Source organism: Heterocephalus glaber, unplaced genomic scaffold, assembly GCF_053883595.1.
Source record: "Heterocephalus glaber isolate CG9 unplaced genomic scaffold, H.glaber_assembly_v1.0 deba00001688, whole genome shotgun sequence".
NCBI lineage: Eukaryota > Metazoa > Chordata > Mammalia > Rodentia > Bathyergidae > Heterocephalus > Heterocephalus glaber.
The window spans coordinates 2,608,726-2,752,276 of NW_028258413.1; the positions used below are offsets into that span (position 1 = coordinate 2,608,726).

Genomic DNA, 143,551 nt, shown 5'->3' on the forward strand with positions numbered 1-143,551 from the left:
CGAGACAATGAACGTGGAACCACCCAGGGCCTGTTTTACTGGGAAACATCATTTCTACTGAAGTTCTTATGTTATTAGCCGATCGTGACTATTTTTTTACCTGTCACTGGCTCAAATGCATTATTCCATGGTCTTCAAGTGAAGCTATGAGGCAGTTAATATCATGTTTTGCAGGTAAGAGGAAACGAGAAGAGGAGATATTAAGCAACGCTGTATTCAGTGTGACACATCCAGTAACTGCCAAGTCTGGAAACAAACTTGATCGAGTCAAGTCCTGAGCTGCTGCTGTAATTCTTTACCATGCGGTTCTGACGTGCCGGCTTCCACCTTACAGACATTGGCCTATTCTGGAAGAGACCCTTAGATCTCAGTCTTAGCCTTTGCGTTTTAATGACTTTGGAAAGTCAGCTGCTTCACAAGGCGGTTACAGCTCTGGTTACTATTTCCCAGCACATACACAGTGTATTTATAGTACACTGGGACAAAGAATCACCAGCGACTTTCTTTTACATTCTCTGTCTTTATTGGCCTACTTGTCGATTTTAACCCTAACTTCCTCAGCCTCACTCTTTTGTAATCAAAACTACAAGGGAAAACAAAATGAATCTTGTGTATATCTAGAGCCACGTGAGTGCCAGCCGTGGGAAAATGTGTTCCCGTTAAACCTGTCAGCCAGGTGGCAGTGACAGCCTCTTGCCGCGGCTGACTTCCCCTCAGCCCAGCCCCAGCTGGCCCCAGCCCACCCCACCAGCTGCGCCTGCCTCAGCCTCCCTCCTCCCTCCTCCATCCCAGCACCTTCAGTTCATCCCAGGAGAGAACTGGCTCCCACCTCTGTGCCCCTTCTCCCCCTCCCCCTTCTCAGCTCCAGTGCCGGGGCTCGGGCAGGTCTGTCCTGGCCCCTGGAGTCAGGGTTGACTTCAGTGTCTCACGCTTTAATGGGGCTCTGGAGCTCAGGCTTCATCTCCCCAGGTGCACTGTGAGCCCCGTCAGGTGGCCGTGTTCCACTGCCAGCATTCTGTACAGGCCCTGCAACATAAAAGGAGGCTCGGTATTTTTTGACTGAGTTGAATATAAAAATTAATAAGTAAACAAAGTGAAGAGAGAATGGATCACAGCCAGAAAATGTTGGCAGAGCCTCACAGGTTAGTTTGGCTGGCTTTTACACACATGGCGTGTGATTTAATGAATAGGTGTTGCCGGGTATTCGCTCTTCCCAAGCCTCTACCCACACCCCACAGGGTAGCTTTCTGTCCCCCACCTTCCTCATTTCTTACAAATGAAGTGTTTTCTCTTTTAAAAAAGTAACTGTTTAAATTTTTTAAAAATTATTACACAAAAGACACATTGCCATCAATCCCCTCAAAATCCTCCACCCGGTTTGCACACACACCATCATTCTGGCCGCTGTCTGCGGCAGCTCAGCAGTCCTCTTTTTCCAGTGTATTTAGCTCCTCTGCTGTGACTGCCTCGATGTTCTGAATGGACTCAAAACGCTGACCTTTTACCGTCCTTTGACTTTGGGAAGAGCCAGGTCCAGTGAATCAGGTGGATGAGGGCACAGCGTCATGTTTTTATTTGACAGAGATTGCCGTCAACTTTGATCTATGAGGGGTGATTGTGAAATACAGTGGACGCTCAGTTCCAAGCTTTACTATAGTAAAAGACACAGATGCTGCCCTCGCCGCTAGCATACTTATCCTGTGGTTCTTGGCCTTCTACCTGCACTGTTATGCGTCTGGGAAAGTTTAGCACTCACTGTATTTCCAGTCACCCCGGCACGTGCGCCTCACTCCCCTGCCACCCAAGCCCCCCAAGCCCCCCAAGCCCCTCATCCCTGCCAGGCTTCTCCGTCTCCCTGTGCTTTGCTCCGTAGCCGCCGATGTGCAGCTGAAAGACAGCTTCAGGGGGAGCTCCTGCAGGCAGCGGCCACCCTCGAGGCTTAACCCGTGACGCTCTCCCACACTCCCATTCGTCGTCCAATGACACGCGGCCCTTTGAACCTGGCCGTTCTCATTATCTGTAATTACTCTCTGAGACACGGCTGCAGTCACCCGGCTTTGCAAAGGGCGCCACATTTATTGATACTGTGATTAGGAGGTCTCTAAATTTAGATGTGGTGATCTTGGGCTTTGCTGCCTTGCAACCAATTGATTGAAAGGCGCTTTTCTCAGGTGGCCGGGCTGATCCGATGACTGCGTCCTGCGTACAGGAGGGTGGTCCAGTGTCCCGTGGTCCAAGAGTAGGAGCGGGCTTGTTACAGCAGTGTTAAATCAGAGTCCTGGGACCCAGTGGCACCGTGAGGGGCAGGCCGCGGGAGAGGGAGGAAGCCCTGCTCTTTCTCCGTCTGTCCTCCCGCCGCGGGCAGCACCTGGCAGCACCCTCAGGAGAGGCCCTGCGGCCCCTGCACGTTCCTCAGCCCACGGAGCCAGGTGAGCCTAGAAACGCGCGCGCCTCCTCCTGGCTCCCACGCCGCTCCGCAGGTAGCTCATTGGCATCATTTCTCTCCAAACTTCTGGGGAGTTTCGTAACCCTGGCTCTGCCAGTATCCCCATGTCAGGGCGCATCCACCTACAGAAGTTTCAGTGGAGCAAATGTTCACATAAACACGCAGAGCCCCCGGAACTTAACTCAAGGAAACTCTCTTGCAAAAACAAAAACAAAGAAGCGGCCTTAATTATTACCCAAAAAATGAGGTCATCGGGATTCTCAGTTCCAAAGGCAGAAACTGAACTCGAGCTGGCAGTGAACGAGCCCACAGCTGGCAAGGTCGGCGACACAGCTGGAGCGGCTGCGAACAATGGGAGCAGACAGCTTTCCGTGCCCCCCAGAGGTTGCAAAGTGACTCCCAGAAATGGCATCATCGTGTCTTCTCAGCCAGGCAGCTCTTGCAGGAAGAAAGGGGTTGCCCTTGCTCAGCAGCAGTTCAGCATCTTTATTCCGATGAGAATCCAGTGTCCATCTCTGGGCCAATCGATGGGCATAGAGGGATGGGAGAAGCTGATTGGCCACTCCCAGGTCACGTGGCTGAGAAACTGGGTCAGAACCGGAAGGACCGGTGCCCAAAAGAAGAGCAGTTGCTGCGGGAAGAGCAGAGCGTCAGCATCCAGGCCCACTGCAAGCCGCCGCCTGCCTGGTGCTTTCTAAGGGATCCTCCCCGGCTCATTCCGAAGCCGGCTGTGTTGGTGCCGCTTGGGGACCCTGCAGCAGCAGTGGCAGTGGCGAGCCTGTGGCACCGTGCCTGGCGGCACACTGAGCCCTCTGGCGCCATGAGAGCCCAGCCCAGCGTCGCCCCAGGGCAGGCACTCGGGTTTAGCTGCAGTGTCGTCACTTTGTGCTAAGTGGGTTTGGGGGTGCAGCTTGGGCACTGGGTCTCTGGACGGTTCGCCACCACTGCCCCACAGCAAGAACAACAGTAATTTGCCCCTTGTATGCTGATTACTGTGCACTCCTTCTGTGATTTTGCTTTTTGGTGGTTTTGGGGTTTGTGGGCTGGGGGTGTCTATTTGTTTGTTGCGATTCTAGGGACTGAGCCTCGGGCCTTCACACTGAGCTACATCCCCAGACCTTTTTATTATTTTTTGAGATAAGCTCTTACAAAGTTGCTACACTGCCCAAGCTGTGCAGCGATCCTCCCACCTCGGCCTCCCAGGCAGGTGCCACCACTCCGGGCCGTGTCTCTACGCGTTTCCTCACATGCCCCTCATGACTCCATATGAAGTGGGTGGACACGTGGGGACTGAAGCACAGGGCAGGCCCTGACAGGTCACAGAGCTGGTAAGTGGTGCACCAGGGCCGCGGCCCATGCTGGCCCGAATGTGTGCGGTTGTCAGCCTTGCTACTATCTTCTTTGTTTCTGTTCTGCACAATTAAACTGCTTGGAGCATGATCTCAAAGGCAGGGCTGAGGGCTGAAATCTTTTTCTCCCCAGGCTCATGTGCCAAATACAACGCGCAGGAGGCTGTGTCCTGGGACACGGTTCCCAGCAGCCCGGCTGCACGTTGAGTAGCAGTCGCCTCACGCTGCTGGTGGCAGGAGGCTCTGCGGCCCCTCACCCAGCGCACGGGTCTCGGCGTTGTGCTTCTCTTTGTAAATGCCACTAGATTTGGTTGGTGGTGAGTATTTTCCCAGAACCTGTGCTGGGTTCTGCCTGACTCACAAATCATTTTCATTTTGCTTTCCTTTTCTTAAGTTGAATAAACACCACCTGACATAACTGGGCTGAGGAATTTTCCTTTTAACACATACAACCCTCAGCTCAGCAACTCTAGTGAGTGATGGCAATGAGAATATTTCTCCCATATTTGCACATGTTCATTTTTTTCTTGATCCGAAAAAGTCATGGACATGGAGAGTGTGAAAAATTACCTCCTCTGTGAAAACATTCTTCAAATCTCACAGACCACACTCACTAATTTTGCTAAATCTACATACTAGCTGAACTATTACTAAGTATGACCAAAAATTACAGTGAAAGTTTAAATTAAAAAAAATTTTATTATAGTAAAAGACACATTGCTATTAATCGCCCTCAAAGTCGTTCTCCTTGCTTCAAACACACACATCCCATGGTCCTTGCCACTTTCTGCAGCAGCTCTGGAGTCCTTTCCTGAGTGTCTTTAGTTGCACTGTGGTGGCTGCCTCGATGTCCTAATTTGATCCAAAACATTGACCTTTCGGGATCATTTTCACTTTGGGGAAGACCCAGAGTCGAACGATGCCCGATCCGGTGAATGAGGTGCCTGAGAACACAGCGTCATGTTTTTAAGAGCTGCCTTTTCATTGGATAGCACTTGGCAGCAGTATTCACTGTATTTTTGATCAAACATTGTAAAGCACAAAAGAAGACTTTCAAAACTACTTCAGAAAGTGGCAAGGAGGATGAGGTGAGATAAATGTGTTTGAAGCAAGGGTGAATATTTCGAGGGGGATTAATGGGAATGTGTCTTTTATTATAATAAAGTTTATTTAAACTTCCACCTTGTATGGTATTTTGATAATATTATATGTTTACCTGGTATTTTAACTTTATCATAAATTGGTTCACCCTTTATCTGGCCCTGCCATCATGGACTTAATATTATAATGCTATTTTTCTAAATGATATTAAAAATAAAATACCTGGAAAGTGCAAATTAAACATAATGAGATAGATAGCTCTCACATTGTCAAAATGAGTGAATTAATCTGACCCTAGGACTAACAACCCTCCCTGGAATTACTGTTGAAAATGTAAAATGATATGTTCATTTTAGGAAAAATGATTTATGCCTCTCATAAAATTAAAAAAAGATACCTCTCCTAGAACCCTATAGCCACAATCATATCTGACAAAGGAAATATATTTATACAAAAAGGCTTGTACAAGAACATTCATAGCAGCTTTATTCATGATAGCTAAAAACTGGAAACAGCCCAGAGAATGTACAAACAAACGGTGATTCTGTCACACATGGGACATTATTCAGCAGTGAGAGGGGTGGGTTACTGGGGCAAAGAACAATAGAGGAGAGAGGGAAATTGGCCTGAGTGGAAGCCCAACCTCCACAGAGAGACACCTCGAGGTTCCACTTACTCGACGCTGTAGAACAGGCAAACCTACCACGGTGGGAAAAATCAGAGAGGTGAGGTGGGGGTGCGGATGAAGAAGGGAGCCAGGAAGCTTTCTAGGGAGAGGATAATATCTGTATTTTTGATAGGAGCATGGTTTACACACGTGTGTGTATCCATTTTGCCAAACTGAGTAAGTTCCATATTGGAAAAAAAAAAGAACTATAAACAAATATTGAACTCTCATTAATGATCTGCATGCTAAGAATTTTGAGGGAAATACTACGTCGTCTGCAATGTACCGTGAAATGCATGAAAAGTAAGACGGACTAGCGATTGGACCAAGGGATGGAGAGAAGGTTGGCTAAGTGACAGGCCAAGTATAAGATCATCAAATGCTGACAGTAGGTCTAGGGTGTTCACTGTACAATGCTTGTACTTGGCGGTATTTTGAAAATCCTCGTAATAAGATGTTTAATAGTAAATAACCACCTGCCCGCTACCACACACTGCGGCTAGGTACGGCTTACCTCGCGGCCTGGCCCTCGACGCGCACTGTCTGCAAACATGGCTGCTGCCGACACTGCGTCTGTCGATGCCTCGAGCTGCAGCAGAACATTACCCCAGCTCCGCTTCAGCCTAGGAAGTGGGATGAAAGTTTTGTGGTCCAGGGTTAAGTCTATCTCTCAGCTTTTCATGTCAGAAATCATACATTTTCTCCAATTTGTCTCAATTCCAAGCTTTTCTGTGATGAAGGAACAGTGGGCTGAGTATTGTATTTAGCTCTGTTCTTCGGGAAAGTCACTGTCTAGGAAAAGAGAAGAGTAGGCTTTTGGAAGTCCTGGTCACCACACAAGTACGATTCCAGTTTAAGGGCAGGGTGGAAAAAGTCAAAGCCGACAGTAAGGAGACTTCAAAAATGCTGCTATGTGCCCACCGGCCGGGAGACCGTTAAAGTGCAGTAGGAAAGGTTCAGTCGGAGTTTGCCATTATCGTATATTTGAATCTAGTAACAACACAAATCAATAGTGATTTGCACCAAAATATTTTTTTGCTGACAAATGAGCGATTGCCACTCATACAATGTGAATATCAGTCCTTAATGGGAACAGACTGAGAAATCTAGGAAAAGCAGACCAAGCAATATAAAGCAAATTAGAATAGGAGGCTTGGATAAACAAAATTTTAAAAACCCAGTAGTGGCAATTACTATCTTGACCAAGAAAAATAAATGCCCCTAAAGACAAATATTTAGCAGTCTAGAAGATTTTGAATAGCTATTAGCATAGATAAAATCTGTGGAAGAAAAGAAAAAATGGCATAGAGCTTTCAACTTGCTGTGGTATCCAAACCTTCAGTGCCCATCAAATACAGAAATCATTCTAATTAGGCAAATATAATTCCTATTATTGGAACTGTAATTCAAATACAAGCTTCCGTCTCACAAACTACACCATTAAAATTAATAAACAGCTGTTAGGAAAACACCCACGATGCTGTTTGCTTTATATCTGGTATCACGTCTAACAGAGTAAGCATCAGGTCTTTGTGTGGTTGGGTTTCTTCCTGTCACATGTACAGCGGGGTAGTACTTATTAACTATCTAGGCAGTATCTACTTTTTGAAAAGCTAGTGATAATAAATTTAAAATATTTTGAAAAATGAGAATGGTAAAAAAAGAAAAATTATCAAGTGACTCTTAAGCAGGCCCCCGAAACTGCACAATAAGGGACGAAGCCACAGCTCCATGGCTTTACTGAATAAAGACAAATTACAGATTCTGTAGCTTAAAAAACTAGAAAAAAGGAGGAAGACAAGTGCAGAGCTTCCCGCAACTGTCTTGGCCCGAACGTCCAACATCTGGTGAAAGCGGAAAGGGAGGCCCTTGCTGAGCAGCCTGAGGAGTGAACGCATCACACCTGCTAGCCTCATGCCTAGCGGGGCAGAGCAGACACTAACAGACTCACACAGGACTCGTCCTTTTATTTTTTGTGGGCTTTGAAAACTCATCTTTAAAGCCATTCCGTGTGAGCGTCTCTTCCACCCAGCAAATTGCTGGGAGCACTTTGATTTTCTCTGTGTCCAGATTGAATCCACCTACGGTGGCCGTGCCTCCCAATGGACACAATGAAGAGATGGAGAGGGGCCCAGCTTCTCGTGCAGTGTATGTGCCAGGGTGCTGAGTGCTGGGAGGCCTCCTGCAAGCCCGCAGCAGGTCATAGGATTTTTCTAGGACTAGTTGAAAAAGTAGAGCCAACCCTAACAATCCACGGTGCAAATGAGTTGCTGTAGGATTCCTTCCAAAACCCACCCAGCTGGAGCCACTTCTTTACCTTCCCCAGATGCCTCCCTGCCAGAGAACTTCCTCATTACCCCATCTGGTTCCTCCTGGTCACCTGGGCCGCACTGCACCCTGCTGCAAACACTCCCATCCTTAGAAACTACCCCTCAAGGCCCGGGAGCTGGCTGGAACTGCGAAGGCCGAGCACCTCGGTCGGGGAGCAAAAGCAAAACACTGCTATCGTTCCCGCCTTTAACGCACCCAGGAAGTTGGTATCCTACCAGGTGTGTGTGCAGTGTTGGTTCTGAACTTCTACAGTGTTTCCCCATAAACGTCAGTCGTAAAACTCACAGAGTCCCTCACTAGGAGAAGCTAGGGCAAAGGGCTATGCGGCCTCTACAATTGCAAATTTCACCTCAGCGAATGCTACTCTGCTCTGAGTTTGGGGCTGGCACAGATAAAGAACCCAGTATGAAGTGTGTCTTCTGTAGGGTGCCAACTGAGAGCAAGGGTTTCCTTTCTTTAAAGTTTCACTGCCATGAGACAACAGAATCTAAAACACGAAGGCCTGCTGTATTAGTTACTTTTCTCTCATTGCTGAGATCAAAATACCAGACACCCAAAGTTAGAAGGAAAGGGGTTTATTTGGCTTACAGTTCTAGAGTTTATTTGGCTTTCAGTCCATAATCAGCCAACTCCAAGGCAGGGATGACAAACAGGCATGGCAGAGCAGAAGCAACATGGCACACCAGGCAGCAAAGGTAGCAAGAGGGAATTACTGGCGTCTCCCCGCCCCTTTTATCTTACTCAGACTACTCAGGGCGGGCAGCACTCACAGCCTTAATCCTGTACCCCCGAGCCTAGCACTGCATCATGAATCAATTCCAGCTTCACACACTCTAGATCAGGCCTAGGACCACATGAGGCTTTGGGGGGACATCTACACCCAAACCACACTCCTGCTTTAACAGCATAATCCATATTCAGTTTTGTCTTCTGAAATATTGTGACAGGCACAGGGCTCACCCAAATAGGAACTAGTTTAATTTCGCAGTGCCGACAGGGATTAAAGGAAAGCGCAACCCTGCCAATCATGTTAGAAGATGGCCATCTTTCCCATCAGAGAGATAGCACAAGAGCAAGATGTACATAATTTGGTTTCCAGCATTTGTGTGAAACTGACCGGGGTTTTAATGAGCCCCGCTGCAGGCTTGTGGTAGCATCTTGAGGTACCCAATCTACCCACAGTGCCTGCCGGAAGGGCCAAGCACGACGGCCCTGTTCTCAGCAAGCACACGCGTGCCCTGCCGGTGTCTAATTGGACCGGGGTTAACACTGGACCCAGGGTGAGAGAAGCCAAAAACTGAACCAAGGGAATAGAATTCCCTTTCCCAGAAATTGGGAATTGGGAAGTTGAGAAACTGGATCAGACACACCCGATTCATTTACTACTCACAGTATGATCTGCAGACCAGCAGCATGCACGCCAGCTGGGCATTGGTAAAAGCATTGACTCCCCATGCTAGATGCACTGAGACATTATTTTAAATCTAATAAGATCCTCTCCAGCGGGGGATTTAGCTCAGTGGTGCCTCCGCCGCCTGCCTCACAAGCGCAAGGCCCAAAATCAATCCCTGGTACCAAAAAAAAAAAAAAAGAAAAGAAAAGAAAAGATCGTCTTGCCCCATGATACTGTGGACATTAAAGTTTGAGACACTGGGCAGAAAGGTGTGGACGGGCTTGAGGATGTTGGAAATGAAAGGTTACAGGAAGTTCAGGGCAGATGGGTTTCACGGCAGACCGGAGCACAGGCGAGCCAGTCACGGGAAAGCATGAAATTCTTGGGAAGATCACTTGGCTATGAGAAGAGGAGGGCAGGGCAGACCCTCAGAGACGGGAAGCCCTAGGGCGAGGGACTGAGGAGCACAGCCAGCTCCTCCGGGTCCTGCCAGCCTGCGAGGGCCCAGATGTCACTCGGTATCACTCCTCAGGGCAGCTGGCTCCAGTGGATTCAGGGGCTAAGTTTTATGATGACCTTCTTGAATCATGTAATTTCTACTAAACTTTAAAAAGCCTGGAAAGTTTATTGTAAAAAAGGAAACAGATTGTTTAAATTAAAAATTTCCAAAGACTTGGACCACACCTGGAATCTGGGGCTCAGTGTGGGCTCCTCCCTTTTCCAGGGATGATGCTACCTTGGAACTGGATCACCAGGGAAGCCCTGGCCTGGCTTGATACCACGTCTGAAAGGCATGGAAGAATGCACAGCAGAAGCATGGATAGCACTGGGGCTTTGGAAGAAGGCTCTCTGGAAACAGGCATTGAAATAAGGGGGCGCTGCTTTAAATATTTGAAGAAATGGCCAGCGCTGGCCCAGGGAGTGGCTATGCAGCCCAGTATAAGGAAGAGTTTCAGTACGATCCCAGGGCACCTCAGTTGCCTTTTGAAGGACCAGGCTCCCTGTGCCTGCAAAAGTATGCGAAGCTGACGCCAAAGGACACTCTTCAGAGATGAGGGAGCACAAAGTGCTGAGCTTCACCAGGCAGCCTTTGGCGCAGGTGCCTCTCGGACCCTTAGTGGCTGGGCAGGCACCACGGAGGCCCTGCTGTCCTCTGGTCACCAGTAATTAAAGAAGTCCAGATTTTTCCCTTGCCTGATTCTCTGAGAACTTGGCTGATTTTACAACAGTCCTTGAATAAGAAGATGGTAACAATTGTATGGGGATAAAAAGTCACCTGGAGCCCAAGAAAAATGGAAAGGAAGCTAAGATTTTGGAATTAAAAATGAACAATGCTGGTTCTGAGATTTATAAGACAGTGGAGGATGTAAATGTTGCTCGAGGCTGAGAACCTTGAAGTCAGATTGGGCAAGCTTCTTGATTTTCTCTTTTAATTCCTTAAAAAGTCATCCCTTTATGCCATGAATACAGGAAGTACAGACAGTGTCAGTATAATTTCCAACTCAGGGCAAACATGTACACTGCTCTGTGAATCCACTTGCTTAATAATTTAGCAAACACAGAACAGATCCCACAGGGTTTGAAAAAGCAGCCTTTAAAACTGAAAGTTAAGGGAAAACCTCCTAGAATGTCAAAGGTCTGCTTAAATTAACAGAGAGAAAAAATACAGATTATGGAAAATCAGCACCAAAATGTGGATGCTCCTTTTCATCATAATTATGAAAACCACTCTTTATCATCCCCAACCAAGTAAGCTCTTATGAAATTCCAAATGCTGATTTTTGTTTTTTGTTTTGTTTTTTGGTACTGGGGATCGAACTCGGGTCCTTGCGCTTGCGCAACAGGCGACAAAACCACTGAGCTAAATCCCCGGCCCCAAATGCTGATTTTTAATGTGCTCCATTTTATGCCTTGGCCGTAGACAGCCCTTCTTTCCTTAGGTCTTGCATTATCTTGTTCTTTTCATCTGCTTCCCAAGCGCTCACCCCCTGCCCTTCCTCGGCTTGCTGAACCGTGAGGAAATTCCCAGCCCACACGTGTGTGTTTGTGCCTCTCTGCTCCACCGCTCCATGGACGGCAAGCCCAGCCCAGTGAGTGCATGGAATGTGCGTCATTCTGCTCTGGAATCCATGGACTGCTCAACAGAACATAAGGACAATTTATTTGTGTGTTGCTCTTTTTATTGAGAAGACAACTCATCTTTATTGCCCATCCCCAAGAGCCACATGGCCCTGTCCCCAGTAAAACACAAGGAGTTGTGTTTCTGTCGCCACCCACTGCTCTGTTAGACATCAGAGTCACGAGGGAAGCCATTCAGTGTGTATATTTACAACAGTGGGAGGGACTACCACCTGGCATGTGGAACTATAATACACAAGATGAAAAGCTCTCTAAAGACAAAGTGTTATGTCCATCTATCTGTTAAAACACCTATCAAAGCAATATAAGAGGAATACAAGTATGCATAATAGCTCACTATTACTTCACATATGCGCAGTCATATTTCTCTGAGCAGAATTTACAATAAACAAATACGGTTTACCCTACATAGTACAGGGCTCTCTGAGGCGCCCGTGGACCTGTTGCTATGTTTTAAGTAATTCCCTGACACTCTACCAGGCACCTCCGATTGCCATCCAGACTTTGGGGAGCGAAGTCTATAAAAATAGCAGATGTCCAACTCCTAACTCGCGGGAAGCTTGGTGCCAGAGCGGGACTCATTCCCATGGTCCTGCCACAGGCTCCCTGGCTCCGGGGAGTGCGCTGAGGTGACTCTGCTTCCTTGCTCCCCGGCCACTTCTTCTGAGGCCGACGTCCTCAGGGTCCAGGGTCCCGGAGTGAGGGTGCGACCCCAGCCCCACACCCAGAGCACAGGGGTGTAAGCCTGGATCTCCTCACACTCCTCTTGGTCACCCAGGGGTTCCAGCCCATGCAGTGGACAAACTGGGAGCGCAGCTTGTGGAACTGGGGAATCTCGTCGAAATCCATCCCATAGAGGAAGGAGAACGTGTGTAGTTTAGGCTCCTGGTTGTCCTCCTCCACCATGTTGGTGGCCAGGTCGAGTGCCAGGAAGAAGTGGATCCTCCAGTACTGCCAGGGGAAGAGCCCGGCCCAGCTGAAGTGGGCGATGACCATGGCCAGGAGGTTCTTGTCAGAGGCCTTCAGGTTTACGTCCCAGGCCAGGAATCCCCAGATGGCAGGGTCCTCGAGCAGCCTGGCGAAGGCCTCCTGGTGCTCAGGCAGCACCGAGGACAGGTGCTTCCTCTTCCTCCTGAGGCCACAAGGCTTCTCCAGAGCCTTGTGGGTCAGAGGCACAGGGCCTCTGTGTGGGTCAGAGGCCCAGGGCCTCGATGTCCAGACAGTACCTGCTGCTCCTTTTCCAACAGGGACAGATAATCCTTTCACCACTTGTGAGGTGGGAGCCTGAGGTAGCCTGGGGGCTACATCCACGCACCGGGGATGTCCCCCCTCCTCATGCTCCTTAGTCTCTCGTGACCGCTCCCTCTTGGACCACCGGACTGAGGTGAGAGGCTGGGGTTCCCTCTCAGGACCAAGACAGAAGCCCTCTGGGGTCTTTCCTGCTCCATCTCTGATTCTGAATCTTCAAGCGGAGCATCCTCCCTCCTCTCCCGGTCAGGCAGTGGAGGCAGCAAGCAGGGTGCTAGACGAGGGAGTCCACTGAAGAGGCCCAGCAGGTCCTCCTGCAGCTCCTCCTCAGAACATGAAGACCCATCTCTCTTCTGCTTCTGAGCTCCGACCTGAGGCAGCCGGTGGGGTGCTATCCAGACACCTGTGAGTCCAGGAGACTTCTTCAGTGGGCCAGGCATGGCGGTGCCTGTCTGTAATCCCAGTACTTGGGAGGCTGAAGCAGGAAGATGGAAGCCAGGAGACAAGGCCAAAGGTGAAGGCGAAGACTGGAGCTCCTCAGAAGAAACGGGAGCAAGCCCTCCTTTTTCCTTTCCACTTTATACCATTCTGGGTCCAATCCTCCCCAGGGTGGGTGATAGTCCTCCCTCATGTGGAGAAGCAGCTTAGTTCTTCCTGTGCCTGAGGGGAACTACTGAAGACAGAAGACCCACACTGGGGCCGGGTGTGGTGGCACACACCTGTAACCGCAGCACTCAGGAGGCTGAGGCAGGAGGATCGCCTTAGGCCAGCCTGGGCTCCATAGTGAGTTCAAGGGCAGTCAGCCTGAGCTATGTACTGAGACCAAATGTCTAGAAAGAAAGAAAGAAGAAAGAAAAAGGAAGAGGAAAGGAAAAAAGGAGACCCAGCCTAGATGTGTCTGCCAGCAGCCAGCAGGGTTTCCTCGTGAATGAATAGAAGGAACATGAAGAGGGAAGGCTAATTTCTGTCTCTGGAGGCTCTCCAGCTCTCCAGTCTTCACCCTCACCTTGAGTGTCAGCTTCCGGCTTCCATCACAGACCCTCAGTGTCTCGAAATTGACTCACAGGGGATGCTACAGTGAGCTCCAGGCCTTCAACTGGACCCTTCACATCTCCAGTGCACTTTTCCACACCTAACAGTGTGGGCAGCCAATTTAAGTCTTTTTTTTTTCTTTCTTTTTGAGACAGGGTCTCACTATGTAGATCAGGCTGGACTTGTACTCACTATGTAGCCCAGGCTGGCCTCAAACTTGTGGTGATCCTCCTGCCTCAGCCCCCAGAGCACTGTTTTCACAGGCATGAGCCACCAGGCCTGGCTAATCCAATCTTGTAAATCTTTATGTACTTACAGATCTTTCATTAAATCTGACACAGATTTGGGCACTGGGAAAGACTCTAGGGAAGAACTATAAAGATGACTTTTTTTAATGGCTTTAGTGGTTCCTGGATTTGGCTCTCTAATTTGATGAGACCTACAGATACCCTGGTTTCTCCTTCTGAGGTAACTATTAACTTGTCACCTTTAACCGTCTGAACTAGATTTGTGGTTATGTAACAAAATAGAATAAACTAAATAATTGTATGCAATAAATAAGCCCTCAATATGGTGATTTTACCCTAAGGGGAGAAGATTCAGAATAGATTAGGGGGAAAATAGAGAAATAGAAAAAGAGATTAGAACCAAGGCCAGAGGACAAAGGAAGATCATACAAACTTTGGAAAACTGGTGAAGAAGACAGGAGGTAAAGAGAGGAGGAAAAAATAAAAACAAGAACAGAACAGAACAACAACAAAGAAAGTAGAAACCGTGGTCACACTCATGTAAAAACAAGAACAAACAATCAAGAAAAAATAAAAACAAGAACAAAAACCAAAAAAGAGGAAAACAAGAGATAAAAGGAAAAAAAAATCCAATTCAAGGCATGTCTCTGTGTCACTGGTAGACAACATAGGTAGACAGAGTCCAGATCCAAGGTGTTTTTTGGGTTTTTTTTTTGTTTTTTTGGTACCAGGGATTGAACTAGGGACATTGCACTTGCAAGGCAGGTGGCGGAACCACTGAGCTAAATCCCCAGCCCTGGATCCCAGCTCTTTAATCCCAGCAAGCCAGTGGTTGATTTATGGTGGGGTGGTGGAAAATCCCAGCAACCCTGGACCTTTAGTTCCACTGTGGTTCAGCCTGATTTCTGGCTATGAGGCTGGAACTGGATTTGTTGAGTCTGCCACAGTACGTGTGCCTCCTGCTGCTGGCTTGAACTCCACTCTCTGACCTCCTGCTGACTTGAACTCAGCATCCTCACAAAAATACAAAGAGCCAATAGATGCAGCCAGCCTGTAGCTGTTCTGGGCTCTGAGCTCAGTTGGCCCCTCTCCAAGATGGCTACCAGCCAATCCCCCTGTCCTGGCTGATGTCTGAACCCGAATAACTCACCAGCCATTTCAGCCTGCTGCATCCACTGCTCTGTTTCACTGGTGCATTTCTCTGTGGAGGCCTCCGGAATCACCAGTAGTCACCCGGTGTCTGCAGTTGCAACCCACGCTTTCCACACCCTAGTCCAGACTCTGGGACAAAGCCCCACCTGCCATGTCCCTCTTCTTCAATCACGTCTCTCTCGGCTCTCCCTGTGGACTTAAATTCTCAATTCAGATCCTTCCCGGGTCCCAGGGGTCCACTTCCTTCCTTCTTCTCCTCCTCCTCATGTCGCTACATTCCAGTACCAGGACACCAAGCCCTGGAGAGGTTCTTTCTCTGCTGCTCAGCCCTCTGCCATCTTTCTCTTCCTTCCTTTGGCCCCTCCATACTGTGGGAAACACTGATATGCTAGTTCCTGGTGGGCACTCCTTAAAGTAACACCCAAGGTAGAACCATGTGATTATCCTAATTCAACACTTGTGAGATGAAAGAAATGTAGTGACTTCATATATGATACTTTTGAATATTTTTGGCAGAGCGGGAAGTACAGTGAAGCTTGCCGGTTGCTCTTAGCATCTCTAGGACTATCTGTGTTCTTTTTGCTCTTCTTTTCACATACATCACACAGCAAAGCAAAAACAAATGCATATGGGTAGTCGGCAGAGAAGTAGCTCTAACAGCCCCATGTGCCTGCACTGAGATCAGAGCCCTGCCAGCCCCGAGAAGCCGTGGGGCACTGGTCCTGAAAGCCTCTTCTGGCGCCAAAGACAAAAACTACCCGGAAGGTTTTGCCAATGATTCCCTTGCTTTGCATTATCACTTTACCACCTACATCTGCACCATAAACAGTATATTTCATTGTTTTTATAAACATTATATAAGAAATATAAAAGTTGATTCCTTTCCTGTTTTAAACCACATTAAACACTTTTCCAGCTTAATCCATTTTCATGTTCATAGGTCTAATTTACTTACTTTAATTACTAAACAGTATTCCACATTAAAATAGGCCACCACATTTATTAGTCAAGTCACCATTGATAAATATATGTGTGGTTTCCAGTTTTTTGGTATTAGGAACCCTCTTGTTTACACCTTGAGTTAACCAGCCACGAGAATTTTTCTAGGACGACTATCTCAGATTAGAGGTGTAAAATCCGAACATGTTCAGCTGGGCCAGGTAATGCCAAAGTGTATCAGTTAGTAGATAGTCCATATTCTTGCTAAAACTTGGATTTAACTAACTTTAAAGTTTTGCCATTGGCTGGGTGTGAAATGGTATCTTCTTGTGGCTTCATTTTGTGTTGTCCTGATGATTAATGTATGTTCATTATTCATTTATATTTACCATGGAAAAGATGACTGATAATTTGGTATTTGTGTTTCTTCTACTCATTTTTCTATTGCATTGTTTCTTACTGACCATTGGAAGTGTTTATTTATTTTAGATTTATATTCTTCCTTGTCAGTTATCTATTGAAAATTTCTTTTAAGAGCTTAACTCTTATAGTTTTATCTTCACTGCGGCATATTTTTAGGTGCAAAAGTTCCTGACTTTTAATGATAACTTATTGATATTTTCATTTTCTTTCTTACCCCACAAGTTATTAAAATGCACTCAAATTCTTCTCTAAGATTCACAGTTTTACCTCCTAAATCTAAATTTAAATTTAAATGTATGTACTGCATGAAGAATCTGTTTCCTTCTTTTGTAAATGGACAACCAGAGGCAGGGATGTAGCTTAGAGGCACCGCACCTGCCTGGCAAATTGAAGATGCTGAGTTCAAAAAATAAAAACAAAAACAAAACAAAACAAAACTGAATAGATAACCAATCTTCTTAGCTGCATTTCTTAACAATGCACTCTTATCACACAGAATTATGTTCTTCAATCACCTGTAAAGATTCTCTATATAGGTCTTTTTTATTTTATTCATCTACTTGTCTGTCCTGCAATAACCACACTTTGTAGTTAACTATTGCTTTATAATAATTTCTGAAATCGGATAAATCAAGTCCTCCTTCTTAATTCTTCACAAGTAATTTTCAGTTGTTCATATTCACTTGTATTTGCCCGCGTATTGGCTCTTTCAACTGTTTTTCATTTTTTGCTGTATTTTAATGATTCTATTTAGAATCATTTTTACTTCTACCTGAAAAAAACTCCATTCAATATTTGTATTGGTGCAGATCCTTCACTGTTTTTTAGGTTTTTATTATTAGTGTCTCTTTTACCTTCACTTTTGAACATTTTTGTTAAATATACAATTCTAGTTCTTTCAGTATCATAAACATATTTCTAGTTTTCTCCAGATTCATCATATCCATCAATTAGTCATGTCGTATTGTTGTACATTTGAAAGTAATGTTTATTTCTAATGGCTTTTTGAAAGCTTTACAAACTGTAAGCCAAATGAACCCCTTCCCTTCCAACTTCTGATGTGAGGTATTTTGTCTCAGCAATAAGAGAAAAGTAACTAACACACAGTACAAGCTTGGCAGATCACAATGAACTACTAGACCAAGGGAGCAGTGTAACTTCGATGTTTCATACTGATTTTATTTAAATAATTAGATGAAGCTGATGGTTATCCATAACAAAATAAAATTAATCAGGCAATTTGCTTACAATGTCATATTTAAACATAAGTGAAACTTCTGTGCAAACACACAAAGGAGAATTTACCACGTTCATTGTGAATGCTGAGAGGGAATGGACAATAATGCTTAAGAAATACTGAGGGCTTAGGGAAATACTTTTAAAATTAAATGTTTTCATTCAAGGATTTAAAAATATAAAAATAAGTAATCTAATTTTGAAGAAATCAGGCTCTAAGTTACTATACTTTTCACCAGCTAATCACAATTCTTTCTGCAAAATTATGAGCATGGATTACACCAGCATGGTAAATCAAACGGCTGCAAGCTGTTTTAACAGTAACCATAATAGTCCAACCAGTTTTTGAGACTGAGCTAAAAGTTCTCTTGATTCAGATGAGAGAAATTACTTTATCATTGACTAAACCAGTATGATTGCCTGCTTTAATCCCAGATTTCTTCTGAGGCTGCAGCAAAAACTCCAAAAATCTACCCACACTGACTACTGAAGACAAGAAGCATGCGAAGCACCGCTGTGTCCTGCTCTTCTGACCAGTGACCTAGTGATTTCCCTGACTGTCCTTATTTGAGAATCTGCAGTGGGGTGCGCGAAAGAAGAAAGGAAGCACAACTATGCGTCTATCTCCAGGCCACTGTGTAGGTGATCACCAGAGACTGCGGAACCAAAATCTGTAGAATTCTTCTAGTTTTGAAAGAAAAGACGCTGTCCATTGGCAGCTTGTTCTTCCGTTTAATTCCAGTTTTCATGCTCCAGGTGGCGCGGTGGAGCTGGGCTCTTTGTTGGCATCATGGGTCAGCTGACTGGAGAGGATGGGGCTTCTGAACCCCCACAGCGAGGGGCTTTGCCACATAGGAGGGGAGATGAAAGCTTCGCTCCATGACCTGGGGACCAGGTTCCTTATCGCTGGACAGTGGGGCCCAGCGGCCTTGCTCTGTGCCCACTCCACATATGTGGGGCTCCTGTCTCCACAAAGGCAGTTGATCTGACCCGACAGAAACAGAATTTTCAGTACTCACATGAATCATAAAGTCCCGCAGAAGAGACTGATAATAGTGGCTACAGCACAAGCCTAAGGTAAGAAACACAAAAGGAACTCATTCCCAAACTATGCTGAACTGAGCTTTTAAAAACTGAGATGGTCCTGGTTGGCTGAGTCCAAGACTGCACCTGGCTCTGCTCCGGAGCTCTCTTTGTGCACTTCTGATGCCCCCACCTGGACTCTGAGCGACTTGGGATCGAGCTCTGGTTTTAAACACACTGGCATTCCTTTCTGCCATGTGGTCCTCTGCCCCTAGCTGGTGCTCTGCACTTGACCTGTGCCAGCTGGCAGGGAAAAGTCAACAGAGATGGCTCTGTGGATCTTCTGCTAGTGCTGTTGCCATGGCTTTCCAGGTACAGGGAAGGGACTGGCTCAGAGCCAAAACCGACCTGTGTCTCCTTTTCACTCTACCTCCTAACCCAATCTTTAGGGACTCTTTCACTACAAGCATTTCCAAGACATCTAGACAAGGGCTGGGGATCTAGCTCAATGGTTCCGTCACCTGCCTTGCAAGCACAAGGTCCCGAGTTTGATCCCCGGTACCAAAAAAAAAAAGGGACAGCTAGACATGACCAGGGAAGTATCACTCATACTGGGACACAGACAAGTGGCCCCCCAAAAGTGGGTCAAATTATAATAGAGTGAACAAGGAAGCAGACATTCAAGCCAGGCACGGCGGTACACTCCAGTAATCCCAGCCTCGGGAGGCTAAGGGAGCAGGGTCCCAAGTTCAAGGGCAGCCTGGACTACATAGCAAGACCCTGTCTCAAAAAAGTAAACATTCTAATCTATCCCTGAGAGGCAGGCTAACAATAAGTCCTTAGTTTTTTTCTGAGTGTAACTACATTCCCATCAAATCATTGTTCTATTGTTGGGCTTGCAGTTATACATACCTCTATTAAAAGTACCTTTATTAGGAAAAAATAATGTGCTTTTAGCTGCTCAAGGAAAAGTAACTATAAGATATCTTGTGACTTTCTAGCAGTGCCACGAGTAGTACCAAAAACCCAAGCAACTTCTGAAAATACTAAATTATTTAATTATTCAGGCAAGAGTAATGGTATATACTGTATATAAAACTCTATTAATTACACCTTTCATATCCAATTTTTAAATGTACCTTAATATATAGGCCTTGCTCAAATTAGGCAATAAAGTTGTACTGAATTCATTATTTGGGGATACACAGCAGCATATGTATAGAAGTGGAATTCAGAATGAGTTTTCCAGACTAAGAAACCTACATCCTCTATAAAGAAATCTGAAGAAGCATATACGGTAAAAACCATGAAGGGAAAGTATCAGAAAATGTAAGTAAAGCTGCTATTTTAATGGCTTCCTTCATCAGCAGAACTGTTTTTATTGGCTTAAAGATTCTCTACGCCTTTCCAATGGATTATGACACAAAGCTTGTTCTAAAATATCCTCTCGGATGTAAAAAAGAACAATGATGCCAGAGGCCGAAGCCCAAGAGATTTATCATAATACAACTCCTGGCAAAAGTCTTCTATCAAAGGATATTTAACTCTATTTCTACCTGAGGCAGATTGAGTTCCCAAGCAGCCTGAGAACCTGGGTTGATTTTATGCTTCCTCGGTGGCCTGGCTGGACTTCACAGACAGCCTGGGATCTGGCTGAAGCCCAGCCCCTGCTAAGACTCACACCTCTGAAATCCCCAGGACAAACCCTGGATCAACCTGTATCCCAGGAACACTTCCCACTAGAACATGGGACACACTTTCTTGGAGCCACTTACAGAATCGTATCTGTGTAAGTCCCAGCCCCCAAGAAAGACCGTTAAACTCCACATAATCAAAAATAAAGAGCCACTGTGAACTTGCTCAAAACGATCTAGCAGACCACTGTATTACTAGAGTTCTGAGTGAACGTGGTTAGGGTGTAGATTGGAAATGTCCCCAGAAGTCTCACTTATTCAGAAGCAGGGCCTTTGGAAAGTGGTGAGATCATGGCGGGTTCTGTATTCTTTGGTGGGTTGGTCCATTGGTGAGTCCGGAGCTGTGCAGGTGGGAGGCAAGGACTGGAGGGAGGAGGCGGGTCATCATGGGTCCTGACCTGGGGGTGCATCCGTGTCCCTGGCCGCCTCCCTCCTTTCAACTGTCTTTCTGGCTGCCATGGGGTGAGCAGCTTTCTTCCACTATGCCATTTCTGCCTCAGTATCAGCCAACTACGGACTGAATTCTCTGAAACCATGAGCCAAAATACACCTCCTATTTCTGTAAGCTGTGGGTGTCGTGTATTTTGTCCCAGCAACAGGAAAGTGACTCCACACACGGTGCCCTTATATAACAGCAATGCACTCAGATCTGTTTCTCTAAAGCTCCACGGCATTTCAGTACAGCCCAGCTGCTCACGGCTTATATAATTTTGTTTTTGTGGTGAGATGAAATTTCTCACTGGAAAGCACTCAGGATCCAGGTAAAGATAATCACTTACCAGGCTCCAGGGAGGGAAGCTGGCCAACATCTGCCATCTGGCCATTCTTGCCAGACGTAGGATGACTCACAGTCCTGAAGTTCTGATCTTCCTTTAAGACCACGAACTGCAGAAAAGACAAGGGAGAGGAGGTATTGTTATAATTCACAAATCATCTCGGTAAGCATTAATCACGGTCTATGTGCATCCCACGGAAGATGACAGTTGGGAAAACCCTTGTCAAATTTCTCTCTCTGGCTAACGAAAGATTCCATTTTTGATTAGAAATCTTGAGTTACTTTCTACTAAAGCAATTAGGAAATGGGGGGCGGCAGTCCTGGGGGTGGAATCAGGGACTTCGCAATGAGCCACGCCCCAACCCTTCCTGCATTTCTCACTTGAGACGGGTTTACTGTGATGCTGGCTTGGCCAGGCTGGGCTTGACCGTGCCATCCTCCTGCCTCCCCGAGGGCAGGATCACAGCCGTGGGTCTCCAGGCCTCGCTATTACCAATATTTTTACCACAGAATCTATCCCAATTCTAGACTCCTTGGGCCATGCACCACTGGGTGCTACCATTTTACTGTCAGTTGTGCACTGAGTGTTCTAAGCACTGCCCATTGGCCTGCCTGTAGCAGCATATGAATCTCCTACAACTTTAAACACACACTCACACACACACGTATGTACAGTTCATTTACGTGTACTACCAACTTCTGAGTAATTTGGGGTCACAAGTAAATACTAATAACTGAAGGTGTGAGCACTCCTCTGTAGGGGCCCATGAAATATTTTCTCATGGACAAACAGCATCAGAACAGAAATTCTAAAAGGGAGGCCCAGCAAACACTTCTCTTTAGTCAACAAAATGATTGCTTTGGCCATGATGTGCATGGCCCAAGGCCGCTATGCAGGCCGGGCAGGCGCTGGCTCACCCTCCAGCCAGGTTAGGTACTAAACAGGTCGGCGGTAAAAGGCAAGAACAGAAGTGACCCATCTCCAGGACCAAGCCCTCCTCTGTGCATCAGTAACCCAGGCGGGGCTGCCCACGACCGGGACGGAGTGCACTCGCCTGGTTCCGAAACGGGGCCTCCACAGCAAGGGGCCCGGAGCTCAGCAAGGTGTGGAAAAGCGATTAGGAAGAAAAACCCGCTCTGCCCACGCTTCCCACTGAGACAAGCGTAGGAAGAGGAGATGAGCATGGAGTTAATTAGGGAGAGGGAGGGACACGTGTAAGAGGAGGGGACTCTCACGGACGCGCGTGCTCATCTCCTCTCCCACGGCACTGACCACTCGGTCCCTCCTCACTCACGGCCGCTCTGCAGCAACACTGCAAAGCCAGTGCGGGACCTGCTGGCTAAGGGCGCAGGCCCAGTATTTCCGGCTCAAATAAAACTCCGGCCCTCTGCACTGCCAATTTTCCAGCCCTGTGCTGCTCTGCCGGAAGGACCCGGGCTGCAGAGTTCTGGGCTGGGATGGGGAAGCAGCTGACGGAAGCAGATTTGTTGCTGCTCTTCCCTCCCAGTTTGGGTGCTCAGCTCTCCCCCACTGGCCCTGGCATCCGCCGAGCAGCTGGTGAGGCAAGATATGACTGCGGCTGGGAGGACGGGGCCCAGCAGGTACCCCGTGGCAGCAGCCAGTGCCTTTGATTGTGTTTCCTTCCTCCCACTTATTTCAATGACATGAGTCAAACCTGGAACCCAAAACCCACATGAAATACCTTGCAGACTGTCAGGTATGACGTGGGGGACTTAGAAACCCAGCCGCGAGGCCTCAAAGACCCGCGCACGCTCGGGTAGCTCAGTCCTCCTGAGAGGGGAGGAGGGATCTCAGGGACCACCTGCTCCGAGCCCTGGTCCTGGGGAGGACGCTGAGGTCCCGCAGAGCTCTTAGTACAGCTGGGACTCACATTTCTTATTGCCTTTCCACCCGCATGCTCAGCTCAGCTCCGAGGGCCTGCAGCAGTGCGAGCCTAGGAGAGGTCTCCGGGAAGGAAGGCCAGGTGGAGGCGGGGAGCGAGGCGGGAAGGCCGAGGGGAGGACCTCAAGCACTGCCGTAGCCCGAGGCGTCTTCCTAACAGCGCTTCCCCAAGGTTTCAGTCCTCCCCCGGCCTGATACCCATTCCACCCACCACGGGTAACCCCAGCAGCACCCGCGGACTCGGCCAAGGGCTCCACCTACAGCATGGAGAAAGCCCGCCCTGTCTCAGGCCGCCCTCTAGTGCTCGGAACTGGTCACTGCCGCGGGTGATCACAGCCCTACTGCGCCCACTGGAAAATACCCAGGGCTGGCAGAGCGTACGCTGGGTCCCAGTCGATTCGACTCTGGATTAAAACTTGGGGTTTCATTGTAAGGTGAATTTAGACATTCTGATTTTTTGTTAAATCTGGCAACCATTTTGTTACTAAAGTTTATGGACTTAAAATGTGTGCAGGAATAGAAAAAGTAAGACAACCAGAAGCATAATTTGGAGTTTTTAGGATACCCATCTGAAAAGGATCATTTAGGGCCGGGGATTTAGCTCAGGGGTTCCACTGCCTGCCTTACAAACACAAGGTCCCCAGTTCAATCCCCGGTACAAAACAAAACAAAACAAAAAAACCTTATGAAAAGGATCATTTAAAAAATAGGGGAAAACGTCATACAACACATTTTTAAAAATCTAAGTTACAGGACAAAAGTGCACAATAGAAAAGAGCTACCTACAGCTCTTGCGCCATTGAACTATGGCGCTATTTTAGGCCATCAGACCCCCTTCATGTAGAACACAGCTCCCCCATGCACCCCCAGGACTCTGCTCGTGGGGTGTGGCTACAGGGTCAGGACCCCAGTGGGGAGCTGTGACGATTCCAGTCCCTCTGAGCTCTGTGAAGAAGGACAAAGGAATGAACGGGGATGCATGACAAGCCAGTTCCTAGCTCCATCTACTTCGGTCACATTACCCAAGGTTGGGGGCAGGCAGACACCCCAGCCTCGCCGTCGGCCGGCCTCCGACTGCTCACGTCTCTGCACGACTCCTCATAAGGATTCTTCGGGGTTTTCAGCGCCAGCTTCTTCATCCTGAGATAAAGCCATGATCTGAGACAATCTCAGAATAAAATAAAGCACTCATGGCACTCACTGATAGCCGAGGTCAACTGTCTTAGCATAAATCCATCAATACTGCGGTACACACTCAGGAACAAGCGAGGTGTGGTCAACATATGTGGTGAATGTTTGGCTAAAGAAGACGCATTGCCACGAATCCCCCTGACCATCCCGCCCAAACACACCCCATCGTTTCTGCCACATTCTGAAGCAAGAACAATGGAATAAGTATGTTTAAACCAGGGACAGAGAGGAGTGTTTTGAAAGGGATTAATGGCAATATGTCTTCTCCTGTAGTACGCTTTTAAAATGTAAACATTCACCATATTTTTCAGTCACGCCATGAGCTGAAAATGTACAATCAGGATCCAGAGCTCATGCTCTCAGCCACTGCCCCAGGACGTGGCAGGACCTTGGGTGAGAGCAGCTTGCCTGACGTGTGGAATCTTCCAGAACACGAGGCTGCTGGCCCTGGAGTGGCTGTGGGTAAATGCGGCTGAGTTTGCTCTGCAGGCGGCAGTGGGTTCACTGTATAATCCCAGAGACCTGCACCTGTGAGTGAGGGGGTCTCATGTTCTTAGCCATAAAATGATGCATTGAGCTAAGTAATTAGAGTCACCTTCAGCCCCCCATTTATGACCCCCTGATTTTGTACAGCACGATTGTAACACGCACGAATGTTCTGCAGTGCTGATAGAGCACTGAGTGTCCTCCCCTCTAAGGATATGGAAGCCGACTGCTGCTGTGCTGGGTAGCAGAGTGTTAGTTCTTAAAAATTACATGTATGTTCCTGATGGACAGTTTTAAACTGTTAACCCTAAATTACTGAAGACACAAAATCCAAGGACCAGAAGCGACTTTCTTTAACAAAACCTAGTATTTTGCGGGCAGTGAACTGGACAGAAGTCAGCTGTGAAGACTTGTGGCTCTGAGGCATGGGGTGGAAAATTGCTGTGCTCAGTGACAGCCACACACTGAGCAGCGTGGGACCCAAGCCCAGGACAGACCAAGGACAAGCAGGCTCTGCCGCCAGGCATGGTGGCACCCAGGGCTTTCAGAAAGCTGTTATTCCACCTTTTCAACGTGGCCAGTGTGGAGCCGAAGCTCAGCCCAAGGAGCCGTCAGACCCTTCCCTGGCCGGGCAGGCTTAGACAGCTGGAAGCGCGGACGGGCGGAGGTCACCTGTAGCAGCGTGCCCCCCACAGCCCCAGGAGGAGCAGCAGGACCAGCGCCACCACACAGATGGCTGCCACCGTGACGTCCCGATGCTGCCCGTGGCCGGCGTGGCGCAGCTCCCACCATCTGAGGTCTCGGTGCTGGCAGCGCTCCCCGACGTAGCCGATGACACAGCTGTGACACAGACAAACAGCGTCAGGGACCGGCTGATATGCTGGTTTCCCCTCCCGCCCTCCGTGCAGCCCACTGCTAGGAGGGCCATGGACGCCCTCAGGGGTCGGCCAGCACCGGGCTTTATGCCGCCCTGTAAGGCACTGCTGCTCACACTGATCGGCCAAAGTCCTGGGAGCCACCTCTTAAACCAACACAACAGCCCTGCCATAAGGGCAAGAGGGTGCTGGGAACAAACGCTGGGCCAGGTCCTGGCAAGCACAGGTCGAAGGCAGAGTCCCCCACTCCCGCTCCCGCTCGCCCTGGCCATGAAGGAAGAACGCGTGTGGCCGAACAGGAAGCACAGTCCAGGCCGGGGACGGGTTGGCCCCCCCCTTTCTAAAATCACTGCTGGCCCCAGAGAAAAAGTGCCAGTGGTGATGCACAAGCATCTGCCTGTTTTCTTCAAGGGGGGAAACAATATGGAAAAGAACAGTGACCCTCATTCACAAACGTGTTCCTGTCCAATGAGCAGAACTGTTACTAGAATTAGCAGTGACCAATTTACTGTTAAACCTTTAAGGTGCGTAAAACAGCGCTGCCATCTACTGGGAATGCTCATTTCCAGAAATGACTGGGACTTCTGCAAACAACTGCAGTCCGTTACTCTTTACGAGGGCGCCAGCTTGGAACACACCTGTTACGAGTCTTTCCTGTGGCCCTGCACCCAACATCACCCACCCGTGTTCCCAAGTCACTGCAGAGGCTCCCAGTGGGACCTGGACAGAACTCCAGGGGTCTGTGCTCCAGCCCCTGACATGTCCACTTCGCAGGAGCTGGAGGCCACTTTCGGAGACGGGAGGGGAGGAACCAGCCTGGCCCCATGCTAGCTAGGCACTTTTCCTGGTTTCCTGTGTTTTCGGTTTTTTTCAGTGCCGTGGATTGAACCTGGCCCCTTTGCACTGAGCTACATACCTAGCCTTATGTTTTTGAGGCATGATCTTGCTAAATCACTAAACTGTCCAGGCTGGGCTCAAACTTTTGATCCTCCTGCCTCAGCTTCCCAGAGTGCTGGGATCACAGGCGTGCACCACCATGCCTGGCTTACTCATTTACTGTTTGTTTGTTTGTTTTGTGGTACCGGGATTGCTTTTTGCTGGTGTGTCCCCATTTACAGGTGAACAGACTGAGGCTCAAAGAGGACAAGGCCACACAGCTAAGGAACGACAAGTGTGAGTCAATGGTTCTCCCACCTTATCCCGGGTTTCCTGGGCGCTGCCTTGGTTCTCACTGTCCTGTTACAGCCAAGTGGCACGAAAGCCCAGCAGCCACTCGGAAACGGCTGGGTGCTAGCAGGCCCCACCCGAGCTTCTCAGAGACTTGGGGTCTTGAGGAACACGTCAGTCACGTGGCCAAGAGTCGGGCTCAGACAGCGGAGCCCTGAGCTTCCCCGGCCAGGCCACAGGTGGTGGGAGGGCACAGCCCCCACCGCTGTGATTGCTAATTGGCTCTGCTGAACCAAGCAGAGGTCCTCAGCCAAGTAAGTTCCAGTCTCCACGGCCAAATAATTAGAACACATTTGAGCCTAAGTGAGGGTAAGCAAGGCTTCTCAACGGCGCGTACGCCACGAAGCAAGCGTTCCTCAGACTGATGTGGCCACGTCGCCCTGACCTGAAGAGACAATCCGCAGCCCTGCTCTGAGGTGCAGGTCTGAGGGAGGCCGCCCGCAGCCAGCCCAGATGGCCCAGGACTCTGCGCTCTGGGGGTCGGGAGCCTCCTGGGGCCTACAGAGCCACTGCGGCCCCACTGCCCCTCCACGGGGGCTGGCAAGCCCTCCTGAGGAGCTGGCTTTTACAGAATTAATAAAACATAGGGCTAAGTCAGCAGGGCAGAAGGAGGGAGGGGTGAGTTCTTGATTAAACTGCACTTGCACTAAATGTACAACTCTGACCGAGTTATGGTTCAGTTGCCTGGATGCTGGCAGGAGTTTAAAGGCCGCTGCATGGGCTGAGGATTTAGCTCAGTGGTTCCACCACCTGCCTCGGAAACCCAAGGCCCTGAGTTCGATCCCCAGTACCAAAAATATAAATAAATAAATAAATAGATAGATAAAGGCTGCTGCAGCCGAAGGTCCTTCAACATGAGCACCATCTCCAGCACATCATTCTGTAGTAACTTATGCCTGAAACATTATCAGGGAAACGGGATATTTTCAGCAGGGTTCAGTGACAGAAAAGGAAAAGCAGTGTGGTGCTAAAGAGCTCATCAATCTTTAACGATCAGCACTGCCAGATCCAGATGGAAATCCTGCACCACCGGGCACTTAGCCCCACAGCACACTCACTCTTTGTAGTGGAAGAAGTTAAATCTCACGGAGGAAAACAAACCGTGACCGAGTACACGGCCAGGACATTTGCTTTTGCAATTTTGTTATTTGGGAGGATAAGAAACAATGAACCAATAAAAGCAATTTGATTCTTAATATTAAAGAGTACCAATTATGAGGATAACTATTGTATGTTGTAGATTTATTTTAGGTTAGAAAATCACAGAAAATACAGCATCTGTTCACAAGGACCCGAATATTTTATGGCCCCTTCTTCAGGGACAGAGAAAATTATCAGTGGATCAGGAGTTGAATCAAGGGAGATGTCTATCAGGTCCCTCATGTTGCTTTGAAAATACAGAAGTAATTAAAAGTAAAATCTGGTGCAGAACTAGAGGCTGTGAGTTTGGGTTTTACTGAAGGCTCCACAGGAAAGGTTTTCCGAGTAAGCAGGACCACAGTGCCTCAAAGCGGAAGAGTGACAGACAGGTTTTCCTGAAATCTCCTGGTCACCGTGACACATTGCTTGCTGTGAAGCTCTTCTCGGGGGCAAAAAGAGAGCACAAAACAGCAGCTGCACCCCTGCAACGGTTACCAAGAAGGCGCCTGGAGAAAATGATTCTCGGGAAGCGGAAAAAGACATGATTGGTTTCTTATTTCTCTTGGTTTTTAATTTTAAGAATCAGAGGCGATTAGTCCAATGTGAGTATGTACCATGCTTTTGTAACTCTAGAAACATTTTGTGGATGCTCCACATATTTGGCAGAAAATAAATCAGCTTTAAGAAATTCTCCAAAAAATGTTTTTCATCCAGAATAAGAAATTTAATCCCCAGACTATACTCCAGGTAATACCAAGTTATTTAAGTAAAAACATCATCAATTCCTTAGATTTATATTTCTCTCTGGTGCCTGGGGGGAGGTGGTGAGATGCAAAGTGTGCATGCGCGCACACACACACACACACACACACACACACACACACACATATTTATGCATGTGTATTTCCCGAAGAAAAATCTAATTGCAGGGAAAAAAAAAATCTTCATATGAATTTTGGAGATCAGTAAATTGAGGAAGGAGGATAGAGAGCTGAAGGCTAGCCTGGACTACATAGCAAGCCTGAGGTTTGCCTGGGCTCTACAGCATCACTCTGTCTCCAAAAACTTTTTTTTCCTACAAATTAGCTGAAAGTCATTGTTATGGCTTGAATCCAGAGGTCCCCCCAAACCCTCGTGTGCTTATAGGTGGGACTTTTCAGAGCTGGTTGGATCTAGGGTGTGTGACGGTGGGATTAAGGGTGCATGGCACTAAGTCACTTCACTGACCATTTTGGCATACATCTGGGTGTGGAAAATGGGGATCCCCCTCTGGATGTGGGTGACACCACCCAAAAATCTGGTAGTTGAGATGGGATAAAAAGGAAAGGGAGGCTTGCTGCTCACTGCCTTCTGCTTGCCATGCCATGGACTGTTTCTTTTCTGCCGTGCCACCCTGCCTTGCAGTCAGCCATCTATGGGCTGAAACCTCTACAAACTTTGGGCCAAACTAACCCTTTCCTCCTTTAACTTGTACGTGTCAAAAGTTTAGTCTCAGTAACGAGAAAAGTAACTGAGACAATCATGGAATGCAGTATCGTCTCTGCCATCAGAGAGCCAGCCTGACTTACTTGCAGGCGTAGGTGTCTACTGCTTCGATGTACATGCACACTCCGCCGTGGAGGCAGAACCCGCTGTGTGAGGGGGGACATCCCGGGTAACCATTTCTGACCAGACCGCCGCCATCTTCCCCAAGGGGAGGGGTTGAGGTCGACTCTGGAACAATCAAAAGCAATAGTGACTTGGGGTACTGGTATCAGGACTCGTTTCTGCGAACAATGTGGGATCCAGTGTCTTTTTGTGACAGTGGCAATATGAGGAGTAACAACAGCTCTTTTTATCTGATATTAGACAGACTGAGGCGCACACGAGAGAACAGCTAACCCTAAGTCACCAGAAGAATCCCATCACCGGCTGCGTACCAAAGCCAGGTTGTCACCCTGGAACACACACCCACCAAGGGAAATGACAGCGAGCTCAGACAGAATCACCAAAGGGCCAGTGGCTCTGGGGGCTTTCAGTCCCCTGCAACCCACAGTCCATTCCTTGCACACGACGCGGTCTTCTCAAAACTACTTCAGAGGCAAGACTGAAGCAGCTGGCAGAGGAAATGCTCTGATAACAGAGGAATTCAGAGCGGGAATGGCTCCTTTCACAGAATGGTTCACTGCTCCCCATAAAAGGAAAACACCGGCGTGCGTGGCTGGCTACATAAATAGCAGTTTTTCAATATCTTGAAGAAGAGCAAATCATTTGAGAAAAAAATTACATTCTAAGGTACCAGAGGCCAGGCCCGTGTGAGCTTTCCTTTCTGAGGGTGTTTTCTGCCTGCAGAGCTGAGGAGGAGGCAGCTGGCAGTGCTGGGATGGACCCCACCCCAGTCTCCAGGGTCTGGGGAAGCCAGCCCCCCTTTTGGGGTGCTGAGGACAAGATACTGCTCTTCGGGGGGAAGATTCGGGAAGCAGAGGGGCCCTTCGTGAGAGCTTAAGAAAGCAAGGAGGGCTAGCGGGCTGACTCAGAGCCGAACGCTGGCTGTCGTAACCCTGGCTTTTGTTTTCATTCTCCCTGGTGGCCCGTCCTTGCGCCGCCTGACACCTGACTGAGATGCTGCCAGTGGGTGTCCACGGCCTTCAGCTGTGCTGCCCACTGTGGAAGGCACTGGCACACGAGGGCCGGACACGTGACCCCCACCCACGCCACGCCGAGAGGTGTGCTGCAAGTGTCGAGCACGTACCGGGCTCTGAAGACTGCGTGCCAAAGTTGAAACGAACACAGAACACCTCAATTGTACACTGATTACAAATTAAATGTTAATATTTGGAAATATTAGAAAAAATACAATATATTATTATTATTATTAAAATCCCAGACATAAAACCGACCTCACTCGGCAAAAACCCTGGGTTTTTCCAGCAGCCCCAGAAATCAACCTTACAAATGAAGAGACTGGCCACCGGGTTCAAGAGAATCACCTGCCTGCCCGCCTACACTGAATTCTGAGTAATAAAAAGGATTTATCCCAGGTGCTATTAGATTAAGAAGGCCGGGGCCATTTCAGATTCTCAAGCCCTGCCTCAGTCTGAGGGAAGTCTGCCCTCCAGCCTGCCACAGCTGCATGACTTCTAGGATCTGTAAGGCAAAAAGCGGGGCCAGGCTTCCCCAAACCCTCGCCCCACCTAGACCCCCAGCAGCCTACCAGGACAGGGCAGCCCGGGCGCAGAAGGGCCGCCGGCGCACCAGCAGGTGTAGCCACCCTCCGTGTTTGTGCAGTTGGCTCCTGGCCCGCAGCTGTGCACCTGCAGCTGGCACTCATCGATGTCTGTGGGGAGGAGGGTGGGGAAATGGGACACGGAGGAGGAGGAGAGAGGTTACAACACTGACCGGAAGGTCTGGCACCTCTGCCTTCGGCTCCTGCCTCGGCACACGCACTGGGGGCCACTGATGGGTCCTCAGCTGCACGTGCATTTGGGTGTTCTAGGCTCCCGACAGAAAACGGGGATTTTCCTCAGGCCTGGAAGGAAAAGAGACTCCCCCAAACTGGAGACTGGTAAAGCACCTCCAGGCAAACATCTAGAGTCCAGATCCTAAAACTTACACTTATTTTATGCAAACAGACATCCAGCAAGTGACATAAATATCGTATCAAATGCAGCATGCCTGCTCTTTCTGCACAGATGTGAACCCTATACAAAGAAGTCATCCAGCTCTCCCAGCTCCCCACCTTCTCCCCTCTCAGAGCCACCACCACACCGTGTAGGTCCTTCCTCCTTTTCTTTCCTTCCCCTTCCTCTTCCCCTCCCTTCCCTTCCTTTTCTTTTCTTTTTCCTTCCTTTCCTTTCCTGTCTTCCTACAAAAAGAAGAGCACCCACTGCTCCTGCATCCCATGTCCCCTCCAAGCTGCAGATAAACACCAGTCCCAGGTTCCTGCAGAGACAGCAGCCCTGACGGATCCTTCCTGCACACTTGGGTGGGAGGGATGCCTCCGCTCTCTGCTGCCTCCGCTGCTGTCCAGCATGGCGCCCACGGCTGCATGGACAGCTGAGCACCGGAAATGTGTCTACTCCCTGCCGAGGTGCGCTGTAATTTCAAATACTCGCCAGATTTTGAAGGCTTAGTATCAGAATACAGAATAGCTAATAATTTTACACTACTCACATGTTAGGGTGCTACTATTTAGACCTCCTGGATTAAGCAAATTATTAGGGTTTGTCGCATCTACTCTCTTTCCCTTTTGGTGAGGTGGCCCCTAAGAGTGCTTAGGACACCCTCTGCCCAGGGAGTGGGAGCCCAGAGAGCAGCTGTCGGGGCAGAGTCTTCCCTCAGGTAACCTGTGACCTCTGTCAGGGCCTGGATTGTGTCCCTCCACCCCGATCAACTCCCAGGGTGACTGTGTCCGTGTCTGAACCTAGGTGGGAGGAGGTAACTAAGGTTTCTAAGGCCAGGAAAGCTCAGAGGGGCAGGCCCTAGGGCAACATGGGCGGTTCCCCAAAGAGGAGGGAGAAGCAGCAGCATGCACTCTCTGAACACCACAGAGGAGAGGCCGAGGGAGAACTCAGCAGCAAGGCGGCCCCGTGCGAGCCCGAAGGAGACCCTCGGCCAGAACCAAACCCGCTGCAACTTCCTCTGGGACTTGCGGCTTCCAGACTGGGAGAAGCGAATGCCTGTGCAGCCACCGAGTCCACAGCACCTGTTACGGCCTAAACCACAGGCCCTGCGCTTACGGCTGGGCTGCTCCTGACGGCCCCAAGAAGGCAGGGTCCCCGTGCGCCTGGTGCTCCCCAGCGCCTCCTGGCCCCGCCTCATCAGCCCCTGCTCAGTCCCTGTGCTCACCCCAACACGGCGCCCACTGCAGGCACTGCTGCCCAGCACCTGAGCCGGGTACTTCTCCAGCTCCAGACCCCACCCCTCATCACAGCTGTCTTCTTTCCCATCGCACCCTCCTCGCACAAAGCAAGGGCTGGCTTCCTCGCTCTGGCATTCCTACCACTGCTGGTTCTGTGTCTTTCTCGTCCTAGGAATCAGTGACACACTCATCAGTCTGAGTTCTAGCCTGAATGGTCCAAACTGACTTTTTTTTTGGTACCAGGGATCGAACTCGGATCCTTGCACTTGCGCAGCAGGCGGCGAAACCGCTGAGCTAAATCCTTGGCCCTGAACTGAGTCTTTTAAATGACTTCCTGCTATGATCTCAATGAGCCATCACTTTGAAGGAGAGGGAGAGAAACAGCCCACAGGTTCCACGGGGCAGTGACACCCGGTGGCAAGTTCAACCCTGGGAAGAGGCGGGTTAGTAAGAGTCAGAATCCAGAGTCAAATGGGTTTAAACATTTGAGGAAGGAGAACTTCTTTCCAAAGGCAATTGAATAGGAGGTCTGTTTGTCTAAATTATCTATGAGCCTGCTTAATTAGAGCGGTGACATTTTCCTGACCGACAGCCAAACGAGTGCTTTATAAAGCACCTCGGATGTGTGTGGACTCCAAGGAGCTAATCTGACACAGGTCTGTGGAGCGCCACGGCTGATGTTTCACCGGAGCTTCTCAGGGGGAGAAGGTGCTGCCCGGCGAGACTTTTACCAGCACATCTCCCCTACTGTGCGATTTGTGTTTTCACAAGCAGAAAAGAAAACAACGGAGAAGCCATGCCGATGACCTGTGAGCGTTCAGACCCTGCTGCACCAGGCAGGGTGGCTCCGGGCCGGTCCTCGCCTGGGCGGTGACACCGGGAGGGCAGAGCCGTCCCCTGTGAGCTCCCAGAGGAGGTGGCCACGAAAGAGCTGGCCGCCACTCTGTGCTGCCGTCCGAGAGCCATGCTGGCTCTCCCGGAGCCGCAGCGCCTCTCCTCAGCACCCGGCTCCCGAGGCCAAGCTCAGGGACAGAGAAACGCTGTCCGGCCCCGTGGCGGCTCAAGGTGTGGCGCGCCCATGAGACGCGGAGCCCGGCGTGGGCAACCTCTGCAGGGGCGTGTGTGCGAGCGAGGTCGGACGCGCGTCCATCCCAGCAGGCCGCACGCTGCGCTGACTCCCGCCTGCCTTCTCTCAGCCTCCAGCCATGAGGCTTCGTGCTTCTCCCAGGGTTGCCTCTGCCCGCCCCTCTCCTCGCCCTGCTCTCGCCCTGCGCTCACCCAGACAGCGTAGCCCGTCTCCGCGGTACCCGGCCGAGCACCTGCACACGTAGCCGCCTTCCGTGTTGATGCACTCGGAGGAGGGGGAAGGGCAGGCGGTGCTGTCCGCCGCACATTCGTCTACATCTGTGGGCAAAACAAGGATCTGGTGAGATATTCAGGCAACACTGCTGTAAATGGGAATAGCAGGAAAGAATATGCATGATCTTATATTAAGCTCTCAGCTGCTGCCCGGTACTGTTTGCAAATATACTGCAAAGGCTTTTCTTGGTTGTGCAGTTCATTTCTGGACTAATTTTTGTACAGTTCCCACGTGCTTGAATACCTATGTCTTAAGTAACTATTTGGTGTTTTGAAACAGTTCTCACTTCTCTGACTAGCTAAGAAAATCACGTTGTGCCAGAGTTTAAGACCCTAAGGACTTTTCTAGGACAGGCATGTTGGAGCACACCTGGAATCCCCAGCACTGCGGGAAGCTGAAGCAGGAGGATCACAACTTCGAACCTACCAATCACTCATTTATAATTTTGAGGGTATCAAAATAAAACAGAAACCTATCTACCACAATCCAATTATCTGAATAAAACTTAGGCACTAATTCTCAGGGGAAAATGTTCTGTTTCCATCGGAACTGGTGAACACACAAATTTTACCTGACTCCAAGTCACGCTCCTAATTATAAATTATTTCTTTTAGCGCTAACTGCACAACTTTAATATAAACTCTATGTGTTAATATATGTAAATATACCCCTTACATTTTCTATGCATGTCGTCCATTATTATTACTTAGCAAACATCAAGTAATTTCCTTAAACCTACTGGTTATATAAACCTTTCTGGAGCTTTTGCTCAGCTAAGAGCAAAAAGCCTGTTTCTGGTCTGCAGCTTTCAAATATGCGCGTGGCTTTACTCTTACCCGAGCATAGTTCTCCATCCCCAGCGAACCCCTCCGAACACCGGCAGGTGGCGCCGTCGCCCTCCGGAGTGCACTGAGCGTGCACGGCACACGCCACAGGGGAACAGTCATCCTCATCTGCAAAGCAAGAGGCCGCACGCAGTGCTGCCCGCCCTCAGATGTGGATGGCGGCAGTCTTGGCCCGGGAAGCCCTCCCAGGAGACGCGCTGTACCCTGGATCCACAGCAAAGGCCCCACGGGCTGTGATTCTCTTTCCACACTCTCAGCAAACTTCAGGCTCCACTGTTTGGTGTTCAGAGAGCCTGCGCAAACTGGTGTCTAAACTACAAAACTGCTGGAAATAAATCAGCTCATGTTTCAGAAGGTGCATCGCATATTTAACATTCCCCAACTGTGGTGACCTAGGAAAGGAGTGAGTGGATCACTGCTTCTCGCCTTTTGGCTGAGATCAAGTGGAAGGAGTGGTTCTTCTCCTCCCCAGGGACACACAGACGTGGGGCAGGTAGGTCTTCCCCACCATGCAGAGCCTGAGTCACAGAGGGCTTTACTGTCTGTTCACTGATAGGCCTCAGGGGCGATGACTGTGTGTCACAAGGTGTGGTTTTACATCAGGATGCCTGCAGTGACTTGCAAACCTCGGCACTTTACAGAGTTGCCAACCATACAAATTAAACGCTGTTAACGGCTCACTGCATTTCACCCTCCACTGAAATGCGAACGCCCCAGGGCCCAGAGTTACATGTTGAACCATAAACACGTGCAAGCTCTTCTCTGCCTTTTGCCCTTTCCCCTTCAACTACTTAGGGATAGAATCATTCACCAAATGCCACCTACCACCTGCTTTTTGGAGATGAAGGAGCTGACTCGCACAGGAGGACATAGACAACCTACTCCCGGGTGAGTCTACATCTGCGTGTAGAAGGCATGAAAGAGGCTCCGCCAATGGGCCACAACCGCAGACAGCTCAATGGTCTGCACAGGACTGGCTGCCGTGTGGTCGCAGCCCTGGTAACTGCACTGGATTTGCTTAGCCAGTGAGCAGGACGCCTTCCTGTGGGAACACCCGCCTTTCGTGCTGGCTTGGCCACCTCCTGTCCCTCAGGACTCTTGGCAGGCGGAGTTCAGGAGCACGAATTACCTGCTGGATTCATACTGATCTGGAAGACTGGATGCCAAAGCACAAGGCCACTCAGAGCACAGCATGGACAGCAATCACTCACGGCGTTTTAAACCCCATGTAGAATCAGCCTGGCTTAGAGTGTGGCTCAGGACTTGCTGGGTAACTTGCAGTCCTCGAGTCAGCCTGGCATGATGGAAGGCAGTGGACGTGCAGCAGCAGGTCAGATGAGCAAGAGGCAAGATCTCTGGCACAGCCAGCCTGGAGCAATAGGAGGCCTGCACGCGCTCCTCCCTCAACCTCAGGGCAGCCTCCGCGTGCTCCCTTTCCCGTGGTTATTACAAGGCTCAGAAGGAAAACTGATCCAAAAGATCTCAGAGGGTTCAGGAGCACTGTGCATACTGAATAAAGATGGTAAAGGGAATCATGACAACTAAGAGCTAGCTTCACTGGGGCTGGGGATGCGGCTCAGCGGTAGAGCAGTCGCATAGCATATGTGAGGCTCTGGGCTTGTGTCTTCACGCTGGAAAGAAAAGCAGGAAAGAGGAAGGAAGGAAAAAGAAGAAAAGCTGGCCTCTCATACAAGAAGAGGCTCCAGGGGCTGTTACTAAAAATACAATTCACCCATGAGTACAGATGATGCCCCAGGCCTCGCAGAGGACCAAAACCAGAGCGATGCCGACACCGAGGGGGCTCTGCCGTCTGGGTAATTTCGGGGTGTAAGTGTGGGGAGTGGACAGGGCCCCAGGCTGGGCTTTTCGGGATGTAACGGGAGTGCGCTCAGCCGGGTCCCGGGAAGGCTCCGAGCAGGAGTGCCTGAAGCAGGCGGTGTACAGAGGACCTGGAGGGCTCCAAGAAACAGCCCACGTGTGGTGCAGGCGAGCCCTGTATACCTGCAGCGCCTGCAGAAAACCAAGCACCACAGGCCCCGTGGGCCCTGGGGAGGCCCGAGAGGCGAAGCCAAACAGGGCAAAGAGGCCAGAGTAAGAATTTTAGATTTTGTTCTAAAATCCCAATGTGGCTTTTTCTTTTTTTTTTTTTTTTTTTCCAATTTGGATTTTTCAAACTTTGTTTTAGTCATACTTTGCTGACATAAAATCTCACTCTGAAACGTGAACAAGATCCACTAACCTAACCTGGGTGGACACTTCACAGGCGAGGGCCGAACCGAGCTGAGCCCAGGTTTGCAAAGATAGGCATGCCTCGCTGCCAAAAGCACTGGCTCCTCTCCCTCCCTGGCCGGGCTCTCCAAGGAGGCCCAGAGGGCTGCTCTATCTGGGCTGGCAGAGCCCTGGCAGCCTCACCACCCCCTCCACCACGTATGCTTCATTTGCCCTCTGTCACTCACCTTAGTCCCTGAGTCCTTCGACTGTTAGTCTTCCCAAATACGCTCTATTCACCTTCGGGGTCACTGGTGATCCTCTACCCTTCTGCTACTGAGTGATGTCATTCTGGTTTATCACACTGCTCAGCCCTGCCCCATATCAAGCTGTATTCAGCCCCTCTTATCCCCAGCCCTCAGCACAGTGTATGCCCAATAAACTTCTAATGAGTAATTTTCCTAAAGTCACGAAGTTTCCCAGTACTTTTTGTTTTAGCATGAATTAATTATGTGGTTATAATTTTCAAAAACCTTTGGTCGAGTCACTAATTGGCAAAACTCAGCCTTAATTTCTGCATCTGTAAAATGATGAGCTGCAGTAAGGTGGAAATAGAGAACATACTTAAAGTACATGCTTAAGCGCCACACAAAAGTCAGGTATCATCATCATTATTGAAATATGCACCTCTTTCTCTCTTATCAACAATCACCCAGTCATTATACTGTATACCTAAAATGTACCAATGATAAAAATGAATAATTGATAATGCGAAATAGGAAGAAAAGGTCCAAAGGGGTAGGGGAAAGGAAAGAAGGGAAAGGAAAAATTATGAAAAAAGAAAAAAATGGAAACAAAGTCTTTGTAAATAGGGAAGGGTGGAGGGGTGAAGGGAGGACAGGGAATGGGGAAAAAATAAGAACCAAGATTCATCATGTATAGGTACAAGCACCCAGTGATAGATGTAAACATACTATATACCTAAAATGTAGCAATAAAAGAACTTAAGGAAAAAAAATTTAAAAACCCAATCACCCATTAGATGGGTGTGAGGTCCCTACAGCCCTGCACAGCTCAGAGTCATCTGCAAGTCACAGATGTTGGCAAAGCTCCTCCTTAAATGTCCTAATGTGGAAGTTTCAGTTTTTCACAGCTGCAGACATCTTGCTGAAATACAGTGTTACTCGGTAAAATAAACAAACATAAGGTTTAAAAGTCAAGTTAAGCTGCGATGATGGAAGGGCAGGGGAATCCTAGAAGCCCTAGGGCTCAGCTGGAAGGCTCCTGGCCTCCTGAGTGATTACAGAACATAAAGTGTATACATAGAAGCAGCTTCCCTACGGTTGTTACCTACTGCCCAAATTATTTGACCTTTGGGTGGGAAACGCTACAACACAGAAGAGAATTCTAAGCTTTGCTGTCAATGCACTTTCCGTAGCAGTTGAAGAAACCAACCAATATTTGCTCATCAACTGCTGTCCACTTTTCACACTGGCGGAAGCACAGCTAGATGCACACGTACCAATGTACAAGGTGGAGGTAGGGATGCGCTTACATCTGTTCTGCCCTAATTTTCACCTCTGTTTCCAAGTTATATTCCTCAGAGATCGCGCAGCACACAGACCCCCAGATGTGCAGCGCCTGTCCCACCTACCACGGAGGTGGGAAAACCATTCAGAAGAGAAGGACTTGAGTCCCAGATCTGGTTTCACTAGTGCGTGTGATTTAGCCAATAGTAAGAGACAGTCCAGAATGTCACTGGTAGAGCTGGCGGACTGGGGAGCCACTGTCCATACCTGACACCATGATTTCGGCCACTAGCAGGCGCTGAGCTCCTGTGGTGTTGTCTTCTGATGCCTTAGTCCCAGAAAAGTGGTCTGGTGCTGTCCCCTGCCGACTGTGATCAGCGTCACCACCTGTCAGAGGCCAACAGACGCAGCTCTTTGTTGTCGCCAGTGGCAGCTTCCACACTGCTAGGAAGTCGCAGGAAACCACTGCCTGTCCAATTGTGGAACAGAATCCAAAAAGGAAAAGGAAACCCCAAAGAAGGCATTTTGAGTGGCTATGAACCATCCTTTCCCAAGGCCGGCTTAGCTTCGAAGTCTTTAACCAAAACCACGCGTGACAGACTGAACTCAGACCGGCCGTGGCAGTCCAGCTGTCTGCTGTTAAACCAGACCTTACAGGCATCGACGTACCACAGTGCCGCACTTCACACACTCTGTCTGGTTTTGGGAAATATACTTAAGTTATTGTTATAAAAATGTGTTATGCTAATAGATAATGGATTTATTATAGTCTTAAGAAAGATATTTTTAATTTTCATTTTAAGTTTTAATATGATAAATATTAGCAGATATAGTCCAGATAAACAAAGACTCTTTGGGGGATCTCAATAATTTTTTAAGGGTATAAAAGGGGCCTGAGACCAAGAGGTTCGCAACTTTTGTCCTACGGCAAATTATGAAAATCCTAAATACCCAGCTCTGACCCATGGATCGAGCAATCCATTTATTTCTTGCCAGTCTGTCAGCGACCAGGGCTTACAGAGAAATATAAATTTTTTAAATCCTTTTGATACAATTTGAATTCTCTCTTGTATACTTTTGGTAGAAAGATTTCAAAAGGCGGCTCCACACCCACCTAGGCGGTTCAGAAGCGAGGCGCAGGGCACGTCCGGCCACATCACACTGGGTTCCCGCCTCCCTTCTCCCTCAAGTCATATTTGGTTTGTAAAAAAAAAAGGTCGCAGCCTTCTCAGGTTGGATTTCCAAATGTATTTGATATTCTAAGTTTTTTAGGGTAACTTTGCTTTTCCTATTAAGCCCTGTCACGTGGGAGGGAAAGCGTCTATTCCTGCCCCTAAAAATGAAGACCGAAAACTTCCAAATGAAACATCTCTACACAATTCCGTGAGGCAACAAAATCCCAGTGTTTACTGATTTCCAAGCTTGGCCAACTCCGCCATAACGGAGAGGTCGTAGGGATTAGAGCTTTAGACGTTTTCCATTACAAGTCCCTTAACTGAATCTGCAATAAGGAACCCAAAACTCATCAAAAGGAGGGAGACGCCAAACGCATTCTCAGCATTCGTTCCTAGGAGCAGGGCAGCTCTTGGTAGCACAAAGTAGGGCCAGCAGCAGGGCAGGGCACCGGGAAGCACCCTCCTCGGAGGGCACTGTGGGCAGGGCACTCCCTGTATTACCGGCCGAAGGCGGGAGACTCCTCAGAGCCAGGCACGTCCTCCCGTCCAGGGCGCTCCGGAAACCTCTGAGACAGGAACACTGAGCGGTCCCGAACCTCTCCTGGCAGATCTGCTCGCAGGCGCCACCCAGGTGAGAGCAGGGGTCCGCGCCTGGGGGAGGAGAGCGGATGAGGGTGGCTGACGGGGAGATGAGGGAGACACTGTCCATGCCGATCTCCCCTGTGTGGGGAGGCCCAGCGCCGGCTCGGGCGACCCAGGGCCACTGACCCCAGAGTGCTGAGCGAGGGGGCCGGCACTTGGGCTCACAAAGCCCGCTGAGAGTCACCCCCATTTCCCGACCCATCTGCCAGGCTGCTGCCGAGGTGGGGCCTCCTGCCCTGCTCAGGCCGGCCAGGAGCCCCTGTGGGCAGAAGCTGCCCCCCACCAGCCCCTAAACCGCCTGCCCTTTGGGCCGTGACCCGGGCACTGGAAAGGGAAGTGAAAACCACAGGAAGAGACAAGGTGAGGCCGGCAGTGTGAAGCTCCAAGAACCCGAACGGCAGGCTGGGCTGAAGCCGAAATCACCGAAATGCCAGGCTGTGCCACCTCAAGCAGAGTCCAGGTCTCAGGGTCTCAACATCTACGTGGCCAGGAGAATCGCAAGGCCCCTCCGCCCGCCGCCTGCTACTGATTAGAAGCGCTGCGGGTTCCAGCCCAGGGGACGGGACAGCTCCAGTGTACCTGGTTTTGCCAGTGGGTGAACCACAACCAGCGAGGAGGGCTTCAGCACGCTGCCTCGCAGACGTACCCTGTTTTGGCCAGTCCTCTTGTGCACCCTCGTTACCGACGGCGCGGCCCAGTCCGACAGCCACAGGTGGTCCTCGAACACAGCCACGGCAAACGGGTGGCCTGGAAGCGATGTACAGCGCTCGGCACCAGCACCGCTCTCCTGCGGTGCCCAAGGCTGGGCCTACAGGGCTCCACCCCGGCCAGGTCCTCAGCAGGGCTCACGCCGGCCGCGTTGGAGAGGCACCCAGCAGAACCCAGGGGCCAGCAGGGCGGGACGGCTGGCTGTTTCATCCTGAGGACCCAGCCCAGGGCCTTTGCTTGATCTTTCTTTGAGACAGAGCCTCAAGTTGCCCAAGCTGGGCTCAAACAGTCCTCCTGCCTCAGCCCTCCCACACTGCTGGGCTCGCAGAAGGAGGAGGCCAAGGTCCAAATGTTTCCTCCGAGGTTATCTGCCACTATTTACACACTTGAGGAAGTTTCGGGTTCTCTGCCTTAGGCTCCTCATCTTGTGAGCAGCTTTGATAAACAGCAGGCAGGGCTCGGCAGCATTTCTAAACCCAGAGGTAACTGAGCGCTTCTCCGGATTCTCACCTCCCTGCACTGAACCCCTGCTCCCCGCCTGCTCCCCGCTGTCCTCTCCCCTCAGGGTGGTCCAGAGATTGCGCCCCTGGGGGCGGCCCCTCCGGCCTCTCCTTCTCCACTCCCTCCCTCCAGTCCTCTCCCCTCCTCTCTCTCTGTCTCTCTCTCTCTCTCTCTCTGCAGCACCACAGATTAAACCCAGGGCCTGCACACTGAGCTGCATCCCCAGCCATTTTAATTTTTTTTTTTTTCTGAGACAGGGTCTTGCTAACTCACTCAACTGTCTAGGCTGGATTTGAACACGTGATCCATGATCCTCCTGCCTCAGCCTCCCAGAGTGCTGGATGACAGGTGTGCGCCACTATGCCTGGCTTGTCCCGTCTTAATTTCCTCAGCCCCTTGATCCCTCCAGCTTCTCTTTGTTTCTTTCCTTCCCTCCCCTCCTTATTTTTCTTGCAGAACTGGGCACTGAACCCAGGAGGCTCTGAACTAAGCCCCAGGCTTCTCTGTATTTGCAGACAGGATCCTGCTTAATCGCCCAGGCTGACACTGGCTTGTGACTCTCCCGCCTCTGCCTCCCGAGCAGCTGGGATTACAGAAGCGCGCCACAGCGCCAGGCTTATTCCTTCCTTTCTTTTTCAAAGCTGTCTGTTGCCCGCTGCCTCCAGCTCACGGCTCCTTGCACTACCGCTCCGTGCCCCGAAACTGCTTTGCTCGCTGTCCTCCACGTCAGCGTGCCAAATGTCCTGGCTCGCGCGACCGAGCCCAAGCAGGCTGGAGAGCCCTCCCGCCGCCCTCCCCAGGACACTGGCCTCAGGGCCCTGGCTCGGGGGACTCGGGGTGTCTCCCTCTACCATCGGCCAGGCAAGGGGCCAGGCGCTCCCTGAGGGGCGTGACTAACACCGCCTGGCGGGGTCCCACACACAGCCCCACACACTCAACGGGCGCAAATCTTCTGCGGGTCCACTCAGGGTCCCAGCTCGGGGACCTGGTCAGGGCGGCTCAGCCCCAGCCCCGCCTGGGCCGTGGCCCCGCCCTCGGGATCCCTCTCCCCCTGAAGCCATCCCGCCTGGGTGCCCAGTCTGAGAGGAGAGGAGGGACCCAGACAGGGGCTGATCTTTCCACACGACAGAAACCCGCAGCACAGTCGGCACCCGAACCACTCTTACACGCACTCTGGAACTTTTCACCTTGCAAAACTGAAACTCACACCCATGAAACAGCTCCCGCGTCCTCCTGTCCTGCCCCTGGCAGACACCATTCTGCTGTCTGTGTGAACTGAACTACTTGAGCTACCTCAAATGCGTGCACTTTTAGGGTCTCTTTGTGACTGGCTTACTTCACTTTGGATAATATCCTCAAGGTTCACCCATGTTGAAGCATGAGTTAGAATTAGCTGTAGTGTTCCAATAAATATCCTGCACTAGCCATATTCCTCCTCATTTTTTATTTACCAAAGGGCCACAAATAATTGCATTTTTTTTGGTACTGGGGATCAAACTCGGGTCCTTGTGCCTGCAAGGCAAGCAGCAGAACCACTGAGCTAAATCCCAGGCCCAATAATTGCATTTCTTACATTAAGAATAAATTCATTCAACTTTTACATGAAAAAATCCTGAACCTACAGTTGAGAAGCCATCATATCTATACACTCACACCAACAGATGGCACTATAATTTACACAATTTTAATATAAAATTACTTGACAAAGGTCTTCAACAGCAAGTTGCATTAGTCAGAGATTGCAATAGCATTCAAATGGCTCACAAAATACCTGCTATGCTTTTGGCCCTAGAATATACTTTCACATTCTGTGTAGGAATTTTCAAATACTCTTCTCTCCCCCTATATCAAAGGTACAGTTTTACATTTACCTGGATGGTATTTTTTTTCACAATAATGTGTGTCTCCCTACAAGGTTCTCGGACTTCCCAAAAATCATATTTGTTCTACTCAACATTGTATCCCCACTTCTATAATGAGTTAATGCATGAATAGGTAAAGTCTCCAACCACAAACAAGCTTATCATTACTATGAAGTACAACTTCTAAAGAGCCTTAGAAATATAGGAAATTTACATTATATTGACCTTACCCTATTTAGGGTATCACACAAATCTAGAAATTTATTGCCTCTAAAACTACAGAGAATAGGCAGGAAAAAAGTTTACGCATATTACTAGTTTGTTAGCTTCTTCCTGGATAAAGAGACCATGGTTTTCTCATCGTCCCCGTCAGTTTCTAAATCTTGAAAACACCTGACACCTGCTGGACTCTCATCTTCTACAGCCACCGTGGCACCAGGTCTTCCGTCTTTATCACAGTGGTTTGCCCACCCTGACCTCCCATCCCGTCAGGGAGGGTGCCAGCCCAGCCCTTCATAACTCCTGCAGCCTCCAGGCTTCTGTCCATCTGAATCCTGTCCAGCCCAGGTGGCCACACTGAGATGTGCGCCTATCAGCTGCTCACCTGCTCCTGAGTAAATGCAGAGGAAATTCGGTCACCACACCTGGTGGCTCTGACACAAAGGGCAGATTTTCGCTTTTGATCACCACCTGTTTGCCACATGGTCCCTTTCAAAAACTGTCTGCAGGTTCCTTGAATCAAAATAAGTCTCCCACCACTTATACAATTTCAAATCGCTCATACTTCTCTTCTATAAGATATGTATGAAAAGACACAATCCCCTGGCGAAATCTGAAAATATGGTCAGGAAGAAAACTGCTCTGTTGTTGTTGGACCTTCACACTGAGTGATCCCCAGACAGGGTTCGGCCAGCCTTCAGCTTGCCCACGCTGGGCTGCAGCTCTCAGTCCTCCCGACCCCTCCAGAAGTGTGGGATCACAGGTGTGCACCACCACGCCTGGCCGAAAACCCTGGTCATTCGTCTTTGCACGTTATCACTGATGTGCACCGATGCCTGACTGTGATATCACTCTTGTAAAATGACATTTTCTAAAACACAAGACATGAAACCAAACTTTTATCCCTAAACACAGAAGAATTTAACATGTTCTTTCTGATCTACTTTTTACTCAGGATTTGAATGCAAAGGGAATCCCTAAAGCTAGTAATTCCCAGGAGAAATCTGTCTGTCTGCTCCTTTCCCACCACATGGCCAAGAGTGTGTGCATGTCTGTATGCATCCGTGCATCTCGTACAGGACACGCATCCATACTCAATCGAGATGAAGCCGCCCACCCCAAGGCCTCACCTACATCGTCCTGGGCCAGCCTCTGGCGCCTGGAGCCATCCAGATTGGCCATCTCGACCACAGACAGCTGGGCGTCGCACCAGTACAGGGTGTCGGTCAGGAGGTCGATAGTGAGTCCGCTGGGCTCCGCCAGCTCTGAGCTGGCGATAACCCGCCGGTCAGCGCCCTGCAGGGAAGCGCTTTCCACTCGTGGATTCGTCCCCACGTCGGTCCAGAACAATCGCCTTCAATCAAGAAATCACACAATGAATAGAATTGTCCTGAAAAAGTTCTATTCCCTCATCATGGAAACATCGATATAAATCACTTCAGCGTATGCTACAGGGGTACACTAAGGGATTTAAAGGAGAAAATACAACACTGCTTGTTGGACAAATAGTTTTCAAAAGCAAAACAGTTAACTTATCTATGGAAAACATGGTGGACAAGAAATGTTGAATGAAAGCTCAGACCATTAGATTAAAAAAGGAGTTTTTAAAAATGTAGCCTATTACTAGTCAAAAGTGTGCCTAAGTGGATAGTCTTAAACTAGCTGCAAATGCAATGACTCCTGCGAGACTGTCCTGGTATGGGCGGCTAAAACCACAATATACATGGAAGAGCACACTTGTTAGCTAGTTTTGTACAATGCACTGAATTTCCTCAGCTAATTTTAAGTTCCATAAACCAGGTGTGGGGAATATTTTTTGAAGTCACTGTGGCTGAACATTTTATAGGTCTGTTAAAGAATGCTTATATTCTGTTTTTATCATTTGGTGGCTTGAAATCAATAATCAATTACTACCAATATATTAGCTCCCATAGACTACTGGGAAATTTCCATCAAAAATAAAGCAGAGTTGGTTTTTGTTTTTGCTTAACAACTAGAAAGGAATTCTTTATCCTCCTTAATTCTCTAGCCCCTAGAGCAAAATGTGATATGAATTCATAATCAACACCAAGGCATCTTTTGATCATTCAGATTTCCTCTTGTCTAAATCTAGGAATAACGAGTCACTTGAAGTCATCCGGTGATTTTTCTAAGTAGAATTCCTAAGTCAAATGATCCAAATATTTTTTTCTGCTCAATAAACGACACCTGCTTTTTTAAGCAAGTAGATTCATGTGCTTAAATCTAACCGGTTAATGGTTTACAGCCCATTTCTTTTAAAAAAAAGAAACTGAATTTGCTTAAAATAAAAGCCATGTCAACAAAATTATTATACAAGAACAGAAAATCAAAAGTTTACATTTACAAAAATGAGGAATGCATGCTACCACTACCTTCAGAATGCACATTCTGAAGATCTGAACAGATCTCCTGGGTTTTCTTTGCTTTGGTCCCGCTGACCAGCATCTCAAACATGAACTGTCACAGGGCCTCTGCAGAAAAGGGCCTTATTTTCTCAAATACCTACTTGGCCATGGGATGAACAGCAATTCCTCGTGGCTGAGAGATATTTTCCTTAATGATTATTTCTCGATGTTTTCCATTTACATCACTCCCTTCAATGACAGATTTCCTAAAATGAATTTAAATGAGAGGTTTACCAATATTACTTTTCAGAGAAAAATACTGCTTTTCTGTTCCTGATATGCAAAGGTAAGCATGCTAAACTTCTCACCCCCAACACATACACACAGTCAGCACTGACAAGCCCACACATTCCATTGTTTTAAAACACTCTTTATTAGCATTTAAATATTTATGCGAAGCAATTAAAGTACATGGTTACGAGATAAAGTAACAGGGCACTGTGTTGATGGCCTGGGAGGGTCAAAGCCAGGATAATAGATGCCCCCATCTGTTTCTATGCACAACCCCCAATCTCCTGCTGAAACCCATGGAAGCTAGGGCCTGGGAGGAGTCAGGCTTCTCAGTCTGCAGTAATGAGGAGGAGGGAGAAGATTTTTGTTGGCTCCAATTTTCTTCCATATGATTCCAAGACACATGGGAGTATAGCAGCCACTCCTTATCCATGGTTTCACTTCCCATGGTTTCAGTTATCCTTGGATGTGGAAATATAAGCGGAAAATTCTAGTGGTAAACAATTCATTAGTTTTAAATTGTGTACTGTTCTTTGTAGTGTGATAAAATCTTGTACCTTTCTTGAGGTTCCCACTCTGTTCTGCCTCAGACGAGAATCATCCCTTGGCCTGGGGTATCCACACAGTATACACTACCCTCCCAGTAATCACTTAGTACTAAGCCATCTTAGTCATCAGATTGACTGTCTCAGTATAGATATCACAGTCCTTATGTTCTAGTAACCCTAAGTTTACTTATAATAATGGCCTCAAACTCAAGAGTAGAGAAGGGGGCAATTTAAATAAGCCAAAGAGAAGCCATAAACCCCTTGAAAAGGTGAAGGTACAAAGTTGTCACAACCGTTTCATTTCATTATTTGTTATGGTTGATTTCTTATTGTGCCTAATTTGTAAAGTAAACTTCATTATATCTAGGAATCAGTACAATCCTTGGTTTTCCACATCCACTGGGGATCCTGGAAATATCCCCTGTGGCTAGGGGGAGACTACTGTACTAAAATGCTATTTACAAATATTTTCATTAAAAATAACTTTTGGGTATCTTTGACAGGGTAGATAAGTCTTACTTTCCAGTTTTTCTATGTATCTGTCAAACAAATCTTTATTATCAAGCAAATATTTACTGAGCAACTACAGGGTGCCAGGGATTGGCCTCAGCATTAGAGACACAATAGGACATAAACCTCATCTCTGTCCTTATACAGCTCATAGCTCAACAGGAACAGAGGGAGGAGGAGGAGGGGAGGAGGCAGGAGAGGGGAGGACGGGATTATCTCCGAGCACATGCGGATGAGCACCAAGAACAAGGGTGTATCAAGTGCAAGTGGCAACTCCAGGAGGGCAAAGAGTGGATAACAAGCTGGGCAGGTAAGAGGAGGAGTCCTGGAAGTAATGAGGAGCAGAATGAGACAGTGGGCAGGCAGGCGAGACAGGGAGGGACAGGGTACCGAAGGGGAGGAACGTGCAAGTCCAGAGTCCCAGGATCCGGAAAATGTGGGGCGGTTGGCAGTCGCCACATTCAGAAAGCTGTGTGTGACTGCAAGGCAGAGAGCAAGGCAGGAAGAGGCAATGGCGGTGAGACCAAGCACTGGCCGCGGGGATGGAAAGGCTGACGGGTTCAGGCGCTAAATGATAGGGCCGCAGCCCTGCCCTGCAGCAGCTAACGGGGGCTTCTGGGCAGCTCCCGGGGGCAGGGTCACAGGCCAGCCACTCGTCTCATTTCTCCAGACCAAAGTGGACGTCGTAACGACCTTGCATCCATTCAGGAAGCATCTGTCGAAGTCCAGCCACCACTGCCTCACAGGCAATGTGGGCGTGGGACAGCCCTGCCCTGGAGTGCAGAGCACGGCTGTAATCAGCTCCCGTCCAAACTGTGCAGGAGACTCCGACTCTGTGGGGCTCTCCAAGTCTCTAGTGCCCTCGGGAAGGGCTTGGCCACGTCCCCAAAAGGTAGGTGCAGGAGGCAGAGGAAGGGACACCTAGCTCAGGACCTGCACTGGTCAGGGCCACTCTGCAGACTGCCCTTGGGGCAGGGGCTAATCTGAAACCACATAAACTCCAGTGCCAGTTTTGAAAGATCATGTTGTTCCACTTCCAATGGTCACAGTGAGGGAGGACAGAAGAAATGAAGACAGGCAAAAAGCAGACAAGGGGAACTGTACTTAAAACATTTGCAGCTTACAATATTTTTCCCTTCCACACTACTCACTCTTAAATTGTTTTTTGGGGTTTTTATGTTTTGTTTTGTTTTTTGGGGGGGGGGGGTTGGTACCGGGGATCGAACTCGGGTCCTTGCGCTTGCGCAGCAGGCAGCAAAACCACTGAGCTAAATCCCCGGCCCTCTCACTCTTAAATTGTTAAAGCACATGTCTTTCTCCCATAGAGTGGACCCTTGGCCTGCAAAGAGGCTCTTGTTATAGATGCACAAATCCCACGGATCTCCTCTGAGACCACTTGAAAGCTGCCAGCCCCAGACCACCCTCCTCTGTCACAGACCCACACATTCTCTGAGTGCGGATTTCCTTAATTCTGCCTATGAAGCATTCTGTGCCTCTCAGTCATACCCTGCCATTCCATTCTGTGATGTAAGGCAGCGAACCCACGACCTACCTCCTGGGCGAGGCAAGGCGAGGTCCCCACCCCTTTGGGGACCTTCTCAGGCCCACCTTGTAACAGTGGGGAGGGCTCTGCTGGGTGCAAGATATTTCTGAGCTCAATGTGTCAAATTCAGTCCTCAGGCAGAAGGTCACCGTGTGCCCTTCCTCCCTGGGTGGGAGAGAAGAGTGTGGGCCATAGAATGGCCAGTCCAAGTCTCATCGCTCCAGCCTCTGTAAACTCTGCTTGGAGCAGCCATCAGTATGAGAACTGAGGCCCAAAGTGCCCGCCTAATGCACTTTTATGTGGCTCAGCCAGAAAGCCAACTGCAGATGCCAGGGTAGCGACCGAGTAAGCAAAGACCGTGGGATGCATGAGTTCACCTCAAGCTAGAGGAGCACCCTGTCTTTGCTTTGTAGAATGGATCTGCCAGAGGAAAACCCACCCTGCTTCCAGGTAAGAAATATCCATGGAAGAGCAGTTTCCACCTTACGGTTCTTTTATCCAAACAGCTATCTTATAGTCCTACCTCTTGGCTCTTTTTTTCTTTTCCTTATCCTTTGTCTCTTTTTTTTTTTGCTTAAATTCTTTTATTGGTGCATTTTAGGTATACAATACGTTCATATTTATCATTGGTGCTTGTACCTGCACATGATGTATCTTGGTTCTTATTTTTTCCCCATTCCCTGTGCCCTTCACCCCTCCATCCTTCCCTATTTACATAGACTTTGTTTCCATTTTTTTTCTTCTCATCATTTTTCCTTTCCCCTTTTTCCTTTCCCCTTCTCCTCCCACCACCCCTATGCCTTTGGACCTCTTCTTCCTATTTCAAATTATCAATTATTCATTTTAATCCTTATTTACACTTTCAGTTTCTCACACTAGAGAAACTATTTAGTATTTACACATGTGTGTCCTATTTATTTCACTTAAGAGACTCACCTCCATGTGCATCCATTTAGCTATAAATGTCTCTAATTTCTCATTTTTTATGGCTGAGTAGTACTCCATTTTATTATAAAAAAAAACACATCTTTTTTATCCAGTCTCCAGTTGATGGGCACTTGGGCTATTTCCAAGCTTTTGCTATGACAAACTGTGCCACTGTAAACATGGGTGCACATATATCTCTGTGGTATGATGTTTTTAATCCCTTTGGGAAGATCCCCAGCAGGGGAATAGCTGGGTTGAATGGGACTTCCAGCCCTAATTCTTTGAGGTATCTCCATACCAATTTCCACAGTGGTTGCACCAGTCTGCACTCCCACCAACAATGGTCTTGGTTCTGTTTTATAGGGCAGTTGGCTTTAGGAATCAGGATTCTTTCACACTAGATAACGGCACTGCCAGTGGACTCATCAAATAGCCTCATTCCTCGGTGCTGGATGCCCATTTGAATCTGTCTTTTCCTGGGCCAGCACAGAGGGCAACCTCCCCTCTGCTTCTTAACTTACCACATCATCTAGTATCACAAGATTGGAATCTCGGTCCTTTAAGTCCAACTTCCAGCTAGTATCAAGGTTTTCAAACTGTTACTACTGACGTCCATGTGCTAGGGAATTTGAGTCTGATCCTTCAGGACGCTGGGTGCTTGTCTATGTCCCGAGGCACAGCCTCCACAGGTACCACGGCGCTCTTCGTCAAACAGAGGGAAACACAAGAAGACCCAGCATCCTTGGGGACATCTCTGTTGTCCTGATCGCTGCTTACAATTCTGAGAACAACCGTGTACGACTGTCATCGTGCACAGCCCATGTTTAAACTGCCCTTTCGGTCAGCTCAACACAGAGAAAGCCATTATTATGACTTACTAATTATTACAACTGAAGTTCACTTCAATGTTATGCAACTCTGGGTCAAGCACATTTTAAATCAGCCCTGATGCAGGGCAGTGCATCTCCACGGTTACAACGTGGCACTGGGATCCAACCCAGGGCCAGCTGCTAAGCCCCCTACGAGGAGCTGCAGTGTGCCCAGCCCATCCCCGTAATTACAAAAAGCTTGGGGCCAGAAATGGTCCTCCTTGGGCTCCAGCCCCAGGTCCACTACTTACAGACTGCTTGAGCTTGGGAAAGTTATGTAACCTCTTTCAAGTTTTTAAATCTTTCAATTAGAGAAAAGAAAACCTACTTCTCTGGGATTCAATGCTACAGACTTAAAACACTTACAGCAGTATCTGGTGCATTACGGGTATTCAATAAATACCCAAATAATAAAGAAATGAGGAAAAATTAAATGAAAAAATGAATGAGTGAAGGCATAACTGGACACAGAGGCCCATTTCATCGACAGGTGCCGCCGCACCATGACATCTGGCTCCCACTGGTGATCCGAGCAGGAGAGCTTCCGGGACACAGAAACGCTGCACTCAAGCAGCTAAACCGAGGCCCTGGGAACTTTCTCTCCGCACTGGACCTGCTGTTTTCGGGGCCGAACCCTATTGATTCTGTCTTCTTCCACACAGCTGCGGAGGCTCCCGATGTCCCAGATGGTCACCATTTCACGGTCTGGCCTTCAGCGACTCTGAGAGGTTTCCTGAATACGCAGCCTCCCTCGAGCTCTCCTGTGAGGGGTCCTGGGGTGCAGTTTTGCAGCAGAAGCAAGGAAGCGGGTCCTTCAGCAGCACGGGCCCTGCCACCACATCCCAAACCTCACCCTGGCCCTCCAGCTCCTGGGCCGCGGCCTGCAGGCCGAGTGCCGGGACAGAACACCTGACTCCACCCTGGTTCTGATTCCCACCGAAGGGCAAGCAGGCCGCCCCACCAGCACTCCTCCCCAGCCCGCGTCCTCTCCCCTGCACACTGGCTCAGCAGTTCCAATGGGTCCCCTGCAGGCTGCCACCTGGAATCACTCCCGCAGCCTGTCTGAGCCTCATATTCTTCCCCCGGAAAATGAAGGGGCTGGGCTGGCTGACCCCTGAAACCCCCCAGCCATCCCTGTGGCCAGAAACACCCAAAGCCAGAGCGTGCGCAACCTTTGATGCACAGCCTTACGACGCTCTTGGTGCTGCTCTTGGGACTGCGCCTGTGCACTGGTTCTTCGCTGGGGAAACTGCCTCATCCCTGCAGCCACGCCAGGACGGGGCTTGCCCAGGCCCTCTGTACCCGTGTTACCTGAGGGTAGCTTTCCCCATGGCAGATGCTCAGTGAATGCTGACCGGATGCCTGCAGACAGGTTTTGGGTTTCTCTGGCAACAGCAGCCTAACCTATACAAGTACACCCTACTCTCTTGGTTCTGGAAACTGTCCCACAGATATAGATCCAATCTTGATGAAAACAATGTCTCACTTGGCGGTGTGGAGGAGTAAGCAAAGTGCAGCAGCAACAGCGCCTCTCTCATCCAAGCCTAGCCAAGCAGTCAGCATAATTCTGTGTTCAAACAGCAATGAAGCCAGGGACATTGCCTGTTCATCACTGCCAGCCCCTGCAGCTTCAGACTGGGAGGAGAACCTACCCTCTGTCTGTCCAGTAGAGTCTACGGCCAATCCAGTCCACAGCAAGACCTTCTGGTGCATCCACTGCTTCCTCAATGAGCCTTTCTCTCTGGGACCCGTCCATGTTAGCCCTCTCTATCCACTTCAGGGCTGTGTGGGCAAAATATATCTACAAAGGGGAAGACAGACATTTCCGACTGGCTCACAAAAGTGAAATGAATATACACGAAGGGGAGCAGGAAGTCTTCAGGTCCCCGGTGTAGCTGCTAAGGGCTTGGGCTCAGAGACGCGAGTCTTCAATTAGGCCCTGACCGCGCTGCTTCCAGATGAGTGTGACCTTAAGCAAGTGGCTCGCCGTCTCAGCCTCTTAGTTTTCTCATTGGTAGAAATGAAGATGATACATCAGGTTCTCTCTGTATGTATTTCTATAATGGGTATATATGGACATACGGATATGCATGTGGAGATATATGTCCATACTCCCTGGCTCATACCCCTACTGGTTGGTCATTTATTCATCTCTGATCATAGGTCAATGACATAGACTTTGTATTTGAACTGCAATGGCTTCCACAGTTAAATGGGATAAATTATTTGCAATAAGAGCTGCACCTCGGGCTGTGTCCTCCACTGCTCAGCCCATGAATACACCACTGCAGAGTAAGGCAGGAGGCATGAGCTCCTCTCCCAGTTTTACTCCTTATTTGCTTAAGTCTTGGCCAAGTCACTTAGCCTCCATTTTTCCAACTACAAAAACGAAGTTAGCAGGCTTTCTGATGCGAGGATTTCAGGATAGTGTTAAAAAATATGGAGTCAGCTGACAATTTAATGATAACATTTGTGGCACCTTAACTGTGAGTGCATAAACGTACATACAAGGGGTGATCAAAAAGTACAGTGGGTGATTAAATTTTAGAAATTTAATTTAAAAAACACATTGCCATGGATCGTCCTCAAAATATTCCCCCTCACTTTGAACATACCTATCCTGCAGTTCTTGCCGCTTTCTGAAGCAGCTCTGCAAGTCCTCTTTTGTGAGTGTCTTTATAAAGTGTGACCAAAAATACAGTGAATGCTGTCGCCGAGTGTCATCCAACAAAAAGGCAGATTGTAAAAACATGGCACTGTGTCCTCATGTACCGTATTCACAGATCTGGCACTGTGCAACTTCTAGCTCTTCCCAAAGTTAAAATGACCATGCAAGGTAAAGGTTTTGAATTGATTTGGGACACTGAAGCAGCCAGGACAGTGCAACTAAAGACCCCCACAAAAGAGGACTCCAGAGCTGCTTCAGAAAGTGGCAGGAAGGATGGGATGAGTGTGTCCAAAGTGAGGGGGGGGAATATTCTGAAGGGAATTAATAGCAATGTGTCTTTTACTGTAGTAATTTTTTAAAAATTTAAACACACACTGTATTCTTTAATCATACTGCCTCATAACCCTGTAATTGATGATGAGAGTATTCCTAAAATGGTAGCTTATTAAATAATGGGTTCTCTCTGGATAAAGAGAAAAGCTGTATTTCATAAATACAAACATGGGTACTTCTCTTGGGAGAAAACTCTCCACTAGGCCGCGCTTCTGGAACCCCAACGCACATGGGACCTCCAAAGATGCAGGTTGCTGCAGAGGCTGGGGTGACCTGGGATCGGCAGTGGGACAGCGCAGGGCTGAGCTGTGGCTGTGGGCCAGGGCCACAGTGTGGCCACAAGCAAGGGAGAACGTCAGTCAGAGAAGTGCGGAGCAGCCGCCCGGCCCAGAGCTGACCCAGGTCTCCCTTTCACTAGTGTGAAAATACTGACTGCACAGGAAAAAAACCAAGTCCTAGCAGCAAATGAATCTTACTTGGTCACTGTTAATGTAGCTGTTCTATGGAGCCACACAGACGCAGTTCAGAGAAGAGAGAACTGTTGCTCGTGTTCAGCTATGAATCTTTTATTTGCAAGAATAATTATGCGTAGCTATGATTCCATAGCTGTTAAACACAATTAACTAGCTTCACTCTGTCTCTTTTGGCCACTTACCAGACTGCTTTATTCAGAAAAAACAAAAACACGAAGTTTAAAATTCTACACAATAATGAACAACCTGGAGCAACTAAATAATTATGGAAGGGGACTTATAACTATGTAAATTATTGTCACAGGCAATTAATCTCTAAAAGAAATTCTAACGTCATTCTTATTGCTTTCACCTAGCACAAATACAACTACGAAATGAAACACCAACTGGCCAGCTGATTAGGTTGGTCATACAGAAATTCTAAGTTAGGGTTTAAAACATCACATAAAATTATTCTGTAGAAAATATTACGCCTTAGACAGCCACTCCCAGATGAATCATGAAAACTATATTTCCTGATTTTCCTGGTTAAGAGGTCCTGGAGTCCCCTCTCTCAATGACGTAAATTAAAAGCAAATGACTAATCCACACTTCATATGCCTCTCAGTCCTCCGTTCCTAGCAAGTGGTCAAAAGCCCACTTGCGATGTTCCATCCACACACATGACATCCTGCGGGCCTCCCATTCCCACCACCAACGAGGAAATTAAACTGAGGCCCTCCAGAGCCATCCCAATAAAAAGAACCACAGGACCAGGGTGGGGTTACAAGGCAGGAAAGGCCTTGAAATGCTTCCAACCATGCTCCAGGGCCTATGTTTACCTCCTTCTGGGTCAGCAGAGGATTTTCAAGCCGCGCAGGTGGCCTGTTGGGATGAAGCCCTCTGTTCAGTCCTCACAGCACACCCGAGCCCTTCAGGCCACAGAGCCTTACCTTATTCTCCACCGGGTCGTGATCCAGTGCAAGAACCGTTCCCATCTGCTGGCTGAGCAGGATTTCATAGTCTGTCCCGTCAAAGTGCATGCGTCGGATGTCTCGAGAGTTGGCAAAGAGCAAAAGTGGCTGTGGTCCTATAACCAAATTTCAAAGATGGCAGTGCTTAAAATTCACCTTAGAACCTGAGAAACACTTCTGAGCCTTGCCCTTCTTATTTCTGCAGCACTAGTTTTCTCGATGTCTCCCCAGTGTAGTGTGGCCAAAGACAGGCAAGAAGACTTCTTCGATGAGGTGACTGACACATGGCCAGAAGCTCAGCACTGGTCCATCTCACTCTAGGCACCCGCTCTCAAAATACAAATCACCACACAGATGGCTACATCAAATCGTCAAAATCGAAGCCAGATGATGCAGGTCTTAAGGCTATGGTCTCCTGGTTCATACGTACTGAACTCAGGTCTGATAAACAACCTCTGAACTTGGGGTTTCGGAGAGGGAGGCACGATTATGTGAATTTATAGTAGGACCCCTGGCCACCTTCAGGGCCCAGACTACGCTACACCAAGTAGGCCTTCAAAAATGAGTACTGGGCTCTAAGGAAAGCTACGCATGATAATCATGTGGTCCCAGTTTCTCAGCATAATGAACCTTCAAGAGAGATTAAATCATTTGGTATAAATCTAAGATTTCCAGAGCTATTAAGGAACACAGAGATAATATGAGATGGTGAAAAAAAACAGCCAAAGCATACAACTTCATATTAAATTTTGACATGAAAAGGACAGAACTTGTCGAAGTATTACACTCACTGAAGAGATAAAAATCAAGTCAATCAACATTTATTTATTAAATACCTCTTAACTATACTTTGTTTGGGTTTTTTGGGTTTTTTTTCTTTTTGGTTTTTTTGAGACAGGGTCTCGCTATGTGGTTCAGGCTGGCTTGAACTCACCTCCTGTCTCAGCCTCCCGAGTGTTGGAATTACAGGTATGCACCACCACACCTGGTTCTTAACTATAGTTTGAGACTATTCTGGCCTTACCTTTCTCATCTACTGAAAATGCCAGACTTGACATTATGGCAAATCTTTTGAGGATGCCAGTTAACTTAGAAACATTCCTCAAACACACTGCTGTCATAAAAATTATTGCTGTTGTAAATACTCATATTATTCATATTCACTTGGCTTATTTCCCATTTCTGAAAATTAAAAAAAATCAGACTTTCTACCGAGCAGAAGCAATTCAATTTGCCATCATTCTAAATGAAATGTCATTTTCATGTGGGTTTTTTCTTCAGAGAAACATTCCAGGCCACCGCAGCACTGACCTGAAGCCACACAACTCTTCTGGTCCAGTTGCAGGTCGTACCCAGGAAAGCAACCACACTCCCAGGACACCGGGCCGAGGGGAATGCAGAGCTGGCTACAGCCACCGTTACCAGGTGACGAGCAGCCTAGGAAAAGCAGATGCTTGGTAAGGATGCTCTGTCATTCAAAATGTAACAATTTCCCATGGAAGTATTATGATGGACCAACTTCCTGTTCAATTTTAAAACCATCACATGATCATTCTTACTGCGCATTCGAGTTGATTTTTCAGAGATTAGAGCCAAATGTCACAGTGCTCCCTTCCCTGTAAACCAAAATCTTGGATGTTGATCTTTTCATCGAACTGAGCTCAAGAGCAAGCACCCCGGCAGCTGGATGGAGAAATACATTTTTTTTTTTGAACTGGGGACCGAACTCAGGACCTTGCAGGTGTGAGGCAGGCACAATGCCACTGAGCTAAATACCTGGCCCAAGAAATACATTTTGATGAGTCTGGAGCCATGCTAGCTCTTCCTCATGAGTGGTGTAATTTTTCTCTCTCACATTTAACAGCCTCTTGACTTCTTTGTTCATCTTCTTTTTAAAGATCTTAATTGGCTTTATTTCGATTCTAGATTTGGGCAACACTTCACCCCATAAAGTAAAGTAAGTCCTCCCCTTTTTTTCACTCTTTTAAAAATCAGAAAATCAAAAAGCCACCGAAATTTCTTCTGCTAATTTTGAGTTACATCCAGACTTACACATGCTCCAGTCCCCATGAAGACAAAGCAGGTATTTATGGGGTGCAACAGGCGAAGCCCTCTGCACCTGCCATCGGGTTCAATCCAAGCAGAAGGGCCAATACAGACGGGGAACAGACCAAGGCAGGTCCAGTAACCAGCCCAAATGTCTCTGCTAATAACCGGTAATGCCACTCCGAGGCTGTCTAACTCCAAAGCCCTTGCTCAAAACCACTTCACTAGGCTTTCCTAAAACAGAAGCTCAACTTAAACCTGTCTGTTCATCTACTGAATACATTACCTTTTCACGTGTAATACTAGAAACCACCCTCCTCTGGCAAGAAGATCAACTTTTAGGTGTCACTTGGAAAATGTGCATTTTCAAACCAACACAGGGCAAATAAACTCACCGCTACACGTCTTTCCGTCTGCCTCCAGCACGGAACCTTCAGGACAGAAACAATGGGGGCCCTCCAATGTTAGGACACAGTCGTGGCTGCATTCGGATGCACTGCCCGGACAGGAAGCTAATTCTGATTAGTGAAGGACAAAGTCGAGATTCACGTTAGATCAGGCTGGTGGAAATGTACCACAATCAGCTCCTAATAAAACCCTGAAAAGAGGAGGTTAAATAAAGACCAAATACTTACAAACAGCTATGGTAATACAGATAAAAAAGTGAAGAAAAATTCAAATCTAAAAATGTTAAAGAGCCCTGATTTTGAAAATGTCTCTAGTTTCTTCCAAGTTTCCTTTATTTCAAATAAAATTTTTAGTTATTAGTCATCAAAATTCCAAAATATTTTCAATGGAACTTAAGCAAATGATTAAGTTAATGTATAGAACAAAACACATCTGTTAAAAAAAAAAAAAAAAAGTAAGGGCCTGGGAATTTAGCTCAGTGGTTCTGCCGCCTGCCTTGCAAGTGGAAGGTCCTGAGTTCGATCCCCGGTACCAAAAAAAAAATAAAGACATTCTGTATTTGTGGTTAGATGTAAGAAGAGGAAAGAGAGGTCCTTAACAAATGTCAACATGTATGATAGATATATTACAAATTCTCACAACTTTATGATAATGTGTGATCATTAAAATGGTATGGAAGGGATGCAGGAATAGGCAAGATAATAGAGCAGGACAAAAAGCTCAGATTAGAAAAAACTCATATATTCATAAGAATGTACATGTAAGGTGTTATTTTAAACAGGTAAGCATGTAAAAGATCATCCAAAACTGGTAGGGAAATAAGCAAATAATGATTTCAGGAAAAAATTAAATCCATACCTTATACCATCCATGAAAATTAATTCCAAGTAAATCAAAGATGCAAATGTAAAATATGTGACATAAAAGTTCTAGAGGTTTTGAGACTCAAGTGAGACTATGTGTGTCATGCTCGGCACATCGTGGGCCTTGTGACACTAACACCCTGCACCCTGCACGTTATATTTACCAAGAGGCAAGCACACGATATTAGGAGAGGGGCAAGTGTCACAGAAAAACACAAAGATGGTGGGTTATCTCCAAGAAATTTGTTATCATCCATTCATTTCAATGTGCCTGATGTGCTTCGTAAGCACAGATAATATGTAGACTGACCTAGTCTCCATCATCTTTAAAGCGGGACTAAACAATAAATTTGATTCAATAAGATAGCTATCAGAAGGTACCTGAAAATATAATCCTAAATTTGCACTGGGAATAGCCATATAAATTCACAACATATTTTCTTTTTAGTAAGTGTATTCCCAGTGTTCATGCCCCCAGAGGCCAGGAAACAATGCCTAACTCAGTTGCAGATTAGGTCCTCTAGATGAAATTTCTTGTTAAAAGGAGGGAGTGCTCCTCAAGAAACTGCTGATTCCAGGTCTAGAATGTAACATGAACACAATGGGCCTGCAAAACAGTCCTAGCAGGCAGCGAGGCAAGTGTCCAAGACCTCTTCAAACAGGCTTCCGATGGCGAAGCGGAGAGAATTTGCTCCTCAGTAAGGACAACAACTGCAACATGAAAGTGTTTAAAATCTATGAGATCATAGAGATACCTAATTAAAACCATTCACTGGCCACTTCTGGAGCGTGTTAGGGAAGCAACTCTCTAAGAAAAGAATTCAACATTTATCTGGCCTATCCTGTAAGAATCGTGTTTTCAGTAAGTAAATAGTTAATGAAAGTTCTCTTTAAAGGGGCATTCTAATTAATACTTTAAAAATAATAGAATTAGACTATTACCATTTGAAACACTTGATGATGATCACTTCTCGGCCTCTTGGCTAAGATCAAATGAAACACTTGATAAAATAACAAATCTAGGAAACGATTGTTGGAAAGCTTTGTGCATGAATGAACACACTGACCAAGCTGAGCTTGACAAATATACAAGACACTACTCATCTCTTCATAGAAGTACAAGCATATGTATGAAGTATTCTTGCCAAAAAATGTCAAAGCTGAATCTGATCAAGCTTGTAGATACAACTACTAGCTTTCAGAACAGACAGGGACATGACAGAGGTGTGACAAGCAAATCCAGAAGTTGAGAAACTCTGCAGGAAAAAAAAAGTTAATTCAACAAATATTTGTCCAAGGAAAAAAAAGAGGAGAGAAAAATCTATAGAATAAAAGATGCATAAAGTTAACAGATAACACATAGAGTTTACTTGAATACTTAAATCAACTATTTAAAAAACTTTTTAATAAGAGAAATTTGAAAACTGACTAGATAGTTGATGCGATTAACACTTTTGAGGTATGATAATAGTATTGTGGTTATACCTGAAAACTAGCTGGATATTAAGTGACAGTAGAGAATTATACTTAGTTTTTTGAATATAACATATTATGACTTTTTTACATGGTTACTTTTTAGAGATACACAATGAAACATAAAGTAACATGAATACAGAAATGGGGAATATATATATTTATATATTTCACCAAAAATGTATACACGTTTCAGGAAAAGAAACACTTGTATACATATCTTTTTTTTTTTTTTTTGGTACCGGGAATCGAACTCGGGACCATGCGCTTGCAAGGCAGGCGGCAGAACCACTGAGCTAAATCCCCAGCCCCAAATTTTACTATTTTTTTGTATACATATCTTAATACTAAGTTTATTGAAACATCATGAGATTAACACGTTACTTTTGGCCTCTACAATTACAAGGGTTGCTCAAAGCGGTGGCCCTAGCTTCTAGACATTTATTATTTTTCTTTTCCTGAAGTGTGTGTACATTTTTTGGGTGGATATATTTACAAAGCACAGAGGTTCTAAATAGGTCTGTAGTGGAGCCCAGTTATCCATATTTTTAAAAGCAAACAAAAAATAAAATTCCAAGGTAATTCTGATGCACACTTGTCACTGCAGACCACCAACCTAGGTTACAGCCATCTTAGAAACGTTACTGAAAACTGATACAAGAAATACTTGTGGCTGCGGCTTACCATGACATCGCTTCCCATCTGGAAGCAGAATGAATCCTGCAGGGCATGTGCAATAATACGATCCTGGGACGTTTTCACACCCAAGAGTACAGCCATGGTTCCAAAGGGCACATTCGTTGACATCTGCACAATGACAAGAGCAAAGAACAGCCAGATGGTTATTTTTGAAGATAAACTGTGATCTCACTAATTAGCCCAGAGTAGGGTACCTCTCACTGGTATTAGCTGTAACTGACCATGAGAAGGCTGTATTTCCAACTCTCAGGTGGAGAGAGAAAAGTTGAGTGACCATAAAAGCGGTTTCTATTCTGCCAGTTTACACAGTACTTTCACAGATTTGCATACTAGAATTATCCTTTGATAAGAAGGTAGTGCTATAGGTATATCCCTTGGAAAGCGATAACATGCCATTTAAATTAGGAACTACTGGAAATTCTTAACCAACTCCGGCCATTTCCGGTCCAGCTTGACCTTTCTCAAGATAACTGACCTCACGCCCCTAGATATGGGCGCACTGCCCGGCAGCTCAGACACGGCCTTCGCCCACGGGGCCGACATGAGCAGCGGTCCATCATTAACAGGCAGGTGCCAGATTGACCGGAGGACTCACCCCAACTAGTGCAGCCCCTAGATTTTTTATCAACACTAAAGCACTTCGCTTTCTAGGAGAAAGGATCGGCTCCTCCTCCCTGCTTCATTAAACTGGGCCTGGAATCTCAGAACAGGAGCCCCAGGGAGCCAGCCTGGTTCAGTTTCCCAAGGTTGCCAAATCTTTATTGATGAGACTTGGAATCTAATGGTGGCTATGAAATCACTCTCCTAAAAAACTTGTCTATCCTTAAATTTTGCACAAAGTCAAACAGACCCCCATGCAGTCCCCTCAGAGCATCCCAGACTACACATCACTGCCTGAGCAGCCTATGTGAGTGTCCGATCTAGGAACACAGGTCATAAAAAGGCCTGAAAGAATTATAAAGGCTTTTAAAACAGAAGGAAAAAGAATTGTTCTCCTGGGAAAGAAAAGTGGTTGGGCTTGAGGCTGGTTTCCTCTTGTGGAGCTGGATGGCCCCGATGCGGCGGGATGGAGCGGGATGTAGCGGGACGGCCCGGGGATGGCCCGGGATGGCCCCAGGCCGCGCCTCCGCGGAGCGCTTCCTCGCCTCCCTCAGCGGCGAGCGCCTTACCTTCGCAGGACTTCCGGTCTCGGCTCAGCGCGTAGCCCTCCGCGCATGCGCACTCGTGGGATTTGGAGTCTGGTCGGCTTTGGCGGCCGTCACAGCGTCCTCCGTTCAGCTTGCAAAGTCCCCGCTCTAGAACGGAAGGGGTCAGTTTGGAGTGGAGAAGAGGGAAATGCTCCATCCCACCAGCTTCCTGCGGAGCCGAGTGGGCCCGGGCCGCTCCTAACCTCCTCGGAGCGGCTGGGCGCGGTGGTGCCTCCCGGGCCGCGCGGTCGGATGCGATTTTTACTTAGAGAACCTGGTTTAGACGCGGTACAGATCACTGTCCTATCCGGATTCCGAAATATGGGGGTGTGGGTTGTGAGTTTGCCCAGGGAAACGGGTGCTTGAGTTGAATTAGCTGCAAGTGGGTTGAGTTCGTATAATTAATTATAGTCACTATAAGTGGGCACTTGGGTTAAACTACATTGAACAACAGATGGGCAACGTGGAACTCTGCTTTTCTCAGCCAAAATCTAGGGCTAAACTAATAAACTGGCAAGTATGTGTTACTCTTTCCAGAAATTTAAGATTGTTGTCTCTTCTGCTCCGTGGCATTATTGCCAGTTACAGTGACAGGGCCTCTGTATAGTGCTGTGGAAATGCAGACAGACGCTTCCCTCTGACACAGATGCGCAGAATACAGCTGGACGTGGAGGCCAGAACTTGGCCAGAGGTGAAGGCCGAGGAACAAGGCTGGGGTCGTGGAGCCGGAAGTCAGGCACCGCTTGTGCCTGTGTATAACGAGCAGAGCCCAGGGCCTGAGAAAGTAGATACCAAAGCACCACACTATGGTGAAAGACATGGGGCAAGAACTGGCAAATGTCTTTCTCTCGGCTCTCTCCTCCAGCTGAGCTCACGTGTTTCCCTCCATTTTTACATACTGTCAAAAGACGAAATTTCAACACATGTAGTTAAATGCCCTGCTTTGGCTTTTATTCACCATCGACAAATCAAGAGGGTTTCATCTATGCTGGCCAGAACGGAACAGTCTGTTTTCATAAAGTAGCTTGAGCAGAAACAGAAGCAGCATAATACAAAAAGCGAATGTGTTACCAGCAGGTTACTTTCCTAGTACAGATTAACCAGAGTGGTCTTCCTTGTGGTAGGGTACTGGCCTCTCTGGGGATTTGGGTGGCTTCTGACCCTGAGCCCTCAGAGATCAGATGAACAGCTCCGTTGAGGTTTGGTGACGGGGAACCTCAGCATCAACGACCCCATTAGAGTTCAGACTGTTGGGGTTAGGGCAGGGACTCAGGCTAAGGCAATGGCCTCTCATATATTGGATTTAAATTCACTGAAAACTTTCTTTCACATTGGAAATGATGTGTTTATTTTTATACTTTGAAAAAGACATAATAGAAAACAAAAATACAAAAATCACCAGGCACATCAGTATTTGCAACAGGGTAGCATGATACATAACGATGTCTATGCACACCCACTAATACAAATGATGGAACACAGATAAAGGCTTTAAGTGTCTCTGCTGTATCCCATTTGCAAAAGTCAGCAAAGTAGGCTTCAGAATATGATCCTTATTTTAGTGGGGCACTTTTTGGTAATGAACCTGCTTCCTGAAGAACACCTACTGTACTCATGTATTTCATGAAGTCTTCTTGCTAAGGAGTGTGATGAACACAAGGCTCTGGGAGCCCCTACAACACCGTATAAAAACAAGTGCAAATATTTTATGGCAAATTGGAATCTCAGTTCTGAAAATAAAATAAGCCAGGGGTGGTTAGAGACTAAACACTTCCTTATCGATGACTGCAGTATTTAGTAGAAACATATTTTTGCCCCATTGAAAATACCCCTAGTGTGTATGTCTTAGTTAATTTCTTCATTGCTGACACAATACCTAACACCCGCAAATTAAAGGAGGAAAAGTTTACTTTGACTCATGTTTCAGTCCATAGGCAGGGGCTCCCAGCCATGATGGCGAGGCACAGGGGCCTGGTGGAAGACAGCTGCTCACCTCATGGCAGACAGGAAGCAGAGCGAGGGATGGGAGGAGCCAGAAAGGTAGATGTACCTGCAATGATCCTGCACCTCTTCTGAGCACACCCTGCCTCCTAACTGTAAGTCAGCTGTAAGACCCATAATCCAGTCACCTGCCCAAACTCCCGCCTACAAGAACGCGAGGCTCTGGGGACACTTCAGGTGCATCAACAACCAGAGAATGTTACCCAGGTTCTGACTTGGTAACTCAGGGAAAGACTCAGAAGTCAGCTGTTCTGCAGAATCTGGACTGAATTGATGCTGGGAATCTGCAGACCACACTTTGAGAAAGGCTGGCCTGACATACTAGTGAGACAGTGCACCTTCGTCTAGTTACAAGTAACTACTTCGGCTCATCTGTGTTACTTCCTTAGTTATAGAATTAAGTACAAAATCAGTCTTGCCAACTCTCAATACAAATGCAATATTTCCCAATAAATCTGTTAAGATTTACATTGAATCATCTTTTGGATATTGATTTAAAAATGTGTTTCTTGTCTATGGTTTTATGCCAATTATGCACGTATAGTTTACATTATTTTCATGTTTCTGCATGCTTCACTTAAACTATCAAACTTTATTTTATTTTATTCTATTCCATTTTTTACAATGCTGGGAATTGAACCCAGGGCCTCATGCTTACTAGGTAGGGACTATACTGCTAAGCTATACCCCCAACCCCAAAATTTTATTTAGGCAAAATTAACAATGAAATAGCTCAGATTTTAAAAGTGAATGACTAAAATTAGAAAATTTTAAATTTATTGGTGACAAAATGCACTCGCTTCAAATTGGTTTTCTTCAAAGCACATAATATTTTTAACTTTAATTTTTTTAGCTTTGCAAGAGAACAACCACAACAGAAATCCAGAATTGGATTTATTGGTCTCTTACTAGCAAAATTCTACCACTTTTTTTTTTTTTTTTTGGTACCAGGGATCGAACTCACAACCTTGTGCCTGTTAGGTAGGTGTGGTGCCAATGAGCTAGATCCCCAGCCCTACCACTTTTTTCAGATAACAAAAAATAGAAATTTTGCTTCCTATAAATCTCCTTTACAAAAAATTTTTTTCCAAACCCAGCATGATAGATAATTCCAGGATTAAGAATTAGGAAAATTAAATTTTGTGTTGGTTCTGCCTTTTATAACAAATCATTTTATCTCCTTGACCTTAAGTTTCCTAATCCATGAAATAAAAGCGTGAAAGTAGATATTCTCTGCTATCTCTCCCCCTTTAAAGTTCTAGGGTTGTAAACAACATGAAATGCTTGGAGTAAATTCCTCTAAATCTCCCTCTGAAGATTCCCAAACCCTAATTATGGCACTTGATTGGTAACAGAAAATCAAGTTGAGCATTGAAAAACAAATAGTTCCTAGGACATAGGGAATGCCCATACCTTCCCATGTACCCTGTTGTTTCCGTGCCTGTCTGCTACCTCCCACCGGACCCGATGTGTTCTGACACCGCCATCACTGTCATCATCAGCGTCACTATGACGGGAACCTTTGCCCATTAAGCATGTACCCTATTTTGAGCCCCAGTGTCCCCTGCCGCGGTGCCTCTCACGTCATGAGTGTCCAGCCAACACCTGGAATCTATGCGGAGAAGAACCCGGGTTGGGCCACCTGCACCCTTACCTGGTTTCCCCTTGAATTTCAAGTCAACCTTACCGACAGAGCTCGACAGACGTCAGGCCCTGCTCGGCCAGGGCCTGTGCACCCGCCTGTGGCTGATGGTCTCAGTGACAGGGAGCAGCACACCACTCCCCAGCTAGGACACCAGCTGGAAGAGACCACCCTCCTCTGCGTGGCTGCGCTGGCTGCGCGACCCGATTCAGGCACCGAGGCCTTGAAAGATCATTTTGGAAGTCGCAACACAGGATGGAGGGTTATATTTTTGTTTAATCTTCTGCTGTTCTTTAGCTTCCAAATAGGCCAAAGCTAGCACTGGGATGCTGCTGCTGACCTTGGCTAATGCTCTTCTCAGAGCCGGGCACAGGGCCTCAGGTACCTTCGAGGTCAGTTAAAGCTTTTAATCATGGAGTTCCCCACCCACGCCACTGTGCATTCAGGCTCTGCCTGTGGTTCCCATGGGCACCCAGGAGCTGTCCTGTAGGCCAGCATGCCCACAGATGTAAGGAGACGCTCAGCATCCCCAATATTTAGCACAAACAACAAAAATTTGAGTAACGCTCTACGAAGCGTTTACATTGTCAGATTTAATTTTCATAACAAGCCCTTGGGTTATGCAGAGCAAGTAGTAGTTTTCATTTTGCAGACTAGGAAATTGTGTCTTATTGAGGACCACATGGGCTGTCAGGGGGAGAACCGGAACTCAACCCCAACCTCCCAACTGTGGCCCTGTCTCTACCACGTACATATGTGTGTGGGGAGATGCGTGTGCATTATTCCTATGTGTGTATATTTACATGTGTAATAGATGTGCACACATAAATGTTCCTGGGGGTTTTAAGGAATTTCTATGAAAAACCCAGTTACATTTTTGTTTGTCTCTTATTTTTCTTATTAATGAGTTCTCAATAAGTAACTGCCTCAACTTTCTCAAAAAATTTCCTGGGGCGGAGATTTAGCTCAGTGGTTTCGCCACCTGCTGTGCAAGCGCAAGGACCCGAGTTCAATCCCCGGTACCAAAAAAAAAATTTCCTAACATGCACAGATTAGAAGTTTGTCTTCCCTTCATAGATATACAAGAAAGGAAATACCAAAAAAAAAAAAAAAAAAAAAAGAAAGAAAGAAAGGAAATACAAGAATCACCATGCTGTGCTATTAGAATTCATTATTACAAGGTTTTTAAAATTCACCCAGCCAGAATTCAGCTACTTGGTATTTTTATCCATCTGAACCCCTTTCAGAATCAGAGAGAAAACAAACTGACATCCTCTAAATAGTTTTTAAAATAAATGCTTCTTATTCTTAAGAAGATCCCTTCAACCCTGCTCAGTCTCTTACTGACCTACACACGCACTTGGCAAGGTTGTCCACTCAGCACACGAAGACAGAAAACAAGACGTCATACTTCTGCCTGGAAATCCCTCCTCAGTGAAATTATGTATTTGATGTGGAACCATTCTTTATATAAGAATTCCAGCTAGTTCATAAGCAACAAGAGAATGCCATTCCTCGGAGCTCCTAATCTTAAAAAGTGGCTTTAAGTAGTGATAATCAATAGCTTCCAAAAGCATCAAACAAAAAGCTGATGGGAAACTTTGGAGCTGAAGGACCCAGGTGGTGACTCCTGAACTGCAGATTGTCTTGAACATCACAAAAGAAGGAGAGCAGCACCTACATGCCCCTAGGATGGCACCATAGGAAGCTACAGGCCACCTGCAGCAACACCCACCCAGCATTCTGGGAATCGTCTCCCCCTGACCAGGCTTCTGGACCTGCACAACCAGAGTGTGGGAAATACAGAAGGCAAGCAGACATGATAAAGAACATGGTGGAGATAAAATCTGCAAAATCCAGAAGGCGGAAAATTCTATGGGACAAATGAGCTGGCTTCTTGAGCAACTAAAAGGCCAGAAAAAGCCTCAGATTAGAAAACAGATGTCCCCTAGGCAGGTGTGTGGGAACCCACCAGATGTGACAGCAGGTACTGAGAAAGGAGCCATAAGAACGATAACCAAAACTCCAACACTGAAAGGCCTTTCAAGTGGCAGCCCTGTGGTGTCAGGGCAAACTGCGTTATAAACCAGCTCCACCGAAGCCAGTGCCCTGCGACACACAGCCTTGCAAAAGTGGCTGCGATCACTGAGAAAAGGTCAGTAACTAAATGATGTCAGGAACATACAGAGATACACATTTTGCTAAAAATTTCTATGAAAAATAACAGTTTTGTGTGATTAAATGGATCATTTTAAATTATATGAAGAAAGACTCATCTTTCTAGGATGATTCTTTTCCTCGGGCTTTCAAATAACCAACATCTTACATAGACTTTCCAGCAATGAGAAAATCAGAATGCATTACACCCCCTCCAGTGTTAGCTGTAGAGTGTACACTCGTCATTTCCAGAAACAGTTACATCTCCCGGTGGAAGCAATTATCCTCTATGAGCTAACAGAATTAAAGAAATTCAAAAATATCTCTTGTACAAAATGAATATAAAGTATTTTATACAGAGCTGCTGATAGATACCCAATATTCCCCAAGGCATATGCTTCTTAAAACTCCTCTGTAATCTTAAAGCTGGACTCTACATTTAAAAAAAATACAAAAGAGTAAAAAATTTGGACCTTTTACAAAATAATATTTATTAGCAGTAAACTAATTGCAAAATCTCCAGAAGTTGAACTTGAGATGTTGTTAAGCATGTACAAGTAAGTTGCCACACTGGGTTGAGATGCAAATAATAGTATAAGTGTCAGGGCAGCTAAGAGACCTGACCGATGTGTTTAATTGTGCCAACCAAACTTTGAGGTCAATTCTGTGTACTCGGGGGGGGGGGGGGGCAGAGACATAGAGACAGAGACAGACAGGCACACAGCCAGAGACAGAGAGATGGTTTTTTTGCATTTCTCAAATTGACAGAAAAAAAGAGATAGAGAAATGAGATTTTTGGCTGTATCTTCTGTACAAATTGAAGTATTTAACCACTGAGAGACAACAATATGCCCAATTACAGGTTTTCCCAAAACAAGTAAGACAAATCTAAGCTCCAAAATGATAGGTATAGTGAAAGACCAGATAGAGAGACAGCACAGTGCCTGTCTATGTGGATTCAATCCCCAAGTTCATCACAGCGTGACCCTGAACAAGCTATGTGAGATCAGTGAACTTTGGCTTTTTTTTAAACCCATAAAATGGTACCAATAATCACATCAAATGCACAGTGTTGTTATGAAGCTGAGCTGAGCTAAGGCAAGGAAACCTGGAGCAGGAAATTCTACACAGACTCAATACCATGACTATTCTAGCAGTCAGGAAGGCAATGTTCTTAGATACTGCAGATATTTGAAACTGGTTATGATACATTTTAGAGGCAAGAATGCCAAAGGATGTTTTTTATTTATTTTTCTTTTTTCAACTTTTGTTTATTAAAGTCCTCTTGACCCTAAGAGAGGCCCGGAAAGCTGTATTCGCTGTCCTTGCAGGACCAAGGACATTTCGGAGGACAGACAGCTGTGTTTCAGCATGCCAGGTGCTGTGTGAGTGGGGAAATTCTCCAAGAATACAGTCTCTGGAACTTAGGTGGGCCAGGGAAGGTGTTCCTGAACAAGGGAATGCAGGCTGCTTCTCAAAGGATGAGAAGAAGGTCATCAAAGAGAAGAGAAGAGAAGGAAAAGTGTCCCGAGCCTGCTGCCAGGCCTGGCAGAGAGAGGAAGTCTGCTCTGGGGAGGAAATCGAATCTCCGAGGATGGCTGGAACAGTGTGTGACGCAGGGAGATGACACGGACACGAGCAGAGGGCTTTGCGAGCCTGCTGCAGGGACTGCACTTCAGTTACTGTCTGGAGCCAGCCAGAGGGTGACTGGGGCTCCTCGCCAAGGCTTCTCTGCCTGCAGCATGGGCAGCGGAGGCAGAGTGGCAGCCATAGGGCAGTGGGGAGGGACAGCTGCGGGGTGGGCACACTCAGTGAGATGACAGAACCGTCAGGACTTAGAGACTGGTTTCATGGGGTGGGGTGTGAGAGAGGAAGGAACAGGCGACTCCCGGGTTTCTGTCTCGGGATGGGGTGGGTCATGATGGCACTTGCTGAGCCTGGAGGGGAGGGGGCAATTGGTAGGTCAGTTATTTCCTTTGAGCCTAAAGCACTTGCAAGAAATCCGAGTGGAGATGCCCAGAAAGCAGGGGAACAAAAGGGCCTGGTGAGGCTCTCACTGCTGAGCCTGGATGCAGCCACTGGATGGACTCACCACAGGACCCGGGGCTACGAGGGCGCAAACAGCAAGAGATGCCACCAAGAGGAAGGACCAGCATGGTTCTCGGTACACTGTCAGACAGCCAGAAAACACCCTGTGGGTAAAAACTGTGGCTCTGCTCCTTCAACTTGGGGTTCAGCAGTCAGAGCATGACGCACCTCTAAAATCAGCCAGGGGGAGTCCACAAACCAAGGACTCACATAGACCAACAAATCAGTCTCCCTCAAAACGCCCTGTGGCCCTGCTCTGTAGAGTGCACCTTTGCCTTACGTAGACAGACAGTCTTCACACCACTGCTCCCTTTTGTAGACCCCTAGTGTTTAAAGTCAGTTTTCCCTGTGGTTTATTCTGCAGCAAATCTTTATAGCTTAACACTCCTTATACCTCAGAGTACCTTTTTAAAAAATTTTGGTCTAGAGCTCAAAGAAAGCAACAAAGGTCTAGGCTAGAAATAATGGATTGCAGAGTCACCTGGGCTGCTGCACTGGAAATGAAATGGAAAAACGCCACATGCTGAATGGCTTATAGAGAGTTACAAGGCACTTCACTGTATGAATGGTTATGAAAAATTCAGCTTTAGAAAAGAAGAGAAAGAAAAATTATTTAAACAACTTATTGACCCCACCATCTCTAAACCACTTGACCTTGGAAGATATCCACCCCCGTGCCATTAGATCCCACAGGGCTACAGTGTTGTAGAATATGCTCTGATAAATAATATTTAGGCATTGTGCAAGGAGAAATAAGTTTATCAATACCATTTTTAAGTATTTGTATTTTTTAACATAAATTGGATCAATCAGGCTAAGGACTTCTCAGTTATCTGCTCGTTGAAGTAGTGTTATGATTTCTACCTAGATGTCCCCAAAGCCTCATGCAGTCATAGGTGGGGCTTTGGGGAGGTGACTGGATCACAGAATGTGATACTTTTAGTGGATTTGTCCAGTGATGAATTTACAGCTGAATGTGATGTTGGAAATTGAACCCTGGTTGCAGGAGGCAGTCACTGGGGCTGAAAAGATCCATCTCCCTCCTCCTCCTTTGATCTCTCTGCTTCCTGCCACCATGCTATGAAGGTGTCCCTCTGCCATGCCACTCTGCTTTGGAGCCAGTCAATAATGGACTGAAACCTTTACACGCTGTGAGCCAAAATAAACTTTTCCTCCTTTTAAGTTGTGGGTGTTGGGTATTGTGTCTGAGTGATGAGAAAAGAACTGAGACAAGTAGCTCCATTCCCAGAAGCCTGATAAATACAAGTACTACTACACATCTCACCACAGGAGCTGCTGTTGCAGGCCTGGCAACCAGCAGAAACTAGCCCGGCTCGACAGCAGCGTGCCTTTCCATTGAAGGCACCAGGCACACTGCGAGCCTGATGCTATACACCATCTCCCCAGGGGAGCAATTGCATATTGTCATCTAATGCACAAATCAAGAAATTCACAGACCCCAAATCCCAGGTGAAGAATTCTTACTCTCTAACCACAAAAGCCACTTGAATCCAGCTAACCATGGCCAAAGTGACAGTGCTCCTGAAAACACAAGTCCTTTGCACCGGGAGTGCATGGGAAGTTCACCCCACTGTCAGTAGCGAGAGCCCAGCTCCAGTGCCTGCTGTGTTCTAGATTTTAGATGTGTCAAGGACTCTGCACCCTGCAGAGGCCCTGGCCAAGTTATGTTATGGGCCATATTGTTTGAGGCTGTTAGTGAATCCTGATAGGTTTTCTTCTGAAATGTATGCTTTCAATGTTTCTGTTTAAGTTCTCTTTTGAAAGGGAAAGAGTAGTAGTGAAGGACTGTGAAGACAGAGTGTGTTTATGGTAGAAAGAACATAAATGATGAGGTTAATGATTAGGAATTTTTCCCCAAGACCATCCCTCACTAGCTGTGTAACCCTAGGAAACTTGCTGTTTCTTCAGTTTTCCAATTATAAAATGAGCACAATTACCCCTACCCTTTCTGTCCCACAATGTCACCTGCTGAGCCAATAAATTAATGTGCACAAGAACACTTTGGAAACAGCAAGGTTACACACAAATACAAAAGAAGGTGGTGCTGTTAGCAGGCATCTATAACTATTATGGATGTGACCGCTGAGGACTTATTCAAAGTGGCTGCTGTTATAATTTTGTTGTATGTCATCACCCTCGGACAGTGAGCTGTATGTGAAGGTGGCCTGAGTCATGGGAGGTACCCAGCAGTGGATCAGTTCCCTGCCCTCATCCGTGGACTGTGTTTGCCTTCAGTTTGACAGTGTTGCTACCAGGTTGCCTCAATTTAATGTGGCCCTACACCCCACAGTTGAGATGTTTCCCACAGCTTATGCCACACATCCCAACAACTGTAAATTCAAGTAAATCAATGCTTAGAAATGACTTGTAACATCTGAATGAATGCTTCATGTGTTGGCATTTGTTATTCTTTGCAGCCCCTCCTGACCTGCATTAAAAGCATGGTCATTGCAGAAGGTGAAGGATAGTTCTGGCTAGGTTTTTAAAGAAACCAGATTTTGAAAATATTATCACTGTGAGCTATCTGCCTGAGGATAAATAAGAAAGAAGGGCACTTCCCTCTGGAGCCCAGCCTCCCTTCCACAAGCTCATGCCTGTCCTCCCAGCCAGCTCCACAGCTCTCTTTAGAAGCCACGTCCATGGCAGGTATGACACATGTGTATGCTAACTGTGGCACAGACCTACAGCCCTTGCTGTCCTCACTGTCACCAAACCCTGGACTCCAACAGAGGAAGCAGAGTAACAAACAATCCCATCTCTCTTTCTGCATTTCAGAGGGCTATTTGGGATAAAATTAAATATATTTTATAACCTTTCTGAAATAAAACCTTTATATACATCAAGGTGAGATGTCAGTGTAACTCCAGTTATGTGCCATACAAGCCACGTTGAGCAGCCTGACAATTATAAAAACATTTAAAAGAAGCTTGACTTTAAAAAATTAGGTGCTAAAGAGCTCAAACAGAGAAGATACACTTGGAAGTAGAAATTTGGAACTATGATTAGATTTAGTCAATCATTCATTCATTTGAGTGATATTTACTGTTTGAAATGTAGTTATTTTTAAAAACGTCTGTACCTACTGTGGTCAAAGATGAATAAATAAAGCAGGCATGGTTGGTTTATAAGTGTACCCTGTAACAAGTTCAATGGAAGGTATAGTGAGAGAAACACAAGAGAAGGGCCTGCTTTGATGGGGATCAGAGAAGGCCTGTCAGAGCACATAACACTCAAGCTCAGAACTAAAGAGAAACTAGGCTGAAACAAGAGCAAGTGCAAAAGCCTAAAGCCATGAGGAAGCTTGGCATGACTGAGGACCTGTCCGGAGATGAGAGGATGCTAGAGCAGGTCGGTTAAATATTGACAGGACTGGCAATACGTTGGAGTTCAACCCAAATACAAAGGAAAGCTTTGAAGGGTTTTAGGCAGAGGAGTGAATGAATGAGATTTATTATTTGAAGGCAAGAGGGGAAAGTGGAAAGATCGATTGAGTGGCCACAGTAACAGGCCAGGCAGGAAAGGCCGGTTGCATGGACAGTGCTGGTGGCAGGAGAGGAGCGACGTGGGCATTTGGTGTGTATTTAAGGAGGCAGAATGGAAAGAATTTGGTGGCAGATTGGAAACTAGGAGTAAAGCAGTAAAGAAATCAAGACCAGAATTTGCTGCCCCCAAATATGAAAGATTACTGAGCTACAGACAATTTAGAGGAAGCAGATAAAGGGAAGCTCTCTGTCCTCCTCTGTTTGCTTAAGACAGAACATGGGTTTACAAAGACAGAAGATGTCCTGCCTTCCATGTCTCCCAGGGAGAGTGAAGACTAACGGCTGAGGGCAGACCTAGACCCTCCTTGTGTAGAGATAGTACCAGGGGAATCGACCCTGACAAGCTCCACTAATTGGCCTTTACCTGCCTCTTGCTTGCCTTCCCCTAAGAGGCCTCCAGAACAGACTCAGAGTCCTCTCTCTTTGTCTCTTCTCTGAAAACATCCTGCTCTTGGTGGGAGATCCTGGAAACTGAATTCAGGGCCACCTCTTTGAGGCTCCTCATTCCCTAGTTGTTTCCCTTGCACAGATGAAATGCACATGTCCATTGATTCCTACTTGCTTTTCTGTCCTTTGTTACAGGAATCTGTTCCAACAAAGAAGTTACGAGAATTGAATAAACAATTATTTTTCTTTCCCTCCAACTCCTTTGTCTGGCTCGAGTAAGAAGACAGGAAGTGGCAATGTGCCAGGCCACCCTTTTGAGGTCCAAGGTGACTCACCGGAGTCCTGAACACTGTCCTCTGCCTGGGGCTGCACAAGTGGATGGACCACTCTCAGTTCACCAGGAGGCGTGAGTGAGGGGTTGAGGTTAATTCTAACCATGTCCTTCCCAGTGTGTTTGTTGGCTATCCAAATTGCCTTCTCTTTCCATGTTGAATAGAAGATACGGTGACCGAAAAGGGACATTGCAAACAATTTGTGCCTAAAAAATGACAAGAAAGAAAAGGAAAACCCATAAAAGAATGGCAGACCATTTGTTCCTGGAATTAGTAAAGTTTCACTTCATTTCCATTTATTGTATTAAGTTCACTCACCTACCTTTTTGATTGATTCTCATGTAGGATTAGAAACATGTTTAAATTTTCACTTATGTCATCATTATCTAAACTAACACAACATAATTTCTAGCTCCACATCATTTCTCATTCTTCTGCTTGTCATCATGTAAGCACGATGAAAATGAGGGGAAAAACAGGAACAGGACAAGGGTAGATTTCTGGGTTTGTCTGTCACACTTGGCTAATTTTTCCCTTTTTCACAAGGTGGAAAGTCAGTTACTGGCACGCTAGCGAGTCAAATGAAAGATAGGCACTGTGCAAAACATGACACACTAACTCCAAGAAGAACTATGACCAACGTCTGAGAATGTTTTATATGTCAGATATTCCGCTATTGTTGTTTGCATTTGTTTACTTCATCTTCACAATAGCTCCAAGAAGCAGGCACTATTATTATTTAACAAAAACTAAAGATAAGTTATGTTAACCTTTGTAAAATCATTCTCCTAATAATTGGTAAATCTGAAACCGGAACTCAAGTCTTTTGGATCACAAAATTCCATGCGCTACATTACTACACTGGTGTAGTTGGCAAAAGTAATTTATCATGCACACTTCAAGAGACAATTGTGTTATTTTACACAGAAAGCAAAACTTACTGTGTTGGATGTTTGCTGAGCTGGATAGAACCTCCATTATAATCACAGGAACAGATATGAGAATCACTTTCTTCTCTATTTTCCTGAATCCAAAAGAGACGTTTATTGAGCACATCCAGTGACATAGCTTCTATTTTCTCTGGTGTCACCAACAGAGTCTTCACTTCTACACCACTGAGATCTGCTCTGTGAAGGCTGCCAGCTGCCTCTGAAGACCAAAATATAAACCTGTGGGCAGACACATAACATGGACCCGTAACTGGATGAACGGAGAGTCACAGAAATGACAGGCCCTTCCAGCGGCCCAGCGGCCCCTAACTCCTGCACAGGAAGGGGTGTTTGGCTATTTGAATGAAAATTCAATTCAACAAGTATGTATTGGTTATTATGGAAATTCCATGTGATTTCCAGTTAGAGGAAGTATGCTTCTGTTGCAAAAAAAAAAAAAAAAAAGGTAGTTATCCATGTTTTAGAAGGAACCTTCCTGGGTTCAGGAATGCAGGCAATGGTCCCAAGGTGTTCATCTACTGTAAAGAGGGCCTTAGTCTCGAGTATGGTTGCTTTAACTTCAAAACGTTATGCTTCTAAGGCCAGGGATTTAGCTCAGTGGTTCCCCTGCCTGCCTCGCAAGCGCAAGGTACCAAGTTCGATCCCTGGTACCCCCCAAAAATGTTATGTTTCTAGGAATCTTCATTAGATTTGAAATTTATTTCAGTATCTGAAAACAGTAGAATTTACCTTTCTACCGGATCAACTGCTATATCTGCAGGATGTTTTACGGTGCTTAAAAGAATGCGGGAATTGCTTCCTTTCATATCTGTTACTGTAATGATTCCTTCCTGTTGATTTGACCAAATAACTTCTTCGTTTATCCAATTTATCACCATTCCAGAAACATTTTTCTCTAAATTGCATACTTTCTGCAAAATCAAAATTTGAAACTGTTATTAATATTTCCCCATTTACACAAAATTATTTTATTGTAGTATAGAAAAAGCCTATTCTTGTAAGTAGTTGACATTTTCGTGTTTTCCTAGAATCCTAACGATCCTAACTTTTAAGTATAAACGTTAAAATAGATGCAGCAGCATTAACCCTCTACCAGCACCACCCATGTGATGATTTCTGGGCATGCATTTACATCATCGCTCTGAAACTGAAAAATTATCTTATACACTATGAAAATTAGGCAGTCAACCATGCTTATTAATATCAATTATACTAACTGTAGGATTTTGATGCTGCCTTAAAATTCGTTTACTTGGTTTCACTTTTTAATGGGATCATCCAGATCCGCACCTTAATGCCGAGTTTTGCCAAACTCTAGCAAGATTCCCTTGGAGCTTGAGCCGGGAGCTGGAGCTGTGCGGCGGAGGATTTCTTGTTGAGGCTCTTTCTTCTCCCGGCCCCCCTCCACCAGGCCCCTTCTTTCTATCTTAGTTCTGGTAAATCGTTTGCATTTTAACAGCTGCCCTTTGGAAACAGTATTTTCACTCGAAGGAGGAAATACAGGGGCGGACTCCCAGGCATCTGGCCGTCTTCTCCTAATGACTTGACAAAAATTCACAGCTGTTCACACTTTTCCTTGTCTGTGACAGGAAGCCCTCCAGATTCTCAGACTCCAGATTCTGAACCGACTCTACCAGGTGGCTGCAGAATAATGAGTAACCACACTTAAGAGTGAAACAGATTAGCACCTAATTGGTGCTTTTAGGAATACTTGGGCGGAGAAAGTTTGGGTTAAAAAAACCACAGTGAGCGCTTTGTGTCGGGAGTAAATGCTTAGGGTTGCTGTAATCACATGCGGTCTGTAATCCATCTCCAAAGTGGGGTGAGAACATTCCTCCTGGGGCTCATTTAAGAGTTCTAGCAGTGTAAAAGAAAGATTAAGGATCCTTTGTACATACTTGAAGTACAATACTTTATATCTGTCATCTTCTTCATTTTCTATTCCCAAGTACAAACACTTTCAGAATAAAAAGGAAAAAAATTTCTTCCTAAATGTCAGGTGATTATTTTTCCCCTACATGACAGAGACTTTTATACAGAGAAAACAGGGTTGTTCAGCCTCAGCACCGTGGCACTTGGGCTGGATCATTCTTTGTCATGGGGCCACCCTACACATTGTGGGGTGTCTAAAGCACCTTGGCCTCCACCCATTGCATGTCCTCCTCTCTCACCCAGCTGTGACAACCACAAAGGTCCCTAGACATTGCCAGATGGCACCCCCACCCTGAAGGAGAGGGCCACAAGACACCCTCCAGTTAAGGACCACTGGGGTAGAAAATAGTCACACAGATCATCTATTTCAATCATAACTGACCTAATAAACTTAGATATTTTCAAAATTACATTCATGTCCTCATGTTCTCCTTTTGAGGGCTTAGCATATCAGTTTGTGCACTTATTCAATAATACAGTACCATAAATGCAGATTAAACTCCTACATTTGCCAGATACCCATTTGAACTGTAATGTGTTTTCAATTATCGGTACCGTAAGAATTCAATACATCGTGTTGGTCAGCCTTGACCTAAATCCCTCAAATGCCACAGGTAATGGTCCTTTACCTACCTCTTGCCTTGACCCATTCAAAAAAACTCGTTGCAGAAGTTTTGTTTCTAAATCTACCCAGTAGATTCTTTCCTCCCTGTAATGAAAATCCATGATCACTGAGACACCAGCATCCACCACCAGTTGCTCATGATTGGTTCCTTCCGGGTCGATCCTAAAGATGCTGTGTCCATGGGAGAAAATTAAGAAGGGTGCAGGACCTGAGAGGGAAGAAAGAAACCAAAGTGTAATGTCTTCAACAACATTTTATCTGATCTAGACAAAACACTTCATTCTGACCACCAGCACAAGCAAAATTAATATTTAATTACTGCTTTTGTATTTTAGTTAAAGTTATTGTATGGAGAATAAAGAGTTCCTGTAGATCTCACAGTCGATTTTGTAAAACATCTTCTCCATAAGTTGACTCTGAGAAATGAGCATTGCAAATTATGAACTACTTTAAGAGAAAGATACTTTTTTCTATGTCTAAAATGCCTTTTTACATAAAAAAAAAAATAAGCCACATACTGTATTCTATTATGGAAAGGGCCTCTTTGAATGTTAGTTTTAATTGTGTCAATTGGAAGTAAACTTACAGATAGGGTTTTGGAAATGGGTCCTTCTCCTCCAGCCTTACCTTACAGCTAGAGCCATCAGGGTGGCAACATGGGACATGGTGGGAGCAAAGGACTCAAGTGGAAGCAGGAAAAATTGAAATGCCATCCTCTGAAAGTTGGGAAATGCTTTGACCTGCTTATTAGCATTGTCATATAAAGTACAGGACACTCAGCTAAATTAAAATTGCATACCCAGGCTGAGCATCCCTAATCTGAAATCCAAAATCCTCAAAAATCTGAAACCCTTGAGCCCTGCATGAGGCCACAAGACAGAAATTCCACACGTGATCCCATGTGACAAGTTCCAGTCAAAACACAGGTGCCTTAAAAATATTGTAGAAAATTGCCTTGGGGCTGTGTGCATACAGCATGTGTAAAACACCAGTGAATTGTGGTTAGACTTGAGTCCCAGCCCCCAAATCTCCAATCATGTGTGCAAATATTCTAAAACCCAAAGTAAAATAACCCAAACTCAGAAACACTGTGGTCCCGAGCATTTCGGATGAAGGATATTCAAACTGTGCGTTGTTTGGGACTTACAATAAAAAAATTGTTTTCTGGTTACCTAAAATTCAAACTTAATTAACACTGGGTGTTTTCATTTGCTAAATCTGGGTGCTGGATATCCCTGGGCTCCTTGGTGTCTGTGGGGCCTTGCTCTGAGCCTCACCCTCTGCCGGTCCTGCCCTCTTCTAGGTGGTGGACACCTACCTGCACTGAAGCCCAACTCTCAGACTTGCTCCCCTCTTTGGAAACTCAGCTCTAACTCCTGGCTGACTCAAACCCAGCCTGCCGTGGCCACGCCCAGATGACACCCATGGGTGATCTCATCCCCGGTCCTGGGCTCACTTCCTCAGTCTCTCTGACCAGAAAGGAGGATCCTCCAGCCGCTCTGCCTTTAGAAAATGACGGGCCAGTGGGTGCATTGAGGGAGTGGGGAGATTTCTAACATGCTCTTGTTTCCCAGCTGGGCTCACTCTACTCTGTTTGAGCACTAAACCACAATACCTTAATGGGACTTCATAAATGTGTTTATTGTTCTAAGGATTAAACCAAATGATAGATTAACGTGCTCTTCTAAAGTCAGAAAGCATCAACTCTAGGAAGAGGAGACATGAGAACAGAGACAGCAGAGGCAGGAGCACTGTGGGATCGGGAGCAGTTGAAGTAGGTGCCACACGATGTCCGTAGGAATCCCTATATTTGTGCTGACACCAGTCCCTGGGCAGCCGGCCAGGGCCCACGCTCCACCCGCTGCCGGGGAAGCCCAGGGGCACCTGGAGAGAAATGGAAAGGCCGCTGGACCAGGGCCAGGAGGTCTGGCTTCCTGTCTTGGCGGAGGAGCCCCTCTGAACATCTCTCGGGACCCCCTCTGAGACTGCTGTAGATGTGAGCACATTGTGGATCGCGGAGGACTTACACACACGGAGTTGGCCATTGCTTCTTCCCGAAGTTTCACTCCACAGCTTTGTGCTGCTGTTTCGATCCGCACTGGACACGGGTATATCTCACCCGTTTCTTACTCAGCGGGAGGAGGACCCTAGGAACAGGCATCCTAAGTGCACAGCTCCTGCTGTGTGGCCGCAGGTGACACGGGCGTGAGGATTTATTCCCAGAAGTCCCTTTGATATGTGCTCCATGCCTTCTTTATAAACTTAATAAATGTGCCCAACATGTATTTATTAACTTTCTAATGGATCAGTAAAACATTTCGTTCATTTAGCAGTATTACAAAGGATTTGAATCTTTAACCAGAATTTCTTTTTCTGTTTTTTGTTTGTCTTTTGAGGCAGGGTCCCCCTTTGTCGTTCAGGCTGGCCCTGAACTCACTGTGTAGGCCAGGCTGGGCTTGAACTTTCGGCAATCCTCATGCTTCAGCCTCCCGAGTGCTGGGATTACAGGCATGCACCACCATGCCTGGCTCTTAACCAGATTTTCTGAGCTGACACACAATGTGCTGAAGAGCAAGGCAGCGGCCATGATGCTGTTAGGACTCTGTATCCTAGCAACCAGCTATCCATAGATAGATCCACCACGTGAATGAAATCCACTTAGCACACAAAGCTTTGCAGACAGGGTGGCTGGCTCTCCTGAATGGAGGAGAGGCGGCAATCTCCTGTGAGGGCCCTTTCCACCCTGTCACTGACAGGGGCTTTGCAATCACCCAGTGCACACCATGAACCACCAGCCCACAGGGTCTCAGACTCGTGCAAATCCCACTACCAAGTATCCTAGGCAGTACTTGCGAGACCCAGGTACTGAGAGACTTGAGCGTGCTTGGCCAGGCTTGGGAGAATTAAAATATTAAGGTCAGAAATGTGCAAGGAGACCCACATACCAGCAACAATCTTAGAAAGAAGGCCACGAGGTGGTGAGAGTAGGTGTTCCTGACTTGTCTTTGACTAAGGGGACTGAAATTTCTATACATTTGCAAATTCTCAGAATTGTAAGAAAGCTCTGAAAGAGGACATTAAGGAATAGGATGGCTCCCAAAGAAAGGTATAGTTACCTAAGTTATTTCACAATTGCTCTTGGAGGTTAACGACACCAACCACAGACAACAACAGAGAAATGTATTCTTGGACATAGTGAGAGCTTTCAAGAAACATGAAGATCCCTTCTGTTTCATTTTTGTTTCTTCCTGCCAGGCCTGACTCTCAGGGATCTTTCATCATCAGCCCCAGCAAACAGGACAGCCGCGAAGGGACTGAGATGGCAGTGTCTACAAAGAATCTGAGACACAGGTCCGCCCTGACATCTAGGTCACACTTCCTCCTCTGCAGAGCGCTATTAGCATCCGGTGTCAGTGTGGCCCTGTGGGCACGGCGTGGACGGCGGGGACAATCGCATCCCAAGATCAGGGCTGCTGCTGCACTTGTGTTTCTTGGTTCTTTCTTAAAGTTGGTTCAAATTCTAGCATTAGAAACCACAACATAACGAAACTGACATTTGTTTGTTAGCAGCTCTCGGATTGCTCAAATTTGGAATAATAACTGAAGCTAAACTGAACACTGCACTGCTTCATGGAATATGGCAATTTCTTGAAAAGCCTTTAAGAATTCCTTCAAAGAAAATACATTCTTTCTCTTGGAAGCCAGCATTGAATATTTAACAGGACATTGGCCACAGCCCCAGGAGGCAGTATCATTAGCTCTGTTTCACAGTGAGGAAGACAAAGCAATGTTCACAGGCAGCAGGACCGGGGTTTGAACCCAGGCAGGTAGCAGGTCTCCCACATTTATCCTCACTTCCATCAGGAAGAATTGCAGTCCAAAAACCACTCAGTATTTGGGGGTAGCTAAGGTCACATGGTGTGCATCAAAGGCCACTCTGCAGTTTCTGCAGTCAGATTTTAAACAGAAAAAAATAACCTTTGCATAACTCTAGCCGAAAGCAAACAAGCTTCGGACCTAAGACTGACTCGCTTTGCACACGGCGGGGAGGCTGACTGAGCCCGAGCTGGTGCTGGGACCAGCGATTTCCCTGTTCAGCTGCCTGGCCCTGCCCTCCTGCAGCCAGCCTCTTCCCTGGCTCCATTCACCAAGAACATTTATAAAATAACGCGGGTGGAGACGCCAGGCAGGAACAGTTCCTTTTCAACTGACCTTTGTCCTCCAAGGCAAATAGGCCTTGCAAGTTCAGAAGCCACTTGCCAGCAATGTTCTCTACTGCTGTCCTCATTTTCTTTAGCTTAAACAGAAGCCAAGCAAACACGGTTTCAGCGCAGGAGGACAAAGAGTGCGGAGAACACCTGAATCTCTGGCGAGGGACCACGCAAGCAGCGACCTGGCCTCATTCACCTGGACCTTGTCAGACCACAACGCATTCTTCCTGCCGGGTGGGCTGGCTGCCCAGGTGGTCTGTCTCGGTGCCAGGGCCAAGCAGAGCTCAAATGAGGGGGGAAAGAGGTGAAGCCACCAATCTATTTAGAGAGGAGAAGGAAACACTACCCTCCAAAATGCAGGGGAGACAGGGTGTGGCTGGGCAGTTACCAACCAGCGGGGGGCACAGCGCGTAAAGCAGGGGACTCAGAACAGTGACTCCCGGGGAAGGAGGCAGCACAGAGCCAGGGTCCAGAGTGACACCCGACACTGCAAGAGGTCCGTGTCACCTTGATGCACTGCTCATGACCAGGCACACGTGCTGTGACCCAGCAAAGACATTCAGCCAGGAGATAGAGCCTCGTTTGGGAATCGCCCCATGCTGGGTCCGTTTCTGTGCTATCTCTCACCGGCTCCATGGCAGTCCTGAAAGCCGGCGTTATTTCCCAGCGATCCTCCAAGGTAACTCAGCTCTGAAGGAGGCAGTGTGAGCGAAGGCAGTGCGTTTGCCTCTAAGGCCCGTGTCTTCCACTCCAAGGCAAATCTCCCTAACTCCGTCTCCACCCCGAGCTGCAGGTTTGCTGGGTGCAAAGGCACTTGCTGGTGGCAAGGAGCTCCAGGCACAGATTATTTCCTGGGACCCTATGCATAAAATCTTTTTCTTTCCTTCTTTTGTGATGGTAGCAAAGTTTTATTAAAGGTAGGAAAGAAACAGGCTCTGCAGAGTGAGTTTGGGCCAAGTAAAAGTAGGAACCTGACAGCATGAGGGCGGCCGCCTTGCAAGAGAGAGCGTGGTGCCCTAAAATGCTGTTTCTGCAGTTTCTCCCCTCTCCTGGGACCTGGGTTCTTCTTTCCTAGCCCCTGGCTGCCAGGGTGGCTCCCACCTCACCGATCACCTCGGCTCCTCGGGGGAAAATTCTCCCACCCTGAGTGACTCAGTCCACTTGATTTAACTGTGACCAAATGCTTTTACCTCTGCCTCCAACAGTGGGGTACAAGGTTCACAGGGTCACCCCCCCTTGAGGTTATTCTCTGGAACCATGGAAGGACTCCTCACTCATTCAGCAAGACACTGCTGAGAGTGCACAGACAGTGAAATCACTCCAGGTACCGAGGGTACGGGGGAATTCGCATTCAGTCCCACCTTCAGTCCCTAGCAGCAAGCCTGACTGGTGACATCCAGGACTCTGAGCGAGAGCACCTGATGTCTCATGCATGATTTCCCTCATCGGCAGCTGGGCTTAGATCTGTTCTCCTTGTTCCCTCTATTGTGTGCTGTCTTGTGCAGGTTTCTTTCCTGGAATTATTACCAATTACCGTATTTCCTTGATCCCCTCCCTCTGGAGGCCAGACACCATTGCTAAAGAGTAAGACAAAGAAGCAGGCACGTGTGCCCGGGGACAGACGGAAGCGGCTGTCTGGCTGTGCGGCGGTGGACACCTACCCGAGGAAGGGAGACTCAAATCCACAGCGAGAGACAGAGTGCTTTTCAGGCAAGAGTCAGGCGGGATGGTACCTTGCATTCAGTGAAATTCCCATTTCCCGTGGTTAAAAACCCATTTTGCAGGTGAGGGGCCGTGGTTTATTTACCCATTTTCATTTCTCAGCAGTTCTCAGTGGTGGTGCACCTGTTACTGAGAACGCAGGGCCTGACAGAGCTTCAGAAACAGCTCTGAGCTGGACACTGGTTAATTTTCACAAGGGCAGAATCACCTTTGCTCACCTCTCCCTTCTGCTTTTTTACTGATTTGTAGCAACTTCTGAATTCTTACCCTGAAGTAATTAGAAAGAAGTCTGTTTTCATCTTTGTAGTTTAAACAGAGGCAGTTCCAAACACAACAAGCACAGCCTCTACCCTGTGTTTCCCCACTTCCAATGCAAAGCCGATCAACGGAAGGTTGCTTACTCCTCCTGTTACAGTAGAGGCTTCCGTGAAAACTGCTCAGGTCACTGAAAATGAGATTTTCTCTCACACACAGAGCAGTTGAGAACTATGACATTTTGTACTTGGTAGCAGATTAGCTCTAACATCCAGTGAGGAAATAAACAAAAAAATTTAAAAAATACACATACCCAGAGACAAACCAGAAAAACAAATACAAGAGCAAAGCAAATGCTCTGGTGCCTAGAAGGCGTGGGTGCCTTTGAACTCGATCACTTACCCACGCAGGTGGAAATCCCATTGCTTCCATTGCTCCGGACACCTTCAGGACAGTTCCAGCGCTGCTGTGCCGAGACACTAATGAAACTAAACTTAAAAATCACAGGCAGCAGAAGGCCAAGCAGGCGCGACGTGGTCTCCACGGTCAACCCTCTCAACACACAAGAAGTTACTTCGGCACACGCACAGGGCAGCCCGGGCCCCCCACGTCCAGGTACTGGTCCCTGGCCCCGGCACATCACCCACTCTTCCCCCTGCTGTCCTGCTGCCCCCCTCCAGGGCCTCCTTCCTCAGCACAGCTTCCGAATGCAGACTGAAAATGCTCCAGGAAAGATTTCTTTATCTATGTTTTTTTTGGAAGCCAGTAAGAAATACCTGACATCCATATGGCAAATTTCACAGAGCTTAACAGACACTGCCACTGGAGAGGCCCGCAGCTGCCTTGCCGTGAGAGGTAAAATCTTAGAGAATAGAGAAAGGAGAGAATTGGTGGAAAGTGTGAACCTGACCCTGGGATGAAGCTGGAGATCACTCCCCAGACCCAGCTCCTCTTGAGAAGCAGAATGACGCCCCTTTCCCTTTTAAAGTCCTCTGGCTCCTCCTCCTCCCTTAGTGACATGTGAGTGAGCCTCTATCTGCAAATGCCAATGTGGGCAGTTCCACAGGACAGGAAAGCAAGCCAGCCACCAGAGAGGAGAAAACTACTATGCACCAAAAACATTTTGAGTAGACCCAGGAAGAGCAGCTCAGGGTCCGAAGGAGCTGAAGCAGGTGGCTGCTGATTATGGGCTATGTCTTAAAATCGGAAGGACAGAGGCACAGTTTAACCAGTGTAAATCCGAGGTGGGCAGCCCAGTTGCTGATCTGGGTGTATAAGACACGCACAACACCTCACATAGCCTGCCTTCCACTCATTATTTGCATGAAACGTCAGCACCCTGCACGTTCCTGGAGCTCCCTTTTGTTCTCTCTTCTGTGTATTTTATAGCGGAATTTGGAGAATTATTCTTTCCAAATCAAAGGGAAATTTCTGGAGCCAAATGAAGAGAGACAGTGTGCACAGCCACCTTGTCTTTCAGCATGAGTGTAATAAAACATCCATGGAGCCACGACCGCAGGGGACAGCAGCACATTGTTATTAGAGAGCCACACTGGAAAAAATAAGCTAACTGTGCCAAAGCCAGGGACACAGAGGCCAGGGCAGTGACTGCAACTCCTTCCCCTATCGTCTGCGCTCTTTCTTTCAGTTAGGCTAGAAGAAATAAAGACAGGTAGAAAGGACACAAGGAAAACCAGCATTTTAAAACTGTACTTTTTTTAAAAAGCTGAAGTTTCGGACACAAAAGTTATTCAAGCCTTTTTCTCTTCCAGGAAACCCAAAAAGTCCCGAAGAGTCTTAGAGGTACACTAAGCCTGGGAGCTGGGCTCTGGGCTGGTGCTTTTCAGCTGTAAATGACACTTCCTTCCGCAGACCCGGGCCCTCAAGGGGCAGTGATAGTAGGGCAGCGGGTCTCAGCTTCAGACGCAGGTAGACGCCTGTGAGCTGATGGACAGTGGGGACGAACAGCCCAGATGGCCCATCCGGGGACCCCGAAGCCCCATGATCCAGCCAGCTCCGGGTCACAGCCACTCCCCTCTCAACCGAGGACCTGCTCTTTCTTTGAGTGTGTCCTTTAAATTCTGCTTTAAAAGTCCCTTTATGCCTCTAACTGATGTGTCCTAAAAATTCTTTCCTCCCACAGGAGTCAGGAACCTGCAAATTCTACGGGGAGGTGGGTTGAGGAGCCTGCTGGTGCCCTGTCGGGTGACATCTTCACTCTCAGGGACAGGCGTGAGACCGGACCGCCCACTGCCCATCTCCTCCACTGCTCTTGTTTTGTACCACCTCACCCCACCCTGCGCCAGGATTTTCCCCAGGCCCTGAAAAGCATTCACCCGAGCGTAATGCACAGTGGAAATTCCTGCCACTTTGCTCCATCCTGGAAAAAGACTTTCATTTAAGTTGCCCCGAGGTAGTGTTCCAAATGCTAGTCCAAGTGCAGGTGTCAAGTAGCGGCAACAAAAGTCAGTCACAGTCACAGTAGTGAGCACTCGTGAGAGAGGAGAGCAGGACAGAACAACTCCAAGGTCGCTGTGCGTGTCCAACTGGCTCCTGATTATTTCTCAAAGACGAGCAGTTGAGTCGTGATTTCTCCCATTCCAGTCAGCCCTGCCAGTAACTCTGAGCCCAGACAAGGAGAAACAGCCTAGAGGGGCCTCGGAGTCACGCATGGTTCAGGAATATCCACTGCCTCCAGGCTTGGGCTCGGAGTGAGCGTCCTACAAACAGCCAGCACTGACTCCAGGTTCCTCATCCCGATGCATCCCCTTCAGCAAAACCCACCACCAGTGTGGCTGATGACAGCAAGGAAAAGGCTCACAGGACGGTCGAGCGAGAGGCCGGGTGGGCGCTCACAGGGAATGACAGGAACAGACACATGAAGTGACATTTGCGTCTGGAATCTCTCATTGCTTACGGCTTTAGAGTAGTTTGCTCTCCTCTTCCTATCTCCTGAGCCGTGTTGACTCGTGCTGCGCGTGGAGACCCCTCCCTCACCCTCGTGGGAGCCACAGGGCCACAGTGGACGCCTGGCTGGGGACTGCTGCTGAGGACCGAGCCTCGGCTGGCCACAGAGAAGGCGAGCAGCCAAGGAGAACGGGCTGTGGAGCAGGAAAGGAGCCGTTTCCCAGCCCTCAGATGCTGCAGGCGCAGCATTGGATGGGGCCCTACTGGCCAGTGGGTGAGAGAAGCAGACAGCAGCAGCCAGTCAGCTCTGAGTGCGTGTGAGTGTTAGCCGCTGGCAGCAACGGCCAGACAAGAGGAGAGGCTGTTGGGAGCCATGTTTATGTCCCACTGAGTCTTCAGATAAAAAGTTCTCCATCGAGACACAAAGCCCTCCTTCGCCATGGTTATACTCAGCCACCCTGAGTAATCACCCCCACCACCACACCATGGACAGGCTGCACCCTGTGAGCCAGGCCTATCGGAAGCAGACATTTAATTCACATTACCTCTAATCCTCAATCTTCACCGAGCCAAGGGAATGAGTATGGTTACACTCACTTCCCAAATGAGAACACTGCACACCAGAAAAGTCATTGAGTAACTGTCCCGAGATCATACACACTGAGGGAGCCCGGGAGCTCTGTGGTCATGGCTGCTCCTCCTTGGGCAGCGCCACTGCTCTGAATGAAAGGCTGGTGTAAGTGACAAGGCAGTTATGCTTTGGTAAAAATGAGTGTCAGCACTTCACCTGCAGAAATGGAACACAGGCTGGTTCATGGGCCACCTCCATCGATGATACGCCTACTGGGGAAGAGTTGGAAATATTTTTTTGTTTTTCAGAAAAAAAGTAGTCTGCACATATCTGGCATTCCATGTGAATTGTTTGTACCAGAAATGGAAATGGTATTAAAGGAAAATAAATTGAAAGGGGTACAGGCATAGGAGTTAGCCATGTAAGGCAAATCGTAATTTATTGAGATAAGAACACCAGATGTAAAAGTTGTATTGAAAAAAAGAGGAGCAATTATGTACCTCACCATTTGTGTGCATGAGCTGAAAACAGTTCATAAAACACCTGCCCAAGAATCCTTCACAGAGGCTTCATTGTAATTGCCAAAAGTTGGAAGTAACCAAGATGTCCTTCAGCAGATGAGCGGATAAACAAACTGTGCTACGTGGATATAATGGAGCATTACTCAGTGATAAAAATGAAGAAAAGATGTGGAGGAAGCTTAAATGCGTACCACTCAGTGGAAGAAGCCGATTTGGAAAGCTGCAGATCCTAACCTCTGGAAAAGGGCGAAACTACGTGACTGTAAAAGACCAGTGGCTTCCAGGGCTCCGGGGGAGGAGGGCTGGGCAGGTGAGACACAGGGGATTTGCGGTCGGTGAAGCTGCGGTGCACAATGCTGCAATGGGGGATACGCGTCGTCACACCGTGATCAAAACCCACAGGACGCACCACGCCAAATGTGATCCGGGACTGTAGTTAATAGCAGTACATCAGCATTGGTGCATCGATGACATCAAGGTGTCACACTAAAGCAAGAGGTTAATAAAACGGGGAGCGGTGGGGTAGGTGAAAGAAGTCTATGGAAGCGTTCTACATCTCCTGCTCAGTTTTTCTGTAAACGGAAAACCGTTCTTAGAAAGTAGTGCATTGGTTAAAATAAGCAAAGACAAAAAGGACAAGGGTAACTATACAGTTATAATTCCACATAGTAAACAATTCTGTGTTCTTGCCTGATGAATCGGATTTTTGAAAGCTCTTGGTAGGCAAGAGGAATCCTGCCCACTTTCTGTTTTCCAGCTAAGTCTCCCCTCGATCACTTAGAAAACTTCCTCAGACTAGGTTCCAATTAAGCCTCCAGTAGCGGGGTATCTAGAAAGGAAGGGTAGAATGGCTCACAATATAGAATTGATAATTCTATGAAGAAACACCAAACTTTAAATTGAAAAGAGCAGCTATTCATGTTAAGTTTCACCACGTTTATTTACACCACCTCACCTGGCTTCCTTTATCAGTCTCCCATGTATTTTAACTTTGAAAAATGTTGGTTTGAGGACAGAACTCTGGCTTCTCTGTCACTCACAATATAATCTTTCCCTGGACCTTCAATCCTGCTAGCGCTATGGGAAGCACAGCACGTTGAACCCTAAAGTACTGGAAGTCCTGAGAAGAGAAATGTTGCTGTGAACTATGTACACCTAAAGTCTACTTGCTGCAAACGGTGGAAAATGCAAACCTTTGGGCTCATATTTATAAAACTGTGAATTGATATCTTTTCCCTGTCTTCTATCTCCCAGAACACAGATTATATGGGTGAAAATAATAATGGTTTGCCATGATTGGAAAAGAGGTATAAAATTGGAAAGAAGTATAAAATAGGCATAAGTGATATATTTGTAAATTAAAAAATAAATAAGCAGAGAACCAAAGTTACTTGTAATTGGTTTTCCCAGCCTGACTTCCAATTGAGGCACACTTAAAATTTTTTTATCAAAGTGAAATTTGCAGAAAGTGAGCAGATCTTAAGAGTACAATCTGATGGATTTTGATAAACATATGTACATGCTTAGCCAATCCAAAAACAGAATGTTCCTCCTATTGCCCAAATTTCCTTGTACTTCTGTCAGCAAATCACACCCATGGGCAACCATTGTTCGGATTTTTCCCATCATCCATTAGTTTTGTATTCCTGAATTTTGTATAAATATATTTTTGAGACCCAACTGGCTTATGTGTGTAGTGCTTCTTCATTTTTTATTGCTGGGAAATATTGCTTATATGAATATATCACAATTTATCCACCATGCTGCTGATGGGCCTTTACATTAGTTCCAGGCTTGGCTCAGTGAACGTTTTCACTTCTTTTCAATTAGTGCCTAATTGCTGGTTTGTAGGGTAGGTATATGTTTAACTTTGTAAGAAACTGCCAAACATTTTTCCAAAGTGGCTGCTCCATTTTGTACTCTCACCAGCAATGCGTGTGAGTTCCAGCCGTTCCACATGCTCAGTGCATTTGGTATTGTCAATCTTTCCCTTTCAAACTATCTGTGTGTGGGACATAAATATCACTCCGCAATTTTAAGGAGCCTTTCCCTGATACCAAGGGTGCTGGCCATCTTTTCAAATGTTAAATGATCATTTATGCATCCTCTTTTATGAGATATCTTTTCAAATCTTTGCCTCTTTTTTATTGAATTGCTTGATTTTAATTATTGTATTATTTGTGGACTCTCTCTCTCTCTCTCTTTCTATATATATATATATATATATCCCATTGCATGAAAGGTTAAAAAGTTAGTATCTTGTTCCAAGATCTCTGTTACGTAGTGATGGATGTGGTAATCAAAGCCCAAGTCTGTATGTATAGACCATACGGTGGTGGCATGCCTGTCATTTTTCTTTTAAAACAGAAGATGTTAATGTATGAGTTGTTTTTTCTAAACTAAAACCTCAGTGTTCAGGCTTAATTGCAGCATTGGCGCTCCATGATGAACGAGTGGGTTTTGCGTTGCAGTTTGGACCCTCGATTCTAAGAGGTTCACCACCAAACTAGAGCATGTGCTAGCCACACCCTGGAAGGTTTCATCTGCTTTACTAACCATGCTCAAATAAGCACACACGCGAGCCCACGCCTGCCCCTGAAACCCGGGGCGCCAGCGGGAAGTGTGGGTCTTCCCATACGTCTTTGATGTCTTCCCTACACTTAAAAGTCTACCTGTAAAGTCTGTCTGGCTGCTGCTGAACGCCATAACCTGAGATGTGAACTAGCCTTCCATGACACATGAAGATGTGCCCATGGATGGTAAGAAGACGGGGCAGCCACTAATTTGATAAACAGTGGCCCAGTCTTCAAGGAAATTTAAATCATTGCTCACGACGGCAAAATCCAAGAGAATTTCAGAAAACAACTCCAAGAGTTTCCTATTATTGGAACAAACAAGAGATGGTGTTACTCCAAATTTCACACGGAGACTTTAACTATATCAGAGAAAGGAGGGGTAAAGGAATTTAGCCACCTTTGCTGATTCTAGCAGACATCTTGGGGCAATTTAAAAGCTCCAGACCCGGGACCTGAGGTAGCTCACCTGATCCGAATCTGTGTCATCCTGTTCTCTCCTGGTCACCCGAGGCTGTGACTTTCCTGGGTGTCCTTTCGTGCTATTCTTAGCCTTTCCATGGATGTGTCCTGCTTCTGCCAAACCAAGAATAACAAAATAATGCAATTCTGTCATTCTACAGATGCAACTTCTTGTGTCGCTTTATTAGGAGGAAAATTGCATTGTTTCTAGGAGTTAGAACTAGCTGTCATTGTTTGTTTGTTTGTTTGTGATAGGGTCTTGCTCACTATGCAGCCCAAGCTGGCCTCAAATTCCTTATCCTCCTGCCTCAGCCTCCCAAGTGAATAATATTGATTCTTTTTTTTTGAGACAGGGTCTTGCTCTGTAGTTCAAGCTATCCTTGAGCTCACTATGTAGCCCAGGCTGACTGTGGGTGCTGGTGTAACAGGCATGCACCACCACGCGCGGCCACTCTTAATCCTTCAAATGCCAGAGGTTATGAAATAAAATGAGGTGCAATGTGTGAATACACAACTAAATGTGCAGGCTTGGCCTCCTTCCCATGCATGCTGTGTCCCAAAGAATCGGAATTAGCAGACCTGAAGCTTGGGCCACAGCCCATGTAAAATGTAACCTCAGAGGAGGGGACCTACTCTATAATTACGACCCGAATGAGCAGGACCGGGGTTTGCGAGCACCCAGCTTATTTACTACATGACAGACTTTGGTGAAATTCCTAGATAACATGTGAAGAAACGATATATTTTGTTTCTCACTGGTTGATAAGTGGTTAGTTTAATAGAACACAGATGTTGATCTCCTATCAAAATAAGTCTGACCTTTAAAAGCCAACTTGCATTTAGAAAAACCCTTTCAGCAAGCAATTTGGCAACACTTCAGAGCCATAAAAATATTTATAGGTGTTGACTATTTAATCGCACTCCTGGCAGTTTCTCCCCAAAGGAATAAACTCTCCACTAAAAAGAGAAGTGTGTATTGTAATACTATTCATGGTAAAAAAAAAAATTAGAAACAGTTTTTATTTATAGTTACAGAAAAGATTAAGAAATTGTTTTAAGAACATGATATAGTCATTAAAGGGGAAATATTTGCCACAATATTAACAGAAAACACAAAATCTTAACTTGATATTTACTAATAAATACCATGGTATTTATTATTTTTATATATAGAAAAGAAACAGAAAAATGGGAATAGTCATCTGACCAGTGAGTGAGATTATGAACTCTTCCTTTTTTTTTTTGTACCAGGGATTGAACTCGGGACCTTGCGCTCGCAAGGCAGGCACCAGAACCACTGAGCTAAATCCCCGGCCCGTGAACTTTTCCTTTTGAGCTGCTTTTGTTTTCAGTTTTTTTTTTTTTATTAGTACATGTTTGCATTGCAAAATGATTATAGTCTATGATTAAAAAGCATCTACTCGACAAAGAAAATAATCAATAGAGTCAGAGACACCCTACAGAATGGGAAAAATTTTGCCAGCTATTCCTCTGACAAAGGACACATAACTAGAATACATAAAGAACTCAAAATCCTAGACCCGCCCCCCCGCCCAATAAAAGACCTGATCAAAAGATACACAACTGAAATGAATAAACATTTCTCAGAAAAACTACAACTAGCCAATAAATACATGAAAAATGATGAACATCGTCGGTCATCAGAGAGAGGCCAATTCAAACAACACTAGAAAAAAAGTTTGTTTGTTTGTTTGTTTGTTTTTGAGATATGGTCTCACTGACACAGGAGATTAGGGCATGGCAAAGCTGGCTGGGGAAGACGATGAGACCTGTAAATTACAAGATCCGGGAACACACATGCAGAGCAGCTCCCAAATCCCCACGGGTGGACTTCTCACCAGAACCCCAGCAGGTTTTCAATAGGCCGCCTAGACCTGACGTCAGCCAGAGGCGTGGGAGCCCAGCCCCACCTCAGGACCCGGATGTAGAAGTTCTCGTGGGTTTCCTCGAGATTTGGACCGCATGAAAGGACACAGACGCCGAGAAGAGCTAGCTATTATGGCTTTCCTCTTGACAGCCCGCCCTGGTTTCTCCAGGGGGTTCTTTTATCTTGCTTTTTCCTCTTTTACTCAGCCCAAGCTCGCTCTGTAGAGGCAGTTTCTCCCTCACTCTTCACTTTTGCTTTTTCAAATAAACTTTGCCCTTTTTTTTGCTCATTTTGTTCAATTCTTTGCTCAAGACGAAAAGAACCTGGAATCTAACTCTATAAGGAGAGGTGAGCTACCCAAACCCCAGTGACATTTGTTTGGTGAACCACTTTAAGGAGCTACTGGATAACATCACTATGTAGCTCAGGCTGGCCTTGAACAAACTATGTAGTCCAGGCTGGACTGGAGCTCATGATGATCCTCCTGCCTCAGCCTCTTTAGTAATCTCCTGGGATTAAAGGTGTGTGCTACCATGCCTGGCTCTTGATTTAAATTTTTGTTTAATGTTGTACTGTTCAGGGGATTTCCTAAGCTAATTCACCCACTGACTGTTAGGGGCAGAGTGCCATGTTCAGCTCTCTGTGCCCTGCCCTCAAGCCTGCTGCCCCCAACTACACTCTCCTTCCCTCTGCTATCTGGCCCAGTAGTTCTCAGCTTCATCAGACTCAGTTCCCCACTGATGTTCTTAGATGTCACTGACAGACAATATCCTCCCGCCCACCTATGTTTGAATTGACATGATTATTTATTGTATTATAAATGAAAATTATAAAAATCAAAATATACTTATCAACATGTGTGTCTGGGCCTGATTATACCAAGCTGTAGTGGCTGCCCATCGACAGCAAAAAGGAGTAGAAGCCTTAAAATATCTCCAGTTAAAGACATCCTGAAGGTAGGTGTTTGGAAACAACAGACGTTTTCATCTAAGGCCCATTCATTTCTCTGGAAGAGTCCTGACACATCTCTAAGATATGTGTAGACCTCCTTCTCACCTTCTTACCTAAAGCTAAAGGCCAGAGAAAACGGTCTTGTCAAAACTGCAGATCTGCAAGGTGCTAAATGATCCAGAAGAAAGACACTCCTAGAGATCACATTTTCTGTCTAGACCCTTTTTCCACATTCTCAAACCCTCATAAAAACCCCAATTTCTCACCCTGATCATGCCATTTTTCTCTTGGAAACTGACCCACTGTCCCCCTTGACATAGTGCAATCTGGCCACAAAAGACTCTTGTCTTTTCTACATTCCTTGTTTATTGGTAAAATTTTACCTCCCACTTCCCCGGCCCTCTGTATACTGTCTAAAAAACCTATCCACATAGGTGAATCCTTATGAATTCAAATCTGGCACAGACAAACTGAATTACTATCCCAAATACCTTGACCAGTATTCCCATCACTGGCTGGATTGTCCAAAATGGTGAACAACCCTTGGAACAGTTCTAAACAAATAAAAGCAAGACCTTTTTTTCTATTTATAAAGTATCACCTTCTTAAAGAATTCATTATGCATAATACCATTTTAAAACACTTTGCATTTATATGTAAAATGAGGCCAGTTATTATCAACCATGACTGCACACTGAGACCACCTGGAGACCCAGTTAAGCTCCTGATGTGCCTGCCCAGCCTCCACCTGTTAAATCCCAGTTCTCAGGAGCCCCCAGGCACCTGGGTCTCTATGTCACCAGGAGCTTGTCAGACACAGACTCACAGGCCCGGCTCCAGACATTTAGCATTTGAATCTCCATTACAGAAACATTTCCAAGAGATTCATGTACCTATTAAAGTAGGAGGAATACTGGAGTAAATCAGGTAATTACAAAACAAGAGTTCCCTCAGCCTGCATATCCAACAGAATGTCCAATGACTACTTGAGATTTGGAAAATTCTTTATGATGTAAGACTTTCTAGTACATAAGGATATCTACCATAGCATTTCTGTCTTCCTGCCAATAAATGCCAGTGTCTTAGTCAGTTTTCTGCTGCTATAACTGAATACTACAGGCTGGATGATTTATAAAGAGAAGAAATCCATTTCTTACTTTCTGGAGGCTGGAAAGTCCAAGAGCACCCACACCTAGTGTGAGGCCCTCATTGCTGAATTATCACATGGCAGAATGAGTCACACGGCGAGACAGCAAGTGTACTAGCTCAGTCTCTCTTCCTCTCCTTAGAAAGGCACTAATGCCATCCCGGGGTCATGTCCTCATGAGCTCATCTAAACCTACCCAGCTCCACAGACTGATAATGTGGATCTGGGGATTAAGTTTCCAATAGACGGGGCACACATCCAAACCATAGCAGCCAGAAATTCCCACCCCAATTGTTTTGATCACAGAAAGCACCCCAAAACTTTCTCTGATACTTCCTAGGGTTGGAAGTATTAACCTAAGAAGAATTAACCCAATGTTTTGAAAAGTCAAGATTATTCTCATTGTCTTCATGCCCAAACTGCCTACATCTCCCTGAAGAGCAAAACTACCACCCCAGGGCTCCCCAGTTACAATTTATGATCATTTCACTTCCTCCTTAAACTTACAAGTCTTTTTGTGTGTGTGCTGGAGATCGAATCCAGGGCCTTCCACATGCTAGGTAAGCTCCTCACCAACTCAGATATATCCCCAGGCCACAGAAACTCTCAAAATAGGGAAAGTCACTGCTAGGGCTTGTGTCTAGAGGTCCCCCGAAAACCTTGTGTGCTCATAGGTGGAGCTTTTTAGAGCTGGCTTGACCTAGGCTGTGTGAATGTGGATTAGCAGTGTGTGAATGTGAATTAAGAGTGTGCAATAACTAAATTAGGCCACTTATTAGTGTAGCATGTAGCTCTGGGTGTGGATAATGGCAAGGCCTAACCTAGGTGTGGGCGGCACCACTCAAAAGTCTTGTATCCTGGATGTAATATAAAAGGACATAAAGAAGGCTGTTTGCTGCTTCCTGCCTACCCTGCCATGGACTGTTTCTCCTCTGCCATGCCCCTCTTCTATGGAGTCAGCCTGCTATGGACTGAAACCTCTATGAACTGTGAGCTAAAACAACCTTTTTCTCCTTTAATTTGTGGGTGTCCAGTATTTGTCCCAGCAATGAGAAAACTACTACAGTCATCATTCTATCTTTTATTCATTCAAAAAAATATATTGGAAGCACTCAAAAATGTTTATTTTTATTGAGTTACTGTTACTCAACAAACATGAGTTTATATAAGGCACTGTTCTAGATAAAAAAGATGAGTAAAATCCAATTCATTAGTACTGTAATCAAGAAGGAAAAATATGCACTAAATCTTATAATACAGTAAGAGTTTTCAGGAAAAATTTTTTTTAAAGTTCTGTGAAGAGAAAGAAGAAAGGATACAAGTACATTTATAAGTAGGGAGCCCTTTGTAATTTGATAGTACAGAATCAATACGTTCAAAACTTTTGAGAACTTGCTTTTCTCAGAAAGGAAAAAAAGTTGATTTTAAATAGATAAATAGACCACTGCAAACTTTTTCATAATAATTTGCTCAGCAAAACTTTTCTTTACAAATAATATAACAGTAAAACCATCCCAGGAAAAAAATTACAATTTTGAGTAATGATACCCAGATTAATAAGACTTGCTTTATTATAGCTCTAGTGATCTGATAATTTATCTTCAAATATCAACACCTTGGGTATTGATGATCAAATCAGCAGAAAACTTTTTTTTCCTATGGTACTGTATCTTAAACCTAGGGCCTTCCCACTAAGCTACATCCCTGGCCCTTTTTCGCTTTTTATTTTAAAACAAGGTCTCACTAAGACCCTAAATTGCCTAGGCTGGGCAATCTGCAATCTGCACTCTCCAATCTGCAGTCTTCCTGCCTCAGCCTCTCAGAGTGTTGAGATTACAGGTATGCACCACCATAACCAGCTATAACAACTTTTTTTAAAAAGACACTTTAGAATTTGTTCCTCCAGCAGAGCCACACCTAAACTACTAAAATTTCCAAAATTTCCTGTGTAAGCATTCTCTGACTGTATAAACATGTAAAAGATTCATGTATACAAATATATAAATAGTCCATGTATATATATATACATGTATATAAATAGTTCATGTCAAGATTGATAAGCCAAAATATATACTTTAAAAATTGAGATATCAGTTAAGATAAAATTATTCTCCAAAGGATACATGATTTGAAATTTTAAATCTTTATTTTACCCATTGCTGGCAAATTAAGTTTTATCCAACACACCATATATTTCCATCAAGAGAGACACATGAAGCTGCAACAGGACAGGACAGTTGTTCTCAAGCAACTATTAAAGAAAGCAGGGCTTATAATGATTGCAACTAGGCATGTGTTGGTGGACAACATTGCTTCATCAGTGCTGTTTTATATTTCTATCTGTTATCATTTAGATCTAAAACGGCCCCGAAAGTCTCCTGTGCTTGGAAGGTGATTGAATTATGCAACAAGTGCAGCTGATTGCTGTTAGGTGGGGTCAGGATGGAACAGATGGGTGGCTGGGGCATGGCCTGTAAGGGTTTATCTCCCTGCCAGGCTCCTCTCTTCTGTCTCTGTTTCCTGTTCCCCACGCCATGCATGGCTCTCCTCCACCATGCCATCTTGTCTTGCAGCCAGCTGACCATGGACTGAGCCTCTGCTAACTGTGAGCCAAAAGAAACCTTTCCTCTTTTAAGTGATGGGTGTCTGGTATTGTGTCTCAGCAACCAGAAAGAAACTAAGACACTACTTAATGATAGGTCTCCCACCACCTCAGCAGCTATTATGTATAGTAGCTGCCCTCTTCCTATGGTGCCTTGCCCCCTCCCCTGTGTGACATCATGCCAAGATGGTTGCTCCCAACAAAGAATAAACCCTTCTTCCCAGCATGCCCCTGTTCCCACCTGGAAAGTAACCTAATACTCACTCACCTCCTACCACCTAGTGACATCACAGGCTCCTCCATTCCCTAGTCACTACCTCACTCAACCCCGCCTCAGCCCCTACAAACCCCACCCCAGTCTCTATTAAAGACTCTCCGTGCCCCGGCCATATTGCTTTTTGTCTCTCCTTTGTTCAGAGACAGCCCGGCAGATCTATTCCCCTAATAAAGGCTTGTTGTGGCCTGGTCTGGTCTTGGTCTTTGGCCCTTTTACCTGACACTTTATTTAGCTAGTTTCCCTTTAGCCTATGTTTTGAGGTATATGTACAGATTTATTGAAGCATTTCCTTCAAAATTGCACTACTGTGTCTCTTCAAGATGAGACTTCCCATTGTTTCCTGTTTTTTATAGTATTAAATGTTCCTCACTTTTTCTAATAAGTGCCAAAGTAATATTATAATGCGATTATAAAATTTTAAACAAATCTTCAGATGGAATGTTTCATGTGTAACAAAACTTAAATATACAATAACCTTATCCACATGTGTGCTTTCAACCCAAGAGCTATTCTCATCAGTCACCATTCTCCACGAAAAACGTAAAAGCCTAGAATTCTAACAGTGGTAGAAAGGGTAGCCCTCAGAAGGTCAGAAAAAGATGGGATACAGTGGCACAAAAGACAAAGGCAGGACTTTGGGCTATAAACTGAGGACTTTTGCATTTATGGAGGAAAACATTTTTAAGCAACACACATTGGCTCTATGCCTGAGTGAAATTTGGTGTGACATTTCGATACATGCATACGGAGTGCCCTGATCAAATCCAGCCCTCTTTTCTCCATCCTCCTATCTTAGCCCCACAACGCTTTCTTTAACTACACTAATCACTATTCTATAGTCAGGCTGATGTTTTAGTTTTTTTAACTTCCACATATGAAAAAGAACATGTGGTAATTTCTTTCTGTGTCTGGCTCATTTCCCTCAATGTAATGTCCTCCAGGTCCATCCATTTGCTGCAGATGGTAGGATTTCATTCTTTATAGCTGAATAGGTTCCCACTGTTATCAATCTCCCACATTTCCTAAGAGTACAAAAAACATCGAATTAAAAGTTAGCAATACTTTTTTTATTTTTGTCACTCATAATTCACATATGAAAGTTATAGAATCTTCTAGATCAGAAAAACAGTTAAAATAACCTCACCATCTACCCAAAAGGATTTATGTAGTTTGAATTATTCTTGCAGCACTATATGGATCATGTTCCAACTCCTCAGCCCAACAACAACTTCACTCTGAGGAAGAGATCAACTGTGTTCATTAACTCATGATCACGTAACTCAGAAAGCGTGTGCTAGAAATAGAACTTGGATAGTGTAAATTCCCCACTTCTTCTTTTGAGTCTCTGAAATATATTACTGCTCGATGCAGATTTATTTTTATTTAAAGTTAATATTCTCAGAGGAAGTTCCTCCAAAATGCTCCTGAGTCACATGACCAACCACACATCTTGTCATTACAGAGACAGTGCCAGGAGCAGAGCAATAGGACTTTGTTGACTGAATAAATAATAAATGGTGGCCATATTCAAGTTAACAGAAGAAGAGGAAAGTATCTTGCCATGTGTATAGATACTGTAAATATGAATAAGTATAAAGAATCTCAAAAACTGACCCACTAGCAAATGGTTGCCAAAAATCCAGTAATAGCAAAATCCCCCTTGAGGGTGATGGTTACAGGAAGTGCCCTTTCCTTGTGTAAGTCATCTTCCAAACACGGTTTCAATCCAGGGTAAACCCCACTAGTTATTTGGGAACTTCAGAGAAATGTCCAGGGAGAATAGAGATGTATTGTTTCTACCCTAGAAGGAAACGAGGCCACTTGGGAAGGGACATGAGAAGCCCCATGACCCTACATGACCTCCCAGCTGCTCGGGGAGCAAGGCCAAATGCCATCGCCATGAGAGAGAGATTCTCGAATGTGGCATCTGAGTCCTGCAGCCAGAGACACAGCCTGGTTTTGAACCCAGCTGTCCATGCTGTTCTTAGATGGGAGGGACAAGGTCTCCGAGGGCAACTGAGAGCAAAGTCAGAGAATGCCAGCGAAGGTCACAGGAGTGGATTTGGTGGCTGGACTCCTTACCTGAACAAACTGATCTTTGCTAGAATTAATCCATTTTCAACAGAATTTCATTTGATGGCTCCTTATTCCTATTTTTTTCCAACATGCCAACACAGCTTAGGGCTGTTCTTAACCCTGCTCTTAACACTCATCTGGAAATTACTGATTATAAAGTAACCAAATCAAGAGTTAGAGAACACCACGCTCATCAAAACACAATAATAAGCATTTTACTTAGTTGGCCATAAATATGCTGTTTTCTGTAATGAGTAAATGAACAGTTTTAGCACCTTGCCGTCTATTTCTGATGCTTTTTTATGATCACAAACACCATTTATTCGCATTCCAGAGGAGGGTGACTTTTCTAGGACAGAAAAGAATGGCATTCACACTCTTTCCCAGTCACATTTACTACCTGGTGCCAAGAATGTCCCGTTGGTGGTGAAGGGAATGTGTCTCACCTGAGATCCCCCTGGGTTGCATGCATTTATTTTATGCTAATTGTGTTAAGCAAAATTCTATTGGATATTTTGCTCAGCAACTCTTTATCATGGCCTGTTTTCCTAGTCTGACATAGCTTTGAGTGATTCACCTGCATCAAAGTGGGGAAGCTTGTGTGTTACCAGGGCCTCTAATCCCACACCTGCCATAATTTGTAGCTGTGTAAGAAAGGAGAATGGAAAACAACCTCATTTATAGCAAAAAATTTGTTTTACAATGCTCTCCAACAGCTGTTCATTTTGACTCTGCAAAGATAACATAGAAGAAAATGATCCTTCTGAGGTAAGCTAATACATTCACTCTCATGGGAAATTACTTTAAAAATTTTTATTAGACACATTGATTCTTCAGTTCTCTTAAATCCATGATGTAGATCCAAGTGTACCCAAAAGCATGTTCATATTTTATCAACTCAATGCCAGGGTCCTACTGGTTTTCATAGAACAACTGAAGGTGGCCAGAGAATGGAAGAGCTGTAGGATTGAAAGTTAGAGAAACAATACTTGAGTCATGGTTCATTTGTAGCAAATAACATCAGATAGACTTTATACACAGCTCTAAGGCAGTGGTCCTCAGCCTCCCCCTGTACTATACAATCACCCAGACAGATTTTGAAATCTCACACTGATGAAATCGGGATCTCCAGAGTCCCCTGTTACCATTTTGTAAAAGCAGGTGATTCCAATGTAATAGTCAAGCTTGATTACTCTGGTCTAGTTGAAAAAACACTTCCACCTTCAGTTATTCTTAGAATGTCACACCTATGTGGCCAAACATACCATTGATTTTTCCTGCAATCCAAATTACCTGGGTAACATGTGCCTCCTTCTTGCATTTGGCATTCCACAACTCACAAATACTTGGAGATGACTGAGATAACCAGAGAGTTTGTATTGTTTGTTCCTTATTTTCCCTAATTTTTATTGAAAACGCATGATATTTCCAACATGGATAGCCTGATCCTTCTATTGTATAGTTCAAAATTTACAAAGCTGAGTTCATTTTAGTTCCCCTAAAATTGGTATCGTATCTGTCCACTATTTTATATCATATATGAATTAAAATTGCATATAGACTAAAAATGTCAAAGTAATTAATGTACAGTGATTTTAAAAGTCCGTGATACTTGGAGAATATATATGTAACTTTGGAATGAAGAGGGCTTCCAAGCACAATAAGGCCAGAAATCATAAAGTGAGTGTGAACTGATTTGATTGCTCAATTATGAAAAATACCACAAATAAAGGTAAAAGAGAAAGGTAAAACAAGGCAAAAATATTTCAGACATAAGCAGATGAACAGTTGATATCCAAGATAGTTACTTATAAATAAAGAAGGCAGAGATTACCACCAGCACAAAAGAAAAATGTGTGAAGTCCAAAGGTAAGCTATTCACGAAAGAATCATGAACTGTCAAAATATACCAATGTGTGTTCAGTCTCTGCAAGAAAATAAATAAATTCAGGGAGAAATTAAAAAAGAATGCTTGGCTACTTTTTTTTTTTGGTACTGGGGATCGAACTTGCACTTGCGAGGCAGGCAGTGGAACCACTGAGTTAAATCCCCAGCCCACTTAGCCACTTATTGAATGTAATTATTTGGTAATGTCCAGTGGGAACAGATGATCACACACTAGTAGACTCCAATCTTTTCATAAGAGCAATTCAAAAAATACATCACAAATATTGAATATGGTTTGACTCAATCCTATTTCAGGGAATTTACCCTAAGAAAACAACTGGACACACTGACAAAGATAAAAAAAATTAGCAAGTTCACTGAAGCATGTATTTCTATATCAAAAAACATGGGAGGAATCTCATTCCTCATCCATAAGAGCTTGACTAAATTAATGTGGTTCCACCTCATTCCTCATCAATACTAACTTGGCTAATGTGGTTCATCTTTACTAGGAAAATGCCAGTTACTACAAGGGATGAGGTTGATCTCAATATGAGGCAGGAGATGAGGGCATGGCAGACTGGCTGGACAACAACTTGTAACCTGTCCATCATGAAGAACCAGAAGGAAGACTGAACAACAGCATGTGACCTGTCAACCATGAAGAACCAGAAGGAAGGCTGAACAACAGGATGTGACCTGTCAGTCATGGCTGAGGCACATGTGCAAAACAACTTCCAACAGCCCAGATCTGGGAAGACATACAAGACACGATCATTTGACTTGGCTGCCGCTACTGTCTTCCTATTCTTGTGGTGCCTGTCCTGCATGTGGAATATATCTTGACTTTTCTCTTTTGCACGTTTCTTCTTTTTCATTTTTTCCTTTTTCTTCTGTTACTTTAAATAAATGTTACTTTTTTTACATTTATCAACTGGACAATTCTTTGGGAGGGACAGAAAAAGCCTGGAAGCACTGGACACCACGCCATCTGGCAACAGATCCCTGAAATTGAATGGTGCCATTGATACATTGCTAGTTTTTAAAAGCTGGTTTCCTGGTCCCCTTCCCTTTTAATTATTATGTACTAATAAAAATTGAAAAAAAATTTTAAAACTTTTTAAAAGCCAGTATTGGTGGGGAGAAAATGGCATCTGAGTGAGATCTTCCCTCAGGTGCAGCACATTGAACAGCTATTCATACACTAAACTGCCTTTAGGAGAGCTAAGGAAATCAGGTGAAAGCACAGAATGCCTTCTTTTAGTACAGCAAAATGAAAAGACTTATGAGCCAGGAGTGGTGGTGCATGCCTGTAATCCCAGCGCTTGGCAGGGTGAGGCAGGAGGATGCCCATGAGTTCTAGGACACCCTGGGCTACATAGTTCAAGCCCATCCTGAACTACATAATAAGTAAGACCTTAAGCGACACATTCAAGAAACAGGAAAGAGTTGCCTCATCCGGCCCCACTCCCTCAGGCCAGTCAATACTGAACTGACTACTAGATCTACATTGGCTGCTGGCTGCCTCCTCTGTCCCTCCCCCAACCTTACACCTAGGGAGCTTACAGCTGGGAGCAGAGCTCTTCCTGTGGGGAGCAGGGCACAAAAGCTGGTACAGGGGTTTCTTGGAGCCCAGGGCCAGGCTTTCTCAATCCCCAGCACCTGGTAGAAACTGGTCTGTGATGTAGGTCAGAGCTCAAAAGTGGAACCTCTACTCTGGCCCCAGCATCTGGCAGAGACTTGCATTCTGGAACAGACTCAAGTTCCCATCTGCACCATCTCTAGCCTTACAGTGGGCCTGGGCCAGAGCCACCTCCTCCCAAGACTGCACAGCCCCTGCAGCTGAGATTTAAGTGTGGCCCACCTTAGCATCAGCCTTGGCAGCCAAGAGACTCTCATCACTGCCTACATCCCAAGCTCAGGCAGCGCAGCTTCCCAGGCCAGCCACTCATTTCCCCAGGTCTGGACACTGGCACCAGGCACAGGCCGTGCCCCAGTGGATGGGTTCCTATTTTGGTTGTAACTCCACACCTGAGACTGCATAGGCCCTTGTGGCTGTGAGGCTCAGACGAGGCCCAGCTTAGACATCAGCAAAAGGACTGTCTTCACCAGCACCACCCAACCTCGGGTAGCAGAGCTCAGGGAGAGCCTGTTCATGGGGAGTAGGGTAGTGTGGTACGCACAAGACTCTGACCTGGTAGGTAGTGCTGGGCTGGGGAGACCTCACACTGGAAACACCCTGAAGGTACCCATCCCTGAGTCTGCCTGTAGGTGGAGCTTTTGGAACAGCTCCAGTGCCGAGGGAAAACACGCAGCTTGGTCTATCCAACTTTATTCCAGCTAGCATCACTTGTGGCTGGTTGCACAGGCTAGGGGCAATGAGACCATTTCAGCAATAGGCAGCCCATAGCAGTATGGGCTTGGATCCTAACACAGCGTTGTAACAGTCTTGGTGTGCTGCAGGCTCAGGGTGTGAAACACCTTGGCAGATTGTTGACCACAAGGGTGCCACAGGAGCCGTTGGACTGGCCCGTCCATGGTGACTATGCCCTGAGCCAGGCAGAATCCCAGAGTGCCCAACCACAGGCTGGTAGCTGTTGGCACGGCTGCTCTTCCCAGGTACTCTCCTGGTTCCTTCTGAGCAATGCACCAATAGTGTTATTGGGCCAGATCTGGCCTTGGATTGCCCTCTAGTACTGAAGAAGTGACAATGTACCAACAACAAACTATCAGCAAATCTAGATATGAGAACTACTCACTGCTGAAATAGCAGGAGTACAGGCTCAAAGAAAACAAGCAGCCTGCTTAGAATTTCTAGAAAGAGGAGCACAGAAAATCCAGGTTGGAGAAACTGGAATAGATACTCCATCTTTCAATTGCCTAGACTGCATCCCACATCAACAAACATCAAGACCTTTTAAGAAACCATGACCTCAACTAATATTCAAAATAAAGCATCAGAAACTGACCAAGCTATAATCAGTATGGAGAACTCTATGATGAAGAATTTGAAAGAGCTCTTTTAAGGAAACCCCACGAGCTTGACAAAAACAGAGAAAGGTTTCAATGCTCTGACAGAGAAATGTAAAGAGATGGAAGCAATTTTTAGGAATCAAATTCTTGAGCTGAACAATATGCTCAGTGAAATTAAAAATGCTACAGAAAGCATCAATAGGAGGACAGATCAAATGGAAGAATTAGTGAGCTCAGAGACACACTGAAAAACATAGAGGAGAAGAAATGAAGAGGGATAAAGAAAGCTTACAGGAAATGTGAGGCAGTACGAAAAGAGTAAATGTCAAGGTCAGGCTGAAGCTGAGATGACCACCTACCGCCGCCTGATGGAAGACAAGGAGGACTTCAGTCTTGAAGTCCTAGAGAGCAGCAACTCTGTGCAAATCATCCAGGGTTGTGCATAGTGAATGCTGGGAGACCAGTAACAGCAGTGTTGAGGCCCTGAGGCTGCAGAATCAGGGTGCCCTTGGGTGGCAAGGGACCAACCAAGTTCAGAGGTCACTGGTCAGAAAACCAGGGGTCATCTCAAGTTCTGCACACTCAACAAATTAGGTATAGAAGGGCTGTGTCTTAATATTTTATAATTTTTAATTTAGAGCTCTCTTATCTCTTTGATTAAATTTATTCCTAGGTATTTTATCTTTTTGTAGCATTCTAAACATGATGCTTTCTTGATTTTCATTCCACGTATTTTCGCTAGTGGCTTTGGGGTAAGTAGATTTTGAATCATACAACTTTGTTTAGCTTATTAGTTCCAATAATTTTTAGTGTAGTCTTTGGGGGTTTCCTATACATAAGATCGTGTCATCTGCAACCAGAAATAATTTGATTTCTTCTTTTCCAATGTGGATTTTGATGAAAAAAAAATTGAAGACACAAAATGTGAAAAGGTAGCTTGTGCTCATGGATTGGAGGAATTAATATCACTAAAATGCCCATGCTACCCACAGTGATTTACAAATTCGATGCAATCCCTATCAAAATACCAACAATATTCTTCACAGAACTAGGAAAAGCAATTCTAAAATATATACATAGCCGCAAAAAAAATCAAAGAGCAAAAGCCATCTTTAAGAAAGAAAAAAAGGAGTCGTTACACTACCTGACTTCAAAACATTCTACAAGCAGTAGTAATAAAAACAGTATGGTACTGGCATAAAAACAGACACATAAACCAATGGAACAGCATAGAGAGCCTAGAAGTAAACCCAGGCATCCACATCCAACACGGATTGGAGAAAGCAGCATTTTTTAATAAATGGTGCTGGGAAAATTGGATATACACATGCAGAAAAATGAAAATAGACCCCTCTCTCACACCAGCTACAAAAATCAACTAAAAATTTAATAAGGACTTAAATTTATAACTGAAACTAAGAAACTATTAGAATAAATATAGGGGAATGCTTCAGGATCTTGGAATGGATAAGAATTTATTTCTTTTAATTTTGTTGGTACATTTTAAATATACATAATGATCACATTCATCATAGGGAATTTGTACCTGTGCCTGATACATCTTGATTCTTCTTTTTCTCCTCTTCCCCTCCTTATATATAACAGCTCTGTTTGCATTTTTCCTTCTGTTCTTTTTTCTTGTCCCTTCCTTCCTTTCCCTCTCCCTTCTCCCTTGTTCCCCTTCCCGTTTGAACATTTTCTTCCCATTTCCCATTATCTATTATACATTTTGGTCCTTATTTACACTTTTGATTTCTCACACCAGAGAAACAATGGTGTATTTATATGTGTGTGTCTGATTTATTTCACTTAAGAGTATGGTCTCAAGGTGCAGCTGTTTTGCTGGAAATGTCTCGTTTATCCCTGTTTATGGCACAGTAGTACTCCGTTGTTTTTTTTTTTTGTACCGGGGATCGAACTCGGGTCCTTGCACTTGCAAGGCAGGCGGCGGAACCACTAAGCTAAATCCCCACCCCATCCGTTGTATTTTTAAAAACCACATCTTCTTTATCTTTTCACCAGTTGATGGGCATTTGGGCTGTTTTCAAGAGCTATCACAAACTGTGCCGCTATAAACATGAGTGTGCATATATCACTATGGTATGATGCTTTTAATTCTTTTGGGAAGATACCCAGCAGGGGAATAGCTGGGTGAAATGGAACCTCTAGTTTTTTGGTTTGGGGGTTTTTTGTTTGTTTGTTTGTTTGTTTGTTTGTTTTTTGAGGAAGCTTCACACTGATTTCCACAGTGGTTGCACCAGTCTACACTCCCACTGACAGTAGAGAAGGGTTCATTTTTCTTCACACTCCTGCCAGAATTGGTGACTTGTTGATATCTTAATGGCAGCCATTTTTTCTGGAGTGAGATGGAATCTCAGCATTGTTTTAAATTTGCATCTCTCAAATGACCTGTGATGACATTTTTTCACATATTTATTTGCTGTTTCTACTTCTTCATCTGAGAAATGTCTATTCATTTCAGATGCCCATTTTTGCATTGGGTCTTTAAATCTGGGGGGTCTAATTTTTCTGAATTCTTTATATAGTCTAGATGTTAGTCCTTTGAGGAACAGCTGGCAAAATTTTTTTTCCCATTCTGTGGGTTGTCTCTTTACACTGTTGGTGGTTTCTTTTGTTGTACAAAAGCTTTTCAATAAGATGAGATAACAGTTGTTGATTTTTTGTGACAGTTCCTGTGCTATCAGGGTTTTCTTCATGAAATTTTGCCTACACCAATGGCTTCAAGAATTCTACCTATTCTATCTTCCAGGAGATTTGGTATTTCTGTCTTAATCTTTAGATCTTTGATACATTTCTATTTTAATTTAGTGCATGGTGAAAGATAGGGGTCTAGTTTTAATCTTCAGCATGTGGAAAGCCAGTTTTTCCAGCACCATTTATTAAAGAGGCTGTCTTTTTTCCAGTGGAGGTTTTGGCCCCTTTGTCAAAGATAAGGTAACTCAATGTGTGATTCAGCTTTGGTAATTCATATGTAGCTAGAAATCTGTCTATTTCTTCTGTGTTTTCCATCTTATTAGAATACAGGTTCACAAAGAGAAGCTGATCTTTTGGATCTCTGCAGAATTCATTGTGATTTCACCCTTTTCATTCTAAATTGCATGGATTTGAGTCTTTCCTTTTTTTGATAAGGTTGCCTAAGGGATTGTTAATTTTATATAATCTTTCAAAGAACCAACTCTTTGATTCATTGATTCTTTCTGTTGTTCTTTTAGTTTCAATTGCATTAATTTCTGCTCTGATTTTTATAATTTCTCCCCTCATATGAACTTTAGGTTTGAAATGCTCTTTTTTTTCTAGAAGCTTGAGGTTCATAATCAGATTATTTGAGCTCATTCTGTTTTTCTGATATAAGAATCCACTGCTATAAATTTCCCTCACAGGACTGCTTCCTTGTGTCCCATGAGTTCCGGTATGTTATATCGGCATTGCTGTTTAATTGTAGGAACTGTATAATTTTTCTTTTTTATCTGTGACCCATTGGTTGTTTAGGAAGGTGTTATTTAATTTCCATGTGTTTATGAAGTTCTTGTGGTTTTGTTTGCCATTGATTTCCAATTTCATTGCACTGTGCTCTGATAATACGATGGGGTAATTTCAATCCCTTTGCATTCACTTAAGCATGGTCTATGAGCTAATAGGTAATCTGTTTTGGAGAACATCCCATGTGCAGCTGAGAAGAATGTTCATTTGTTCAAACTTTGGTTCAGTTCTTATATTTCTTTGTTGAATTTTTATCTAGTTGATCTGTTTGTGACAGTGGGGTACGGAGGTCCTCCATTACAATTGTATTAGTCCTTATTTGATTTTTCATGTCTGTTAATATTTGCTTTATATTGTTGGGTGTGCTGGTATTTTTGTCTTTAAAGACTAATAGTTTTAATCTTTCTATTTGGTGTCTTGCTTGCTTTTTATTTTCTTTCCCACTTGACTTTTGAGAAGCTACTCATTTCATTCTTGTTGTTTGAAAGTGTCTTATATATTGGCTTCAGTTCTCTTTTTTCCAGTTTTACGTTTTCTTATCTGGTCTATAATTTGTAAACAGTATCCTCTGACTCCCACATATTATATCTCTGGCAATTATGTTCTCACTTCCTTCTCCCACTTTAAATTGCATTTTTTTCTTCTCCTGTCCGTGTATAGAATCTTTATAGACTCATTTGCCCACTCTTGTTTTAGTCTTGATCTATAATTAAATGTATTAAATGCTCATTCTCAACACTTTTGCCTTAATTTCCCCCCTTTGCTTCCGTCTTCTCTCTGTCGTGTCTTTGAAGGGTGCCACACCTTCTACAAGCCACTCTTCCTGGCGTTGACTCCTGGCCCCACTGCCTTTGCAGCCCCGCCTTGGAGACCCCAAGCCCAGTCCTCCAGGAAACTTGCTGCTCCCCACCGTCTCTGCCCCCAGAGCCCAGGCTGCCAGCCCTGCCATGGTCCCTGCCCGCTGCCTGGCTGTCCTGGCCAATACCCCAGGGACACTGGCTTCTCAGGTTCTGTTTGAAGCGGGCACCCAGGGTTGAGATGGTCTCTTCTCCCCCTGGGTCTGCTCTGCCTCTGCCAAGGACTCTCCGTGCCAGCATTAACTCTGCTTCTGCTGAGTCACACAATGAGTGTCATCAACAAAGTCGCAGATTTTTTTCTTTTAAACTTCCATATTTGTGCTAAGTATGCAATTTTCACCCAAATGCAAAATTTTACACTTATCCCAGTTAGATTTGTAAATTATCAGCATTACTATTTATAGCACCCCAGTTAGATTTATGAATTGTTTATCACTATTATTATGTACAGTACTGGGGATTGAACCCGGAGCCTCACACTGAGCCCTATTTCTTTCCTCTTTTTTCCTTTCCTTTTCTTTGTTAAGACAGAGTCTCGCCAAGCCACTTAGTTGCTCAGGATGATCTGAAACTTGCCATCCTCCCGCTTCAGCCTCCCAGAGCCCTATCACAACCAGCTCCAGTTAGATTCAGTGCTTAACACTATCTCCTTACGGTGACTTTCAAGCCATAATCTCTTTTTCAGACTCAAGTCTATGGGCCAGAATTAATTTGTTTCTTTGAACTTTTTGTAAAAGTTCCGAAGCCCAGGGCACTTGCCTATTAAGGGTTCCCTTTGTGGGACATCTTAAGAGCCTGGAGATTTCAACATTTTTCATGTCACAGCACATCACTGCAGACTCAGACACATTTTTCCTGAAAGTGAAACACTTGCCTCTTTTCTAATTGCCACCTACAATGGCTACAGACAGAGAAAGTCAGGATTGCTCTGGACCAACTCCCTGGAGACACTCACGACCGCGCTGTCGGTTCCATCACCTTCCATGTCACTTGCTCCAGTGTCAGCCTTTCTCAGAGCCTGAGGACATGAGAGCAGTACTATCCCTGGGCCAACGCTGATCCGTTCAAATCTACACACGCTGGAGAAGAGAGACCTCACCATCTCAGTACTTCAGCACACCACATGCGCCAAGCCCGAGCTGAGGGACAACACGGGCTTCTTCCGAGTACCCAGGCTCCTCCATGCCACCAAGCATGCCTGCTCACAGGTCAGGGCAAGGTCCAGCTTCCACCTGACCGTGGCTGTGAGGGTGATCTGTCATTCACCTCATCCGGTGGTGCAGGTCTCCTCGCTTGGTCAGTAGCCGGCCTTCGTACAGTCTGGGGACCCCTCTGTACCCAGCATTCAGCTCCAAAATCTCTGCCATTGTCCCACAGTCACACGATTTGTATAAGGTGGTATTTTAGTAGTCACTTCATACGAGCCTTCTAAATACGTGACAACAAAATTGCAACGCATTTATAGGACGCTAAAGAAATGAAAGTTTTGCAACCCTTTAATTTAAAATAAGTTGGTCTAACATATTTTGAAGCTAAACACAAAATTCTGTGCAAACAGCCATTTTAATCCTAACAATGAAAGCTGAATTAAAAACTGTTAGGTCCTTAGGCAATGAACGCAGAGATGAAAACACCGAAGGGACCCGGGACACAGAGGAAAGAAAAGGCAAAGAGAGGAAATTGAAGGAGACAGGGGAATCTGGGAGTCTGAGGAGGGCGTCCATCCACACTGGCCTTCCAGTGTGTACATTATGCCTAGACTTTTTTTTAAATTAAGAGTCATTTAGAACGAACAATTGTGAACTGCTCACCCACTTGTACTGTTCTTTCGAGAATGTGGTTCATTAAAGGCAGCATGCATCTTACACAAAATGTGTTTTTTAGAACTTGCTTCTCAGAATACGTCAGGACTCCCGGCAGCTTTAGAAATCTGTTCTAGCTCCAACATCGGCAGGCTAAGGAATATAAGCAGCACCACAGCGGCCGAACCGCCGCCTGCTGGATGTTTGTGGCCCAGAGCAGGAGCAGCTTCCGCTCCTCCCGAGCTCCAGGATCCAGGAAGGGGTACTGGGCCTGTTGCGATGAAGGGCAGGTACCAGGGCCACCGTGACGCTTGGGGACAGTGGCGCAACAGTGCCCAACCAGGTCCCCTCATCGCGAGTGCGTCCCGTGACGGTAAGACCGGAATCAGCGGCATCCTCGGAACAATCTGGCCAGAGCTGAACTGCGCTGGCAGAGAGGACAAAGCCCAGGGTCCGGCAGAGAAATCAGGGGAGACCCTGAGAGGGGCTCAGCTGGACCCGTCTCCCCAACAGTGAGGCAGGAACAGGTGGCAGGGAGTAACCAGGACCGACCCAAAGTGTGCAGGCGCCAGCAGTCAGAAGAGCGCCCCAGCTGGATGGGAGGCCGGCTGCTCTGTGTACCAGGCGTCCCACTGTTGAGTCATCAGTGACTCGGTCCAGAGGAGCCTCACGCGGGTGTGGGATGCAGCCAGCCAGAAGAGCGAGCATCCTGGGGCCTGGAGCAGCAGCCACGTGAGGACACGGGAGGAGGAGGGAACGCATGCACTCGGTGGTAGCAGGCTTGCTATTGCCTGACCATGGAGCAGCCGCCAGCCAGGATGGGACCACAAGGGCTTCGGGACTTGGAACTGGCAGTGGGGTCCAGGGACACTGCTCACTGGAGGCAACGACACAGACACAGGAACCTGACCTTGAGGGTGGGCGAACAAGCCTAGGTTCAGATCTTTCCCCTCCTAGCTGACTGCCAAGCACAGCCGCAGCCCTGAGTGTTTCAGGGGGTGCAGCCATAGGAATCGTGGGGGTTGGGGCCAAGAGGCTGCTGGCAAACACAGCAGTAAGGACCCTGCCCGCAAGCAGGGCAGTCAGGGCTGGCAGACGTCTGAGGCCAGCAGGGACACTGCAGTTAGTGCTTAACCCGAGGGGTGTGAAGCAGTCGCCACGCACACACCACGGCTGTGACAAGAGGAGCACAGCCAGTGACCACCCAGCATCTGTGCGTGAGGGACAGCAGCTCTTTCGCACAAAGCCAGGTCACAGGCTGGCCAGCTCTGCAGAGCCGTGGCTGGCTTGGGGACCTCCCCACGGTGCCCGTGCTACGGGGCAGGAACAAGGTCACCCACGGCCTCGGTCACTCTCGTCAGTCCTTGGCTGCACACGGCTCCCCTCAGCCCTCCAGGTAGGAGGCGGGGGCTGAGTGCGCTGTCCCCAGGCCACCAGCAGCCACCACAGCGGGCAGTGAACCGTGACAGCTGTGCAGACCCCACCAGCTGTGCTTCCAGCATGAGCTTCACAGGGTCTTCACGGAGGACCCAGCTCTCCGTCTTTGGGGAGAGAATCCAGCTGTTGCACTTCTTGGCCTGTGAGCTGCAGGCCGCTTCCTGCCAGCCAGCACTTCCCTCCTTGGCCTCTGTCAGCTCCTTGAGCAGGCTTTGGAGTCTCGGCCAGGCCCGGAGGCTGGCCTTGCAGAACAGTCCTGGTGAAACCCACAGCCAAGAATCCTCACCCACTGGCTTCCGCAAGCCCCCCCCCCCAGGGCCAGTCTCCACGAGTGAGGGTTTAGGGGTCCGGTTAGCTTCCCCCGAGGATGTGTCAGCTGGGTGGATGCCCAGGCAGTTTGCTTGGGCCTCGCTCCACAGGACAGAGAGGGAAGCAGACCAGAGGCCAGGAAGGGCTGGGGACAGTGGGGAGCCCAGGCAGGTCTGGAGCCTGAGGACAAGCTTGGGGCTGCAGCACCCTCCCTCCCTGACCCCCGGGCCCGGCCTTGGTCAGTTACTGGGTGTTTCTCCTACAGAGGGTTCCAGCTCTCGAAAGCTTCGGCTCATTCTAAGGTTCCTGACAGTGGCCTCTGTGCCGACATGGCCTGGCCCTGCAGCCCCAGGCAGCCACCTCGCACGGCCGAGCGATGCATCCAGTCAGCCCCGTGATGCTCCAGGGGCCTTTTGGCTCTCGTCACCCTTACCAACCACGATCTCTCTCACAGTCTCCTACAGCTAAGGAAAGCCTCCTTAGAAAAACCTGAGTATCACTTATGGGCCTGTGTATTCCTATGTATCCTTTATCCTCCTCCAATTCCCCTGATGTTTTAAACCCAGGATAAAATCTTGACCAAATGAATCCCCTGTAATTTTTCTTTCAAAATCCTACAATAACCTTTTGAGACCTTAAAAAAAGACTTTCAAAGGATAGTTAGTGATTTCAGAGGCATTCTCTTTGTCTAGAGAATCAAACTGTAATGTGCCAAAAGAAGAAACTGCTTAGCTTGCAGTCCTTTGGCTTTCTGAACATCTTCTGACCAAAGAAGTTACAAAAAAAGAAAGGAAGGGGATAAAGACAAAGAGAGGGAAAAGAACAAATATCAAAATATTAAAGACGTGGTTTTAAAATTAGCACATTATGTTGTATTTAACACAACCATCAGCATGTGTGAAAATTATATATTACTATATATGTGGTGTATTGGTGAGGGTCGTCTTTTTAATCTGTTTCGCTAACACCTTTCCCTTTCTAGGACAAGGGAAAATGTTTTGACAGGGAATGTGAACAGGACTCGCTGGTATTATAATGCATAGTGATCCGCAGTCACAGACCCAGCCCTCTGCGTGGAGATGCATTCAGACCCCAGCAGACACTAAGTTCTTCGTGGTCCCACGTTTGTCCCCTAGGCAGTGGCAGCAAACGCCGACAGCAACCTCTGTAAAGCACTTTGCACATGAGTGAACATCAAGGCTTAGCCGGTTATTCTAATCTTTCTTCACTGTCACTGTTCTTAAAAACGCAGGGTCCACTTGCTATAACTGTCTTTCAATGAGTTTATTTTTAAGAACTAACCTAAAAATCATCATTAATTTACGAAGCACCACCCTAAACTTATTTCTACAGACACCCTCCGCACACAAAACCAAGGCTGTCTTTTCAGTTCAGAAGCTTCATGGTATCTTCTTGAAAAACATTCCATTTGTGTTTTTCATGTAGGGTATGAAAGTTTGTCCTAGAGTCCCCGAAATGGGGTCACCTGAACCCCGGGAGCCTCACTTGTGAGCTCGCGTGCACCTGGGCCCAGGCCTCAGGGATGGCACTCTGGTCTGCACCCCTCGCTTTTGAAAGTCACCTGCGATTCCACACTTGACCTGGAGCACAGCAGCAGTTTCTCTGAATCGTCTCTCTGCCTTCGGGTCCAAAGCTCCCTTACGTTCTGAGACTCGGGTGACAGGGTCTCAAACCGGACGTAAGTCTCTTTTGCCAAATCCTCTTCCCAGAAAGATTCTGACCCACACTGTAGTCTGCAAACTTTATACAGTAAAAAGCAAATTAACGGCCCTGCAACAACACAGGCAGTACCAGCCACCACCACGAGGAAAACCCACTGGGAGTCACCATCTTCTGCTCTGTGGGTGGCAAAGGTGATGCACTGGTCGCTCCGGGGAGGCGCTCCCCTGGGGCACACGCACGCCACGTACCGGCTCCCGGGCTCCAGGCCCTCTATGGTGACTCGGTTGCTGCTAGCGTCTGCGTCCAGCAGCAGCAGGTGCTTCTGCCCGTACTTGGAGTACAGCACCGTCACCGCAGAGGGGCGGCTGGCCTTGACAGTGCTCCACGTCAGAGTCGCGCTCTCCCCCGTCTCGCTGACCACCCTCAGGCCCTCTATGGTGGCATTCGCCTCCGTGGGCGCTGCCCAACCCCACAGCGCCAGCTCTTCCTTCCTGTGGGCAGTGGCCGGGGGAAGCTCACTTTCCTTCGCCTCCACCTTCGCACTGCTTCTCCCATCTGGGGCTGGCTGCACAGGCTGCCTGTTGGTGCTGGTCGCACCTGAGGAAATGCTGCTTCTCAGGGTGGTGAGGGAAGCCGTGGAGTAGAAAGGAGACGAAGAGAAGGAAACAGTGGAGGGGGGAGGCAAAGTGGAAGAAGGAAGAGGGGTGGGAGGAGAGGGGGAGGAAGAAGAGGGGAAAGAGGGCCCGGGGAATGGCGGTGAAGCATGTGTGGACATCCATGGCCCGGGTCCTGGCTGGGCCTCCTGGTCGCGGTGAGCACCTGTCCTGCCGTCGGAAGTGTCTGGTGATCGGGTGGTTGTGACAACGCCAACCACGGTCATGGTCACCACGGCTTCCGACATCCCAGCCAAATTTTTGGCCTTGCATTTGTAATCCCCAGCATCCTTGTAAGAAATGCCCGTCAGGCTTATTACGGACCATCGGACTCCATCTCTCGGAGATTCTTGAATTACTGCAAGAAAACAAATGCGTGCTCCATGAGGAGGGAGGGAAGCTCACTGGGGGGAGCAGCTCTCCATGCTGCCTGCATCCCTGCACCACAGCGGAGGGAGCTGGTGCTGTGTGGATATCTGATCGAGGGTGGGGCTCTGTGAGGTTTGCGTGAAGCCCAGGACCTCCCGGGTCCCCAAGAGCTGCATGGAGAGTGGTTTCCAAGGGGCTGTGCGGACGGAGCTCGGGGGTGCTGGGGTACAGTGAGCTGTGGTCCACTAAAAAGCACCTGATTTTCCAGGTCAGTTTGCGTCTGTAGAGCTGTCTCTGCATTTGTAAAGCAGGGTGAGACAAAGCGATCTGAAAGGCCCCTTCCCACTGTAACTGGGATTCTACAAGATATTCATGCTGGGGCTTTACTTAAATATTTCTCAAGATATTTGTGACTGATTCAATGCATCTGTCCACAGAGCTGGGGGTGCAGCAGGTCTTTTCTGGCATGGAGGAGTCATCATTTGCACCTGAAGTTATTCATTGTATATTTAACCTAGACAAACTAAATTATAGATGTTTTTGTTTGCAGATTATTTAGTTTTTACAAAATTGGAGTTTTGCTTTCCTAAACACTAAAATCTGAACAAATTTCCATTCTGTTTTGATTCCAGAAGCTTTCTGAGGAATAATAATGTACGTGACAGGCCTAAACTGGGAGCTGTTTGGTAGCTATCTACAGAAACATTAGGCCTTGATATTTTTAGTCCCAAGTTTTATTTTAGAACCTCAACTTGAATTTAATTTTGAAGAGTTTTTGTTGGGATTTTTGGTACCGGGGATCGAACTCAGGTCCTTGTGCTTGCACAGCAGGTGGCAAAACCACTGAGCTAAATCCCCGGCCATTGAAGAGTTGTACATATATTTCCCTTTCTCTGTCAGGCTCTCGCTGTGGAGATTGAGGCTGAAGCATGGGTTTGGTCAGGGCGGCTCCACAGTCTGCAATCGCTACTTCTGAAAATTGCACTTTTTGCTTCATAATAAGGTTTCTGTGTAATTTATTATTTACATGATTACTCAAAAGTAAGAAATTTGTATGAAAGTCCCTTTACAAAAAGTTTTCAATGGTTACACTTTTTTTTTTTTTTTTTTTTTGAGACAGGGTCTCGCTGTGTAATTCAGGCTGGCCTCAAACTCAAGGCAATCCTCCTGCCTCAGCCTCCTAAGTGAAAATTAAGCTGCATCCAAGATGAACAAGACCTTGTGAGGAACCATCCATCTACCGTGCCATGCTGCTTTCTACCTAAGAAGATCAGGTTGGGTGATGCTATCTAAGTAGTTAAATAAACCAAGGAGAAGATTAAGCAGTAATAGTCCTGGGGTCCCTTGCGTCAGGGGAGTGTGGGCACTGGTCAGGGGTGGAACGCTGGCCAAGAGCATGAAGGCCTGGGTTCCATCTCCCTGTCAAGCCACAGCAGCAGAAGACCCCAGCACCCCCACACCCAGCAGCCTCGGAGCCTCACTGGGGTTCATTAACCAGCCTCTTCAAGTTGCCCAAAAACCCAGACTAAGTTCGGGCTTCTGTGGGCCCCTCGTCCCGCGGGCCCCATGAGGCCGGTACCTGCGGAACGGGCAGGCAAGCTGTCCCTGGTCCACGTGAGCTGAGGGGTGGGGAGGCCCGTGGCGTCGCATCGCAGCAGGACGTTACTGCCCGGGGCCGACGTGATCCTGGTGGCTGAGGCCACCACCAATGGCTTCACACACTGCTCCAGCTCCACCCTCTGGAATGGGATCCCTGCGAGGCGCTCGGGCTCATTGCAGACCAGGAGGGGGTCAAGAAGCACCAGGCCGGGGTCCGCATCCTTGGCCAGCTCCACCACTCTGGAGAGGTGGCAGTCACAGAGCCAGGGGTTGTCCTGCAGGCCTGGACAGGACAGGAGCGCATGAAGGCTGCTGACGAATTCCCCTCATCATGGCCCATGGTGTCCTTGGACACTTTCCAGGACAACGGGAGCTCTTGGGGGGCAGTGCACCCACCCGCGTGTCCCTTTGCCTTAGGACCCAGGAGCCTCAAGGACCAGATCCCGCCCTCGAGGTCAGACCCTTAGCAACTGAAGCTAACCTTTAGTGAGCACTGTGCTAGGTCCCGCTGGAAGCCCTACCCTGTACTACTCCAGTTAATCCCAGCAACCCTGCGAGGGAGAAGGTGCTACTGTTCTCATCTTAGAGATGACGGAGGGGAGACAAAGAAAGGCAAAGAGCTTGCAGGCCAAGGTCAGCACTGACGCTGAGACGGCGGCCACAACTTGGCCCAGTCCCGTAGCCAGTCAGTGCTAGAGCCAAGGTTTGGTTCCAGGCGCCGCAGAACACCTTCAGGACAGTCACCTGGACAGCATCACAGTACGGGGTGCTGAGAGCCACCGACTCGGCCTCCCTCCCACATGTCATGGTGTGGTGGCACGTGAAGACGTGGAGTTCACACAAGTTGTGTCGCAAACCCTTACAGTGAGACACTGGCAGCGTGTGGGAGATGGGACAGGAAAGGCTGATTGACACGCAGGTGCACGGAATGCAGTCCCGGGTTGTGCCACAGAGGTGCTTCACCCAAGTCTCCCTTCCAGAGAGAAACAGCTGCAAGGCAAGCAGCGAGCTGCCCGCGTCCCTCTGCAAACGCCTACGGGAGTTGCCTCGTCTTGCGAAGCTGTAGCAGGATGTGTTGTCCTTGGAGGAACCTGTCCAGGAGAGCGTACAGGAAAGCGGGAAGGGTTATGGAAACTAGGAAAGCGGGCCCTGGCTGGGGAGAGGCAGAGAGCTCCGCGGTAAGGTCAGCGTCAGCTGCGGCAGGCGCGGGAAGAGAGAACTCGGTGTTACTCGATGAAACAGAAGCTCTGAAAAGGAGGCTGATGTGTGGTGGCTTCATGCTGGTAAAATGCAAGGAGAGACAACAGGTAAGTGACTGCTGGCATAGAGGAACCGATACTTCCTCCTCATCCCCAGTGGCGTGGTCACTTTGGCACAGCGCTGGGACACAACACCCAACACTCACAGCTGACAGGAGGAAAGGCTTGTTTCGACTCACTTTCTGTCCAGTCAGCTGGCTCCGCGGCAGAAGCAGGAAGGCAGGACCTGGCAGAGGAAAGGGGCTCACCTCATGGTGGCTGGGAAGCAGAGTGAGAGGAGGGAGGAGCAGGGACTGGAGTCCACCTCCTGCGCCTCAGGGACCTGCTCCAACCCGGCTCCCCTGCCCAGCTGCAGCCACTTAGCCATGGACGGCACCACGAACCCCACAGCCAACCACCTTGCCTTCATCCGGCCCCTCCAAACTTCTCACTCAGACAAGACGCCAGCGCCAAACCCAAATCCAGGGTGAGACTGTAAAAGCATTTGCTAAAACCCTAGAGGGCTGTGAGATGTGCTTCCGAGCATTCTGTCAGACATGGGGCCACACACATTCTCTGTGAAGGCCTCACAGGATGCCTGAGGCACAAAAGGACATGGCTCAGACATTTGCCGTGACGGCTTTTCACTAATGGAGTAGAACACAAATCGAGAAGAAAAAACAGAGCTGTAATTTTAAAAAATGGTAGCCATGGTTTAAACCTGTTAATTTTTACAGTCTGTATTTCTATTTATAGCTATATCATCATCGTTGTTCACGATTGGGTCGTTTTTCTGCCAGGATGATAAAATTTCACTTTTTTCTTTTCTTTCTTTCTTTCCTTATTTTGGCAATACTGGGCTTGAACTCAGAGCCTTTGCACTGAGCTACATAAAATGTCTTAAATGTTGAGATAGAGTTTCCCTAAATCACTAAGTCACCTAGGCGGGGTTTGCGGTCCTCCTGCCTCAGCCTCCCAGAATGCTGAGATTACAGGTGTGCGCCACCAGGCCCAGCTTTGTCTTCTGTTTTAGACATGTGCTTTCCTCCCGAGGGTGAGTAAGCTTGAACTTTGCCTTTTACATTAAGTCCTGAGACTAGGACGAGTTCTCTAATATTAATTTGAATTCTGTTCTCTTAAGTGTTGGCTCCTTCACCGATTTCATGCCGCAAGCAGTTTCCAGTTTTTTCTCTCACTGGGTGACCAAGTGTGGCTCCGACACCTAAGGTCCTGGCTGAGATCCCAGTCCCAGGACAGCGGGTGGGTGGGGCCTCATGACCTTCTCAGGCCCATCTGTAGAATGTGTACAGTGGCAGTAATTCTCTCATGGAGTTACAAGAAATTTTAATTAAACCATTCACAGCAATTACATCAAAGCCTGATTTATGTTTGTTAAAAGTCTCTACAAACTTTAACCGCTTTTGCTAAAACCAAAATACTTCAAATCTCATTTAGTGCACAGTCTCGAACTCTGAAGAAGCCACAAATCTCACACGGAAGAAAATTATACTCTCGACTGTCCAGCTCACATCTTTTGCTGAACGGAGACCAATCTCATACGTAATCCGCGATCTACTAAGGAGCAAAGCGAATGCATAGGTAACGGTGCCCTGATGAGGCTGCGACAGCGCAAATAGCGATGCGGGTTAGTAGACACTCAGAGCCACGGGCACCCCTTACTGTAAATATCAGTCGACCTGGTACATTAAGGCCAAATTTAAATATAATTACGGGACACTAACAGGAAATGACGTCATCATCACAAACTTCACTGGGCCCGCGTTCCGGATGGAGCTCTGTGACCCTGAGGCTGTGGTTTTGCTGAGCCTCAGTTTCCTATCTATAAAATGAGAGGCGACAGACTCCAGAGCGCTCTCCAGCCGTGGCATTCTGGAAAAAAGCAAAGCTGGAGTAGCCCACTGGCACGGAAACTCGTGGTCACCAGGAGCGAACGGAAGCGTGGCGGGCGCCCACTTCACCCACTTCCGTATCTGTTGACTGAGGAAATCCGTGGACCTGGACCACTGGTGGCAAAGCTGTGGCCGCAGTGAGGACGCAGAGCCCTCTCTCCCGCGAGCCACATCACCCCAGCAGCTGAGCATCGGATAAGTTTTGGTTTTTGTTTTCTAAATTAAAACCTCAGGATTCAGGTGTACTTTCAGTGTTGCTACTCTGCAGTAAGGAAGTGGGTTTGGGGCTGCAGTTTGGACACTTGTCTCTAAAAAGTTCGCCACTACTGATCTAGACTGCCCTAATAATGTCTATTTTTTAAAAGTTCAATATCTCAAGTTCAATATTTCAACTTCTTTAGGACTAGGCTGGCTTAATTCACAGTTAAAATGTGAATTCCATACAACATGAAGCCAGTTTATTTGCTTTAACTACAAACCAGACCACAGAAGCCAAGTCCTCTTTTATGAACAATAGAACTGATTTTCTTATTAAAATAAGGGGGAGGATCACTATTGTTCTAACTCTTTTAAAAGCGAAATCCTTTCAGTAGTTTTCCTTTACCTTATATCCATTTTTTAACATTTACCAGTTTCAACTTATATGCATTTAAATGTTATTATAAAGCATTAGGTTTGGAATTGTTCAACCTCATCCATACAAACAAATTAAAGAGGTCAGTTAGGACATAAAATGCCAGTGACACCCACGAAAAGTTACAGATGATTAAAAATTTGACTTTGCCGGCCGGGGATTTAGCTCAGTGATTCCGCCACCTGCCTTGCAAGCACAAGGTCCCGAGTTCAATCCCAAGTTCGATCCCAGGTACCAAAAAAAAATTGACTTTGGTATGAACTGACAACAGGCATCCTCCAGGGGATAGGGTGCTGCATCGAGCCCACCAGGGTGCAGAGGACCTTTCAAGCAATCGAAAGATCCCCAAGACAGCAAGTATGCACCTACCTTAAAAGAGTAAAAATTCAGAAGTACAACACCAAAAAAGTTATACTGACATGGAAGATATTTTATATGTACAGTTTTTAATCAACATGCGATATTTAAGTTCATCATAGCTAGTTCATATTTAACTTTTAAGACTGGTTTCTAATATGGCCAACAACCATCAAAGGTAGCCTGTCATGATAATTAATATATGTAGAATACCATATATTTTCAAACACCTTGCCCCGATGTGCTAGACTAATAATGTTAGCACAAATTAAAAGTTAATGTTCTCCCATAGCAAATACTTCAAGAACTGCAAAGGTGCTGAGATTTTATTCTGTTTTACTGCAACCAACCTATCCCGGGTTGCCTAAGACTGTCTTGATTTTAGTACTGAGAAACATTCTTTGGGAAACCTCTCAATTCTGGGCACACCAGCTTGCCACAGTTTTGTGGCTATTAACAGATGACACGAGACTCCCGGCCAGAGTTGAGGACAGATGAATGTAGCGTTATGCTTACACACCGCATGGTAGGCACGCCTGCTCTTTACTGGGCAGGGAGAGTCTTCTCTCTACCGCACCAACTGTTTGCTAGCAAAAGCCCTTCGGCAGCATCAACACCAACTGTGCTCACAGATGTGCAGAACTTTGAGACACTGCAGAAAATTCCCCCGCAACAGCTAAACATTTAAAACAGTGGTGCCGAACCTTTTCAAGACCGAGTGCCCAAACGGCAACCCAGAACCCACTTATTTATCCCAAAGTGCCTACACTGCAATTAACCCCAAATGCTGAGATTTTAGTTTAGAAAAAACTCATACATAATAACACCTTTTGTCTTAAAAGAAAAACCCAGTGACAGAGCTTTTAATGATACAAACAGCTTTTTATTGAAAGGTAAAAGTTTGTATTTGCATCTTTTGCATAATTAATGTGATACTTGCTGTTGAGTGCATGCTGCTCGTTTGTCAGACCTTGGCTGGCCGGCCTGGCTCCTGTGCTGATGGAGAGGGCTCTGTGAGCCCGCCGCAGCATGCATGCCACAGGTTCACCACCACTGCTCTAACAAATGCTCCTGCTCAATCATCACAACATCACTGATAGTAGTATCATCATCCTCATTTCAAAGATGAGGAAACCAAGGTTCAAAAAGGTTAAGGAATCTTCCTGAGGTCACACAAGTAGACAGCCAGGATCTGAATGTAAGTTTCCTGACTGTAAGGCACTCACTGGGCTACCTTGCTGTGTCTCTCCCCACCATGCTGCTGTACCATCTGGGAAGCAACAATATGGCTTCACCTGCAGGAGAGAGAAACTGAAGAAGAGAGAGGTCACTACTGTGACTCTGTAAGTGGCGTAGAGTGTGCCTCTAGATTTCCTTCAGCCTCCTCCTCTACTACTCCCTGTACCATACCTGCCTCAGTTAGAGCCATGGGTAGTAGTAGCTGAAAGGGTTATCGGCAAATAAAAAAGGCCTTTTTTACACTTTCAGTTTCTCACACCAGAGAAACTATTCAGTATTTACACACGTGTGTCCTATTTATTTCACTTAAGAGGATGGCCTCAACGTGCATCCATTTAGCTATAATGGATAATGTGAAATAGGAAGAAAAGGCCCAAAGGGGAAGGGGAAGTGGGAGGGGAGGGGAAAGGAAAAAAGGGAAAGGAATAAATATGAGAAAAGGAAAAAATGGAAACAAAATCTTTGTAAATAGAGAAGGATGGAGGGGTTGAACGAAGGGCAGGGGAAGGGGGAAAAGTAATAAGAACCAAGATACAACATGTAAACGTACAAATTCCCAATGATGAATGTCAGCATATTGTATACCTAAAATGTACCGATAAACTTAATGAATAAAAAAAAAGGTCTAAGCAGCAACATCTGGAACATAATGTTTATATTGGAAGGTCCAGGAGCTAGAACATTAATCATTTCATTTATACCTTAAGACTATCATAAAAATGTGTTCATGGTAAAACAAATTTCTTTTTAAAAAATTAAACCAAATAGTTACATCTAAAAATTATAGAAAACAGGAGTAAATATTTTTAAATCCCTCAAAAATACTATGCATATTTATTTCTGTTTTGAAACATCTAAAGTCAAAGGTACGCTTTTTAAAACCTGAAGTGATTCAAGAATAGAACACATTCATCAAGTGTTTTTTCTTCTAGGGACAAAAGTACAAAAAATTCTCTAAAGTTAAAGTGTTACTTTCACTGCATTCCTTCAAGGCAACACACTGACCACAATAACAATAATTTGCATTAATTAAAAATTTTATGTAACTCTTCTCGGATGGGGCAAGTCAGCTTTCCTTTATCCCTTTCTAGAACAGAAATATAGAATTTTTTCATGCTTCAGAGTAGTTGGATTAAATGTGCTATTTGTGTGTGTAAGTCAGTGTGTGTGAACAGTCAGCAATACGTTTTTTTGCAGACGATAAGCCCTTTAAGGTGAAGAAGACAACGTGTTCCTCAGCCCTGTGAAGATGGAACCAGCGGGAAGAGGGAAGTCCCACAAATGGCACCAGAGCAACTGAACATCTGTTTAGGAGAAAAGATAAACCTCAACCCCTCAAAAAATATTTTGAGATAGATCATAGTCATGAGGCAAAGGTTAAGACTACAAAGCTAAATGTTGCATATAAAGGCTAAAACTATAAACCAAGTAAAATATCTCAGTGTGAGGTAGGCAGTATTTCACAGAAGGTATACAGTAAGTACCAACTGTTAAAAAGTAACAAATCTGATAATGCCAACTTTTTATAACTTTCCTACCAAATACTTTGTGAAAAAATGAATGAACAAGCCAACTTTAGAAAAAATATTTACAATGCACATAATTGTCAAATGATTTGTATTCAACAGTTTGTTTGTTTGGGGGGGGGGTGGTACTGGAGATCGAACTCCTGTCCTTGCACTTGTGCAGCAGGTGGCGAAACCACTGAGCTAAATCCCCGGTCCCCTATTCAACAGGTTTTTTTGTTTTTTGTTTGTTTTCTGGTACTGGGGATTGAACTCAGGTCCTTGTACTTGCGCAGCAGGCGACCAAACCACTGAGCTAAATCCCTGGCAACAGTTTTTTCAACAGTTTTTTTAAAAAAACCCTAAAAGCTTAGATGTGAAGAGATGTTTCATAAGGAATATTATGCAAGTGGTCAGTAAACAAATGGACACCTGGCCGACAGCATTAGGTATCAGGAAGATACAAATTAAAATTAAAATCGCAAAGTGATCCTACTTCCAGATGGACCAGCCCACCCACAGGACAACCAAGTGAAACACACAGCCCGAAGACTGGGGAGCGTGTGGGTCAGCAGCCTCACGGGGCTGGTGGGAATGCAGTGCTACGAAGCCTCTTTGCATATCTGAGGTTTCTTCACAAGCTATATACATAGCCATCGGATAACCAGCAATTCCAACCCTAGGAACTCATCCAAGAGAAATAAAAATGTAGGACACAAAAAGTTTGTAAAATAATGTGAATAGAAGCCTAGCTCACAATACCCCCAAACTAGAAAGAGCCCGTGCGTCCAGCAGCAGGAGAAAGGCGGAGCCACGGGTTCACTCTTGCAGCTGAGTAGGATCGGCACTGGGGACCATCAGCGTGGGCACCAGGAGGGGCTCAGCAACACGACGCTGAGGCGAGAAGCCTGCCACGAGAGGGCGAGGGCTGCCATTCCCCTGACCAGGCGTTGGAGAGCAGCAGAAGTAGCCCAGGGTGAGGACTCAGGTGGAGAGAGGACGATTCCAGGGAATGGGAAGCGGGGACCTTTCCGGGGTGACAGGAGTCCTCGGGATCAGGATGAGGGCGTGAGTTCCATGGGTTGGCCTCTTCTCCGAATGTCTCAGACTGCACCCTCAGGCCTTGCACTCCCCTGCATGCAAAGTGAGCCTCAATATCACAGTTGTTTAAAAGTTTACAAATGAAGGTGATGTTTCTGGAGCTGGGCTGGATTTGAGGCTTGTCTCTGCCTCCTTTGCCAGCTGCAGAGAGAGCCGGTGCAGTCACAGGCCCGCCTCGGGGCGCCATGGGGATGGTACGCATGTGTGAGGTCCTCGGGAGGCCCGGGGAAGGAGGGAGCTTCACCCCGTGGGTTTGTCTCCTGCACCGAGCACAGGCAGAATTCACCAGTAAAGAATGCCACCTGGGGAGTCCCGGGGGAATACGAAGGCCACCGCAGCCTGCAGGTGAGTTCCGCTATGCACATGTTCACAACGAGCAAATCTGGCTGCAGGTGACAAGCCCCCAGTAAAGCATTTCATGCCCTCTTCTACTGCGGGGTTTTCCTCCAAGGTAAAGTGGCAGACTTTACAGAATATGCTTCCACAAGTGTTTCATTCATCTGGAGAAAGAGGCCATGGAATTTTACCTGTGCTAGAAATAAAAAATCAACCTCATAGCTACTTTAAATGTTTATTCCCAGGATTCTGGATTATGGTTTTATGGATACATTAAAGGCCAGTTTTACCATATTGATATTTTTATTCACATTAGGAGAGAGAGAGAAAACAACTGAAAAACCTGTCCCTGTGTTGCATGGTTTAAAGAGGTCAGCCAAGCGATGCCTATGTAAGGAAATAGCTTAGATTATCCCATACCTTACATTATGAAGAGCTGGAGAAGGTGGGTCCCCGACCCAGGTGGGCTGTTGTCATGGCTGTGTCTAGATGACCCCCAAGGCCTCGTGGGGTCATAGGTGGGGCTTTGAAGAGGTGGCTGGATCATGGGTGTGTGCTGCTGGGATCAAGGATGAGATGATGGTAGGATGCTAGGGTTAAGGCTGCCCCTCCCTGGGTGTGAGTGCTGTCTGCCCTAGAGTGGGGGCCTGGATAGGATATAAGGCTCACAAAGAGGGTTGCTGCTTGTTGCCTGTTGCTTGTTACTCGCTATCTCTTCACTACTTCACTGTCTTCTGCCCACCATGAGCTGTTTCTCGTCTGTGATGCCCTCTGCCACACCACCCCAGCTTGGTCCCAGCTGAGTATGCACTGAAACCTCTGCAAACTGTGAGCCAAACAAACCTTTTCCTCCTTAACTTTCGGATCTCAGGTATTTGTCTCAGCAACAAGAAAAGTAACTCAGACAACTATGTTCAACCCCTAGGTCTCCTGTGTGGTGAGAGAATCTTAGGAAACGGCTTCACTCGTGCCCGTCCTCTTCTGTACAATGTGAGGGAATGGTGCTTAGGCCAGGGTAACACAGACGTGAGGAATTTACGTACGTAAAGAGTTAAAACTAGACTGCCCCGAATAGCTCTGTCAATATTGGTTATTCCTATCATTATGACAAGCAGAACCTCCATCTACTAACAATAATAAACACGGTATAGTACAAGTTACGTAAAAACAGAAATGTCCCACTGAAATAGTACAAAAGTAAGTCTACAGGGCACTTGGAAGATGGAATTGGTAGAGTTAAACACTGAATTCTAGAAAATCTAGAACTGGTTCTTATCATTATATTTCACCAATGCAACTGGAAGACTCAAATACTGTCTAAACCTAAAAAAACTAAATATAGACTCTTTCTTCATAGGGCACACCCATCTCAGTGAGAGCCGAGTGGATGGATGGCTAGTGATCTACAACATCAGAGACTGGGTGCTTCATCTTCAAAAAACTCACAGAAAATAACCGCATTTCCTCTCATAACAGTTCTGTGGGCAAAGTGGAGCAAGCAAGACCTGCTGTCTCCCTGTTCCAGGTGAAAAGAAAGTTTCTACATGAGACGCATACTCAGCCTTGTCTTGACAAGTTATTCTGTTTGTAACAGCACACAGCTCAGCACTGTATAACATACGATCACTGCCGAACCGTTCAGAAATAAGAAGAATGAGGACACCCTGCCACCCACGAAGGACAGTAAAGCAACATGTCTCTCTGCACGTTTTTCAGTTGTTAAAATCATGCCTTATACACATTGTATATCCTGCATTTTAGATGTAATGCTATGCTAAAAGTATTTTCACATTATTATTTTTAAAGAACCTGGACAGAAAAACAGAGAGCTGCTTGGGTAACTGATGGACACTGAAATTTCAAAGCCCTTTCTGTCTGATCATAAGGTCTCATTCAGATTGAGTTCACAGGTGAAATGTTAATTGCTTCTTCATAGCAATATTAAGTGACTAATTAGTAAAGAGCTATTAATAGCAACAGAGTAATTGAATTTTATTTTGTGCTCTATATCTCCATTGGATAATTCTATTAGAATGAAGAATTGCTTTTGAAGAAACTTTTTAAAACATGTAGAGAAATAGAATCTCCGTGTCTAAGACACTAAGAGCCTCACTCGTGAGAATCAAATTGGCTGAAATAATATGTATCTCGGGGTAGGTTTGCATGGTGCCTATGGGCGTGGATGGCAGGGATTCCACAAACAGCTGTTGAACTAAGGTGTTTTCCCCTCCAACTCATCCCGCAATACTAATCAAAACCATCGGAAGGACTGATCGGCAGTGAGAAATCCATGAGATGCCTTGAACGCAAATCTCAGGTGCGCTTCCCTCCCCGCAGGGTTCTCACTGCTCCCAGTTCAGTGTCACAGTACCTACATCTTCCTTCAACGAGATCAATGCTCACACCGTGGGAGTGCATCGCAGCACTTTCTTTTTTTCAAAAAAGCTCAACTGGAATTCATAATTTACTCCAACAAATACGGGGCATGAGAGACTGCTCAACACGGACGTGTGCGGCGTGGACAGCATCTGTGTTGCCTCTCGTCCCAAAAGGCTGAGAAGTCATCTCCCTGGCTACTCCCCACGGTTCTGCCTGAGAAATGCAGCCTGCGGGGAGCCGCAGGAGCCGGAGCTGGGAGTTGACCTGAGGCTTAATGGGCAGACTCCACGGCAAAATGTTGGCCAGTCAAACTGCCGGACGGTTAATGGCTGACAGCTGGGGAGGGCGGGCTCGGCTCCCTGCTGCCAGCCGGGCAATCGCCTTGAGCCGGCGTCACCAGCCCAGGAAAACCACGGTGTCTCCGCCGCCTCTCTGTGGGTAACGGAAGGCTGGAAGCCGATCTGCCTGACCCGCGAGCGCTGCTGCCTGGCAAGGTGCCACCTTCTCCCCGGAAGCACCTGGTGAGGGGGGCGGAGCGGACAGCAGAGGGCTGAGCGTAGCAGGGGGGGACATGGGGGCGCTTGCCTGCCGGTCAGGCTGGGTCGGCAGGGTCTGTCCCCGGCCCAGGGGCCTCTGGGACGGATGGCACTCTCGGGTTACATACACACATACATGCACACATGCACATGTACACACATGCAAACATGCATATGCACGTGTGTACACACATACACACGGATAAGCGTGCTTGTGCAAACACATTCCACCTCACACCAGGGAAACAGGTGACTAGAGGCAAGATGTCTGATGAGGCGCTATTCTAAAATCCAAATATGGTTACTCAGGAGACTGAGGCAGGAGGATTAGAAGTTCAAGCCCACTTTGGGCAATTTAGAGGACTCGGAATGAAATAAAAAGGCTGGGCATGCAGCTCAGGCCTGGAGCACTCACCCGGCACGCATGAGGTCCCAAGTTCCGTCCTCAGTGCCATAGAAGAAGTTTCTGGGCACAAGTACCGAGTTAGAAACCAAATGTTAGGCTTTAAAACCCTGGACAGCTAAAGGTGTGCGTACGCGTGCAAAGCTGGCGAGCTTACCCAGGATAACTCTCCCTGGTGAAGGCTCGGGGCTTCGGGGGGGCGTCCTGGCTACCTGCGACCAGCTCTCCAGGAAGTCTGGTGGCAGCGTTGTGAGTCTGTTGCTCGATAAATCCAGATAGGCGAGGTTCTTCAGATACCTGCCCGCCTCGCTGGGCACACTGGCGATTCGGTTACTGTGCAGGTCCAGGGTCTTCAGGCGGGGCGTGTCGGCCAGCGAGGTCCACGGGAAGGCGGCCAGAGCGTTCCCGCCCAAGCGCAGCTCATGCAGCCCCCTCAGGTTGTAGAAGCTGCTGGGCTCCACACTGGCCAGGGAGTTGTACGCCAGCCACAGGTAGCGGAGCTCCACCAGGTAGTAGAAGGCCTCCGCGGGGACGCTGTGGATGATGGTCTTCTCGATGCGGAGCTTTACTGTGTCCACGGGGATGTTGGTGGGGACTTCATTCATGTCCAGATCGGTACACAGCACTGACCTGGCATCAGACAGCGACACAAAGAGGTGCTTTCAGGACCCACTTGGAAACAGTGTATAACTTTTCATTCTCTTCTTGTCACAAAATATCTGTTTTAAGGCCAGGGATGTAGCTCAGTGGCACAGCACCTGCCTGGCAAGAGCAAGGTCCTGAGTTCAATCCCTGGTACAAAAATATATGTGTGTGTGTGTGTGTGTGTGTGTGTGTGTGTATCTGTTCGGTCTGGCTGTCTTGGTTATCAATAATGAGCCACCATCCTCATCCTCATTGTCATCATATTTGTTGTCATGACAGTAGCAATGGTCAGCCTGAGCCATGTGAAATGGCCATAATCGTGGTACAAAAGGACTGAGTAGCGCAGCGTCATGCAGCTCACCTGCTATCTCTGGAGGGCTGTCCAGGCCGGGCTGCCCATCCCTCTGAGGGATCACAGCGGCCGAGGCGGTAGACACTGGGGAACAGGCAAGGGCCCCAGCTCTGCCCTCCACCTGATCTCAGTTCAGATCTAAGCTCTGCCACCTCCTCCGGCCAGGGGAAGCAACTTTCTATCATTTCCGCTATGGCTCCTTTGTGATGATTCCTCACAGCGAGTGTGAAACTGGGCCTGCCTGGCACACACGCACCCCACAGGAGTTTGCTCTCACAACACCTGCTTTACATCCAAAAGGAACATGGTCCCCGATATTACACCATTTGTCCAGGGTCTCCCAGCCAGCGAGGGCAGGGCTCCCTTTCTGCTCCACTGTTACCCAACCCGAGGGCAATGGCCATGTTAAGAGAATCTTCTGATAAAGTCCCAAATTGACCCTTTTTAAGGGAATCACTTTATTGGGAAAAAAGCAAGCATTCACATTAGATGTTTAAAGTCGAGCTCCGCTTTCACAACATGACCTGCGCATTGCTCTCCAGCTAAGGAGTTAGCCGGAATTGCATTTGCTCCTTCTGCCCCTTGAATGGCCTTGATCGAGCTATGCTGAGATCCTTCTGCTGGTACAGTGAAACAGGCCCGTCCCACGTGTGGGTTGAAATGTGAAGAATCTGAGAATTTGTATTCATTTGAAAACTTCCTATTTATCTCCCATAAGATTCATCTATGTTCCGGAAAATGAACAAAAAACAGTTTTGCAAAACATCATCAGAATTATGACACAATATACATTTAACAAATCATAATGATAAAACAATCACTCAGTAAAAACACATCACATTATATCCGTTCGTTTTTAAAGCCACCCCACAACATAAACAGAGCAGCAGAGAATTCCAGTGTCCTCGATAGTGTCACCTTCCAGTGTCACCTCCTTCCTATAGTTTTATGAGAAAACATTACGGAACCACGGAAATTCTCTGAAGAGACACCTTAGCGCGTCTTCATCTCTATCTTACATTACAAATTTCAGTGCTACTTTGCATCAGAGCAATAGCAGTTTCTGCTCATTAAATAGGCATCTCGCCATGCTACAACAGAAAAGCCAAGATGGGAAGCTAAAGGCCTAGCCTCTTTTTGTACATTAGCCCATATTTGCAGTAAGTAATGTTTCTATTCCCTGTGTGGAGTTAGGGCGTGTGCGTAGCACATGCTCACTCCTTTTCTCATCTCTTTCCCTTCCTTCCTCCCCTCCCTCCATCTCTGGATCCTCTTCCCATTTGAGAAAGAGCTGCTTCCAGTGTCCTATTATCTGCCTCTTATTTTGTCCTTTATTTATACTCTGGGGTTCTCACAGAAGAGAAACTATGTGGTATTTAAGCCTGTGTGTCTGACTTATTTCACGTAACATCATGGTCTCCAGGTGCTTCCATTTTCCTACAAAGGACTCAAGTCTATCCTTCCTCATGACAGAGCAGTGCTCCATTGTGTGTAAACAGCACCTTTAGTTTATCCACTCATCTGCTGGTGGACATATCGATCAACTCAACACTACATCAGCGCACCTCCACGGCCACTGACAAATCACTTCATCTGTGTACAGCCTCATTTCTTCATCTGTGAAATGACAAGTTTAAACTAGATTATTTCCAGCATTCTTAGCAGGCATAATATTCTCTTATTTTTGTAAAATGGGTCAATAATGAGGCCACCACAGGGAAGGGAGCATTTCTTATTGAAAAGGAAGCATTTCCCTCAAAAGCAACCTGGCCCGGTTATTAACAGCTGCCGATTCCTGGACAGAAAGATCTTTAACTTATTCTGTTCTTTTTACTATCTTTAACTACCCAGGTGAATATCTCAAAAAGATACCAAAAACTGGTTGACTAAAGCTTATAAATAGCCAAACAAATTACTCACAAACAAGCTATCGTTATTATTCCTATCATTATTAATTACCATTACTGGCAGTGCTGGGACTGAACCTGGTGCAGCACACATGCTGAGCAGGAGTTCTTCCACTGAGCTCCTCCCCAGCCCTAATTATTATTATTTGTTTAAAGTTGTGCTATTCTTTTTACTTGAGTCACAAATAATCTGATTTTATTTCTAAAAAATACTCTGGAAAACAAATCAAGGTCTACTGTGTTTAGCTACTAAGAGTTCTGCTTTGCATTCAAATTATATCTAAAAGGAGAAACACATTAAAACAAATTACCACTCTCACTCCGCAGGAAGACGCTAAAGCAACCTGCAGATTAAATCACTCTAAATCCCTACAGAGTCTGCAACCGACCGTATCTATCAGGCATCTTTACTCTGTCAGTTTCACTGGCTAAAATGAGAAGTTCTAAGCAAGGACCTCTCTCCAGCTCTTCTTTCCACCTTCCTTCCTGCCATCCTGCTGTGGACAGGAACAATCCTCCAGCGAGATGGAAATCCCCGACGGCAAGCTATGCGGCACCTCCAGCAACCCCTTCTTGGCCCTGCACTTTCTAGAATCAGCTTCTGAGCTGGCTACACACACACACACACACACACACACACACACACACACACGCTCGCGTGGCCAGACCTCTGGAAAGGGCTACCTGTATCCTTGTAAAGACGCTTTCATAACAGAGTGTGCTTGGAAATTTCAAATAATTAGCAAGTCTTGTCCTAGTTAAACTGCTCAGAATGAAAACAATAACTGGACATCTATGGACAATAAGTATTAACACAATTAACCCAAATTAAATTAAATAGACCTCTGTTTTCTGATAGTCAACCAATTTGCTTTCCAAATCAGCCTGACTCTCTCGGGCACTTCTGTGGCAGGAGTAATCAGAGCTCTTAGTAGCAAGGCGAGGCCGTACCTGGGTCCTGAGCCATCACTCCTCCCGTCATAATCACAGGAACACTGAGGAGGACACAGAGAACTCGCTCTCCCCAACGCACCAAGCATGATGCACGCACACACAAGCAGGCTCATGGCTCTTCCAGGGACTGCTGCACAAAAGGGAAAACCAAACCCCTCGCATTCAGAAACTGGTGAGCCAGGAACGCAAGCTGTTGTTTAAGCAGCAGATTACAGGGATTAGCTGGGAGCCATAGATACTTAACCTCCAAGTAGGTCTTGCAGGGTTCAATGCACCCAGCCTCTGAGGACAGTGCAGCAAAGGGATTTGTTCTCGGGAGGTGAAAATCAAGCCTGGGGCAACTTCACTAGCTGCACATAGCTAGACCCGCAAAGCAATTCCTACCAAGTCGCTTTCCTGTGGGTACGATGGCCACCACACCCTAAATACACTTAATGTTCAGGGGAATTCAGGGGCTCAGGCAGGAGCTAGGAAATTTGTCTTGGTAGCGTATTTACATGTGCTTTACACATTTTATTTTTTTGCATTTGCTTCTATCAACGTGTTTGACATTCGCTTTTACAAGATTTAGTTTTAAAGATCAAAGCACGACACGAAATTGGTTTAGACTGGAGTTATCAGTGTTGCTTCGTACTAGTTATCTCCAGAAGCAAAGTGAACCAAGTCCAGGCCATGGGTTTTTAGGACGAAGTCTTCGTCCACCCAGGCCAGGGCTGTAGCTCGGGTGGGGAGGTCTCCCCGCCCCTTGCCCAGTGTGTGAGTTCTCCAGCATGTGCGATGTTCATGCAGGCAATGATCTCTGCTACAGAACATGCTTACTCCACACTAGTTTCGCAAGTTTGGGGCACCACAGCCATATTTGAAGACCCACTGTCATATCTGTTAGCAACATTAGGTTCTAACAGGAAATAAAAATCCAATTTACTTATTATAAAATTACCTCTATACACAAAAATTGAGAATCCTCAGCAACAATCCAGGTTTCACGCTACACACACCTATCCGCCATCTTTAAACAAAAACAGTGGAAAAAGAAAATCAATTCTATGAAAATAAGAAGATTACAGGAAATATTTCTGAAAACTAATAGCATTCGTATAGAAACAAAAGAATCTAAAAACGTTTGTTCATTTAAAACCCGGGAGCTTTTCTGATTCTGGACAATTCATGCGTTCATCAGATATTTACTGAGTACTTACTCCACAGCAAGCTCTGAATTAAGCACAGAGAAACACGGAAGAGCCAGGCAGGGCCACCACACGTGAGGAGCTCACGTGATAAAGAGGCAGCGTGCAGCCTGGGCGTGACTCTCACACCTGTAAGCCCAGCGCTCCGGAGGTTGAGGCAGGAGGATTGCAAATTTGAGCACAGGCAAGGCAGGTTAAGCAACTAAGCAAGACTTCAACTCAAAATAAAAATGGGCTGAGGCTGTAGCTCAGTCTTGGGTTCAATCCACAGCACTGGGTGGGGGGAGAAAGAGAGAGCCAGCAGAGAAGGGAAGGAAGAGAAAAGAGGCAAAGAGCACATCACTCCCAGCCCGCGCTGGCCGGCCAAGACTCCTGTGGCGGGCGCTCCCTGAGCCGCCTGCCTGTTACAGGACGCATGCTACTGTATTATGAGAAATTCAGGGGAGAGGTACTGAAAGCAGAGCACAGAGCACGCACAAAGGGAGGCAAGGAGAAATGGAGTGCTCTTCCCAGAGAACCACACCTTCTGCAGCTCGGGCCTAAGATTTTGAGGCAGGAAGTTGAAAAGCGGGGAGACACAAAGCTGCAGAGGTAAGGAGGGCGAGGCTATGGAGGGGCCTTGGGTTTCCTGCTAAAGCGCTGTTGCAGTTTCTGTCTAGCTGCCCCCCAAAGCCCCATGAGCTCGTGGTGGGAACCTGGGGAGGTGACCGGGTCCACTGGATTCCACCACTGAGTGTTTGTAGCTGAATGTGATGTGGGGAGGCAAAGCCTGCTCAGGGGCGTGGGGCACAGGGCGAGGCCTGGAAGAGACAAAGTACTCAGCACCCACAAGTTAAAGGAGGAGAGGTTTATTCAGCTCAGTGCGTAGAGGTCTCAGTCCACGGCTGGCTGGCTCCAAGGCAGGGCAGCACAGCAGAGGGGCCCCGCAGGCAGGAAGCAGCGGGACTTCCTTCTGTCCCTTTTTATCCCATCCAGGCTACAAGGCTGTTGGTTGGGGTGCAGCTTCCCTCTTAAGTAATCCATCATCCACACCCAGACCCAAGCCAAACCAGTCAGTGGACTAACCTAGCAGCACACACCAAGGATCAGTCACTCCCAAGGTTTCCTTCCTGAGTGTAGGAGGCTTTGAGCGGACATCTAGATACAAGTCTACCTCCCCGCCTTGGGCAGGTGACTATGGGCTGAAACCTCTGCAGACCTGAGCCACAATACACCTGTCCTCCACAGAGTTGTGGGTGTCAGGTACTGTGTGCCAGGGATGAGGAAGTGACTGGGACAAGCACCTACACTCATCCTGTTAGGCCCGGGGGTGGCACATCAGACCGTCCTGTCAGGCCCACAGGAAAACAATGCCTATGCTAAAGTGCTGCCAGTTGTGCCTCTGTGAAAGGAAAACTTGGAAGCAATTTAAGATGTCAACTATTTAACAGTGGTATATTGTGCTAGGTCTAATGGTCATTGAAAATGACAATTGTGTGAGTCTATACATTCATTCAACATTCAACAAGTATTTATTGAATGCCTACTATATGCCAGGCAGAATGTGCTATTTACAAATACTAACTATGTGATCTATTGCCCATGTGCTAAGAATATAAGAGAAAATAAACACACAAAAGTCCCTACTCTGATTAAACTAAATTTTAGTGGTGGCTTAGATACTTTTCTCTCGATGCTGAGACAAAATACCGACATACAGAATTAAAGGGGGAGAGGGTTATTTAGCTCACAGTTTGTAAAGGTTTCAGTTCACAGCCGGCCGGCTCCAAGGCAGGGCGGCCTGGCGGAGGGGCACTGCGGAGGAGAGACAGTTCGTGGTGGGCAGATGGCAGCAAAGCAACAAGGAAACTTAACGGCCTCTTCCTGTCGCTTTTATCTCATTGAGACAACTTAGGGCGGCAGCACTCATGCCCTTAGCCCTAGTGTCCTCAGGCCTAGCGCTGCACCACGAATCCATCACACACTCCTGATTCAGCCACCTCGGAAAAAGCCCCGCCTTTGACTGCACGAGGCCCTGGGGGCACATCTAGACACAAGCCAAATATTTGCAAATACATGTACAGAAAAATGGAGTTGAAATCACAGAATACATAGCAAAACTCAGAGACCACATATATATACCTATATAAGACATAGGTATTCATTGACATAATTTAAAAGTAATAATGTTTAATGTTCATTTGATTAGTTTTTGATAAACAGTTAATAATTGGGTATAAATTTTAAATTTTTGAAATGCTAAAAATAGTTTTTACTCTAGATGGGAACATCTGGCAATTAATTTCTGTGATTATTTTTGGAAGATTATTATTAATTTATTCTAAGAATAAACAGGCACTGTTTCTAGTCTAATGAAGACTCCAGGCAAGCTATGGATCATCGATACAGTACAATGTGTGCCATGATGAAAAGGAAGAAAGGGGACCTTAATCTCACCCACCTAGATTCACCAAAGGAAATGAGCAACAAGTTTACATATAAGAAGAGAAGGAAGCGTCACAGCCAGCCAGGGTACCAACACAAGAACTGTGAGCTGCACAGGATGAACTTATAGTTTAATAGCACAGTAATTTACATCTACACTCAGTCTAAATAGGTTCATATTTAAAATAAAGTTAAAGTACTGGAAAAAACCACTGCACACACAAAAAATGTTTGGATAGTGTGTGCTTTTCTCTCACTTCAGATTCACCCAGAAGCCAATGGGCTTTGAGATGCACACATTGGTAAAGCGCTTGTCTCAGGCATTGCTTGGTGAGTCTGACATCTGAACATGGTACACATCGCCCTCCGAAACCTGCCACAAAAGAAGAGAGGTCTAGCATTATCTCACCATGGCATGGAACCGTGAAAGCATTTACAAACACCCCACTGTCCACTGACATCTCCAAATAAATTTTGCCTCCGCTTCGACCATCCACTGCTGAGGACCGCTAAGAACACGTGGGTTATATGCATGGTACAGTTGAAGACCAACTTTGCACATTGGTTATTCACACTGAAGACATTTAATAAAACCCATAATTATGTATTTTAAAATGATGTCAAGTCAAGTACGGGAGTGATTTTTTTCTGAACTAGGGAGCAGGTTCACCCATGTGTCCTGAGCAAACATCCATTGTTGACCTTGAGGGCTTGAGAATGCCCGACCTTTCCAGAGGAACTTCCAGCAAACTCTGAATTTCAAATGTGTCCTTTATTCTAATATGTGACATTTGGTCTTAAAAGTTGTTGTGTTCCTTCGCATACCTGCATCTAAAGCTGCTCTCCTAAGCGTGTACATAAATACACACCTAACAGAACCAGTTCTGGCATTTCTTTTTCTTTTCTTTTTTTTTTTTTTAGTACCAGGGATCGAACTCGGGTCCTTGCGCTTGCAGGGCAGGTGGCAGAACCTCTGAGCTACCCATTCCTGGCATTTCAGATTGAACTCCTGGTCTCTACTGAGACCTCCTGGTCAAGGGAGAACAGTGCACTGCTCCATCTCCCAGCAGGACAGGAAATGAAGCAGTCTAGACCTCACTGAGGAGTCAGGACCAGCACTTCCCCGAGAGTCCTGCAGAAGGTGGCGGGGGCTTCTCCGTCATCCTGAGTGATGCCCACTCCTGAACCCTTTATTTAGCACTGGATTATTCTTTTGTGTTTGAACATCTGTTTGGTAAATGCGCAGCTGTGCCACCTACTAAGATGGCCCCACATTCCGGTGCCCGTTGTCTGGTGATAGAATCACTCATTTATTTGGAAGCCACTTTCCATGCACTGGGGGTGGGTGACCCTTGGGACTGAGCTGACCAAGGGCTCTTCTGCCAGAGAGCCTCCTGGGGTGCCGGGCTGGTAGAAGCCGGTTCTTGGGTTGCCCGAGATCTTCTTGGCCACCGCGTGGGAAGTTTGTCACAGAGCTGGAGCTCTGGGCATTTAAGGTCCTGCATGATGCTCTGGTTAGCTGATCCAAAGAACCTGGCACCAGCTGGAGTGTGCTTCTGTCTCTTGCCTCTTAATAAGTCTTAGAACATCATGCACTTAGAATATTCTTTCTGTGTCATTTTTTTAAAAAGCATTTTAGATATTACTTACTTTTTATTAGCAATAACATAAATACAAGGGTTGTAGAATGTGGAAGATTTTGCAAACAGTGGGGCTATGATGGCCATGGAGGGGGGAATCTTCTTCGGGTCACCAAAAGAAGCCCATAAGCACACGATGGAATAAGGGGACCAGGCCACCAGAAACATCAGGATCATTACCACGGACATCTGGAAAAGAAACGCATTTGCCAGGCCCAGCATCTAGAATATTTAAACACTGAGTAGAGCTAAGGTAGCATAAAATTATCTAGATTGGAGTTTGAGTGAGTGTAGGTTATGACATGAAGAAAATGGTGGAGTTTTGCCTTTACTGCTTTGTTTAGGAGCCTGAAATCATCTAGGATAACAGGAGCCTGGCAGTGGGTGTGGTGAGCAGTATGTGCTGTTAAGAATGTTTTACACAGGTAAAAAAGTCTCTTTCTCTCTCTCTCCCTCCTTCCCTCCCTCTCTCTTTCTCTGTCTCCATAAGTGATAATCTTAAAAAGCGCTTTCTAAATTCAATCTGGAAATAAAGTTCTATTTTGAGATCAGTGAATTTTAACCACAGGCCATTTGAACTGAATATATTTTACATACAATACAGATAATTTTGCATCTTGTTTGAATGGGGAAATAATTATTTTCTCCCTCCTGACACTCCACTACAATGATGAAAAAGAATTTAAAAAGACATAAACCCGCAAGTACAGAGAACCACAGATTAGACAATAGCTTGCTTCTTAATGCAAATAATAACTTCTGGACAAATGGTGAATTACTTATTAGACCTGAGAAGGATTAAAAAATACATAAGAAAATGTTGAAAATAGCCAGCAGTGAGGGAACCCAAGTACAGACTAGCCCTTTTTACAGAACTCCAGAAGTCTAAGAACGGAAGGTACCAGATGGCTCTGGACAGCGGCAGGAAGGGGCTGCACGTGGAACTCAAAGAGAGAGAATTGGTTGAAATCTGCAAAAAGAAGCAATTAGACTCCAAACCCCCTCCCTAGGTCCCAACTCCACCAGTGATGGCTCCTTCCTCTCCTGGAATCAGAATCCTGGAGGCTCAGTATCACGGCTAAGGCAGGGATGCTCAGAATCCAGGGAACTGGGCTCAGGCACTGCCCTGTCCTGAAAAGGGGGGTACCTGCCACTGCCCCTCCTCACACTCACAGGGCCAGGAAAGACTAGATAAAATATCTGATGATACAGCGAGAAATCCCCAAAAAGAAATGACCAGGTAATGAACACCTCTTCGTTGACAACCAGCTTTTCAGAGCTTCCCTCCTAAATCTACGGGGACAGTTGTTCACCAGCAGACACTGAGGAAATGCTCGCGTTGACAGGCAGAGGAAAAGCAGTGCAGGAACTCCATGCACCCCCAAAATATGCAGGGAACAGGAGGAAAATATAAATATATACATAATAGCACAGAAATAAGGATATAGGTCCATAAAACAAGAAGAAAACATTAAAAAGTTGGATACTGTACAAAATAACCCTTCTATCTATAAAAGTGGTTTTATCCCGGGAGGAGAAGTGTTGAAATGTAATAAAAAGGCTGAATGATATTGTCAGGGACAATGAGGGACAGGCTTGGGGCAAGGAGTTCTCTAAGTGCATGGTCAGATCTTGTCTTCCATCAAAATTTTATATTTTGTTCAACTTGAGTTTTACACAAATTTTGATTTCTTAAATCACTGTATTAAACTCCTTTTTATTATTAAATGTTCTGGTGCTCATTTAAATTTGTATTCAATTTAGGCTTCATTGTCTCTACCCTCAACAGAGCCCTGGATGTGGTTATGGAAATCTTCCAGAAACTAGAAACAAAAAGGAACGAACAAGAACAGTCACAAAATGAACAAAAAGAGAGACAGCATAGTAGAGAAAAACAGAAGATAAAGTCAAAAAATTAAATATCAAGTTAAAAGATTTCCAGGGAAAGGGAACAGAGGGAAGAAATCACTAGAGAAATAATACAAGAATGCTTCCAAAAGAGGAAGACGTGAGTCTCCACAATGAATGTGCAAGGCAGGTACCCAGCACTGGGTGACCCAACCATGCACACCAGCATGAAAGTTAGAAGACTGGAGACCTGTAGAAGATCTTCTAAGCTTCCAGGAGGAACTCACAGATCACTATGAAGGATCAGGCACCAGGTGCCAAGACCTTTGCAGCAGCTGTGCTGGGAGCTAAGGGGTGATAGAGAACAATCCCTTCAAAAATTTCTGAATGCTCTTTTGGTCCCCAGAATTCTAGACCAGGCAGACAATCAATCAAACACAATAGTAGAATACAGACATTTTACTTATGTAAAATCTTAACAATTTTATATCCTTTGGAATATCAGGAATCTGCTGGAGAATGTGATCCACTAAATCAGAGGAAATAAACAACAACAACAAAAAAAGCAGACAAGCAAGCAGAAAAGAGATGATGTTATTGTGCGAAGGAACAAAAAGCATCTGCAGCTGCTGCTGAAGGGGGAGGCAGGGATGGTGGCTTTCTGCATGGCAATCAGAGAGCAGACTCTGGGGGACTCTGAGGGGGACGCTGTAGGAAGAGGACACGGGGATCCTGTCTATGATGCATTTGAACCTAGGGAGAAGAGTGAGAAAGCCCCTTATCTAACCAAATACTGTTAACCTGCTGACTGTCAGGATGGAACATATGGGCGTGCAGTGAGGCGGGTTGGCGGCATGAAAGAGATGAATCTTCATTGCCTATAGTAGAAAGTCCAGTGATGATAAAACCAGAGATATCCAAACAGTAGACAAACATCTACTATAACTGGAAATATGGAGGCAAACACCAGCGGAAGGAGCTGGGGGGTGAACACTGGGATGGGGGAAAGGAGACCGGGGCAGAGCCTACCTGGGACTCTGTCAACTAGGCATTGATCTAAAAGCTTGATTACAAAACCTTTTCAAGGGTTTTGCCTTCTCACCTTTGTTACATCCACCTGATCGGACCAGTCTCTGTTGGGAAACGTGGGGCAGTTACCAGTCGCATGATGTTTAATGGACCAAGTGACATGAAAGTAGCAGTAGAACATCACCGCCAAGGGCCCAGTGAAATTTACAGCAATCACTGTCATCGTGTAAGACACAAAAGACCTGAAATAAGGAAAGGCAAACACGACTACTCATGTAATGTCCCAAGTGGAGGAAGGAAAAAGAAGAGATGATTATTGCAAATAACACTGAGAGTTATTTTATTATTAAAATGTTAGGAATTCTATTTAGCTTTGAGTTCACTTAGACCAGGGGGTGGTAAACTATGGCCTGTGGGTCAGCCCCCATCAGCCAGCTGCCTGTATTCAAACACAGCCCTGCACGTTCATTTACATGCTGTCCAGGCTGCTCTCACAGTGATGGCAGAGCTGAATGCTCTCATTTCCCTTCATGAACCAAATTATCCTCATCTCCCTAGAAAGTACAGATGAGCATCACTGTCTCGCAGGTAACTTCTCGCAGTCACTGCTCTTTCACTGTGTGGTTCTCAGAGTGGTCCAGGCCTTCCCCAGAGGGGTCTGTTCTCTACTGACCCCCTTCCTACTCATGATGCTGGCTCCCAGATGTGTGGGTTTTGGAAGGGCGATTGACATCTAGAGAGGACAGAGAAGGAAGGAGGGACAGAGTAAGAAGGACAAACAGAGCTGGATGATGTTGACTCCAGACAAGCACAATTCCCACATTGTCTCCTGCTTGAATCACATCATTAGGACCAAAGAAGCTTTGCCACACTCTATGAGAACTGGGATCCGAGCTTAAATACGGAGCTGGGGAAAAGTGTACAGTAGCACCGGGTGATTATAAAGGGTCGGGGTGTGTCTCACACATCGTTTTTCCTCCAGTTTATGGTACAGGTAGCTCCGGTAGGATCTGGGGCATAACTAGCCCATCCTATGATGGGCATCAAAGCCCAAAACAGGCCATTGATCCAGGCCCCCAGAATCATGCTGACGTAACTGGTAGAGGTCAGTCTTCTTCCTATGAAAAAGAACGTGGAATATTGGCATAGTTAGCAATGATGGCATTTTGTTTTAACTGATGATTCAAAGTTGTCATCAAGTACATTCTTTATAGGCTACTTTAGTTCATTCAAAGCCTATGTACATGAATTCACTTTCTGAAAACATAAATGACATTTAGTCTGGAACTTGAGTGATAAATAAGGTCAGCCAGAGGATAAACCAGGAGAGCAGCTTTCCAGGCCAAGGAAAACAGCGTTTGCAAGGGCTTCAGAGTGGGAAAGGAGATGGCCAGTACCCCGAAGAGAGAGTGGCCTTCGTCCAAGCTGGACAGGTAGCCAGGGCCAGATCATGCAGGGCCTTTCAGGCTGCCATGTGCAATTTAATTTTATTTCAAGTCTAATAGGAACCTACTGAAACGTTTGCATAAGGATTGCCAAAAAATAAAACTGACCCTGATTACAAACCATATGTTCATATTTTGAAGAGAATGTATGTTGAGTGCCATTAGGCAGTAAGTGGCTTTATGGGGAAAACCAAGAAAGGTGCTGTACCTATGTCAGGTCGGCAGATGGTCAGGTAGCGATCCACAGCTATGACCGTGAGCAGCCCAATGCTTGCCATTCCAAAAAAGATGTTCAACCCAGCATAAACCTAGAAATCAGAATGGGAAAGAATCCATAATTTTAAAGACCCTCCTAAAAGCATCTAAATTTTTGTCTCATTGTTAGAATATATTTCAAATATATTAAAGTTTTTATGTTACTATTTTAAAATACAACTTCCATTGTCAAATTGTATCTGGTTTAATAAAAGCACCTGTGGAAAGTGTTTTCAGATTTTATTAAATTTTTTAAATTTCAAGACTTAAAATTTCTGTATAACATATTCTACAAACAAAGTGCAAAATGAGCCATAAATTAGGGTAAAATGCAAATAACCAACAAAAGAGTATTCTCTAATATTCCAAAGAGGTAGTTTAACAAGAGTAAAAGATAAACTCAATAGAAAGATAAACTCAATCGAAAAATAGACAAATGATGAATGGGCTATTCATATAATTTACATTTAACATATAATTTTACATTTGAATGTTGATGACATAAGATACACAACCATTGTAAGTATTCAAAGAAATAAAAATTATATCATTTCATACTTATAAAAATTATGAAAATTTAAAAGTCTAATCATCCCAAGTGTTAGAGATGATATGGGGTAATGGAAATTCTCATAACTGGAATAAGCATTTTGGAGGGCACCCTAGCCATATCTAATTAAATTGAAGACAAATATTCTCTGCTACCCAACCCTCCCCCCAGGCAACACATTTAGGGAAATCCTGATATTGTAGAGCTCTCCACGCATAAGAATATTTATTGAAGCCTCTTCTGTGAAAGAAAGAAAATAAAAACTAGGAACAAATGCTCAGTAACAAGAAAATGAAAAAGTATATGGGGCTTTATTCAGACAATTAAACAGAATATTAAAATAATTGACTTATCAGCCCCATCCATCCCATGGATAAATCTCAAAAATATAATAACTAACACTGAAAGAAAACTGTGTAATATCAGCAGTATGATACCATCTACACACAATTTTAAATATTTGGACAACATCTGGCTTGTGCATATAATATATGTGATAAGAAAAACATTCATGGGAGGAAAGGGAATATGATTGGCCATGACATTTTCTATCTTAAAAGAAAAACAACCACAGATTGAAAAGTTTAAAGATTTGACAAAACCGGTCGGTGCATAGATAGGCATTGAGTGTTTTTTGTTACTCTGAATTTATTCTTTATAATTTTATGGCCTATAGTAGTAAACTGTTAAAAAATAGACCAAC

At 46.2% G+C, this 143,551-nt stretch overlaps 3 protein-coding genes, 1 long non-coding RNA gene and 1 pseudogene across 9 annotated transcripts in view; all 5 read right to left on the reverse strand.

The window, feature by feature from the left end:
- Window positions 1–916: 916 nt before the first annotated feature.
- Window positions 917–6,942, reverse strand: LOC147821895 (uncharacterized). The gene is made up of 2 exons (XR_015446399.1): window positions 6,078–6,942; window positions 917–1,026 (listed from the first exon to the last, which is right to left on the reverse strand). It is a non-coding gene; the product is annotated as an uncharacterized LOC147821895 (long non-coding RNA).
- A 587-nt stretch (window positions 6,943–7,529) lies between these two features.
- Window positions 7,530–13,114, reverse strand: LOC101708529 (uncharacterized; annotated as a pseudogene).
- A 4,508-nt stretch (window positions 13,115–17,622) lies between these two features.
- On the reverse strand, window positions 17,623–84,895 carry Egf (epidermal growth factor). 6 transcript variants are annotated; one of them, XM_087198745.1, is made up of 25 exons: window positions 84,332–84,895; window positions 77,750–77,949; window positions 75,914–76,095; window positions 75,176–75,403; window positions 74,238–74,440; window positions 62,047–62,172; window positions 60,863–60,985; window positions 57,830–57,952; window positions 56,700–56,825; window positions 55,368–55,504; window positions 52,614–52,762; window positions 46,435–46,539; window positions 45,038–45,261; window positions 41,197–41,364; window positions 40,477–40,626; window positions 39,068–39,187; window positions 35,055–35,171; window positions 34,137–34,262; window positions 31,212–31,334; window positions 29,587–29,731; window positions 25,449–25,616; window positions 24,699–24,818; window positions 24,122–24,239; window positions 21,201–21,306; window positions 17,623–18,689 (listed from the first exon to the last, which is right to left on the reverse strand). In XM_087198745.1, exons 1-25 carry the CDS (start codon window positions 84,567–84,569, stop codon window positions 18,493–18,495), a joined length of 3,822 nt encoding a protein of 1,273 aa, XP_087054871.1. In that variant the 5' UTR covers window positions 84,570–84,895; the 3' UTR covers window positions 17,623–18,492. The 6 variants fall into 6 exon arrangements, 5 of the variants coding, with proteins under 5 accessions (XP_087054871.1, XP_087054870.1, XP_087054872.1 ...); XM_087198744.1 differs by having other exon boundaries at window positions 17,623–18,776; XM_087198747.1 differs by lacking the exon at window positions 17,623–18,689 and adding an exon at window positions 18,819–20,762.
- A 29,227-nt stretch (window positions 84,896–114,122) lies between these two features.
- Window positions 114,123–132,605, reverse strand: Lrit3 (leucine rich repeat, Ig-like and transmembrane domains 3). Its single transcript, XM_004866292.4, has 4 exons — window positions 132,468–132,605; window positions 128,770–129,242; window positions 116,955–117,257; window positions 114,123–115,364 (listed from the first exon to the last, which is right to left on the reverse strand). The coding sequence occupies exons 1-4, from the start codon at window positions 132,581–132,583 to the stop codon at window positions 114,208–114,210; spliced, it is 2,049 nt and encodes a 682-aa protein (XP_004866349.3). The 5' UTR covers window positions 132,584–132,605; the 3' UTR covers window positions 114,123–114,207.
- A 3,662-nt stretch (window positions 132,606–136,267) lies between these two features.
- The window catches only part of Rrh (retinal pigment epithelium-derived rhodopsin homolog), a 12,719-nt gene continuing 5,435 nt past the window's right edge, over window positions 136,268–143,551 (reverse strand). Inside the window, exons 3-7 of the mRNA XM_004866201.3 lie at window positions 142,252–142,351; window positions 141,563–141,716; window positions 140,672–140,840; window positions 137,732–137,910; window positions 136,268–136,454 (exon numbers count right to left, since the gene is read on the reverse strand). Coding sequence (XP_004866258.2) covers window positions 136,346–136,454; window positions 137,732–137,910; window positions 140,672–140,840; window positions 141,563–141,716; window positions 142,252–142,351 — 711 coding nt within the window. The 3' untranslated portion in view covers window positions 136,268–136,345. The remainder of the gene's footprint in view (window positions 136,455–137,731; window positions 137,911–140,671; window positions 140,841–141,562; window positions 141,717–142,251; window positions 142,352–143,551) is intronic.

What these genes read in the sequence shown, in the direction of transcription:
- Egf (XM_087198744.1), bottom strand. Translation starts at nt 84,569, where the DNA reads ATGTGCCGGGGCCAGGGACCAGTACCTGGACGTGGGGGGCCCGGGCTG. An exon ending in GAAGAGTTGTGTGGCTTCAG is followed by an intron (nt 55,505 to 56,699) that starts GTCAGTGCTGCG and finishes ATTTGGTTATAG; the next exon opens with GACCACAGCCACTTTTGCTC. An exon ending in ACGACCCGGTGGAGAATAAG is followed by an intron (nt 52,763 to 55,367) that starts GTAAGGCTCTGT and finishes TCCCCTTTGTAG; the next exon opens with ATATATTTTGCCCACACAGC.
- Lrit3 (XM_004866292.4), bottom strand. Translation starts at nt 132,583, where the DNA reads ATGAGCCTGCTTGTGTGTGCGTGCATCATGCTTGGTGCGTTGGGGAGA. An exon ending in AGTGATGGCTCAGGACCCAG is followed by an intron (nt 129,243 to 132,467) that starts GTACGGCCTCGC and finishes GTCTGATGCCAG; the next exon opens with GTCAGTGCTGTGTACCGATC. An exon ending in CTTGCCTGCCCGTTCCGCAG is followed by an intron (nt 115,365 to 116,954) that starts GTACCGGCCTCA and finishes GTTTTCTTGCAG; the next exon opens with TAATTCAAGAATCTCCGAGA.